Source organism: Anopheles moucheti, chromosome 3 (genome assembly GCF_943734755.1).
Source record: "Anopheles moucheti chromosome 3, idAnoMoucSN_F20_07, whole genome shotgun sequence".
In the NCBI taxonomy this organism is placed as follows: Eukaryota; Metazoa; Arthropoda; class Insecta; order Diptera; family Culicidae; genus Anopheles; species Anopheles moucheti.
Genome location: NC_069141.1, coordinates 9,520,857 through 9,642,752, shown reverse-complemented (window position 1 = coordinate 9,642,752; position 121,896 = coordinate 9,520,857). Strand labels below are relative to the sequence as shown.

Genomic DNA, 121,896 nt, shown 5'->3' with positions numbered 1-121,896 from the left:
GGAAAATGTTCAGGTGCGAGCGAAACGGTTGTCGCGTTGCTGTAGCATTCTTGCGTAAGCTCGGTAAGAAATGTCAGGTAGGATTTATGCCTCGGTGACGAGCTGCTTGCAACCTAAATGCACCTTAATGTGACGTAAGTCACCCCGTTCGGGGTTCCTTTTTCCAGCAACCGATTCAACTGTGGACATCTTCACAAAGTGACAAAATAATAAAAATGTCTTGCCACAGGCAAATAAGCCTCGGCAGTCTAGAGCTTACTAAGCCCTTATTAGCACCCTTTATTAAGCCGTATTCCATGTCTAATTTTCTGCACGGTCGTGTCCTTTGCCACCTGAATGACTATCGTCAACTAGCGTGCCCACCACACGCATACGTAACCCTTCAACAGGAGGATACCTTGTCAGGGGAGGGCAACACGCATCAACAAAACCTGCCGACCCCAATGCCATAAAACCCATCGATGAAGCCGAGCTTATTTGCAGCTTAATGTGGCTTTCATAATAAAACTTTATTTCCCACTCATCTCCCATCGCCCGGGCGAAGATTTCCCGGCATCGCCGAGATCGTAGGTGCGAACCGATCGGCGATCGATCGATGATCGAACCGAAGCCTTCCACGGCCACGAAACGGCTCACAGCTGTGCCGGGCCACACTTGGAGGCGAGTGATGTGTTTCTAGCCGGGGATTTTTCTTCTCCTTTCTCTCCTTCTCTCCCTCCCTTCAACCAGCTGGCTACTGGCCGGGATGCGCGGTTGGGAAGGGAATGATAATCGATAAAAATCATCAACAAACACTTGATGCTTAGGGACAGGGCGAGCAGCCAGATAAAAGGAAAAAGAATGTCGTATCATAAAGCGTCTATTCGGAGAAGAGTGGCCACCGGGGCACCGTACATATCTTAGGCGCTACCCGCGTGGAAGTAGTATTGTGATTAAGAATTTAAAATGACTCAAAGAAACATATTGATACATCGACATTTGCCAAACGTTTGTTTATATTAATTCTTCAACCTTTTATAATCAAAGTTTGGGGCGCATAAACACACAACGATCTCCCGGGAGATTCGGGCCAATGCAATTTGGACGATGCGATCCAGCCGCTCAGACGCTACGTCTGAATGTTGGGAGGAATTTGTGTGCTGTCTTCAAATGGGCACACACCTGTCCAAACGGGCCAAACTGCACTTCGCGGATGGGCGATCGTCTAGGCCACCGCGCGAGATTTCCTTCCATGTGGAAGGCGGATGACCATCGCAACACGATGAGACACGATAAAATAGCGGGAAGAGCAGGGCCGCGAAACGGGGGGGGGGGGGGGGGCGAGCGAGGGGGTTGGGGTGAAGAAATGGGTAAGAATGTCTGCCCAGGAGACGGTGCGGACATCGTGACGAAGTGGTTGATGATTAAAGATGTTGTATAGGACACCTGTTTTTTTCTGTTGTTGTTTTATGATTATTTTTATAGCTTTTATTGATGCGGGAATATAGCTGTTAATTAGTGAGAAAATTTTAAAACAAACTCGTTCGCGTTCTCTTTTCCTTTATCATGTCCCTCCCTCCCTGTCCCGCACCGCTCCCTGTGTTTCGTGCTTCTTTTCCCTTTCCTTCAAGATCTCGTGTAAGCGCTGCACATGGACAGCTGGACGATGGAATGGTCCCCCAGTGGTTTGGTGGAACCTGCAGAGAAGGAAACGCGGGACAGGAAACGGCTGCAGTACGCACATCCGCCATCACCGACCAACACCGTCAGGCAGTTGGCCGCACAAAGCAAAAAGGCTACGATTTTCTAATTCTTTTATCACACGTTACATTCGTCGGCATTTTCCGCACGCCCGTGACCGAAGAATTCTGCTTTAATGAACATTAATGAGCGAGGCAAGTGAGTTCCTGAAGGTTTCCGGTTTTCCGACGACGTCCACGATGGGCTGTGAAAAGTGCTGATAAGCACGGCAGAAACCATTTGAATGTCCATCTCGAAGCAGTCTCCAAGAAAGGGTTTCTAGGTTAGGTTTTGTCCACCAGTGAGAGAGCAATGTTTTTTTTTCTTCGTTCCGAGCTTCAGCTCATAAGTTTTGTATCAATTTGAGCGAACCGGTTCGTTCTTTGTGATGCACTGAACGAACGGTACAGATCGATAGTTCTTTTGTCTCTCATACCTCACCAGAAGTTCCTCCATCTGACGGGTAGTTCACTCAACCTGCCGTTCCAGGACTCTCCACTTACGGTACGCTCCGTTCCAACTGCGTTACGCGTTGGTCAACTTGCGTTACAAACCGTTCTACTTGCGTCATTCAACCTGATTTCCAGCTCGTTTAATTAGTTTTACATTTAACCTATAATTCACCCGACCGATCTATGTAGATAGTTGAACCGGGGGACTATTCGCGAACTGCAGTAACATAATTTACGGAACGAAGTTCTTCCGTTCACCTAAACGAGCTGATCGATCGAGCTTATCAGGTTTAGTTTTTGTAACCCAACTCTACTCGGAAGCTTCTGCCAAGTGACACTGACGTCATCCAATAAAGTAATTCTGGAATCTTAAGTTTAAAATTTACGTCATTTTATTCGACACAGCTCCAAAACACGATCATTAACAACTTCAATGGGAAACTTCCCCCATCGACTGGTGGTCATCTTTGCTAGAAAAACGAGTTTTTAGCTTGCTGAACATTGGACATAGGAATTGATGGACAAAAACCACCATCTAAAAACTAGTTTGGCGAAATGTCCCCACTCAAAAGCACACACAGAGAAATCAATGAAACAGAAATATTATATTGCACATCTTCAAAAAAACCTCGCCGTCGACCATCGAACCGGTTGCATATGTGGCCCGCCACTAATGTGTGAAGTTTTTCTGATGCCTTTAAAGAGCGCCTTTAAGAAGCGCACGCACCATTCAAGCGTTTTGATGTTTTGCGGTGTCTCTCTTGGCTTGGACGTCGTGGCATCACCACTTCACTGCATCACTCACAGCGCCAGACACAACGACGACGAAATTCAACCTCAAACGTCCATCCGGTCCGGGCGTGAAGCGGCACGGTGTTTTCTTTCGCTTTTGTCCCCTCGTGTGGCCAGCGTGTGGCCCCCAAGTGCAAGTACCGTTGGTTGCCGGCAGCGCCCGGGGTCCCCGGGTTGATGACGGTGAGGCACAGGAATGTTCGCAGCAATTAGCCACAATGAGTAACGATCGCTGATAATTGCATTCTCGCACAGCGCAGCGTTGCAGTGTCGGTTGGGTCATCCGTTTTGGTTCGCTTTTATCACCAGCGGGACCGAAAACCCCAGCCCCAGGCAACTGATACGGGTGATCTGGGATGGTCGCGACCACATGGGCCTGAACGCAGCCCTGGCTAGCAGTTTATGAACTAGAATTTTGGTCTAGTCAAGTGATGTGTCCACGGAGCTACGCCGACCAGAGCGTCATGCTGCTTCCTTTTGGTAAGATTATTCAATTTATTAGCTTGATGAGTTTGCTTCAATTAGCGTACTCCCCCAGTCCGCCCCAAAGTGCCATGCGCGCCAGAACGTCGTCCATCGCAAGGGGTAGCAATTACGAACGATTGCAGTGCACCAGGAATTTCGACGCCACGCCGTAACGGAACCCGACCCGATCCAGCCATCACGAGATCGATCCACCCTGTGCGGTGTGTGTGTGTGTGTGGGAGCGTAAATGGAAGTAAATCACACAGCACGAGCCTGCATACCTGAACCCTTTCGAGAGACGCCCCCGTGGGTCAGGGGAAGGAGTAGTGATGGGCATAACGGTCCATTTCTTCCCACATTAGAATTAGTGCTCCGGTCCGGAGCGGAGCGTATCAGTGCGACCAATTAAGCAGCGCACCGGAAATGACCGTACGAGCGGACACCGCAGGAGGACAAGGGAACGGGGACCATACTGACGAGGTCTGCTGCTAGTTGCCATTTAGTCTGATTTGACACCGACACAATCTACCGTCCCAGAAGTGGGGTGGGGGAATGGGAAGACGAGCAAAGGTACGGACGGAACAGTTTGTCGACGTGGCTCCATGCAGTCTCTCTACGATCGAGTGACAACCGGCATGGTGCGAGGTCGGCATTGTGTGTGAAATTAACGATTTTGCGGAGATATAGACCCCAGGGGCCCTTAACCTTGAACCAAGAACCAATGGGAAAGCATTGAATTATGCGAAAGAATGATGATTTGGATAATCACAAAATTGCTCAAGAGATTTGTCAATCTTGTATTATGTTTAAGCTATTTAAAATAATGTATATATAGTTAAGAGTATTAAGAGTATTTAATATAATATTTAAGAGAAAGTTCAAATAAAACACATAACGAAAGGCAGCGCTATAGAAAAGTGTCTTCAAAGCGGTGTTAACACGTGACAGAACGCACCATCCTTATTGAATTAAGAATCGTGTAGATGTCTAGCTGATGTCACGGTTCTTATAAGTCTTATAAATAAATGTGAATCAAAAGTTCCTCCGAGCAGCAAAACCTCACCTCACCTCCACAACGGCGTAGAAGTGAATGAGGTTACCGAGCTTACAAAACTTGAAATTTACCCCACAAATATCGCCACACCAACGACACGGAACCCGACATGTGGGGCTCTGTGTGTATGAGGAAAAATTGATAAGGAAACCTGTCAGCAAGAAAAGTTAATGTCGTGGCATCGGCAAACAACGGAACGGAACGAAAAACAAACAAAACCAACCACAGAAAGGCATTCAAAACGCGGCGCAGCAGCGAGGCGCGCGCGCGCGCCTGCCGATCACTTTGCGTGCATCAGATTCGATACGGAAAGAAGGAGAACATATTTCATCGGATTTACCGCCATTTACTTTCTTCGACGACGTCCACAAATACACTTCCTTCGCACGGTTCCGATAGCAGATCCTGCGCGCATCGCTCCATTAAATGGTAAAACGAGACTGTGGCCCGTGTTGTGCCGCGCATCTTGGGTGCGGCGGCAAAGTGCAGATGACTCTCCACGGCATCCGTGTTTTATGTCCTCTGCATGGTGCACGATCCGCCCGGCGATCGACGCAAACGTTTGCAGGCGTTCGGTTTCCCCACAGCCATTTCGGCGACCGGTGTGTGCTTGTGCAGGTGGACACAAAAAGCGTTGGGTGCCGACACATCTTCAGCAATCGTCGCCGTGTGTCACTCGGTGATAAGTCAACATGCCGGTGCGGTGCTGAATTGTTGTGCGGTTTTTTTTTTTCACCCTCGACTCACACGCTGTACGAACGCTTTCCTAATATGCCAACCGGCAGAACTGGTCAGACCTCTTCAACAGATGTACAACTTTTATGAGAATTATTATATTTTTGCATAATTTTAAGATTAAAGCAGTAAAAATATGTAAATTGAGAAGCCCCGAGCGCTCAACCTGACCAGATGGCTCGGAATGGATACCATCCAGCCCGTACCATGCCCACCGCTACCATGATCTGGCCCACTATTAGCTCACAGTATACATGGCCCACCGTATTGGCTCTGGTTGGTTTCCACTTGAAGCGTGGGGTTATGGGCTAATTTCGAGAAGACTACTCACGTCCACGGTTTCGTTTTGCCTTCGTATAATCAGATCCAGCCGCAACGCACTACCAGCAATAGTAGCATGAATCGGGAAGAAAAACTTGATGGATGTAGAACTAACCAGAATGCCCCATGCTGATTTTTTGGGCGTTTGTTTCATTAACAAAACAAAATACCCATACGACCCGCGCGACAACACGACCCCGGGGGCTTAGACGGAAAATAGTTCACAGACCATCCTCGCGCATCCAATCGCTATAAATTATGGCCGTTTTCGGTCGACTTCTTCCGGTGTTTCTTGCCTACCGAGTGACTCATGATCGGAGGAGAAAAAATAAATTAATACGGACCGTTCTGAAATGGAGGGCCAATGGGAATCTAGACAGCGCAACTCATGTGTAAGTGGCTCTTGTTTTGTGTTTGATTTAAGTGATTAAAATCATATTCAGTATCGTTAAAAGATGATCACGAAATTGGTTGTTTATTATCCACATATAGACAAAGTCCATTTCTCTACGAATCTATTAACAGCATGTGTAAATCCATCACATTCGTGCCAGTATGGCCAGTTTTTACAAAATAGTATCCACTATTAAGCGCTTCATAAAACCTGTACGAATCATTATTTTCAATGAACGATGTACCGTCCCTTTGGAAGCTTTCACGATACTCGTTGGCAACGAAAGCGCCACCGATTGCCCCGGCTGCATCCGTTGGACCATCGATTCCGTCCGTACCGGCAGATAGAAAACATACAGAATCTGGTACATTTTCAAGTGCATGCAAACCGTACGAAAAACGAAGCGCAAGTTCTTGATTTCGACCCCCTTTTCCGCTGCCAGAAACGCAAACGGTTGGTTCACCCGCACCAACGATCAGTAGTGGGTCCTCTTTCCAATCGACAACTTGTCGTATAAATTCAACCTTTTCTGCATCGGTGCACTTTAGCTTAAGTAGAAGTGTTCCAAATTTATCCGTCATTACACTTTCAGACAAATGGCCTTTTTTAAAATTGTGCAATATAGCTGCCAACTCCACGTACATAGCGCTCAATTCGGCTACGTTCCCTTCGACCTGTTTCGATAAAACGATACATTTTAATCCTTCAGATTGGGCTCTTTGCACAATGCAGTTTACGGCCACTGCATTGCTGCCCAGTAAAAACAGCTCGTTATTATCTGTGTTGGTTTTATCTCCGTTGTCTCTCGGCTGCTCTATTATTTGCATAGCCACACTTGACGGTTTTCCCCACAGCCCGTATTTAATTAAAACGTCTTTCGCTTTCCGATTCACATCCACCCACTTCGGAATAACGGTGGGGCCACTAGCAATCAATTCTATCGGGTCCCCTACAATGTCAGATATTACGTAAGAATAAACCCGGAAAGCATTTTTAGCTTGTAAAGCCAATTGTCCTCCTTTCACATCTGATAGGGCTATTCGTACGTAGTTAAGCTCATCGATGGATGCACCGGCGGTGGACAATGATTTAATTATTTGCAGCTTTTCCGGCAGTGTAATGGGTGCTTTAGGCAGACAAAGTAGCGCGGAACCCCCACCGGACACCAAAACACATAGGATGTCCTCCGACGTCATGCTATCTGCGATTTGTCTTATCTTGCTGGCAGCCATCAATGATCGCTCATCCGGAAGGTTATCACGGGCGCACTCAATTATCTCTATCACAGTGTTTGGTGATAAGCTAAACTCTACATCGCCAGCAAATCTTTCGCTCGTACCAACTGGTATGCTTATACATCCGCTACACAGACGATGCCCGAGAAGTTTTTCCATCTGGACAGCCATGCCTAGGACGGCTTTTCCGAATCCGATCACATGATAGCGTTTCTGAACGTGGTTAAAACTTTCGTGGATTTCGCTCGCCGTTTTGTAATATCCTTCAAACAATGATCTCGGTTTAACCGCTTCTACGCCATACGAGAATAGTTCGCGCAGCTTATTCACGTTGGCACAATTCAATGTACTCATTCTCCTTGAAATTAATCGGTACGATCGTATCATCAAAAAGCGTTCTTTCATAACATTTGCGTTTGTGACGCAATATGAGGCTCTGTCGTCGGGAAGATACTGTGATGGTATTATAAGAAATCTGAAAGTGAATAAACGAATAAGTGACTTCCTCAACATTTTTACAATTAAAATTGTAACCAAAATTAAATACCCTGTCCCTTGTTCCACCTGTTCGGCCGTTTATTTGTTTACTGGCGTGTTGTCATTTCACCGCCAATCAACATCCATGTTTATAACCTGTAGCTCTGGAATTGATTTGTAGTTCAGCACAAAGTCTGCTGAAAACGCAATACCGAGATAAAACGAGCTAAAAATCATTTCATTTGTTCAAACAAATAATCTTCACCGACTCCTCGAGAGTAACAATCATAAAAATTGTGAAATTATAAATCAATTTAAATTAACATTTCGTTACGTTTACCTCACTCTATACACCCCTTGTGTTGGGCTGACAAGCGAGGGTTTCTTCTTGGTGTTTTTGCTAAACGTCAAAACGCCAATGGCCTCCTCCGATACGTGCGCTGCTATCAAAACAATCAATGCAAGCCGGTCCTGAAAAAGCGCGTTATTTTGCAAAAGAAATATCAGAACTGCAAGGAAATTTGTTCGTACTTCTGCTGCTAGAGTAGCATTATCGTGATGGCTACAAACGGTATAACTGAAACTCGCACTTCCGTCAAGTAAGTGATGATAGGCTTATGATGCCAGTGTTGAATCGCTTGACCATTGCTAATAACAATCATTCGCTTGTACCATTTGCAGCTGCGAAAACATTCCGGAACTGTTTCTGGATAAGTTGATCGCGAAGATGCACTTCAGCCAGTTTGGCAAAATCAAGCGCTTTATTCTACGGCCTGGCCGGCTTGCATGTACCGTTGACTACGAGACACCAGAATCGGCCCTGCTGGCTGTGGCTAAAGGCGGCCAGTTCAAGAATCATACTTTCAACATCTCTTGGACGGACGTAAAGAGCCAATCGTTAGGTGACAATGGAAAAATAGGCGGATCGGCTATCGATATGGAGGTGCAGATGGAGCTGGAAGCGTTTGACAACACACGAGGAGCACCTTCGCCGAGTAAGATCTGCTTTATTCCGTTGCTTGAAAACTAAAATTCTTGAATTGTTGCTGTCTAAAATTGAAATTCTCTTTAAAGGTTTGTTGGCGTATTATAAAACCGGTGAACAACGTCCTGCGGTTCTGTCGAACAATCGTGCTTCTCTTCCTAAACCTACGGCAACTACCGCATTTCGTGCGGAGCAAGACCCAAGGATTAAACAGATAAGAGTTGAGCTAGAAACGTTAGCACGCAAACCAGCATTTTCTGCAGAGGAGCGATACAGAGTGTTGGAGGCAAAGGATCGCTATATTCGCCTCACAACGGAACGGACGACTGACATTCGGAAGGCAAAAAACATCGAAGGCACTTGTCCAGACATGTGCCCCGAAAAGGAGCGCTATCTGCGTGAGTGGAAATGTATGGTGCCTTCGTATGAAAAACAGGTCGGTAGTGCTACACAGATAGATCACGTGAAAGCTATCAAACAATACTCTCGCAGCTCAGCCGACCAGGAATTACCCTTGCCGCACGAGTTGCGCTCGCAACAAGCTCTTGGACGCACGATGCACTTCTTGCTTACAAATTTGGCCGACCTGTGCGATGACGATGAAAGTGAAGGTGGTGGCAATGTGAGCGATTGGTTCCATTACATCTGGGATCGAACTCGCGGTATCCGGAAGGACATTACGCAGCAAGACCTTTGTTCGCCCACCGTCGTTGAGCTGGTAGAGCAGTGCACTCGCTTTCATATACACTGTGCGGCCCGACTTGTTTCCGAGGATCCGTCTGTGTTTGATCAGAAAATAAACACCGAGAACATGACGAAATGTCTGCAAACACTGAAGTACATGTATACGGATCTGGCCAAGCGCGGTCAACGCTGTCCAGCAGAAGCTGAGTTTCGCGCTTATATGGTACTGCTGTACTTGAACGATGGCAACTTCTTGTGGGAGTTACGACAGCTGCCGGAGGCGATTATTCACTCTAGTGAAATCCAGTTCGCACTTTCCGTTTACTTTGCACTGGAGGAGAACAATTTCGTGCGATTCTTTCAACTTGTACAGTCGACCAGCTACATGAATGCATGCATCTTGCTTCGATACTTCACTCAAGTTCGTCAGAAAGCACTCGAAATTCTACGAAAAGCTTACGCAGTACGGTCAACGGCAACGTTCTCACTGGAGTACATGACGAGCATCCTCGGCTTTGAGGATGAAGAGGAAGCGGATGCGTTCTTCGACCACTACGGCATTATGGTCGATCAAACGACCGACATGGTAATGTTTGAACCTAGGCAGTTGAATTTCTACGTGCCTGATCTTCCATTCCCGACGTCCCGTGCAGTCCGGTTGGTTGAGAGCAAACGCTCCGTATCGACAGGGGAAGCCATCTGCGGACGTCCCCTAGAAGAGTGGGAGAAACGGTTGCCGGTGGTACAACCACCAACCGAAAGTTTCGACACAAATGGTTGTTTAAAAGAGCAGGTGCTCCAGTCGGTCGTTGCAAATCGTAAGCATAATGCCGAAGAGAGTATAGCCCAACCTCAGAAACAGGCTCTCAAAGAGCTTCTACCGCTACATCCAATAGAGGAAGATAAGGTTGATAGTACACCAGTGCAGGCACGGGATGAAACAATGTCAGATGATAGGATCTTCAAAGTGCCTTCACCTACAATCGCGATTCCGCGGTCATCTCCTCGTGCCCGTACCCCTCCAAGTAAGCCAACGGTAACACCATTTGCAGTGGAGCCATCACCAGTCATTGGAACGTTTGACTCCAAAGCACCTAGTGATGAAATTTCTATCTTCAAACCATCGACGACCGTTGCTCCAGCAGCATTTACATTTCCCACTGGATTTGGAAAGAATATATTTGGCAATGTATCTGCTCCACCCGGTAATCCTCCATCCACCACATCTACAGCTGATGGTAGCAAAATTTTCGGCTCTTTTGCATCCGGTAAGGCAACGTCCGGAGGCAGCATATTTAGTCAACCGGTTAGTAATGCGACAGCAGCCGTTAAAAATAATGTATTTGGCCAGCTAAACAGCATCACTATGCAGCACACCAATCCACCGACGAACATCTCAGTAACACCCGCCGGACAGACGTTCTTCGAGGCGGCCAAGGAAACGTCATTAATGAAGCCACAAACACCAGCCGCATCGGCTTCATTGTTCCAGCCCAAACTTTCCGCATTTACGCCATCCACAACATTTGGCGTTGATACGATATCCGCATCAGCGAACCCTTTCAGCAGGGCCAATATGTTCGATAAAGCTTCCTTAATACCTGACAAAGTGCCTGTCAGTTCAACTCCAGCGTTTGCGGCTGGCTTTTTCCAACAACCACCCAAAGAAACGAACGAAATTCAAGAGAAAGTTAGTATGCTACCCAAGATGCCCGACCCAAATGAGGCTGCGGAGCTAGAGAAACAGCAGGAAAAATTAAAACAGGAGCAAGAAAGGAGAAGGCAGGAACAACTCGAAAAGGAACGTAAGCAAACTATCGAACGGGCAAGTACTGATGAGCTGGATAAGCTGCTGGATCTGCTTGTGGAAGAGATTGTGCCGGAAATTGCAGAAGCTGCGTTGGCGCATCACAAACGACTGCAACAATATCCATTGGAGCTGATTGAAGAATTAGCGGGTGAGATACTCGCCTCATTTGTACCCTCGGTGGCCAAGCAGGAGATTGAGCGAATGGAACGAATAAAATCAGCCCGAGCTTGGAAACTGAGCGTCAAATATTTCCACCGATGGCACCGTCACGCACAGAGTGTAGCTAGGTGGCGTCGATTAATGCGAACCGTACCACCGTCCTTTGTCAATGGCAGTATTGCAATGGACCAATTACCGCGCTGTGATCAATTGCGCCCATTCTTAAGCGCACGGCTCACCGGTACGAAACGTAGCCCTGACGATGTGCTTCAAGAAGAGTCGGTACGTCGCGAAGTGTTCCTTTTCGATGCTTTTCCTGAGCGACAGCTTATCGATCCGTTCGTGCCACTGGAAAGTATGATCCACCAACTGCAGACACTGTCACCGACTCGTTTGCTTGGGTTTGCCGGGTTAATCTGCTGGAAATTGGTGATTTCGGTGCCAGCTGAAGGTGAGGAAGGATCAGCAGGATTTCCAAGCTTTGTCCAACGGTGGCTACAGTGCTGTGGATTCCGGAAAGACAACAGTACAACAAATCATCCTTATTTCTACTTAGACACACGGCCACCACCATCTAAACAACAACATTCTTATATGAGCTCGTCGCAGGGCGGTTCTGCAGACGTCAGCAAAGAACAGCGCGCAATCTGTATGCGTTTACTTAGGGGACGATCGTTAATCAGCGAAAAGGATACCGACCGTGAACTGGCATGTAATTTAAGCGATGGGCTTTTATTTTTCCTGAGTGATCGTTGTCAAATTGAAGATGCTCGGACACGCTTGAAGAACATTCTGTCAAAGTGTGGTGGTGGTGAACCAAGTATTGCTGTTGTTCTGTACTGCCCAAACAGTGCCGGAGCTGGTAGTACCGCTTTATCGGTGGACAACTTGGAACAGAGTCTGGGATTGGTTGTAGGCACGATAAAACGGTGGCGCGTATTTTTGTGGTGCAAAGCAACGGAAAACGACACACTGCGAGAGGCAATCACTTACCTTACTAACTGCTATAGAGCGCACCTGCAGTTTGAATCACCACGTTATCGGGAGCGTTTAGAGATGCGACCGCTAACCGACTTTCTGGAGAGTTGCATTGGTTCAGAAATGTGGTTCCGTTTGAATAAGGCCTGCCGCAAACCAGACGGTTGCACCTTAGCCGGACGGAACGGGGATGGAATCGTGCAACTGTACAATTCAATCGTTGGAAAAGTTCAATCGATGGTGGACCAAGATTTAAAACAATTTGTGCTACTGCCAGAGGAGTTTGGAAACCTTCGTGATTACTCGGAGGCAACTAAAACGGGCAAATTTTTACCATTGCCGGAAGCTTATTTCCCATCGGACTGGCATAGTTCCCAGCGTAAGGAGCAACTAGTGCAACTGCTAAAATCTCTGGAGCTTCGTCCACTGCCCAACAGCTTGCAGAGTGCAATCGATTGTGTCGCTCAAGAAGCAATCACTCAAGGCGTCGCATTGGATGTGACGAGACTACGGACGGAGCTGAACAAATACTTGTCCACCTATCGGATACTGTTGATGGAAGATGGTCACACCTTAAGCACGCTTACTCAACAGATTATGCAAGGCATTGTTTCACAACTCGCAGGATATGTGCATGAACCGGAAACTCGACCAGCGGGAAAAACTGACGAGAATGCTCGCCATTGCTATTGGGTACCACTATTAGCATTGATTTCAGAGAAGATTCTTCGCGCTTTATTGTTACGTATCGATAGTAGCAGTTCAACTAGAACACAACTCCTCGAAGTGTGCTATCGACGTAGTGAGTTTCTTCAGCACACTGAAACGAACTGGTGGAAGGACCAACTACTGCACTTACAGAAACAAGCGCAAAGAGCCATTGAAGAATCAGAAGTCGACACTACTCAGACATCCTCCGGATCTAGCTTCACTACGTACACCTCAGATCGAAAGCGCACGCATAAAGAACAGTCGCAGCATAACGATAGCATAACCAGTCTGTATGATAGTTTCACTAGCCTTAGCGATAGCATACGAAGCGATGCCGGAGGCAAACGGGCCAAAATAGTAAACGGTATGGCATACAGTCAGGATATTGTCGATGACGTAATTGCGAAGGGCTTAGACGCCATGGCAAAAGCCGAACAGATGATTAACAAACACGAAGCGATCACAAGCGAGCTACGTACTGTATTCAGTCCACTAGAAAAAACCATAATGGACGTGGAAAAATCATGCAGGACCCTACAATATCAATACAGGAGGTCTTCATCGAAGTGAGAGGATCATGGCAACGGTGCTCGAGCTGGTAAGCGAATCGTAAATCAAAGTTGTAGCCAAGAAAATGAAGAAATCTTTAGTCAATCCTGTTCTGCTTATCTTTCTATTACAGGTGCCGGCGAATACAGTAAACTAGTGAACCTAGCAGCAATCCTAGAACTACATCATGGCACAGAGTACCCGAGTTTATTGAATGAGAATTATACAGGACAGGCTGTTCGGTTAGGTGAGGATGGTTTGTACCATAAATTACAAGGTTTGTAAGTCATGTTTGTTTCACGGCCAAAAACGACTGGATCAGAATGTATGTTTCGATACTAAAGCATAAAATCGAAAATTGTATAATTGTTGTAAGGCAAATAGAGAATGTATTATTATAGGATCTTTAAGATAAGTTAGCTAAGGACAACGCGTGTAAATTTCAAACTGCAAAGTTCTATAGTCGGTAACGCAACTCATAACGTACAGGGCTGATTATTTGGCTACGGGATAAAATAAACATGTAACAAGGGCCGGTCTATACAATAGCGTATAATGGAGAACTGAACAACACACCGAGACCATGCCTCCAACATACATAACCTATCCAGCTGTGGGTATTTTCTATTGTTAGTCACAGATAAACAGCCATTCAGCACGACATTGAAATGCGGCAACTCAGCAAAATAGCAAGGATAAATCAAGCAGAGCAGTCACGCTAAGACCTCTTTTAGGTTTAGAGGTTTTATGTTAGATCCTATCTTGTGAATGGTTCACTATAATCGTTGGTGTACTGATTGTATGTTTGTCATGTTATGTTAAGTATTGATTAAGTTCGGCACAACAGGAATGTGTATTTTTTTAAACAAAACATTAATACATTTGCCTGGTACAATTCGTATCTTTGACATTAAATTAGAGTCAAATCGACAGTTCATATGCGTTTTTATTCCGTAATTTGTAAATGATGACAAAACGATAAAGTCGTTAGCCAACAGCGACGTGCTTTCAGACTATAGAAAGACCAATTGGCAACCTATGACCTTCGACCCAACATAGGACGACCTCAGAAGCAGCGGCGGATCAAACGGTAGGCGGAGTAGGCGGTCGCCTAGGGCCTCGTCTTATTGAGGTCCCCAACAAATTTGTGCTAATTGTGCCTTTTTTTTAATTTAATAGTAGAGTTAATTTATAGCACAAAATCTATTTAAAAAGGTAAAAAAATTGATCGGAAATATCCTTGATATATCGAAAATATCATTGGATTTCATATATCCTTCGTTATATAAAACATTTGTATCTTTTTGACTAGCTATATCGGCCCGGTTACACGGCTACGCAAGAAAAGTATGTAGTGTACTCAAATTCCTTCTTCTTTATCGGCACGACATCCTTAGGATGTTGAAGCCTACCATTTACGTTCCTACACACGCCATAGTCATGTGAAAGCGCACGAGCTGCTAAATACCGGTACACTATCCTTTCACTGTCCGTGGGCCGACTGTGGGGCGGCTTTTGCACGCTCGTACGAATTGTAGCACACCGTCAGGAAAGGAAGGAAATTCGAAACGTAACGGCGTTGTTGAAAATGGTCCAATCGGGTTCGAATGCTAACGGTTAGATAATACGATAAAAAAGCCTTATTTACACGATAAACGTTATTTCATTATGTTTACAACCAAATGTACAAAATCCAAATTTACGAACCAACTGAATAAAAAGCGAATTTATGTTTATGAACACTGTACAAATATGTATACATTTCTAAAGATTATGTAGCGTTTTTGCATTATTATTTAAATAATTTCCAGTTGAAGTGAATTAAAAACGAATTTCCGTAAAATATACAAGATGTTATGTGACTTCTGTGAAGAAAGAAATGGTTTTTGCAATTTTCACTCACGTCGCTTCGTTGCTTCGCGATTATCCAAACGCCATCCAGGAGCGCCGCATCCATCACCATTGTTTTCATTTTCAAACTCTCCCGTACGAAATCCCATACAAAGCAGCCGTTTTCAGATTTCTGACACCAAGAGAGCATGTATTAGCAGGAGGTTCAATGTTTATCTCTCCAGCGTGCATATTTTGTTGCTTGGGCCATCGCTACGCACACTATCAAACTCATGAGCACGATCGGTTGTGTAAGTGAGATGAAGTGAGATACGCATACGCATATTATCAAACTCATCTCACTTCATCTCACTTACACAACCGATCGTGCTCATCAGTTTGATAGTGTGCGTAGTGATGGCCCAAGCAACAAAATATGCACGCTGGAGAGATAAACATTGAACCTCCTGCTAATACATGCTTTCTTGGTGTCAGAAATCTGAAAACGGCTGCTTTGTATGGGATTTCGTACGGGAGAGTTTGAAAATGAAAACAATGGTGATGGATGCGGCGCTCCTGGATGGCGTTTGGAATAATCGCGGAGCAACGAAGCGACGTGAGTGAAAATTGCAAAAAACATTTCTTTCTTCACAGAAGTCACATAACATCTTGTATATTTTACGGAAATTCGTTTTTAATTCACTTCAACTGGAAATTATTTAAATAATAATGCAAAAACGCTACATAATCTTTAGAAATGTATACATATTTGTACAGTGTTCATAAACATAAATTCGCTTTTTATTCAGTTGGTTCGTAAATTTGGATTTTGTACATTTGGTTGTAAACATAATGAAATAACGTTTATCGTGTAAATAAGGCTTTTTTATCGTATTATCTAACCGTTAGCATTCGAACCCGATTGGACCATTTTCAACAACGCCGTTACGTTTCGAATTTCCTTCCTTTCCTGACGGTGTGCTACAATTCGTACGAGCGTGCAAAAGCCGCCCCACAGTCGGCCCACGGACAGTGAAAGGATAGTGTACCGGTATTTAGCAGCTCGTGCGCTTTCACATGACTATGGCGTGTGTAGGAACGTCCTGACTGTCTCCTGCTGCAACGTTCTTTCCATCTTCATTTGTCACTTGGTGGCGATCGCAAGGAGCTTCCTTCTCCACCGTGATATTTCTCGTGCTCTGTTAGATGCCGCTCATTGAAGTACAGCTTCTTGCAACCGGGATGCACGCAGAAATAAACTCTTACCGAAGAATCAACTCCGGTGGTGGTAGAGGCGCTATTGGCAGCTGACAAACCCTCCTCAACCGATCCGGTAGGTTCATCCTGTAATAAACACCGTAGCACTGTCACACTCGAGCCAAACGATAAAACCACTATTGCTGTATCACTATTTTCTTACGGGAAATCGTCTTTTTCGGGAAAGTAGAATAATTACACGTTCTTCGTACTATTCACTGTTATTTTCGCATTGTCCAGCAAGCTTGCGAAGCGTGAAAAACTTGTTTACATTCAAAACGTCAAATCAACACGACGGAAAGTTTAAGCGATCTGAAGAAAGCTTTCCGTTTCATCCAATGCAATAAATAGTTGGCAGTTTCGCATTTGAATTTATCAATGTTTAGCAAGTAAGTAGAGAAAAGGTCCAAGTAAAATGCCGAATTGTTTCTATGTTTCCTAGAAAGACGAAAGAGCGATGGATGTTTTAGTACGAGGTATTCCTTACCACGCTCACTCGTAAGCTTTGGATGGCAAACAGGTGGCTTCGGATTAACTATCCGGATACAATTCTCGGGCCGATTTGATGCCCCAAAGTGTACGATGACGCTGGTGCTGCTTTGACTTCCGGAACTTTGTGTCCGTCCCGTGCAACCCGAACGTTCCGAAGCACTCAGTAAATCTGTAAACATACAACAAACATTCATAAAAAGCTGTGCAAGAATATCCCTCATACAGCAGTTTGGCTTGTTGATTCATACTTCGCGTGATGATAATCGTGGTACTCGGAGCTGGGAAAGAACGGCAAATGGTAGCCACAATGATCCCGAATCGTGTTAAAGATTACCAACCGAAACCAGATGGCAGTGGTGAAGATGTGCGCCTTCATGAGCTGTATGCCGATCATTGGCGGGATCATGTTGCTGATGATGTGCTCGATCGGATGGCAGTACATAGCGGTCCAAGCAAACGGTGCCGTCCATTCGTGGTGCTTTTTATGGACCAGTTTGTACAGTGGCTCGAGGTGCAAGAATCGATGTACGTAGTAAAATCCAATCTCGGCGAAGAAGACACACACGACCAGATCGCGCAAGATCACACCCACCGAGGATACCGTGCGTACGTCCGGCACCGAACCACGGATTGTTTCGTAGTAGCAGGCAAACGTTAACGCGATTCCAATCACCGTTTGATTGAACAAGTTTGATTCATCACCCGCCGCAGATCGTGCGATTCTATCGGTTCATTGTTACCGGGTTGCGTTTTGTATCTACGCAAAAACGCCGGCCTGTTGGTGATTGGCTGTGGAACTGAACTTTCACATACGGCTTGCGGGATGTTATCGCTTAAAATTCTCGACAGTTGGTTCGCTGCAGCAGATCGTTTCTTACGTAATGCAGCAAGGATACCACCGCTGTCCCTGATCGCCGCGGACGTGGACACAATACCAAGTTTCAGAAGTTTCAGCATCGTGTAATCCTTCTTCTTTTTCCAGCTTTGATCCACGGTGAACGATACGCTTTTACGTTGGCTACAAGGATCGCTTATCGTGCGTACGTTTGCGTAGCTTACAACTGCGGAATGAAGAAAAAAGAACTTATTGCAGTTATTCGTATGCAGAGCAACCCGTTTTTTGCTGAAAAACAAAGATAGTCGGTGCGAAAATATACGCAATGGAGTAGAAATCATTTTTCTTTGCCTTTGTCGCCATATTTTGTCGCTTGGGCCATCACTACGCACACTATCAAACTCATCTCACTTCATCTCACTTACACAACCGATCGTTTTCATCAGTTTGATAGTGTGCGTAGCGATGGCCCAAGCAACAAAATATGCACGCTGGAGAGATAAACATTGTACCTCCTGCTAATACATGCTCTCTTGGTGTCAGAAATCTGAAAACAGCTGCTTTGTATGGGATTTCGTACGGGAGAGTTTGAAAATGAAAACAATGGTGATGGATGCGGCGCTCCTGGATGGCGTTTGGAATAATCGCGGAGCAACGAAGCGATGGGAGTGAAAATTGCAAAAAAACATTTCTTTCTTCACAGAAGTCACATAACATCTTGTTTATCTTACGGAAATTTATTTTTAATTCACTTCAACTAGAAATTATTTAAATAATATTACAAAAACGCTACATAATCTTTAGAAATGTATACATATTGGTACAGTGTTCATAAACATAAATTCGCTTTTTATTCAGTTGGTTCGTCGATTTGGATTTTGTACATTTAGTTGTGAACATAATGAAAAAACGTTTATCGTGTAAATAAAGCTTTTTTATTGATTACCTAACCGTTAGCATTCGAACCCAATTGGACCATTTTCAACAACGCCGTAACGTTTCGAATTTCCTTCCTTTCCTGACGGTGTGCTACAATTCGTACGAGCGTGCAAAAGCCGCCCCACAGTCGGCCCACGGACAGTGAAAGGATAGTGTACCGGTATTTAGCAGCTCGTGCGCTTTCACATGACTATGCCGTGTGTAGGAACGTCCTGACTGTCGTCCTGACTGTGTAGGAACGTCCTGAGGCGATCGCAAGGAGCTTCCTTCTCCACCGTGATATTTCTCGTGCTCTGTTAGATGCCGCTCATTGAATTACAGCTTCTTGCAACCGGCATGCACGCAGGAATAAACTCTTACCGAAGAATCAACTCCGGTGGTGGTAGAGGCTCTATTGGCAGCTGACAAACCCTCCCCAACCGATCCGGTAAGTTCATCCTGTAATAAACACCGTAGCACTGTCACACTCGAGCCAAACGATAAAACCACTATTGCTGTATCACTATTTTCTTACGGGAAATCGTCTTTTTCGGGAAAGTAGAATAATTATGTTATTTTCGCATTGTCCAGCAAGCTTGCGAAGCGTGAACAACTTGTTTACATTCAAAACGTCAAATCAACACGACGGAAAGTTTGAGCGAGCTGAAGGAAGTTTTCCGTTTCATCCAATGCAATAAATAGTTGGCAGTTTCGCATTTGAATTTATCAATGTTTAGCAAGTAAGTAGAGAAAAGGTCCAAGTAAAATGCCGAATTGTTTCTATGTTTCCTAGAAAGACGAAAGAGCGATGGATGTTTTAGTACGAGGTATTCCTTACCACGCTTACCACGGCAGTACATAGCGGTCCAAGCAAACGGTGCCGTCCATTCGTGGTGCTTTTTATGGACCAGTTTGTACAGTGGCTCGAGGTGCAAGAATCGATGTACGTAGTAAAATCCAATCTCAGCGAAGAAGACACACACGACCAGATCGCGCAAGATCACACCCACCGAGGATACCGTGCGTACGTCCGGCACCGAACCACGGATTGTTTCGTAGTAGCCGGCAAACGTTAACGCGATTCCAATCACCGTTTGATTGAACAAGTTTGATTCATCACCCGCCGCAGATCGTGCGATTCTATCGGTTCATTGTTACCGGGTTGCGTTTTGTATCTACGCAAAAACGCCGGTCTGTTGGTGATTGGCTGTGGAACGGAACTTTCACATACGGCTTGCGGGATGTTATCGCCTAAAAGTCTCGACAGTTGGTTCGCTGCAGCAGATCGTTTCTTACGTAATGCAGCAAGGATACCACCGCTGTCCCTGATCGCCGCGGACGTGGGCACAATACCAGAGGCCCGAGTTGTCCGGAAGGAAGTTTCAGCATCGTGTAATCCTTCTTCTTTTTCCAGCTTTGATCCACGGTGCACGATACGCTTTTACGTTGGCTACAAGGATCGCTTATCGTGCGTACGTTTGCGTAGCGTACAACTGCGGGATGAAGAAAAAAGAACTTATTGCAGTTATTCGTACGCAGAGCAATCCGTTTTTTGCCGAAAAACAAAGATAGTCGGTGCGAAAATATACGCAATGGAGTAGAAATCATTTTTCTTTGCCTTTGTCGCCATATTTTGTCGCTTGGGCCATCACTACGCACACTATCAAACTCATCTCACTTCATCTCACTTACACAACCGATCGTGCTCATGAGTTTGATTGTGTGCGTAGTGATGGCCCAAGCAACAAAATATGCACGCTGGAGAGATAAACATTGAACCTCCTGCTAATACATGCTCTCTTGGTGTCAGAAATCTGAAAACAGCTGCTTTGTATGGGATTTCGTACGGGAGAGTTTGAAAATGAAAACAATGGTGATGGATGCGGCGCTCCTGGATGGCGTTTGGAATAATCGCGGAGCAACGAAGCGATGGGAGTGAAAATTGCAAAAAACATTTCTTTCTTCACAGAAGTCACGTAACATCTTGTTTATCTTACGGAAATTTGTTTTTAATTCACTTCAACTAGAAATTATTTAAATAATAATACAAAAACGCTAAATAATCTTTAGAAATGTATACATATTTGTACAGTGTTCATAAACATAAATTCGCTTTTTATTCAGTTGGTTCGTCGATTTGGATTTTGTACATTTAGTTGTAAACATAATGAAATAACGTTTATCGTGTAAATAAGGCTTTTTTATCGTATTACCTAATCGTTAGCATTCGAACCCGATTGGACCATTTTCAACAACGCCGTAACGTTTCGAATTTCCTTCCTTTCCTGACGGTGTGCTACAATTCGTACGAGCGTGCAAAAGCCGCCCCACAGTCGGCCCACGGACAGTGAAAGGATAGTGTACCGGTATTTAGCAGCTCGTGCGCTTTCACATGAATATGCCGTGTGTAGGAACGTCCTGACTGTCTCCTGCTGCAACGTTCTTTCCATCCTCATTTCCAGAGGCTCCAACAATAATTACGCCCTGGTCCTCCAAGGAGTCCTTCACTGTCTGGTTGGTCTCATACACTGGCCTTAAGGATCATGTAGCACGATGTTGCAGCACAATCTCCCGTGTATATTCCGTGCTACCGGTGATAGAATGGATACATTTACATTGTAAAGTACAACCGAAATGAAAATTTATCTCAGACCCGTTCCTGTTCCATACTGGAAAAATGTACAAACTAATCACACTAATTATGTTGTACGCCGCGAACTTCTTTACTTCCTGAATGTTACTGTTTCACTTGGGTGGTTCGAATCGTTGGCTAGAAAAGCTTGACTAGCTGGCTATCTTAACTTTCATTGCCATGCTTTCTGATTTACAATGCCCTTAATGCGTGCTTAATTAACACAGTATAATTTATTTATTTATGTTAATTTAATTTCTGCGCTGTGTGACATAACAAGCCTCATTCCGTTTATCAATTGCTAACCGATTGAACAGTGACAGTAATGGGGTGTACACCGACGGGACATTTCCTCGTCGTTCTGCCTGACGGTAATCGTTTTCATTGGGGCTATTCTCTATAGACAACTACCAGTGTTTTTGTTACTGATAAAGGGTGCTTTCCGCATGCACTCCACCATAAAGCCTACAATCTTTCTTTGGGGTAAGTATAGTTTAACATTGTTTTACCTATTAAAGAGTTGTTAATTAGAAATTGTTTCACAATATAACGTCGTTATCGAGAGATGCTACTTAGCAGGTGATTTAATGAAGGCTCTATACTACATAACGCTTACAGCTCTAGCCATATAACACTGCTCGCCGATCGCTTGATTGATCGATACACTGAAGCAACGATCAAGTTCATGACCTCAATCATCATCACCGTCACACTCTTGTGTGAGAGGTACAGCTCGGTGTTAGCTAATTACATCCTCCGTACGCCACCTTGACATAGACATCATAATTCATTTTAATCACACACGAGCCCCCAAACAAGATCACACATCTTATCACCTCTCTGTAACGTGGAGAAAACACCTGGTACCAAAGATTTGCTTAGCAAGAAGCGTCACACTGTGCGATTCATTATCGCCACTGGGGGTACCGGCATATTTGCATAAAAGCTCGATTAAGGTCAACACACACGAAAAAGTGTGCTAAGACAAAGAATCTTGGCAGCAAAAATGAACTGTCACGGAAAAGGGATCGTTACCGGCGAGAATCCATCTCGTGGAAGAACCGCACAGTTTAGGCAGGTCGGTTCGACGCGGCACACACATAACTTTGGACGGATCGTTGCACTTCTGTGGCGCCCGTGTAATGTTCTTGTTGCTTCCTTTTAGTCTGCAACCGGTAAAACATACGATAAACGGGCGCTGCGAATAATTGGCCCTCCCCGCCAGGGAACGTGTTCTGATAAGACCCGAACCGACGATGGTCGGTGTCGTATAAAAGTGCTAAAAGAGAAATTTTGCGCTTTTAGAATGCCCGTAGCTGCTCGCGGCAGTTGAGCGAACGACGATCGGGTGTGATTGGTTGGTGATCGGTTTTGTAATACGAAAAAGAAAATAAACAATGCACCTTCAGTGAAGACACGCATTAACGGACGCTCTAAAGTGATGTTCGCAGTCGTATTGTTTCGGTGGTTAAGCCTGGTCTCGGTCACGATCAGTCTGCAGCTGGTTGCCGGTGCCGATTGGAACTTTCTCAAGTGCTTCGAGACGGTCAAACGATGTCCAAACCAGAATGTGTCGTTTTATCTCTACACGAGGTACTGCTCTTAGTTTATTACACCAATGCACGTGTACAGCAGGGAAAGTGGTTGCAACTCACGTGGATTAGAAGTGCAAGCCCGGGGCGTACGATTGAGCATTCGGTTAGGAACTCTACGTGAGATGTGTCCAATAAATTAATAGGAGTTACAAATTGTTATACTACGCTTAGTTTAGAATCGGATTTCCTTACTTCGCTCTACTCAACTTTAGATTTCTTTGCTCCATTCAAGAGAATGCTCTTGGCAATAGTAACCACCTTCAATGCTATCGCTACAACTACAAGGAGTGCAACGAGCATAAAGGTTAACACATCGTAAGAATACTTCCGGAACCAGCTCATGTAAACTGCGGGTGATTGCAGGAGATTCGCGTCCGGATTTCGAAGAACCCATTCGCACCACCAGGCCGCCCGTTCCAGTGGAGTCTCTGGCTGGTCACGGAAGAGTCGGGACATTTGCTTCATCCTCTTACTGTAGCCATCGTTGTCCAAAATCTCTTTCACCGCCTGCACTAGCTCGTTCGCTTGGAAGTGTTGTATCGAGAGTCGCTTCGCGATACCGACCTCTACGCAGTAGTTGATGTTTCGGAACTGGTCGGCAAACAGAGGGAACCCAACAATTGGTACTCCATGCCAGACCGCTTCCTGAGTACTCAGCAGTCCACTGTGGGTGATGAAGAGCTTAATGTTGGGATGGGCCAACAAATCGTTCTGAGGCATCCAGGCGCGGATGTACACATTTTTCGGCACCGGTACGGGTAGCTTGGACTCGTCGGATTCAAACTTCCACAGAAACTGATACTGCGACATCCGCTCCATGGCCTTCAGAATGTTTCGAACACGTTCGGGTCCTAGCAGATCGCTACGTGCGTTACTTCCAAGCGAGAACAGTATGAACCCATTCTTTGCACTCTCCACTACCTTACGCAAGTCGTCCGGCAGGGGTTTTGAGGGCATGATTTGTAATCCTCCGACGGGAATCATGTTGGGCATCATCGGTTCCTTGTACTGGATGATTGGATTCACGTTGGACAACGACAGGCGAACGTTTTTGTAGAACGTTTTCGTCGAGGGAGCGTCCGGATATAGTTTGCGCACGATCTTGTCCGCCTCCGGATGCATGAACTCTTCATGAATAATCATTTCATACATATCGTAGTAGAAGTTTTTCACACGCTGCACAAAACTCATACTTTGCGGTGCATCAAACACATGGTTCGGTACCAGCCCGGGATATGCTAACGCACCTAAAACCGTTGCTGACGTGGATGGCGCATTGTACGGTGTAGAAGGAATGTACGGTACACCCTTAAATCGGTGCATTATGATCGACGGTATACAGGGTCCGATCATGAAATCACTCACAAACAGCTCGAACTTGAAGTCCTTCGGGTAGCCAAGTAGAAGGTTCAATCCTTCCGATTTGATGGCCGCCTCACACAGGGTCAGACCAAATTCGTCGAACATATGCAACATCTCGACAGGACTTTGGTTAGCCATTTCGAAGAAGTCAAACTTTTCCCGCATCGTAGTATTGTACAAGACGCTGTAGAAATTTTCCAGATGAATGTACGTCACGTTCGCCGGTGGCTTCTCAACGTCAGCACTGAGCACGGTCACATTATGTCCACGTCTTCCCATTTCGTACATCAGCGGTCGCAACCTGGAAGTGAAGATTGACTGATATTAAAATCGCGCACACGAAAAAGACCTTCAAACGACGTCTACTTACCAGATGTAATGGCTTGGAGACGGCACACCGGACATAAAGAGTATGTTGGCGGCCTGCGAAACTCCCACTAGCACCAACACCACCGGTAATAGTGTCTTCATCGCGTGGTATCTCATCGCTGTAGCAGATCAACCTCAACAATGACCCTGAGTAACCGAAACGCGGTCGCTTTTATGTTCCACCCGCAGGTCCAAAATCAACAAACTGTCAATTGTAAAGTGGACGCGGTGCGATATGGTGATCTTGAGACAACACTCATGACTGGCAATAATACTGGCTTATGGCTGGCCCGTCGGATCGGGCACCTGCATCCATGCCTGTGCCCATGCTACACTGCACGTGATTTAGGATGAGATGGTCCTTTTGGCGCGAAATTTAGAGCGTGCTACTTATCGCTCTACCTTTCAATGCGTGCAATTGCGTGTTTTACACAGTCGAGCTTATCGTGAACATATCACGCCCGATTTGAATGATTTTACTGATAAGTGACAATGTCTGGTGACTGAAACGTGTCGTCTTACTGGCGTTTACTACGGTGTGACGATACTGACACGATTACCGTAGATTATTTCTTTCATTGATGAAGGTCATTAGGAGTGGGTTGGAGATTACGAATGCTATCATAATAGTTTGTAAACTATAATTCATTCCTTTAGCAGTTTACCCCTGAGCGGCAATGACTTCTACAGGTATAGTCGCTATTCTTATCTCGAAGGCGCCATCGTGACTAGGGAAACTTAAAATAATATTTATATACGTACAACTCCTACTATTTCTTGTTCATTGCACGTTTGAGTATGTTTGACAAATAGTCTTTATGTACAGGTGCTTATATCACTCCAACCGTGATACAGTAAATCATTACTTGAATTCGTGCTCTGACTCAGTATCGCTGCTCTAAACCTTCACGTATCGCTTGTACGTTGACCTTGACCCATTTTCGTCTTACTATTTCCGCTTTCCCCTCAAGAGAAACACAAGACAACCCAACCCAGCTGGACATGTTCAATCCCGAGTCGATCACAAGCGCCAACTTTATCAGAGGACGTCCATTGATAGTACTGATCCACGGATACACTGGACACCGTGACTATGCACCCAATCCAACAATCAGACCTGCGTACTTTGCCTACGATGAGTTCAACATCATATCTGTCGATTACAATCCGCTCGCACTGGAACCATGTTATCTGCAGGCGGTACGTAACCTTCCCACGGTAGCCAACTGCACCGCGCAGCTGCTCGACTTCATCATCGCCCACGATATCATCCCGCTCGACGATATCCACGTGGTCGGCTTTAGCCTCGGTGGTCAAACTTCCGGTATGATCGCCAACTATCTACGGGCCGGTCGGTTGAAACGCATCACTGGGCTCGACCCCGCCAAGCCACTGTTTGTGTTTGCCACGAACGAGTACAAGCTCGACCAGTCGGACGCAGAGTTCGTGCAGGTGATCCACACGGACGTGTTTCAGCGGGGCATTCTGCACCCGAGCGGCCATACGGACTTTTTCGTGAATGGAGGCGTCGTGCAGCCGGGGTGCGATGCATCGACCATGATGACTACGGGCGAGTGCAACCACAACCGGGCGCCCGAATACTACGCGGAGTCGATCGCCACGGAGGTGGGATTCTACGGGTATCGGTGTGCTCACTGGTATCTGTACATGCTCGGTATCTGCCGTGGCGGTGGCCCCGACGAACAGGTCGCTATTATGGGAGCGCACACTCCCAACACGTAAGTACACACCACCGCGAAACCGGTAGACATCAAGTTAGCTCGGCTTGTACTCGTTGAAAGTAAAAGCTACTCTTGCTAGCACGCTTGGACGGCATAGACTTGCCGCACCTCAAATATCTCGGTTGATGGATCTGGATCGTTCCAACTCGCTTACGGCAAACGCTCGCTGCTGATAATCATCATCAGTTAACCCGTTTCTTGATGGAGACATCGTCTTTTCTCGCCACCAGTCAGCCACTAACCGATGCGTGCAATGCACGCGAAGATACATTGCATGAATGTCACACTAATCGCTACTAACATCAGTCTCATTACGCATCTCTCTTTCCGCTTTCGGTAGGTGGCTCCTCACATATCGTACACTAACCTAAAGCACGAAACGTTGCCCATGATTATGCAATTGCATTGCATGACCTGTGCGGTTTGATTGTGTTACTGCCGTCCGCTGGAAGGCTCTGGAAGTGTCTCCACTAACCACACGCATATCTTCATTCCTTCTTTCACACCCTTGCAGAACTCGGGGTCTCTACTTCCTGACCGTTAACATGATGCCGCCTTATGCAAGAGGAAGAAATTACACCTTACGAGAGGAGCTAGCGTCCATATCGGCTAACATTGGAAACTAGTGGGCGCTCCCTTACCTGGGGAGCGATACGTGTCAGTCACATAGACCAACCAAGTACCGAGTGGGAGCAAAAGGGGAGGAAAAAATATAATTCGCACTAAAGCAACCCATCTCTTGAGCTCTGTGTTTCACTTGACAATGTTAGCGTGCTGAGTTTGGTATGCTAAGGAGGAGATCCCTAATTAGGAGATGCTCACACAAAAAAAGTTTCACAAAACGTGGCAAATTGCTAACGTCGTAGCACAGCAGGAAGACATTGCGCAACTTTATAACCTGCATAAGTTCAGTGACAATAGTCATAAATACCACACATTTCTCACAGTTCAGCTCAAGTTGACTGGAACCATATTTCGCACCATACTCCATTTTACGCAATCATTTTTGTGATAGAATCGGGATCGCGAATTATCATGCATTACCCGTAAATCGACTCAATCGACACCGTGACGCAATACCGGCAAGCAACCCCCTCAGATGTTATCATTGAACTGGCGGGCTTTCCGATCACCCACTCATGGTCATGGCAAGGGTTGTTCGACGGTTAGGCGGAACAACCCTGTGTCAGCCTCCATGAACTTCACACTTACGATCGGGTGGACGCGAATAATTGCACGGCGTGTGAAATGTTTTATTATGCGTTACGACCCCTAACACTGCTGCGAGTGAATGCGTTCACTCGACCTTAGTCGCGATCGACGATCGTATTCATCGTGAATGAATCCATGCACCAACAGGGTTTGCTGGTCGTGTGTGCAACTATCACTGGTCGAAATATATTTGGTATTTACTTTAATTAAAATTATTGCTGACTAACTTTATTTCAACTGCAGCAACTCCATAGGCAATTACTATATTCTTCTTAAGAAAAGTATCAATATGACTCGTTCTTGTTGTCGCTTAACGGCGAACCCTGTTATAAAGCGTGATACCTTTTAACCACAACTCCCCACCCAACACGTGTGGAGTTTCTCTCTTGCTTTCTGGTTTTTGTTTCAACCCCCCGCAAAGAAACGCGCATCTGAGATCGGGCTGAGAAAGACGCATGCACCCCGTCCGAACCAGTTTCCATAAAACCATCGGCTGGGGTGGTTCCGCATTTTTTCGCCCAGCTTGTTTTCCAGCTTTCGGTGGCATCGTGCTGTACGATCGATCGTGCTTTCTTTTGTTTTGGCCAAAGATTAATATTTTACTCAATTTTCCGTGGCTGTGGCCAAGAAAAAGTGTGTTGTTTTAGTGTAGCTGATTTAAAGCTTGTGCGAAAAATGTCCCAAAATTGCTCATAACCGTTACAGCACGTCGTAAAAGGCAGTCTGCACATCCAAGTGTACAAATGTGTTACGATCGGTACGGATAAAAGCAAACCACCCCTGGTTCCGTGTGCGACCTTTCGAATTTGGCAGCTGATCGAAAGGCAAAGTGACATAAGTTTATATCAAACGAAGCAAAAGTGGTGGAAACCCTAACCGGAGTGCAGCGTTCACAACAGGCAAGGGAGGATCTTTGTCGAAGTTCTTCCAACCGAGGTAGAAAAATCGAATCAGCAAACAAAAATTAACCAAAGCATAGCGAAGCATCGCCTGCCCTAAAGCGGTATAATACGCGCCGAAAGTGAAGTGTTACTTAACGACACCCATCATCTTGATCATCATCAAGCCAAGGGGGTTTTTTTGGCAAGTACGTGGAAGTGTACGGGATCGGAACCCCTATCTGGGGATAATTTTTTCACCGAGCAATTGAGCTGTACCGAAAGAAAATAGCGGAGAAATATGTAACCCAGCGGCGCAAACGGAAAGCGAGAGTGAGATAAGCGAAAGTGATTGGTGCGCACAGCTGTACTACCAGCTCATCGATTGCATGTGTGGCACGATACGGTGCGTTCGGATACGCCATCGAAACCGTACGCGGGAAAACCCGAGTAATCAAACTGGTAAAAAGAAATAGAAGAAATCCGCACACACCCCCTCTTCCGCTGGGCATGTTCATACTGTTGGTGCAATCCAAAATGCAGCAACTTCCGTTCGCATCGATTGGGTTGGTTTTTATTTTGCTGGCAGCGTTCCAGAGCATTACGGAAGGTAAGCAATTGAGAAGCTTTTGTTGGCTGGAGGTTATTTGCTTTTTTCAGACTCTTTTATTTCAAAGTGTTAAAGATAATATTCTGGAGTGTTTTTTCCTCTCATTTATGTGTTGCTTCATTACACGCGCGATAAACCCTGCCTGTTTAACGACGCATACACAACGCGATGGGACCGGTTTGCATCTACGTTTATAGCAACTTCCAGCGGACTATTAAAAAAATAGATCATTTGACCTTGCTCTATCGCTTTGAGAGATCAAACAAAAAAACTTGTAGACAACTCGTGAAGGAAACAAAACAAGAAGCGTTGCCTAACAAGAGTCTTTCATTAAATTAGACAACAATTTCATGGTAAGCTATGTCTAAAGCCACTGAGAAATTGAGAAATTCTATATTGAACAATTTTCAACAAGCCTGACTTTCGTATCACAAAGAAATAGTCAATAGCGAAGCACTCTTCGCATACATTCGTCACCGTATCGGGTGCGACACCACTAACCCACTGTCCCAAGCCCTTGCTGTCGTTGCTGATACAGCTCGAAACACTTGTCAACCCGAAATTTGATCGCACCATCGAACAACCGAACCATTTCATTTAACACGCTCTTGGCAAACGGTTCAGGTTAGAAATAGCTCCCAATAGCTGACAGCAGGATCTTTGCGCTCCCCCGAGCCGATGGTCACGATTTCTTTCCTTTCAAGGTTAACGGCGATCCACCCCGTTTAGACTGTGCCAGTTTTCACTCTCGATCGCGACCAACCGAACAAATCATCGCGATTCGTTGATGTAATAGCCGCACACAAAACAGCCCAGGGGCCACTTTTTACTACCCCTTCCTTCTGTTTTCTTGTTTTCAAACCAAACCCCAGACATGTCGCATGCCTGAATCGTTGGTTAATAAATACCCGCCAAAACCTTCCGTCCAGTCGTCCGGATCCGTTATACACCGAATACGAATTATGGTGTGCCCTCGTTCGTTTTGTTTGGGGGGGGAGGGTGGTTTCTTTTCGTTGTTTTGTGGTAGATTCGGGTCCCGAGGATTGCGCAACTAGGAAATGCACGCCAGACTCCTCACACTGTTCACGCGAATATTCACCTCCGGACGAGAAGAACAGGAATTGGCTCCAAACACACTGACATCAACCTTGGCGAGGGTTGGCCGCTAATGGTCTGGAGCCCGCATCCGCAAAAGCTAGATCGGGCTGGGCTAATTATCGGTCACGGGGCAGTCGAGATTGCATAGTGTAACCGGTCATTTCAAGGAACTCCCTGCGTGCCAACAGGGTGAGCGCGGAGGCTTCGGCACGCATGGTTAAAAGTGAAAGGAACTCATAACCGGAATCTATTCCACAAACGGGGCAATAATCTAACGCTTGCCGCGCGGCCACGGAGATCACGTCACGTTGTAAGAGTTCGGAAGTTCATCACCAAACGTGCAGAGTAATTTACCGTCTTTCGATATCTTCGGTAGCGGAGGGCTTCGTGCCGTAAAGCTCTGGAGAAAGTTCTTGCGGGTCGTGACGATGCGATGCTCGCTGTGCTGGGGTAGTTTGAGTAGCTATCGGTGCGTTACTGATTCATGCCGGGTGCATCATGATGCAATCAGTGTGCAATGTACGATCCACCTTGGCAAACCGGCAAGCCGTGAAAGGGCATCGAGGTGGGGCCTAGCTCTTCAGTGCGTTGTAATGCTACACGCTCACAAGCAACAGCAACATGGTCTCGAAGACATCCGTCATACAGCACCGTCGACGCCGTCTGCTCGTCTTGTGCTGTAATATGCGAAGCCCGCAAGTTATGCTGTAATCGATGATGGTCGCCACTGACCCGACCGTCTCCACTGAGCTGAGCTACCATAAGCACGATGCAAATACTAGCAGCTCCCGGGTTAGTGTGCTGGGTTTTTACCGGCAGCTTTATCCGGCTGGTAAACATTTCTCACCGTGCATTACATCTTTTGACATTTTTGGCGTTCCATTTTAGTGACCCACAAAGCGTACTTCCTCGGCCGACTTCATGTGAAAGTTTTTAAAAGATAGCATGGCATGGCGATGACTCATGCTCCAGACAAGTACGTGTTGATAAAGGTTGTTAGAGTTGCTTTGCTTTCTTCAATTAAAATGAAAGAAAGCAGCCGCTTGTTTCTGCGGCGACTCTGTTATTCGCATTTGAGAGCTGTGTGCACTTACCCACTTTTGACATTAAAGTGTGTTATTTTTTGCTGTCTATACCTCACACGGTCGAAGATATCACATTACTCATCAAAAAGTTCGTTCACGGCTTTTAATTACCTTTCGAATTTGTCTTTCCAATTCACAAGTAGTAAAGCTAATGTGTGCATCATCATTAAAACTCTTCTTTGTTTGTGCAAAAGTTTTCATCCTCCCAATTACTCCTTCCATGCCTCAACGGCCAAAAAAAAGACCCAAACAGTGAAGACCATTCGCCCCTCAAGCAAACAAGAGCAATTTAGTTCCCACTCGCATAACGCGTTCACCGCTTAATTGCGCATTCCAATCTCGACGCGTTGCGCCAAAGGTCGGCCGGAATTAGACGCTACTGTGTGAGGATTTCGAGCATGGCACAACAGTAAATCTCTCCACCGTGAGTTGATCACGTGCCGTGGTTATACAAACTCGCGCGCGCACACACATCGGTAGTCACAGTTCCCCGGAGGTGCACTGATCTAGTAAGATCAATGGTGGCAAGATCGTTTGACGCCTGTCTAAAACGCACGCTGAGGTCGTCGCTCGGCATTGAGGTTGAAGTGACAAGGCTACCAAACTGATCAGTGAAATGGAGTGTCATGCTTTGCAAGGACATTGATATTGGTCAAGATATTTTTCGTAATTTTATCAGAGCTGTTATATAGCTCGTTTTATTTATTATAAAACACATAATCATTGACACACTAAACTCCTTAATCGGAAAATTTTTCAATGCTTCATAGACTATTAACCAGTATGGCTATACATATTTATACCTTGTGCCAATATGCTCCACCATTAACTAGCATCAACAGCGTAATCATCGATGTTAACTGCCACAACAGCATAACCTCCTTTAAATTCTTCACGACAGCAATTAAATGACAATTTTTTCCACAATTACGATACAAACGGACGAACAAAAAAAAGACGCCCACCGCAGGTGACCGAGCATTAAAATGCAGCATAACGATGCGTGATATTTACATGCTTCTGGATTGAAGTTGCACAACCACTTCCATTAGGAACCCAGCCCCGGCAGTGATTCGCATTCGTACAACCAACTTATCACATCCACTCCCCGGCAACTCTCCCCGGTCTAGTAAACGAATGTCTGCAGTTAAAAACCCGCGGGGTCCACGAGAACGGTCGCCTGTGCCAATAATGTCAATTTTTCATTAAACTCATCTCGTAATCATATTTAAGTTATACCCTCACCGGTGTACGCTTTGTGTGTACCACGCAGTGCTGTGCGAGGCCTCCTCGGGATGTAGGTCAATTATTACCTTCATGAAAATGGATGCCTGCCGCTAGCAATGATCGTTTAGTTGTGGGCTTGCCTCTATTAAAGGGTTTTGTCGCAATATCAATACGATCGTACAATCCGTTGCGAAGTTGTGCGAGACAATCCGTGCAGAACACAACGTCGTCTTTGCCAAGCCTCTCAACGAGTTCGAAACCATGGCTACGAAGTGTCTAACAATGTGTATACTTTTCCTCTCAATCTTATCATCTCCAGCTCAGAAGCAGGAAAACAAGAATGTCTTCAACACTAGTTCGTGTCTGGAAAAGCCTTACCGTTGTCCACATCCACGGATCAAATTCTATCTGTATACGCGCCGAACCCAGCAAAACCCCGAACTGATCGATGTGCTCGATCCGGAATCGCTGTACTACACGCACTGGAATCCATCCCATCCGGTGAAGATCGTCATTCATGGGTTCGGTGGCGGACGTAACCTGTCGCCCAGTCCCGACATGCGAAAGGCCTACTTCACCCGGGGGAACTACAACATCATCATCGTGGACTATGGTTCTGCTGTGACGGAACCGTGCCTGAGTCAGATCGAGTGGGCTCCTCGGTTCGGAAGCCTCTGTGTGTCACAGCTGGTGAAGTACATCGCGCATCATCCACGCGGAGTTCCACCGGACGATATGCATCTCATTGGATACAGTGTCGGAGCACACGTGGCAGGCCTGGTGGCGAACTATCTCACCCCTGCCGAGGGTAAGCTCGGACGTATTACCGGGCTCGATCCGACGATCTTCTTCTACGCGGGTTCGAATAACTCGCGGGATCTTGACCCATCCGATGCACACTTCGTGGACATCATACACACCGGGGCCGGTATTCTTGGCCAGTGGAGTCCGGGTGGGCATGCAGATTTCTACGTCAACGGAGGCACTAGTCAACCGGGTTGTGCCAGTTCTACCATCTTCCGTAAGTGCGTTTGTTTGTTCCGGTGTAAGCAGTCAAGTAATTCTGTCGTGTGTGTATTTTCAGAAACACTCGCTTGTGATCATACGAAAGTGACGCCATACTTTATTGAGTCGATCAACAGTGAACGAGGCTTTTGGGCAGGACCATGCCCAACGCTTATATCCTACCTGCTCGGATGGTGCGAGCCGAAAGACTCGGATTACGTCCTCATGGGAGAACATCTCTCTAGACAGTGAGTAACTGAGTTCCATTCTTGAATTCTCGAAATGTCTTAATCATGTGTTTACGTGTTTTTTTCCAGGGCCCGAGGTGTGTTCTACGTTACGACGAATGCCAAACCACCGTATGCTCGTGGATTTCCGGGCAAAAACCGACGCACGGCCAAAACATCCGACTACAGTGGCGTCCGACGAAAGTAGGGAACTCACCAAGAGAACAAGCAACTAATGGTTAACCATTCGTCAAAAGCTACATGGTTGTGATATATAAAGCGGACGACAGATGAGAGACACGTTACCATATTCCGTTCCCAACAAGCTGCCAAAAAAGGGTAGTGGCCATCTGCCCAAGAAATGGATCGTTTCAGCACAAAGGCAAAAAAACGCTCATGACGTCATCATCCTAATGAATTTAAATTTGAAGGAAATTTAATTTTCTCTGCCACAAAGAATAGAAAAATCAACGGCAGCTAATTAAGCACCAGCAGAGGGTTAGTATTAGTAGCGAGTAGGAGAATGTGAGGATCTTAGTTTAAGGTAGGGATTAAGCATTCGTAAGTGCGATCGTCGCCATTCTACAGCGACTTGGTTTTGGATAGAGGACGCTAGATGAAACCTTCACGTGGGTGGAACGAATTTCGTTGGTCCATCCCATTCGCTATGCAACGCAGCGCGGTAATGAATTACTGCCGTCCTCAACAAGCGATGGTAACGTTGGCCAAGAACCTACGCTTCTACGCAATAACGTCAAAGAGAATCGACCTAAGGTTTTAGCGTAAAAGAGTACATTGTACATAGAGGGCGAACCTAAGTTAAGGGGGACTATGTAGCGGGTTACGGTACGTCATTTCGGATTCGGGAAACTCTGGAACGCCAGTTGAGTGTAAAGGAAGGAAAAATAAAGCACGGCCACTGTTCGGAGTTGATTCATTTCAACAGTTTAAATGTACGCACTTTTATTTTTGGATGTTTGTGTAGCGAGTTGTTTGCGAGCGGATGCATAGGATCATCTGCCGATCTCTGTTCTCAAACTCGACTGCCACACGCGTGCTGCTTTGCCAAGTTTGTCGTTTTTCACTCGATTAGTAGGTGGTAAGTTTCATACACTTCGCTAAACACGCTATTGCCAATAAGGGATACTTAACTATTAAATGTCATAATCATATTTTTTGTTGTTGTCCTTCTGTGTGTGCTTTCGAACGAAGTGGGTTTATGTAGGTTTTGTTCGCTTCCTTTCCACCGGCTGAACCTTTCACTGATGCTCTCATCATTAGCATCCCTTACCTAAGCCGACACACCTACTGACTTCGCCACCGTTCCGCGTTTAGTTACGATGATTGATTATGATGCGATTATAACAGCGAGACGATTTTACTTATTACTGTCCTGGGCTGAACTCTTCAGCTTTTGGGGAATATTCGTTATCATTTTTTAAACATTGTTTGCCTATAGTGAAGAGAAGGAAAGAAAGGTGCCACATACATGTGGTAGGTTATGGTTTACGGCCCCTTTTTTTTCCTGTTAGTTCACCTTTCCCATTTTGCATCGTTTTGTATACGTTTTAAGTATAGTATAGTGGCTTTTTTTTGTATATATCCAATGTACAATGTTTGCTTTGGCTTTCTAGCATGCCCTCGCAGATATTTACTATTCAACGTTTACAGCTATATTTATATATTTATATATGTATATCAACGAAGTGGCACTGTAGCACACCCGTCACTATAATATTAAGTACAATGCCGCTATGCTGCTACTCCGGAAACAACGAAATTACAACTAACCGAGCCACTGGATGGCTCGGGGGTTTTTTTGCGATGATGTTTTGCGTAATATTCTTGTATTGTTGTGGCGGTAATAACATTACCATTTTGGGATATCCGACAACCGCTGGGATGGTGTTGGTCCGAGCTGTAACAGCTCGATAACCTCCCTATTCCGTCAGCCTGTCAGCCTTCAATATCCTTGAATTTGGGTTTTTTGTTTATGGAACCGACAGTTAGTCCACAGTTCCGTCATACTTTTTTATATATATTTCAATTAACAACAACAGCTAGAACGACATCTGTGATTGAAAAACAGTAAAGAAATTCAGTACAACATAACGATCAAACGAACCGTACATTTATAATACGAGTCTCAACAGTAGTCTGAATAGTCTGAACGTTCGAGCGTTATTTCGTCCTTCTTTTATGCTTACACAACTACGATGCCTAATCTGCTTAATCATAGTGCTACGAACGCTCACGCGTTTCATACGCTCCTGCGAGCCATGTCCTACTCACCTGCTTCACGCATACGCACTACGTTTTTTGGGAAGGATACACTACCAGAAAAGGGAGGATGCAACAACAGCTGTGATTGTCATCCTGATAATATGCGTTCCTGGCATACCAACTGTTCGCAGTGCCCCGCAGCAAAGGAATCTTCGTTGGGTGCCTTAATATTTGTATCGGCCTAAACTACTACGCGTTCCACCTGCTCTGCACGGTTCAGTAGGACCAGATGGACCAGAGAGACAGACAGTTCGGTGTCGTTTACATTCTGTCCCCCAATGATTACGGGCTAGACTTATGTTACATCTCTTAGTTGGTCAAATAGCGAGTGGGGTAACTGAGGTCATGTACAGTGACACTGGCAGCACTTCTGTCAGTGCTGCCAGCGAGTGGTTCAGGAAGATGTGTGTGTTTGTATGGGTGGTTCGAGAGGGAGGAACGATCAAACCATGGTCCGGGTTGTGTAATAGGAGCAGTTACAGTTCGGTACAGTGTGGGTATACAGAACGATGGGGAACTAAGGCCTACCTACTGTCACTAAAATTTCAATTGATCGCGTATAGGGGTCACGTTTCCGTAAGAGACATTTTGTTCAAAGTGTTTTAATGTTCGTTCGAAATCATACGTTATTACAACTACCAACATCGATCATTCCCAACACTAGCATTACAATACCCGTTTGTTGGATGATTCCGACAACTCCACGAGCCGCCCGACACCAACCGAGAAGATGTTCGGTTCGGGTCGAACGGCCCGGCAAGAGCTGCCGTTTGTCTAGGTATATACAATCTTAGCCGGATACGGGTGGTTTGTCTGTTTATCATTATCGATGCCACAGTCTCAAAACCTCCGGTCCAAACCCCGGAACATGTGCGGCAAAGGATCGTAAGGAGGGTTACATGTTTTTCGCTGTTATTGTTTCTTTTGCTTTAGAGTTCCAATTCTCTTCCCGTGACAAATTTGGATGGTTGCCAATTAGATAGTGTACAACGACAATCTTCCCCCCACACTCACAAAAGGGCAATCGTTTCCCGCCATCGGTGTGGTGTTACATGACCGGAGAGGTTTTCAACGTGCATCGCTACTAATTAGGTTTCACTTCGTATTGCAACGATTTAAACTTTTGTTTGATGAGCTGTATATAATTCACTATATCACGGAACGGCTTAGCACTATTTGTTTGGATGTTGCCTTACAAGCTAGGCGTTGTTTAGTTATTGTTTCACTGTCACATTCGCAGTACTCCGTTCGTGCATATCGAACGCTTATTGAGCCTTACCACACTAAAAACTCAGGAATCTAAATTTATACACTTACATCAGCGACCGCTCAGCGTACGCTTCCTGCAGCTGCCAAGTGGTTTATAATACAAGCCTACCGCACCACGACATATGTCGGTAAAATAAAAATATCCAATTTCAACAACTAAAACCTGGTAGCTAGATACTTTACAGGAAAGCCCATCGGCACGAAGCCACTGTCGCCTTATAACCTACGCGGGGTCCGGTTCGGGCTATTACGCCCGTACCGTGTTTTATTATTGTCGCCACAGCCTTTGAGAGTGAGTTGACACCTCAAATTTAACTCTTCCTCTGCTAGAAACGGTCAGAAAACATACAAAACAAAAACATAAAAGTTACCTAATTACACGATCAGCTACACAAGCAGTACGTTGCCATTTGCGCCCTCGGTCAAAAGAGTTCAACGCGTGTGATGAGAGGAACGCAATGATCGCGCCCCGCCGAGGAACCACATTAGCGGTACATTCAACTTTCTTAACCATCCTTAATTAAGTTTTGCTTGCCGGATATTTTACGTGCGTCACCACACTGACCGTGTCGAGCTACTCGTTCACAAATTGACACTTGGTTTTTTTTTTCATTATTTTATATTTTGATTTGTTTCTATAGACAGATTTGTTTTATCGGAACAGCTGGAGGCAAACACTGTATTGGCAGGGGGGATTAGTTTGAATTAAGTTCCTTAACTTCATGCTCATCTCGTAACGTCTAAGTTTGATTGTTGCTTCATAATTCCTTCACTCTGCAGTACTTCCTTCGGGCCGGCAAGGATGCTCGCTGCCGAATAAAGCTACAGACGCGATTTATACCGTTCCAGCATAAACGAAAATTTTAAATTAGTGCGGCGCCTTAACAATTGTGTCTCATTTGTGTGTTTTGCTTCGCTAGTACTCCCTGGCAGGCAGTAGTCGATAGTACTCATGCTGTGCTATTTTGTTGCTATATACGATAATATTATTATGGCGCACGGCATATGGATGTATATAGTTAATATAATGTCAGTTTGGTGTGTATGTACACTCGTCGATTGGTTTTGTAAATACAATGTGCATCTTTTGCTATGTTTTTAGCTATGTTTTTTTGTTTTGTTAGTTACTATCTAGTGTTGTAATTGCTTAAGCAGGGTTAAGTTTTATTTTGTATTTCAGTTTCGCTCGATTGGCTTCCCTCAATTCCGCCCTTTCGCGGCTCCTGCCTACGGCGTTACGTTTTATAACGCAACGTAACGCATTGTTGCCATTAAACGGAAAAAACAACGAAAATTAAACATAACTCGAACACCATCTTACCAGCTCCGGTACTCTAATTCATGCTAAATGTTACGGTTTTCTTCATGCGAGCAGGTCAGTAGGTACGCTCTGTGGGATTTCCGTGTAAGTATGTGTCCCTCGCTTCCGGTTGTACCGGTTCCTCGCTGATGGCGTTCGGGTAGGCGAACGGATTGTTGGCCACGTGCTGTTGGACCGCACCGTACGACACCGTCTTGGTGGCGTTGATCTGTGCCATTGGATCCGTAATGCCACCGGCGGTTCCGCCGTCACCGGCGTCGTTGAAGGTGGTTTCCTTCTCGTAACCGGAACCAACCGGATCCCAGGCCCGTTGTTCTTCTACCGTCGGTTCGGCCCATGGTTGTAGCTCACCCGACGCAAAAATCGCGTAAAATGTAATGCCAACCAAGTGTACCGTGGCTGCTATCGTGAACACCGTTGACCAGCATGATTTAGGCTGTGGGAAGAGAAAAGTCGTAATTCAAGCGAATTCCAATTCCTTTGCACATTTAATTTAATAGTTAGTTCATCTTTAGTTCATGTCCCTTATATCATCATTATTTTATATCATTTCATCAAATATTGTCATGTCCTAGCCCGCCGGTTTGGGTTATTTCCAATTATTACAAAATTCCATGTCTTTAAAATTTTTATTTCTTATCCTCATAATGTTGTAAGTCAACTCAAAAATAAATTGTGATTTAAAATCGATTATTATATAACTTTTATACTTCGCCTTACAAAATGATAGCTGCATTAAATCGAGTATTCCTAATAGGAAACGCAACCGTCAATATTTGCATCCTTTTCAATTGCTTGTTTGTATGGAAACAAGACAAAAAGCCACAACAGTCGATTCAGCAAAATATTATACACAAAACGACAAAAAAACCCTTCTTCACAACCACCGACAATGGCCGATTGAACCGACGGCGTTGGGCGAGAAAACAGCCGACGCCGCAAAAATCACATCCCTTGACAATGGTTGCCATATAAGCAACCCCCACCATGTCAACAGTTGTACAGTTTCAAGATTTTAAAAGCCATATCCTTTCCCGACCATAGACGCGCCCGACCAGGATACGGCAGATCCGCTAGACTAGGGGTTTGGTAAACGCTGCTAAAAAGCCCTTCACAATGGAGAGAACTCAGTCGACCCGGAGCGTATCGGCAGCAGTGTAGGGTTTCGCTTTGTTCCCGCCACGCAAGGGAATGCCGTTTTGTTCGAAGTCATCGGGCATGTAACATCGTAACAAATTTAATTTATTTCATTGAATCAGCTTCAGCGCCGCTAAACGCTAACTAAATGATAGGGAAGCCGACGGAGTAAAACCATCGTCCGGATGGGAAGCTGCTCGATAGCGATAGATGAAGCGAATGGTGGCCTCGGCGCGCATAATGCATTTGCTGATCACAATCCGATTAGGCGACAACTTACCTGCCCCCGTGTCAGGTGGTCTATCGCGATAGGACAGATCAGGCCCGCTATCGTACCGATGCCGTTGGACATTCCCATCAGAATACTGGCGTAGCGTGGAGCAATGTCCAGATGATTGACGTTGTAACCGGATATGGCGAACCCGCTGAAGGCAACACCGAGCGTCAGTGCCGTCACTGCACCCATCTGCGGAGTAGAAGTGCAACCGGTGAGATATGATTGAAGAAGAAAAGGCCTTGGATGAATTTGGTATGTTGGTGTCTACTTACAGAACTGGTGGCATGTGCTACGACCAAGAAAAAGAGACCTTCCAACCCGAACCCTCCGCAGTTGAACAGCTTCCGCACGTTGGTGGTCGACAGGATGCCAGACTTTCGGATGTGATCCGCCAACATGCCTCCGAATGGTACGATGATCGTCATCAGTAGATGGGGCAGTGCACCCAGCAAACCAGTCTGCGGAAACCAATACAGTAAGACAGCCACAAAGTTATTTCCTGAGTCCGCATGATATAGGAATGCTCAAACTCTTTACCTCCTCAATCCGGAAGTCGAACGAATGCTTCAGATAGGCACTCTGGTACAGTACCAACAGATAGAAATTCCACGAGCGGCAAAAGTTCGCCACGATGATCGCGTACACGGGCATCGACGTCAGGAAGTGACGCCACGGTGTCGTTGCTATGGTCGGCATCGGCAGCTGTACCGATTCGCCGAGTGACTTTTCGATGTACTTCAGCTCCTTCACGGAGATGGTTGGATGTTGGCGCGGTTTCTCGAACGATAACCACAGCCAAAAGCAGTACCATATGAGACCCATCACGCCGTAGAAGTAGAACGGGGCGTGCCAACTGATCGAGCCGGTCAGAATGCCGGACATTGGCATGCCTATCACGACGCCTGCGTACGAACCGCTGAAAGCCATCGTTGCCAGCCGGGAGCGCTCGAGCGGTGGGGCCCAGAAGCGCCAGATACCGTGACAGGCGGGATACGTTACACCCTAGTGCGAGAATCCAAACGGTTGAAACATACGCATGAGCTCGTACGGTTTCGGAAAGTCTGCAAACTTTCTGACCGACCGATCTACTCACCTCCACCAGACCCTGCAGGACGCGTACCAGAATCACAACGGTCGGATGCAGCATCATGGCGCCCGGGACGAGCAGATTCAGAAAGGCCGAAATAGCGATGGCCGTACCGAAGATTCGATTTGCTGGAAACATCGACGCGAGAAAGCCGCCCGGTACTTGCGTCACTAGGTAGCCCCAGAAGAATGACGAATCGACCGCACTCTCCATCGCCACGGTCCAGTTGTACTTTACCGACTGCAAAGTGTTAGAAGACATTAAGATGTAACAATGGTGTGGATGCAGGATGAGATTTTCAATATTTTACTTCAAACTCGCAGCTATCTTTCATTTCCAATTCAAAACCCCGTGACGTTAAAAGGCAAAATATGGCCATTTCCCGTTGTTAAATCAAGCCAATGCAACCGGAAATCAAGCGTACTTTCCACCATTCGACACAATAGTATCCACCCGGGAAACGAACCCTTAAAGTCATCGTGCGCGCGGGAACAAAAAACTCGAAACGACATCCGTTAACGCATCACGATTTGCGCCCTTCGCAGCGTGGCGTCGATGAGTTGTCCCGGCCCGGGGTTTGTTGTCATTTTCTCGCTTCTTTTATGCTCGTTTCCGGCTTTTCCGGTCGACTTCTTTATCCCGTGTCTTTGCTTCCCGCGATCAGACATCCCTGGGTTGGTCCTTTTGCTGCGCTGTTGTTGTTGTTCCTATCTTACCGAAGCTCCAACCCCTGGCTGATGGTATCTATGAGCGCCGTTCGGCCGGAACCCTCCCTCAAAGTACCTTCCACTGCTGTGCGTATCAATTGGGAAACCCCCGGCACAATGACTCATGAATAAAAAATTATCATCTTTTGTCGTCGCATTTCTAATAAATGCTTCCATTATGTTTGACTCCATAAAATTTCATATTTTTCCTGATTTACTCTACCCAATTTTCCCGCTTCGGCCATTCGTTCGCATGTTGATGAAACGTCCTGCTACCTTGCGCTGTGCGAACTCATCCGGAACAAGGTAAAGGGGGGTTGGAATTTTCGGGCTTTTGGGGCCTTCATTTTGTCTGCTCATTATCTTTTATTTACGTGCGTATGAAGGTATCGATGTCGGAGTTATTTCATCACGAGGTATAAAAGAGAACTCACGGCATTTACTTCTAATGCTTATTGTTCTTAGTACCCCAAGGTTCCAAAACCTGGGCAAAACAGGGGGGGTCTTAACGTGACCTTAAGACCTCCAAATGGGTCTCGAAAAAAAACCTCTGATTAGAATACGTGACCAAATGAACCAAATATGCTTACCGGAGCCCTTGGTGCTATTTCGACCGAAAACACAATTTGCTCATCATGCAGTGCGTGGCGAAATTATAATCGAAACATGCCGATCGGACAAACGCCCCAAAAGGGACATCAATGACACGTGTCCCGGCCGGATGAATAATTACGCACGACAAAAGCCAACGCTCACCGGCAAACGGGTAGGTATTCGTTAATGGAACGGCGTGCAAATTGCTGCCCGTGCTTGGGACGGAAAAACTTGATGAGGGATGGCATACGCCGTGCAACACTTACCCCGTTCTCGAACTGCAGCTTGGCCATGCCCATGTTACAGCGCATACCGAACGAAATGATAAAGCCTAGGCAGGTCATCAGCGAGATCGTGTAGCGGGTCGTCTTGATGCAGGGACACTCCGCGCGAACGTACTTGTCGACGTGGCGCAACGGTGGCCGTTCAATTTCCTCGAACGACATCGGTGAGTCGTTGCCGCCGGTGTCCGTCTGGTAGGCGCCACCGACGGCTGCCCCATCCATCTGGTCATAGCCTTGCTTGGTTTCGAACTTTTCGAACCCAACGCTGGAAAATAGGAAAAATGGAGTTATCAATTTGAACTGTTATAAACTGTTATACGAATAGGGTAATAATTCGTTTTACTTCTTCAATATTTTGTCCTGTCTTACAATAAATAATATATACTATTAACTACTAATGAAAGATGTTTTTCCCCCAAAGAACTCAATCATCTTTCGCGTATAACATTTTCCTATCATGTTTGCAAATCTTCGCCCAACTTCCAAACACTCAAACAGCTGTCAGCAAAACGCCTTTCGCGCCGAAATATAATTGAGAAAATGAAATTAAATGAAAAAGACCCACTTAATGTCATTTCCGTGCACACAAATGTCTTTCGGCTCTTTGCGCGCGAACGGTATCGTTTTCCGCTCACTTGGATGTTCCATCCTTTGCACATGGAACGAGTTGGGGTTCGTTGGGGCGTTAGAAGATGCTAGACAAGACGTTGTACCAAGGCAGTGGCCTAAGATGCTGGCCCACTCACACAAAGAGCACCGGCTGTCTGATGTAAATTTGCTTCAGCCCAACGTGGATCCTGTTACCTCCCTGGGAGATGATGGACGATGTCGGTTGTGCTGGTAGTCAGCTTCTAACCACCGGCACACAGTGGGACACAACGCCATTCAACCAGTGGGATACGAACAAATCGCTGCTGAGTGGTGCTCTTCAAAACGAGATGGAAATGAATTTTCCACCTTATACCGACTGCAAGACAAAGCGTCCCAATGTAATTGATAATTTGTCTACCTCAAATGCCCTAGTCTCTGCTGATTGCTGAGTGTGAACACATACTCGTAATCCAGAAAGGTTGTAAGAACGGTTCGTTAGAGAGACTGTGGATTATGTTTATGAATCATTGCTAGCGGGTTGTTGGAGAACTTCGTACAGCTCTAATAAAACCTCCCCGATATGATTCACTTTAACGCCTCTTTTTTCCTTCCTAACACAGTGCAACCCAGTATTGATTGCGCCCATGCACGGTAACAAGCAGAAACACTCTAAAATCAGGCTTCCACAACTTAACCACAACAAATCGTCTGCCTTACAGCATGGTTTACGACGCGCCATAAATCGTCATAAATATTTCTCTCGCAGCAAGAGTAGGACAACGACCACCGGAACGTGTGCCGCTTACATCACGCAGCATAAAAAATAATTGATTTGATAAATGTCATCCACGCAAAAATGGGTGCCAAAATACTAGAGATCGGTGAGCCACCGTTGTTAGTATATCCCGTCGGCAAAACATGATGGCGAATGCAATAAAGTTATCCTTTTATCTCGGCGCCTCGGCTAGACTTCCTCGGCATAAGCATCGTAAGGGTGGCTTCTTTTTTTTGTCGCCTTAGATTAAACAAAATTCAGAACATGATATTTTTGTTTTTCCTCCTACTTTTCATCAAGTTACGGCCAACTAAAATCCATCCAGATTTATGAGTACAGACATCGGTAGGGGAGAACCACTCTACCGAAGGAGACTTGGACCAGTGCAGGAGGAGCCGACCGGCTGGCAGGAATTATCGTTGACAAACATAATTAAGTTACTATCTGGAGGTTTGATAATATTGTTTACTAATATCCGCTTTCAAGAGTTCCGGATTCCCCCTTCGCGGAGCAAGATTCATCGCCTTTCAAGGCAATGTCTGGGGCCGTCCGATGAGCTGGCAAAACGTTCTGGGCCGAAATTTCGATAGCGGGTGATGAAATTGAATTTCCGGTCTCACCCTTGACGGTTGCCGCATCTAGCGCGTAAACTTGTCCGAATCATCCAAACAAAGATGGTGGTCATTTGTGCTGACGATGACTGTCTCGGTGATCTTTTGTTCAGGAGGAGCTTAACGGAGACTACTTTTTTTCGTGAGATTGATCCGTGCCTTGGTGGATATTAATCCGGTATATCTTCCCGTGGCCCATTTATGATTGATTACGAAGAAGTCAGATAAGCAAGAGGAATGAATATGTATAGTGGAGGACGATGGAAACAGAATAGTTCCTAATGTACTGTATGTCCTGAAGGTAATATGCTCATTTTCCAAATAGTGGTCTAATTCGAGAATTCGTAACTAATCATCGCGTTGATTCGAAACTTCTTTCCATCCACGATAATCAAAATTTATGATCTAAATCGAACACCCAAAATGTCCATTGCCATGAGCACAGTATGCAAATGAAGATTGCTCAGTCCCACACGTCCACTCTACCCAATCCCAGGTCCCAGCTTTACAGCACATAAATATCAATTTCACCGTCAAGCACGTGTCTTTCCCGACACCAGACAATTCGGAAAGGGCCGAACGAAAACCTGGCCGTGTAGCGTTGCATCCTGCCGGTTGGATGAAAATTAATGAAATCGCTTTTCAAGCATTTTTAATTTAAATTTGTCAGCACTTCAAACGATTGAATGGTTTGGACCGAAAATCGGTAAGCCTCGTACTGGGGCACGCTCCGCGGGTAGATACCGTTGCCTTGCGATGTTAACTTCAGCTCCGAAATCGAAAGCCCAGCACGCACCAGACCCAAGACGGGCATGATTGAAATCCAATTCCCGTAAATATCATTTACAATTCTTCAGAGACTTAGCTTTTAATTCACTGGATTTCGCTACGCTACCTTGCTTACCGATGCCAACCCGAACGATTTAACTACGAGAACCACCTCCGAGCGTTCGAATGCTGCAAGGTGTGTGATGTTTTGTTGCTGTTGTTGTGTGATGGTAACGTGATCCCGATCCCGTCTCGACTGCGTGATTACCCGAGCAATGTTGGGAAATTTGTCGGTTTTTTTTTGCGGAAAATGCTATAATCTCCAGGGTTTTCCAGGGATTGGGGTTGAACGCAAAAGGTATAGCGAGAAGGCTCTAGTGTAAGCAAACGTATTACGCTAAACGGTTCGATTATGTATTTTATCTCGAGGATACTGTAACGGAGACACGCTTCCGAGAATTATCACCTAAATGATGATGATAAGATCCAATGAATTCACTCTTTTCCTTCCTGGAGATAAACATCAAACAGTGTTTTCTAATATATTTTTCTTAAAAAAACATCTATAGTTTAAATTTCATTTGATAAAACATTAATATTTAACTGCTACTACCACTATGTAGCCGCAACAGGTGAGCAAAAACCGGTGGTCAATCAAAGTCTCAAGGAAACTCCCATTCCACAGCCCAAGGGACCACACTCACACCATCCTGCAGATGAAAACCTTTTCATCGGCACGCCGTAACACGACGCAAACCACGCTCTGAGGTGAATATTCGACGTAACGAAGCCAAAACCATGCCACCGTCAGCAGCTGAAATTCATACGCGTCCTGAGGGAGTTGTGGTGGAAACTTTTATGATTATGTTCGTGGGCCCCCGTTTTTCCGGCCAGAAAAACCATCCCGGTTTTTGTGTTGATTCGCTTGTTATGTTAGTGATTTGATTTTGTACTTGCGATACGAGTGCCCCTCTAGCACCGTTTGCAGTGCCGGAAAAGGGGACGTGAACGAACGCGCAAGGGAGATTTATAGAAACGGGCGCCCCCTGCGTACGGTGCGTGGGAAAGAAATACATAATTTATGTTATTAACTGGTAACAATCCGCTTTACTTACGGTGCGATACCGATTTGGTTTTGCCTCCCGCTAGGAAGGGATGGTTCCTGCAATTCCTGATAAGCGATGGAAGCCGGGTCGGTAATTGACGATATCAAACGTTTCAGTTTGGCTAATTGATACTGGCTACGTTTCCTAGCAATACGTGACAAAAAACCTAGTAGGCGCCTTGTACACATTGAACAACTTGTACAGTTTCATTTTTCTAAACTCTTTAATGTCGCATGGAGTCTCTTATACTCTCATCAAACCGCATAAATTACTTTAAAACATTCCTATTGAAATATATTCTTCAAAATTTAATATTACACACTTACCGACCGACTCAACTATTTACCCATGAACAAATAAAAACACCTGCAAACAATAGTTGCAATGAACCGCATAAGCACACGGAGCCACAACCCTCCATCGGTTCGCCGTGAAGCACAAAGATAAATAAACCCCTCCGACCGGAGAGGAATGAAATGAGAAATGTTATTAAAAACTGACTACCGGTCGGAGTTGATGTAAACATATTCTCCCAGTACCGGAAAGTCAAACATTTGCTTAAAAGCTATTAAAACCCCGAGCGAAAAAATGGGATGCGGCTACACTGCCTTTGGTTGGCACCGGTTTATCTCCCATCACTGTTTCACGTCTAGACGACAGGGTTTACAAGAGAACCATTTCGTTCTTGTACTCAAGAACAAGAGATATGCAAATAAATTTAATTTCTAAATTATGGATCATATCAATATTTGTCGTTGTGTAATTCCTCCACCTACTGCCGCACGAATCCACGACGGAACTGTAAACATAATAACAGTCGCTGTTTTAACCGCACCGTGCTATACACCAACGAATGTTGAGGGTTAAGCGAGTGGTCTATTTGCGGGCTGCTTCCGATTTACCAACCCTTGTTTTGCGACCGTGAATTTCTCCCAAGGGACACAAACCAACCCAGCGTCGAGGGTCGACCTCTAGAGACCAATATTATCTCTCGCCGAGATTGACTCAGCGTTTTGCAAAACATTTTCCGAACCGAGTCGGACCCGTGCCCTGTAACTGTAACGGATATCAATCAAACTTAGATAAGCCTATCGACGAATCGTCATCAAGCGCTGGGATTTTACCCACCAGAAAGTTGACGAGGAGTCGCGAAATGTGAACCATTCGGAGTGCAACCTTGCAAGGTCATATCACATCGCCAAAAAGAACTCCACCGGGGCTATCTGCTTATCTGACTTGGGCCATCATTCGATTAAGCCTTTCATTGTACCGCGATGATTGAATTTCCGGTTGAAGTACTTCCATCGATTGGCAAGCGGGAACACACGTAGCCCCATACCCGAACTTTAATGAAGTTTTGATTGATGGAGTCTGCGAACGCATGGGATACGCAGTTCATTAAAAAAGGATTTACTGTGCCGGTGCAACAGCATCCACTAGCCTGGTGGGCAGAAGCATTAGGTACTTCATGAGACGAAAAGTGGAACACTATTCACCTCTTGAAGTATTCGCACCGCAACGGATAGGGAGCAAACGTTATTGCCCAATCGTTTTGTTGGTATGACAACGATCCTCACGAACTGGGGCTTTATAATTTTCATTCTTCTCCTCCTGCAAAGTTTTCCACCAAAAAATAAATATTCCAAATGGGCAAGAAAACCCAAGCACTTATTTATTCATTAAACGGTAATCGTTCGTGCGAAATTGAATTTCCTTCCTATTACGGTTACGAACCCCACCCGAAAAGGTAGGCAATCACGTTGCCATGCCCAACCGTCTGCTGTTTCACTCTTACTCTACTCTATCTAATTATCGGCCCACTCCCATCCGTGTCCCATCCGTGTGGCGCCACACGAGGACTTTTTCCCACTGGCACCGGAGCCTTTCGTGACCGAATCGGAAGCGGAACAAACATCACAGCAGCAAAGTGCAAAGATCCGTCTGTCCGTCTGTTCGGCAGCGCCACAAAGTCTCCGGGACTGAGATTCTTTTTTTGCTTCCCTCCCTCCGCTTCCCGTCTGTTACCAACGGTGACCGGCCAATTCGCATACGAGGGGCTTCTTGCGCTTCGGACGTGGTAAATAACGATGGCAGGAAAAAAAGGAATCTTCCATTCATTCTGCTGCGATAAGAAAGGAAAAACTCGTGCAGACAGTCTCGGTACCATCCGGAAGCGGAAACAGAAAAGCAATCATTAAAAATAGCTGTTAAAAGATTGAATCGTCCAGATTACGCAACATAATAGAATCTTCGGGGTGTAGTTGTTTTTGTGCCGTGTGAATCCCTTCTGGAGAACGTGCGCAACCCAGGAAGTGCACCCAGTGGCTAGATGGACACAAGCAAAGACGATTTCTTGGTGATCTCTTAAGAAAGTAGCATTAGTTGTTATTGTTTCTTTTTCCCCCGTTTGGAGTGGTCGGCTTTTTTCCCCGTACAAAAGCTGAGGTGATCGGATTTTATCTTTCCTTAAACATTTTGTAAATAACATCTGAAGAGGATGGTGCACCGACCGTAGTTTGACGCTTAACAGTGGTGAGCATAGAAACTTTTCCTCACTAAATCATTGATTTCTGTCAATCATACTAAGATGCAGCGCCTCATGACGTCGGACGAAAGGAGACCTTTCATACTAAAGCATACTGTCCAAATTTTCTATAACCCATTGCTCAGCCAAGACTTACGCAATAGTCGGAAAATCTTCAAACAAACAGAACGACACAAACGGAAGCCAAAGAAAAAATAGAAATGTAATAAAACCGATACATGACCCTTCGCCGTTTGACGAGAAAGAAAAACAGCAATCAAATGAATTGGCAGGATTGATATCCTTCACCCGGTGCCTTCACTCTTCGACGGGTTTCGAACCTTCCACCTCCCTTGCTGGAACGAAATCGGAAAAACATAAACATTCAACGGAACCGGTGTCCGGAAAACCTGTCAGCGAGAGGATTTTGCAACAACCATTCCTGTAATCCCTCGTGCTTCGGGGAGGTTTCGATGCGAGAAGTGTGTACCATAACCCTCAAAACCCTAACGCCGGATGCCGTGTACCGGAAGCTTCCCCTCTTAAGTCCGCCACAAACGTTTGAAAACGTGTCTTCACGCTTTTCGTCCAAGGATATACACCAAGGGAGAGTCTTTAGCGAGAGGAGAAGGAAAAAAGTAGCGAAAGATTTACCCCTCTCAAGAGTTACAACAACAAAAAGGATACATCCACAATGTACAAAACCCCTTTCGTTCTCTTGGTGTTTTTTTTTTTAAGGACGAAACGAATTGCTTCAAAGCCATCGTATCGCGCTGATTATTGTTGCGTAATGATGTAATTTAAAGTCATTTCTCAAATGAACACTAACCGGTACAGCGCCTCGCGCGGGGGTTTTCGCTTTGATGGCGTTGGCGTTACTACCCAGCTCCGGTGACGGGTGTTGATTTATTGCATTTTGGGTAGAATGAAATAAAAAAAACAGAATCGCTCTCTCCTTGGAAAATGGAGACGCGCCCGGTATCGCTTTACGTCCGAAATATTGGGACAAATCCGTTGAAATTCAATTCCTTCCGCGCGAAGATTTCCCGCTTGACGGCGGAATTCTAAATAATGGCAATTTTTCCCGCACACAAGTGGGTGAGTGTTGTTCGAAGGCCACGTGAAGCAGAGCACAAAAGCACACCCAGTGCGAAACCTCATATCGATTGACGATTGTTTTGGGAGCAGACAAACCAATCCAGCAAAATCGATCGTACTGTGGACGGGCGGAAGTGCATTATACAACCATGGGAAAACCCCATTTACGGCCGAGAACTCCGATGCCGCTTGTGACGTACGGCGGAAGCCATGCAAGGCCGTCCAGAGTGAATTGAAATCTCAAGATTGCTTCTCAAGAGTGAAAGCGAAACGTGACAATTGTGCCGCGTGCCGTATTTGTACACAATATTCCTTGCGATCGTACAATCGGCTGCAATCAAACATTATAATGTGTGGCACGAGGTTTTGCGATTGTTTGGGGGAAAAATGAGTAATGGAATTTCCGATACCGGGTAGTCATGGCAACCGTATGGAAGTCGCGATAGTGATCCCTTTGGTGTGTTGGACTATTCTTCGTTTTGGTTTGTTCAACATTTTACACATTTTCTCAACATTTTTCCTTCTTTCTATCACAAACATTTATTAGTTTGATATTTGTTGCTTTCTTCTACTATTATCTACGCTAATTATCTTTCTTCTCAACAAGGACACTAACTTTTCCCTTCATGCAACGCACCTCCCTAAGCTCTTCATCAATCATTTACTCTAATCATGCTGTTACTACAAAAGCATCTTTACGACAACCAAAACGCCAAGGGGTTAAACGGCTCTAATTACTTTAGCGAATAACGGCCTTCCGACCGATTTCCGTCCCACTCAAAAGCGTGTGCCGACCATTGCGACGCGTGACTTTCCCATCGCACGGACTTCCTGACACATGACGCATCTCACACTCATCATGAGTCGCAGTGAAACCAGCCAGCAAAAGCACAATGGCGTTAAAATCTTCAGCCCCATCCCAGTAAGCTTCGTGCTCGATTCAAATTAAGATCATTTATCGGTCCGAAAATGACTCTGGCATAATTTAGTCATTACTTCCCATTTTATGTCGCTTAGCCTTCCGTGCGTGTCCGGGCAGAGATAGTGTGCCTGCCTGTCTGCTTCTTTTTTCTCTGCCACATCTCCGCTCTCCGGATGTCATCACCTTTTCGTTCGCCCTCCGTTTCGTAAGGATCGGCTTTCAGAAGCAATTTCCTGAGATTTCGCCACTTTTGTTTATTTATCGTGCGATTCCACTCCGAGCGTTTATTTCCAGAGGGGTTCCGGCATGCCAACATTCGTCCACCATTCGGGCGCTGGTGGTTATCAGATTCAATGTCCCGTTTTCTATCGCATGGGATGGCTCTGGATGGCAGCACTACCCATGCCAGGGTCAGTCAGGATCAACAATCATCCCCACGGAAGACGACGTTTCATTTATTTCACGTTTTTATTCACCTTTTCATTGGACAACATCCACGAATTGAGTGGAAAAAAACGAAAAAGAAAACACACACAAAACAAAAGTGGTGCAACTAAATAAAATCTTCCTCCTAAGACGAATGAATTATCAGATCAGACCGTAAACAATCCGGCAGCGTGATAGGAGACCGAGAGAGGAAAAGTGTCGGAAAAGTGTTCACAACTTTACGCATTCCAATCACGCACCAGACAAGTGGCTTAATGTGTCTCCTCTTTTGCATAACGCTTTGCTCTTCCTATTAACTTTAACCTAGTGCTGGAGATAGACGAGCCGCGACACTGGAGATATATCTTCACGTCCTTTAAACGTTTGCCTATTAAATAGACCGTCGCTAAAAGAACTACTCTTACGCAAAGAAGACTTATAGTGAAAGTGTCTCCAGAACAGACACAGGCCTTCCATTTTATTTTCTTCACTAGAAATACACTCAACCCACTGATAGTCAACTGACCAGTTCATTTTCCACCACATAAATAAGGCCCGGTTTCTAACGCCAGTCTCCGAGCAGTTGGAAAAGTGTGACGTGCTTTAAAGATTTTCACTTTCCATGCTCAAGGAGATACCACGAAGGGAGTAAGCTATGTTGGCAGTGGATAATCAATCCCCTTGGAGGCCCAGGGCGGAATTTTTAAAGGGGGGGCTATAATTTTGCTACGGCATTATCGGTGTTAGGGAGGTGTACTTAAAACATGATTTAACAACACCAGCAAAGTCTCGGAAAGAAAGCTCCTTTGCGTACACCTCAGAGTTCTGTTGTGTAGCCCTGTAAACAGGCCTAGTAAGTTAGTCTATACATAAACGTTTGTATGCGCTAAGGAGAACCATAACGCCACTACTTGGAGAACAATTTTTACGATTTACGTACATTTACGAATCCTGAGTAGTCCAACGCCTTCTACGATTTTTCGCCCAAGGTACAGTTTCCAATCAGCTTACTTTTTCAGTAACAATCAGCGAAATTTCGTAGAATCCTTTTTCTTTTCATGTTGATGTTTAAGACCATTGTTTTGCTCGAATTTGCTCGATTTGCTGCAATTTTGCTCGAAAACCGCCGAAAGGTATGCAATGTTTAAACACTAACTTTCCCGTTGGTCGTGAAAAATTTCTTCGAAAACTACCAGTTTCCGAATGTATAGTACCAAGAGAGCATCCACGGAAGAGGTTACACCTAGTACAGCAATTTTGGTAAAAAACCGCCTAAAGGTATGCAATGTTTAAACACTAACTTTCCCGTTGGTGGAGAAAAATTTCTTCGAAAACTACCAGTTTCCGAATGTATAGTACCAGGAGAGCATGCACGGAAGAGGTAGCTCCTGGTACTGCGCCGTAAGGTATGCAATGTTTATACACCAACTTTGCAACCAACTTGCAATGCAATGCGCCGTAAGGTATGCAATTTTTATACACCAACATTGCAACCAACTTGCATGTACCAGCCGAGCAAGATGGCGCCCAACTTCGTACTTGCATGCAACAAACTTGCATGCAAACTTGCATGCAATCTTGCATGCAAGTTTTTGCATGCAATTTCTTGCATGCAAACTTGCATGCAATTTCTTGCATGCAAACTTGCATGCAATCTTGCATGCAATCTTGCATGCAAACTTGCATGCAATCTTGCATGCAAACTTGCATGCAAACTTGCATGCAATCTTGCATGCAAACTTGCATGCAAACTTGCATACAAACTTGCATACAAACTTGCATGCAATCTTGCATGCAATCTTGCATGCAAACTTGTATGCAATCTTGCATGCAATCTTGCATGCAAACTTGCATGCAAGTTTACATGCAAGAAATTGCATGCAAAAACTTGCATGCAAGATTGCATGCAAGTTTGCATGCAAGTTTGTTGCATGCAAGTACAAAGTTGGGCGCCATCTTGCTCGGCTGGTACATGCAAGTTGGTTGCAATGTTGGTGTATAAAAATTGCATACCTTACGGCGCATTGCATTGCAAGTTGGTGTATAAACATTGCATACCTTGCGGCGCAGTACCAGGAGCTACCTCTTCCGTGGATGCTCTCTTGGTACTATACATTCGGAAACTGGTAGTTTTCGAAGAAATTTTTCTCGATTAACGGGAAAATTAGTGTCCTGGTCCTGGTGCTATTTCGTTTATATTTTAAAGTCACAAAGTCGATATTCTTCTTTGTATTTAATTTATTACATAGATACAAATGTTTTATATAACCCAAGAAGTTGTTTTTGTTAAATTTTTTCCCCTTTTTAATTAATTTTTTTGCTATACATTAACTCTGCTGTTAAATTCCCAAAAATCGCACAATCGGCACAAAATGTCTAGGGCCCCCAACACGGCGAGGCCCTAGGCGACCGCCTGCTCCGCCGCTGTATGTTGGACATAATAATGATATCCGTACTCCTTGGCATGCGAACGACTGGCAAGAGATGTCCGGAATGTTTGACACACACCCGCTAGCGCTGTTGATCGCTATTGATTTTTCCATTAGGAAAAGTTCACGAACAATGTATGACCCAGTTTGTGAGATGGAACGTTACAAGGAATTGTGTTTTTATGGCTTTATTTTGTTGTTTTGTTTTATTGCTTTAGTATGTGGGAGTTTGCTTAACTTAAAGTTCAAATGTTAAACTTATTGCACTCATTTTATTCTGATTTGAATTATTTCTCTAAAGCCCCACGATTGCTGCAAATAGATCCCATAAATCTCCCATCAAATGAGTTGCGACCTTTGAACTTTCGACAATGACGTACTTCTTTTTCGCAGTGTTTTTTCGTGTTGTTCTCACACGTGAAATCCACAACTGAAAAGTCACATGTATCAATCACCGTTCGACATGCGTGGAACGTGATATTGAGCCCTTGTCAGTGATTGCGGAGGCTGTCAATGTAGGACGGCAGGACGTCGTAGGATTGTCATCCCCCTTCTCGATTCTATCCTGCCTATCAACAGACTATTTTTCATCGCTCAACACACTCACCACATATCGGTGCTTTAACGTTGACTCATTCTACCATTGTTGCTTCAAACGTACAGCCGCCATTGGTGAGTGTATCCCGGGAAAATCTTTCCCTGAAACCAGAACACAGAAGCAGCTCTTAACGCCACCCAGACACACACTGGAAAAAAACCACCATAAAGGTAAAACTCATTTCATCTAAAATCTGTGCCTTCCAAGCCTTTTTGGGGAACTAACTTATGGCCAGCACGGTACGGTACGTATGTGTCAGCCCCCCAGGGGAAATCATTTAAGCCGCATATAATGATGACAACAAAACAGTCCTCGACAGGAGATTTGTTGCCTTCCAATCCCTTGTCTCCAGCCTTCTTTTCCGGTCCTTCAACATCAGCCCGCACAAAAGGTGAATCAATGGTTAATGCGCCTTTTAGCGGGTGGAAGGATTGAGTTTTCCGACTGCGATACCATCGTGGATGGCGAGTTTATCGGAAAGATGACAAACGTGATCATTTCACGAGCTGATTAATCGAAAAATCCCCCCGTTTGTAGCTCATTTTGGTCACGGTTGGCGAGATGTCTCTCCGAACTTCTGTGAGGCGACTGTTTCCCCATTTTCGGTTGCGCTGCTCTACCATCAACTGTATCACGTTCCATCGGGATACCCACCGTTACACCACAATGATTTACCTCATCCAGAACACATCACGCTTTGTCACTTACCCGACATCCTTTCCCTGCAGCGTGCCGTGTTAATGAGAGACCGGTTGAAGTTTCTGCTGATGCAGGGGGAATCGAGTTGTCAACGGTGCTAACCAGCGCAAAAGTGAGACATCACAAGTCCCCTTGTCACTAGGGATGGGAAAAGACACCGTCCCTAGTCCGTCCGTGGTGGTTAATTCCTGATTCGATGTGCCACGCACACTTCACGGTGAATGAAATTTAACGTCACTCTTTAAAACATAAGAGCGGTACCGTTGTTTGGTCGCTTGAAAATGCTGATTAAGATAAAAGTACTCACTTCATCCCACCCTCGCTTTCAGCGCATCCCTGCCTTCGGTGAAAAGTCCACTGACACCATTGTTTTGGGAAAAGTTTTTCGCCTTCGGTTTTCCATTTCGTCACTTGCAGTGCTTCATCGGTCGGACGGTTGTCCTGGATGCGCCGGATCATTATCGGGATGAGCGTTTTTTCTTACGATATTAATTATCATTAGATCAGTCGGGAGTCGAAGACGATGTGCGGTTTAATTGATTTGCTTCTGATTCAATCACTCCGCAATGGAGGGAAGGGAAACTTGAACCAGTTTTAATTTAATTATTCAACAGCATGAAGGAGTGTTTTGGAGAAGAGTTTTCATCAATCTTCATCATGTTTGGTGTACCGAGAACAGACCGTGGAAATAGTTTATTAACCAATCGGTGGTCGTCATATTTTGCAAGGAATATTATTTTTAACATCTTCCGCTTGATTCCATCTCATCCGTTGTGGTAAACCAGAAAAGCCTTCCATTCTTAGTTAAGCAGTATAGAAACCCCTTCATCCAACTAGTGTCGCACAGTGTCCCCTATCGGTCCGTACACCACATCAAACGGATTCGGATTCGGCTTTAACTTGAAATGAGAACATTAAGCTTGGTTGAAACGCTACAAACCCCTCCAGAGAACCGCATACAACAACAAAAAAAACCACACCGATTCATTATCATACCAACGTCGAGATATACCGTAGCCACTGAAAGCCGCTTAGTGTGCCAGGCTTTTTATCCTTCGGTTGCCCATTCAAATGTGTCCCCGCGTGAATGGCGCAGCATGTGGTAGATGGATGTTTTCTTGTGTGTGATTTATTTTATGTTTCTTTTTCCCTGCGCTGGAGCTGGAGTTTGCTAAGCGGTGCAAAATTATACCATTCATCCCGGGTCTATCCCGGTGCCATCGGTCTCAACACACCAGTCACCGGTGGCTGTTGGAACGACAGTGATAATAGCGTCAGCTCATCACCAACCCGGCCTTCCCAAGGGATCCATGGCGAACAAAACCGTTCAAAACGGCATCGACTCGAGTGTGTATCGATGACTCTCGAGCATGTCACAAGCTGTGTATGATCTTGCTGCTTACCGGCTGCTTGTGGACGACTTCAACTCCCTCCACCCGGCACAGGACGAACCGGAACAACAGCACAATAGGAAGGCCTTAGCAACAGTATTCAACGGCGAAGGATATCCTTCATTTAAGGTAGAAAAATCAAGATACAACGGAATCGAGATACACGGAAGCAAACTCTTTGCTACTACGATACTATCTCGAGAAGGATCTCGTCACGATGGAAATCTAACGTAAAACCGGTGGTCCATTTTACAACGATTACTAGAGACGAACAAAAACAACCCCCCTTTAACCGTGGTTTTGATCTTCACCGTTAAATGGAAGAAAAAAGCCACGTACACCCATTTTCCATTCTTCCCATACGAGTGCAGCCACATCTGGTCAGTGCCGGGCGACAACAATCACTATAATGGTGGTCAGTTGCTTTTATCTAATTGGACTTTTGCTTCTGCCCATGTTGTCCTAAACCTTCGGATGGCACCGGATCACGGCGAATGGGAATATTTTAAACTACTTCACCACCCTGTCTAGTACTTGCCGCGAATTCGTTTATTTTTTTGACTAACAAATCAATTTCATGCTTCACTTGCTTTAATTAATCACACCATCAGTTACGCACCGTTATGTGCGCAAAAGGGACCACAGCAATATCGGCATTTTCGTTGTGATATCGATTTAAAAATATAATATATATGATGCCACAATTTATGATCAACGTCATCATCATCGTTTTGCAACAAAGTTGAAGTCCACCCTTCGATTCGCTCTTGGGGTTGGGTGTGTTTTTGCCGAACCGAACATCCCGGAGCTGGAGTTAGTTTCCGGACCATGAGTTTTCCACCAGAGCAGAAAATATAGCTACGAAAGATGAGGAAAAAATGAGGAAATTTTGAACTTTTTTTCGATAAGAATTTTAAGACCAAGTTATGTGTAAACTTTATTATAAGTGTACCCATCTTCTTAAAGCGCTTCAACCACTATCATGCGAGTTTATGTGGAAAATTTGACCGTTTCTTGCTGCGATTTTCTTTTGCCTTCCGACGAATGTCTTCTCCGTGTCCCCCATTCCTGCTTGTGGTAAATTGTAAATCCGATTATAACTTTGCTTGCACATTCTTTCATCTTGCAATTTATGGGACTGGAACCACAGCAAGGCGTGTTCAGTAGACCGAGCAGATCCTTCCAGTTTTTTTTGTTGTTCTGGCGATTGTGCACATTTTTTTTCTATTTTATTATCAGCAATATGATAATGTATCAGCGTCCCAAGCCTAATCGTATCGGTGCTGATTAGTCAAAAAAGGGAAAACTTGCAACAGAGTAAGTGGATTTTGTAACAGTTTTATCTACTGCAAATGATGATTTACTTTAAAACTCCCCTGTAAATTATTAAAGTATTGTTTTCTGGTTTGATATTTAAATTATAATTTCTTAACTTGAAATCATAATCCACTACGCCAAATTTTTGTCGTGGAGTGCGTGAAGATATTCACCGCAATATCGTCCACCAATCGTTTCCGGAATGTTTCAGTCCGTCATCAATATTTGTATTCGGGGATAACTTACAGTGGAACTCCTCTCTAGAAAAAAAACACATTTCAGATATCGAAATCCCCCGAAAAAATATAAGAAAACCACCGTTTCCGATCCATTCTGCCAAGCACTTAATAAACCACTCGACAGCTAAACTGTGCGAGAGTGAAAGTACGTGACCGAAATGACTAAAACCATCGATACAGAAAGTGAAACCACCACTATATTCCACATCTCCTCTTCCAAACTCTCATTCCGGCAGTTTGGGGCTCATTTTGATAAAATTTGTTCGTCTCGTATTGAATGTTAATGCACCGAAAGAACTCTCCACCCAGCACTGTGTTCTCGGGTGCCCACAGTTATTTTATTTTTATTTGAACGTTTCGCGATTACTTCGCCGATGACATTATTACATCCGGTTGCCTATTTTTTGTCGGTGCCAAGGCGAGGCACGTGCCGGCGTGTCAGTGTCGTCACATGGTTTCCACCCTGCCCTATATCAAACGTGAGAGTCCTCTATATTGATTTGTGCTCGAAACGGGAATTTGGGGTGGTGCGTAACGGTGGCGAATGGTAATCAATATTGCGCGAAGATTAAGAACCTGCCCGACAAATACACTCGCTAGTGCAAATATCATCTGGCGCATTTGTTAAAATATGTAAATTGCTAGACATTTATGCAAAGAAGCGATCGTTACGTTTCTTCTTGTTGTTGCTCACTCCACCACAGGGGAGTGTGAGAGCAAATTGTCCTGTGCAGTAAATACTTGAAACGTTGCCATTTTACCTAATTTATTTAAAATGCTTTAAAGATTGATAAATAAGTTGCCCTATCTCTGGATGGATAAATTATATTTAAAATGATTTAACAATAAATACATTTTTTAAAAGTTTCTAAAACCAACCTGGTCTTCACACCTGCCAGCATGACTAAACGCTTCCCCAACGACAAGTTCTTGTTGCTTTCCACAAACTGTTCGCACAAAAAACATTATCGACAATAACACTCTCCCATTACACACCGTTGCGCAAAAGGAAAATGGATCTCGGTCGGGTACAACAATGAAATCCATTAACGTGATTAAATTGCTTCGGTTGTTGAAACGGCTCATCCGTCGCGATTTTCTGTCCCACGCCGCTCAGGAGGTTTTCCACACACACACAACAATCAAACACTGATGTCGTTTTCTGTTGACGCAATCGTTCCGCACCGGCAGCTAGTGTCCTGGAGGAAGCAAGCTAAACTATACCCGAAAAGGGGTAACTTCCTATTCAGTTTCTCTCCCCGTGGATTCTACCGTTGTTTTTCCTTGCATTGTGGAAATTCAACTGCACGTAGTGTGAATGCACAGAACAAGCACACTTTTTACTTCACACAATCCCTGTCGAATGGATGGGATGGATGGCGTCGAGCCATTCTACTAATGTTGCTAAATTCATTTTCATCACCGTGGCCACATCGAGGGTGATAAGTAAATGCAGATTGGTAACCGTTAAAAACAATTACCACTCTGGTTACGGTTGTTTTCCCATGTCTTTTGAAACGACCCTCGAAACGAAATGACTTTTTCGCATCTGAGAGCAAAATAGTTGGGAATATGCGAAGTTCTATATTCTATTCCGTAGCAAGGAACTCCTTCCCACGGCTTTATTGATTGACCGAATTTCCAAACGCTCATAATGTGCGTATTGCGGGACGAACTACAAACCAACGCATCTAGCGACCACTTCAACGCAGACAATCGTTCCCGCAGGATAAACAAACCGACATCTCGGCCCATTGAATACCCGTGCCAGCCGCCAAAAAGTCGCCAAGTCTCGCCGAAAAGTCTGGCAGTTCTTTTTTATGGCTTGCGGACGGCACGGTTGGAACCGCGCCAAAAAGGAAGAACGAACGCGAATAGTTCTAGTAGTGCGTGACATGGAGTTCCTCCTGCGCCCGTGTGGTGGCTGGCCGGAGAAGAACATGAGTATATTTCGGTTCATCTCTAGCGTTTCTTCCTTTCTTTCTGAGCGTACTGAAGACGACTGCTCAGGCAGTGCTTCCATCGCCCCTTTGTGAGAAATGGAATAACATCGGTTATTAGTGCTCTTGTCGCCAACCCGTCGGAAAACTCTTCCCGTTTTGTTGGTTCTTCCTAGTTTCGGTGGACTGGCCTCGTATTTTTTTGACTTCCTTCAAGCGCCTGAACGCAGGGCCGCCGATTGCAGGGAAATTTGTACAACCGCAGCAATACCAAGGGGAGTGAAGAGCTCTCGGTAAGATGCTGGTAGATATTCGCTGTGTGGCGCCATCGAGCCGATTCGGCCGAAATGATAAATCGTTTTCGGTGCAATACGATGCGGCGGAAGAAATTGGGAGAAATTGAGGCCAGATTGTGGTGGTTCTTTTCACGAAGACACTGGCACTGGCAAAACAACAGTTTATACTGGACCGATCGAATTAACTATTGAATATTTCTTTTCTTTCCGGAATAATTCTTTTCTTTGTCGTCTTCAGTGATTTTGTTACAATTAAAGGATTTCGTTAAGAATTAACTTAAGAAAGTTGTAAAGTGATAACAGCACATTCAGGATATACCCTAACATCTAGACATCTGACATCTAGACAACCCAACATTACCAAGTAGAACATCATAAATCTCCGCACCTCAGCAGGTGTCCCTTTGGAGCTCCCGCAGGGCAAATTTAACGCCTCGAAATTCGTCCAACCTCGAGTTTGTATTTATTGTTTCTCCAACTTCCGATAAGAGCATCGCCCAAAAGGAAGAAAACAAGACAAGCAACCAAACAAATTGTTCCCCGGGGGTCGAATTAGAACTCGTCTATTTGACGCTCGATGATGGTGTAAAGCAGTCGGTGCAACTTCACTTAAAGAATCGAGCATAACCATTTGCCCAGTGTTCGAACGTGGTGAGCTCTAAAGTCTTTTCGTGTATCGGTACGAACCGGAAGCTGCGAACATAGTGTCCGCATTAGAGCTCACGCTAGCGTAACGAAATTGGCATCAGCACGTGCCGTTTGATGCGTTGTGGCGTCGCTCATATTGTCACGGTTACACGCTTCATACCGCTTTCGGTTTGCCGTTTTGGCAATGCTCACTTTATCATGTTCCCTTTTTTATAAAACCATCATCATTGGTGCGTAACCGAATGCATTCATTCCGCACCTCAAAGAACCCATATCACATTTAATATTTATGTTTAATACCTCTAGGCAATGGAAGTTCTTTGATATTTTACACATCATTTCGATACATTTCTAGACCATGAATACTTACTGGAAATGAATCTCAGCTCTTCAAACGCTAATAGACGTGGTGGAGATTTCACTTCATTAAATAGTGCCCTGAAGCCATCACGAGGACCCAACAAAGCCTCCCTTGCTTCCACAGTAAAAAAGGACCATTCGAATCTCGGCCCACCCTTCGCCCGCTTCTCCGCCACGAGCCACGAGCCAGCTTTTTGCATAAATCTCTTTATCTGCGAGACGTTCGAATGCATACGCCAACACCGGAAGCAGAACCGAACACGGAAACACCCTTTCCTCGTACAGTGCTTAATTAAATTCAAAATGCGTCCATCAACCGTCAGTAAAGACTCCACCCAAAGTCGGGCCCACTCTACGCGAGTTTTACCGATCGAACCGACCTGCCAGCAGCGTTTGCGATATTGTGTTGTTATTGTCCTTTAGAGTCCTTCCGGTAGCGTTTTTTTTATGCGGAACAAAGTTTCCCAAAGAGGGTGGAAAACACTTCCTCTAGCCTTTCATCCTTTTACCCTCGGAAACCCCTTTTCCCGATCCCGGTGTACCGTAGTGCTGGTAAATAATCTGCCCATTAGGATCCCCATTAGGCGGTATTATCATAAGCAAATTCTATTAAACAGGACGGCACAGCATCCATTCCAGCCAGCGCTGTGGAAAATTCAACGTCGGGAAAATCCCTTCTCGCTGGAATGTCCCCGATATGCGGAGATGCAAAGCATTTACCGTAAGTGGGCGTTACCGATGAAAGCGAAACATGTACTTTAGTCATTTATAAACAAATCCTCACAATCTACGCGGCAGTCCTTTCCCGGAGTGGCTAGGCAACGGAACGTTTAAAAATGATACAAATCCTTGGCTTTGTAAAGAGATCCATTTGCAATCCAATCCGCTTAAAATTTATAGCATTTGCTGTGGAGGATGACGGCATCAAGAGCAGTAATTTCCAACAAAACGCATCCTCTTTTAATTATGAAATGGTAAAAGTCTTATTCGACAATAATCATTTAATCTTCAAAAACTTACAGACATTCTTATCCAAACCCACTGTATTTTTTAAGCTATTTGAAACATAGTACCAAGCGTTTTAAAAGTTTTTTTACTGATGGCCACTTTGGAATGGAATGTCAATTCCGATGACATGTTTTAATATTTTTTCTATAGTGAAAGATATGCAAAAGCCATACATTAACTGCAGAATAATTACTTAAATGTGGTTATATTGATGCGACCAAGTCAAAAAGGCTGCTCCGGATGATCTAATGCTCAAAAATTATTAATATTTGTAATAATTTATACTCCATTTAACATCAAACTCCATCTAAACGTTTGCTTCCCAAGCCGATCGAAGTCATCAAAAACGCAATAGGCGCAACGAATCGGATCGGGAACCGTATTTCGTAATTCTTGCCGATACGCCTGAGAAAGCCTTCATCATCTCGAGTACTTAACTGAGCCACATTTCACTTGGCATCATGGCATGGCAGATAGCAGCGTTTGCTTTACAAAAACATCGTAACAAAAGCTGCTCGCTACGCTCATTGTGCGTTCGAGTGGATCCCAAATCCGGATTACAAATGCTTCCCACTTTTGGGCCGGCGTACCCGCTGTAGTACGGGACTTTGATACTTACCCACCGAAAACGTTGGACGCCCGGTCCTTGAAATCTGCGAAGCCCGGCATTGTGTGCTGCGTTGCTTAGAGACTGTGGCTCGCCTCTCGGTCGCTGAATACCGGCTGATGTAAGGCCCTAACACCGAAGCAGTTGCTGGGGGTTTTGCCAGCACCTTTTTTTCACCTGACGAGCTGCTGATGTGTGCTAGCAAATAAGCTGTTAACGAGCGATACGTTCGTCTGTGGTTCTAGTGCGCTCTGTAGTGGTAGTCTGTTTCATGATCTCGAAGAATATCCCTATGCGTGGAGCAGAGGTTTGAGTTAAAAACTAAACATTAGTTGAAATAGATTTAAGAATGGGTAATATAGGAAATGGGTGCGTAAATTAAGTATTCTAGCGATAGAATTATTTGGCATCCGCCTATATCCTTAGCGGTCGAAAGTGAATTCATCGTGTAGGTAGTATAAATGGGTTTGTCCTCGACTAGATTATGTTTCTACTACGACACGACAGAATATCCAGCTTGTCAGATAGCAGAAAGTCGTTAAAGTTTACTTGCTATAACTCACCAGCAAGAAATTCTCAAATTCACATTAAAAGTAGTCAGCCGGAGAGACTGTTTAAAACACAATTTTGCTGATAGTTAACACATATGAACATGAAAAATGAATTGAATTTTGGTGAAGAACAAACGACCAATCAAACGGGAAATTTGGAGCAGAATCTTTTATGTTACACAACACTTTTCCATGAGATGGTTGCTCCACCATGGATGATCAGCAATGGACATGCTCTATGACCTCCGGTAGGTTGATCATGCGCACAACCTACATTTTAAGGTCTGCGCAAACTATCTGCAAAATTTGGGGTGTCTCGTTTTGTAACATTTTCCCATTGCTAATATTTGAATTACGTACCTCACTTGATGTAAATCAGCTACTCCAGGCTATCGCTACTCCACCATTATTTGTTTGGTGATCTTAGCCCAGGACAGGATAGCGCAACAGTGGTGATATACTCGAAGAGATGCTACTTTCCCACCAAATCCCCAGCACCACCACCACCACTACACACCTACGCACGTACGGGAACTCACTGACCAACCGGAAAGAATGCACGGACGACCTACAACTGCATTGATTTCCATCTTTTGAGCATTGCTATGCCTGCGATACAGCATTACTGGTTTGTGAGTTGCACTCTGGACGATGCCCTTGTCACTACACCCCGGAAACTGCACACGGTCAATGGCCCCGAATGGCGCACGGACGCACGCACATTACCCCACACGCACACTCACACGCACACACACAGACACAGACGTACCGGACGCATTCGCCACCGGACCCGACCCGACCCGCCGCCGGTCCACCGACCCGCGAGGAGGACCCCAGCTCACCGCAGTAGCCCAGGCAATGGCGACCCACCCCGTGGTAAGGATGGTCCGCTAGTAGCGCAACCGATCTGCTTGCATCCAACTGAACTGCCAGCGACGGACTCCGACTCGAACTGCTACGCAAATGGTACCGCACTAGCCCGACGACGGTCAGCAATCGTCTGGCTCGGGCCCAGATCCTGGAACGTCCTTGTCTGGCATCTTCCGCCAAATAGCGATACAGTCGACTCAGCTCTCCCGGACTAGGTGCGCTCTCCTTTCTTCCCTGGCAGTCGACTGCCTGCTCTGGCTAACGAGTCCTTACCATGCTGCAGGTGACGCATGCGCCCCAAGGACATTTCCACTTTTGCTCCCCAGGAAAAAAGAAAGCGCTCTCGTTACATTACCGTTTGCGGCTGTGTTGGAAGGATCTCTAACCCCCCCCTAGCACACACATACAATCACACCGGTCCGATGACGGCCACTCAGAAGCATCCGAAATCTTGCGGCCCATGTTTCAGGGTGGCAACAGTAGCTACTGTGCTGTTTGTACTACCTTACATAATGGCCCACCGTTTACGCCAATCGACAGACGGCGAAGGTGGAGCTGAGATGCGCTTTAGGAACGGTCTCGTATCCTTGCTACGCTTATATACTACGTCCACCTTCGTCCGTGGGCATAAACTCCCGCACACGCTGCAAGCTTTTTACGACGAACTGTAACGTTTTTGCCCACGCCGATGATTGCGTCGATAGAATCCTACACACGGTTCCCAGCAAACCGCAATGGCTTCCGACCTTCGTTCGGACCCGTTGATAAAAATGCAATACAATAGTGAGTGATGGAAGCGTTTTTTTTTTTTGTTGTTGCTTCACTTCATTTTGACATTCCCTTTATTACACATTCATACACGATTCGAACATTTCTGTCTGGTTTTTTTTTTCGTGCTGGAGAAAGTTGGTGGAAATCACATTACCGGCTAGACGCCGAGTTTAATGGAAAAGTAGACTTTATTTAAACGCGATAGGAAAAAAAGAACGATGGAAATGGTTAATTTTAGCATTTGCTTTTGTCCCCGCACCGCAGCAACGATGGACCAAACTAGAAAGGGTGAGTAATGTCGCCTTGTGCTGTGTGGAATTATAAATGGAAAGGAGAGCTCTTTTCGGTTCCTGCCAACTAATGGGGCATTATTTTTGGAACTAATCTCCTAGCTAGAACACATTCTTGACGTGTAAAGAAGCTTTTGCTCTATGATGTATGCTTAAACATATTAGTTTGCAATTGTGACAACTCGTAGCATATTTTAAATTAGCCCTCTGAACCAGTTGTGTACAGCGGGGACGAGTGTTTAGCTGCAAATAAAAAAGGATAATCTTTTCCATCTATTCTAATAACTTTTTATGCTTACATCGATTGACAGACCAACCATTTACTTTCATTGGTTCCGTATAAGCAGCCTGAATTATCAAAATGAATATCTTTTATTACCAACCATCTAGAAGCTGTTTTAGTCCGTGTCTGACTCATCTTGCTCTGAGCAAAAACCCAATCATAACAATTCATAGCATAGCATCATATCAACTTTCATTAAGTATAAATTGGGGAAACGCAGTGTGAATATTCTTTTATAAATTATCCAATTTCGATTATATCGTAGGCATTTGGTTCATTACACTGAAGATTGTGGATAGAATTTTAACTTAATGTGGCAATAATAAATTTGGTAACAATTAGTTTTTCTTCTTTATCGGCACAACAACCACGGGGGATTGGTTCGGATGGTATTTTGGTCCAGTCGGATGAAGACCGGCTCCGCTATTATCATGCCACCAGGCAACTCCATTAGTTGGAGTTAATTAGCAACAATTTGTTTAGGAACAATTTTGTTATTTAATTTAGGTAAATAGCTTTTAAAGTATTCTTTAACTTATGTAAAAGCATCTCAAATTGTAAACTTATATATTTCCTTGTGGCAAAATTCAACATATACAAGAATGTTTTTATTGGATTACGCGCTGTTGTGCTGGTTGCCAACTGGTACAGGCTGAAGAGGATAATATTTGAAGCATATAAAACTTATATCGTACCAGGATTCGCAAATCTCCGAATTTCAATAAATTTACCCATCCATCTGTTACCTATAACATCCATATCAGTTGTAGCAGCTGATAAGTAAATACTCAAATTATAATTTTTATTTTGTATTTGTAACACGAAAGTCATTAGCGTAAATCTCAAACAAGTTTTCACATCAAAAACTTACTAGAAATGCTCAAAATGACTGTTCTACTAGAAACTGATGAATATATAGCTTATAACACACATTTTTTACACACGGGAGATCCACTAAGTGAACTCCCTCTTACAATAGTCCATAACTACCTATGACATCTCCTGCAGGGTTAGCAGCAGGAATTGGCAAAGGGGCTGCTCCGCCACTAATCGCCCCTGCACCGCCGAGTGCTCCTGCGCCAGCAACAGTTCCAGTTAGCGAGGAACCTCCAACAGGCAAGCCTCCACCAGATGGTACCATTCCCTGGGCAGCATACGGAACAGCGCTAGCTACAGGAAGAACGTTGTCTGTAGGACTCACAGGGTTCAGATATTCGCCAGCAAGGTCCCCTGGTGTTGGCGATCCTCCTCCGCCTGGTAAGATACCTCCACCACCATTCGGTATCATTCCTTGGACATCGGGAGCTCCCGGTACAACATTGTTTGTAGCGCTCAGATCGGGAACCACACCACCCGCTGGGTAACTCGTGATGTCCGAAACTGGTTGCGGTGCTACGGCATACACTGCGTTTAGAGGTCCTGGTCGGCCGTAATTAAAGAGAGGATGAGGTGGTAGTAAACCTGCAAGAGCCATCTCTGACAGAAGTAGTAAGAGAGAGGGTGAGTATACAATTAGCACACATTAATCGATTCTAAACAGTCTGGATGGACTCATAACGTACTTCTGCACAATAACAGCAACTCCACTACAACAAACGCACTACCGAGCTGGGACACCGTTCGCTTCTGCTTCAAGCCGGTAGTTGTATCGTCAAGCATCTGCCTCACGATCGTTTTCCACGTTTTCGACACTTGGTTCTCGATCACCTGCTTCGGTGTGGCGATAACCTTGTTCGCTCCATCACGCTCCCGATCCTCGCTGATCAGATCGTTCGGCAGCAGTTCTACAGTTGCCTCCCGTTCCACTGTATATGCCGAGGTTCTTTCAATCGGAAGCACTACAACGAACGCCGTCGCTAGAAGAATCATCGCTCCAGACGCACGCACCATTGCTGAAACACAAGAGCAAAAGCTGCATCACATCGCAACACTTAAACCGTCAGCAAATGTGTAACGCTTCGTACTAACTCACAACGGACACAACGGACGTACGACGCATGTTGGACACATTCGGTCTGCCTACTGAAACGTGCCGCGGCGTGCGAGTGCATCTTAAGTAACTGTTATGAAAAGTAGCCTCGGTTTATCAGGTTGGGCGTGTGGCTACGGCTCCACAGACGGTAAACAATCCGAACGACGCGCTGCTTCGCAAGAGCGCTCAACTAACCGCATCCTCTAGTTCCGTATCGGACGTCTTTTTGCTTCTTTTCGCTTACCTCATAAAGGAAAACGTGCACAGTTATTCATTTTCACTACTTATCGTTGAACTGCGTACCACAAAAATCCACCTAAATAAAGTCGATTCTTGACCGCTTTATAGTCGCAAAAACACCAACAACGTAACAACGGATTGTGGAGCTGTTTTTATTTGCTAACAAGAACAAACAACATGTTCAACTGTGGCCTTTTCTTGGGGTAAATCTTCAACTATGAGCGTAACGTTCTTTGTGATGAAGTTGCATCAGTTGCTACTATCAATCATAGCGCTCATCGCGCTACACTGCTTGTTCATCATAAACGCATACTTATTTCTTATCCAATCTTATCAGTGTGGTACACTCGATTTAATCCGGGTGTCATTTTTTTTTGTTCTCACCCCATTCGTCCCATTCTACCGTCACGTAGCATCTCGCGATACAGTCAAAGCGTAGGGTCTGCTGCCATCCTTTTGCCCGATGCCGCATGGTGACTTCCAATCCGGTGCCCATTCCCATCACGGTTACGGTCGATCGCAAACCGACACGCGTCCAAGGTATTCCCAGAATTTCACCCCCAAACCACTACGCCACGCGTGTATCTCGTTGGTGCCAACTTATTGCCACTTCACTCCTGCACCCTCTGCGCTATCCGCAGCTCGAGAGAGAGTAATAACTCGACGGTAGAAGAAAGAACCGTACAGCGAAAGATGCTGGCAGGCAAAGCAAAGCGCCCCATGCGTCATCCCTTTTATCCCGAATGGCGTGTCGCCGGTGGTCGAACGAACGAATTGTTTGCTTCATTCGCCCTACCGGCACGAGCCTATCGACGGTTTCGATGTTTGCCCGTGGGGCGAGTTGCCGATTCGCGTCGGATGTTGACAACATTGCTCGGAATCTTTTACCATCGGTCACGGCGGAAGTTAATAAAGTCGTTCAAACAGTCACTTAACAGTAACTCGAGCACTAAAGAATGTAATGAGCACCAACGAGGGAGTTTGTGCCTTTGGTACATTTTGCCAAGGTATCTCCGCAAAGGGGCATCTAGTTTTCCCTGACTTTTTGGTCATAATATTTGGGGTATTGTAGTAATATTTCACACTAATTCATCGCTTTTTGCCGAGAGTTTGTAACTATTTAGCCCAACAACTTTATTTTACCATTATGTGTCTTGTTTGCCATGGAAATCACATGCGCCATCTGTGGAATGCGTAAATATGCTCTTGTAAAAGTGGTTAACTCGTGCTTGTTGAACCGTGTCGTTCCCATAGTAACGCTCTGCGTTGATGAGTTGTAGCACGTGGAAAAGGTATTTTATTATCTCCTTGATTGTAGGTAGACGTCAACGTACAAAAATTGAATATACGAAAGAAAAGATGGGAATCCTTTGCTGTAGACAAACTGCATTTAGTTTAAGAATGATTCTCCATTTATTATGTATGTAATTTAATGTCCCTCAAAGAGGAATTTATGTTGACTTCATGAGGTATAAAGCGTTTCCATTTCAAATACTAAAATGCATAATTCCCTCAGTTTAATATAGTATAATTTATTAAACACTTAATCAACTTATACAACTTTTCTAAACAAGGCTTCACAAGCTTAAAACAGCGAAGCTCTCCTGCAAGCAATGCCATCGTATTCTAATGAGTTCTAATTTCCTTTTCTGTGAATCTGGTATTTGCATGTCTTATGTAACTACCCTCAATGGTATGCGATAAGGAATTTTACATCCCTCGTTCATCAGCCTCATGATGCTAAGATTCACATTCGTACTCAATATTTGCAATTCCCGCTGCCTTTCGGAATCACTTTTTAATGACACGCGAACTAATTTACAGCGGGAAAACAGCGCAACCCATCCACCCACACGGCAGGTTGTGAAAATCTTCCCTCGGCGCTTCCAACCGCCGACCCCCGACCTCGTCCTCCGACGTCAAACCGATCCAACGGCCGCCTAAACTCCGCCTACTCCGGTGCGATTCTATGTACACGCAGCGCGGCGTAATGTTACGTTCGCATCATTTGCCCCAGAAATGGCCCCCGGTTGATATGGATACATTCTGGGTTGCCATTTTCGGTTGGCAACGGAGCTTTCGGAGCCCCAAACGCGAAGTGGAAAAATGGTACGGCAGCGAGCAAAAAGAGCACTGCAAAGCAGAGCGTTTGCGTACGACAGAACCCTAGGTTTTTTTGTTGGACAAGATTACGCCATACTGCGTGTGTTTCTTGGGGAAAAGCCGAACACCAGTTCCGGTAATGGAACAACATTGGGGAAGGAAAAAATAAACTACACTGCATAATTCTATGCGCTGTGTATCGATTTTTCGCTGTGCCTTTGCTGTTTGGCAACGGATACCAGGCCACTGCCCACGTTCGGTCGAAGATATCTGCAATTTCTTTTGCAACGCCTTGGAATCGGGTGTAGTGAACCCTTTTTGATTTGCATTAATATTTTGCATAATGCTTGTTTGGTGAAATACATTTCTATTCCTATGATACAATAATAAGCACAAAAATACTAATATATCTATCTTTGAAACAGCATTCGGGACAGCATTTGATAGTTTCCGATCACATTTAATAAAGAAGTAAATAAATAATCTCTTTTATTATTTTCATGAAAGCGATAGCCCGTTTTGATGAAAAACCAATAAATCAAATTGCTACGTGTTCACAGGCTTGCACTATTTTTAAAACGAAGCAACTACCATCGGATGTTTATGATTTAATTCTGTTTATTGTTCTATTTATCTCCATTCTCTGGAATAGCATTTAATTATGATTTTAAGTTTGTTTCATAGATAAATCTATTTAAATTGTCCTAGTGTACCCCTGATAAGGGGCTCTTTCTCTGTTCGGAGAAGCAAACCGAGAGGTTACCAATAGCAGTCTGACCGGGTTGTTCGTTTTTAATAAAAACCTATTATTTAAGTAAGTTTGAAAAGTAGCAATAAATACACGAAATATCATGTAAATTAGTAAAACAGAAAAACAATAATTTAAACCCTTTAAATTGAATAGTGTAAAATAAGTGATGAACAAAGCGAAACAGGGTTTAACCGTCTAATGTAATCCTATTTCTTAATCAATTCTAATTTCATAAATTTTAATTTAACATGTTGTGTAATAATTGTGTAATTGCAGTTAATATGGCGTTGCTATTTATATTATTTTATTTATCCAAAGACGATTTATGCAAAGAGCGTCACACTTATACAACATCACTAAAAGCATAAAGCATAAAGCATAATCATAATATTCGGTCACTAACCCTGCTTTTCATGCTGGGTATGCTTTTATATCACGGAAAGCTTTGCTTTATAGCAGCGTTACAATTTATGTTATAGCGTTGCGTTACTGTGTCTTGACTAACCACGGTTATACAGAGCGTTACGAAAACGTTTCGTCATTCAAATTTCAGTTTAAATTTAAGTGTTTTCTTTCTATTTCTTACCAAATAGTATTGAGTGTTTGCATCTTGTATTAAATACAAATTCAATAGTATACCATTTATCAAATAGTTTATAAGTCTGATAAGTTCATCTTTTAAATGAACAATATCGCACTTTCTGCCATCAAAGCTACCGTAGATTTGTTTTTAGGCAAACCACAGAACATCTATGCGGGGTTTCTTTAACGATTGCACAAAAGAAGCTGTAACATTTCGCCGTTTTTTGTTTACAAAATTAACCTAAAGTGAATTTTATCGGTAGATATTACGGATAACTCGTGTGCTATGAGTGCCAACAGTGTCAACTTGCACGATTTGCGTCTCAAACTATTCGGACCAACGCTGGACGATTCCTTGTTGTATGGAGTTGATCGAATTATCAACTGCTTCGTTCACGGACAGAAAGGCAGCAAAGGACCTCTGAAAACTGAAAGCTTCTATCGGTCCTGTGAAGCTTTGCCAGAGCACGATAGAACGGCTCCGAATCTTCACCTCTTAGCACCGAAGCTTTCCTCCGACGAAATGGGTACGTAACGGTGCTTGTCGTCCAACGAGCGTGTTGTTATTTAAGCATATTTCCACCCTCGTCTGTTCTTCCTAGATATTATCATTGACGCAATTGTTCAGTCTCGCCGCAATAGTCTAAAGCCCGGAAGGAAAGTGACAGCATCCACCAGCAGGCACGATGCGGATCCCAAGCTACGTCATACCCGGTGGGCCATCGCAAGGATCAACGAGTTTGACGATGGTGGGAAAACGTACGAAATTATGAAGCCACTAGACGGGACACTGCTACCGACGGTGTCGCAAAACACGGAAATTGTGTTCGCCGTACTGCAGAACGGGAACACTCTCTCGTACCGAATCCAGCTCCAGCCAGATCCATCGGTGGAATACTGCCGATGCTGATTGTGCGTATTTTATAGTTTGCAACTTTTTCTTCTCTAACACACACACACGTAAAGTGGCAAGCAATCAGAGTGGAAATTGTGTAAAGAACATCCCTTTTTTTCAGCGTTACTTTTCTCTCTATTGTAGCTCAATTTAAGTTTTTCTTTCACGTGTCATCGGCAAGGCAGAACGAAAGCAACAAGAACAAGCGCGCCGTCGCTCGTCTACGATCAGTTGTCTCACAGCAAATGGGATGAAAATGATAACAACATTCAAAACCCAGTCGTGCGCAATAGACAAGCAGACAGCGGAATGGTCTTCGTGTTGCAACCTAATCGCAACTATTTACTGCAAAAGAAGCTTGTCCCCAAACAGACGGGAACGTTTTGTCGAGAGGGCTGTAGAGAAATCCAAAATTTAATCTTTGAAAGTGATAACCAAGTTTTTCGTCTGTCGATTGTTGTCCGATACCGTGTGCAGCATCCATTTTATGGTTCATAAAGCAAGCTCGTGCATTTCGGATACATTTTCCAACATTTTCCAACATGAAGATGTCGTATGTGACATTTACTTCGGAAGGAATGCAATCAACTGCAGTACTGTCAGCCATCCGTTTGGATGGACACATTGACGGTGAACGAAGGAAACACACTCGGAAGTTTGGTGTATTCGAAACCACAGACTCAATTCAATCTTTTCCACTCGACAGATGATCTCCATTAGAAGAATACCGACCTGTTAAACATGTCATCTCAGTTCAGCAAGGAATTACATTTTATAAATGCTTCCTACTGCACATCTTCGGTCAAATAGCAAAGCGAGATATTTAATATATCACCCCAAGTCCAACAAATCCCATGACTTGGCATTCACTTATCTCCGCCCGGATCAGCCTAGGAAGCAGATATTATTCATCACTCACGACATATGGTGGCAAAAAATCAATTTCGAGATATATTTACTCATCGACTGATGCTCAGCTTAGACAGATTTGCTTTTCGTCCTCTCTGTACCCATTCATCCTACATCCGAAAACTTGAGCTTGTGCCCTTTCTTAGGGTCAAACGATAGACACTGTACAACAATCCGCAACCAAACAACTGCATCCCGACAACTTGCTCCAATTGTTTGGTAAACACAATCCCGTCCAGGTTGCGTCCTCGTGCGGGTCCACTCCGGACCGGTCAAACCGAAACCGAAAGCACTACATCAAGCGCCCAGACAGATGGACAGATGTTTTATTAACCCTTGCCCAATCTTTTGTCCGGTCCCTGTTCTGAATCCACCGGTCCGGTTTTCGCAATTTAGGCGCCATTCTTCACCCCCAAAAAAGCACAACAACACGAAAAACCAGTCGTATCGAAGAAGATAGCGTGCGTGTGCAGCGAACGCACCACACTTTCCGGGGGCATCCTGCGTCGCTACACGGACACACATTGTCTGCCGTACGGCACACCGTGGGCAAGGGCCCTCTTTTCTTGGATGCGATTCGATTCCCCGGGACGTGGTTATTATTATTTAATAAGCAGCTATAGTAGCACATCCAAGAAACAAGCACACCCGGGTTCGTTCCCTTTTAGCCCTTTCGCTCGCGCATCGGAAGATTTGGTAGCGGCGGTAGCCTACAAATGAAGGAAATGACCGAAAAATCGCTTCTCCATGCAGCCCGGAACATACACACGGTTGCAGTTTTAAGGAGGAGCACTAATTGGTACAATCAACAGTCCGATTGATTTATTACGCGAAATGCTTATAATTCGTGGATACATTTTCTTTTCGATTGACACCAGCCCTGGATCACTGGTGGATCACCAGTGAACAAATGAGTGTGTAAATCGCACTTGCCGGTGCGCAGTGGAAACGGTTTTCGTTGGGTGAACCAGTAAGTTTGTAGTGTTTTACTACAACACAAAAAAACGGTTGAGAAGGATTGTCAGATCTCAGATGTTAACAACCAAGTTAACCAACCAATGGATATCTCTTCATCACATTGCATCATTACATCTGGCCAGTTGTATTGAATTATTAATTGGATTATTAACGCCTATTCGGTCGAAAACTTGGCGAATGAGTTTGTAATTCGCTTTGTGTGTTGCACAATGATAGCTCGCGAAACTCGCGATTATGAATTTCATCCTTTTGAAAGCAACAGTTTGAATACAACGTAGGGGATCGTTCGCAAACATTTGGCCGTGGCTAGGATTTGGTTCTTTCTGAATAAAATTAGTTTTTGATTTTTCAAGTTCCCATCAAATTTAGGTTCAAAAAGTGGCAGTTTTGCACGTTGACGATAAGAAACGGAAGTTACGTAATAAATGTAGAAATGCGTTTTGGAGTTCGATCGAAGTTAGGGTAGTTTCTTAATGGACCATCCTCTGAATAAGAACTGTGTAACAGGTTTCGCACAGTAGCGACTAAATTATCGAGGGGGAAAACGCTGAAAACTTTTAGATATACACAACACATTATCTAAAAATAAAAAAGAACTATCGATGATTTCTTTTAGTAGTGGTTTATTTTTAATATATTTGTTTTGTTTGTTTGTTTGTTGGTTTGTTTGTTTGTTTTGTTCTGCATCACCTTAACCATCCTCTCACAGCTTCCAATTTACTTTTCGTTAATACACGTGTCCTTTCGACAGACAGATCGCTAGTAAAATGCTTAACCAATCCTAACCAACCAAAAAAAAAGCTTTCCCTTTTAACGGCGGGGAGTTGCTTTCGATTAAAGTCATGGTGCTTGTGCACGGCTAGCAAAGAAGAAGCCTGTTTTTATTTTAAAGGGAGAAATTCGCCTTATCATCACGGTTTGATTCCATCCCCTAGACTCGACGCACGCGCGACGTTCAAATTGCTTCACACCTAACCAAACCAAGGCAGCCATTCCTCCCAAAAACAGCCACGCACTCCAGCTGCTATCCGAGCAAGGCATTACACGTCCCAAACGTTTAAGCGCTAATTGCTGCCCCTTTAACAACTGGTCCAATTACAGCATTTTTTCCCCTCTATCTTGTGGGTGAAATTAAATTACAAACAACAATGGGGCGATAACTAATTAATATTACAATTGTAGGAACCATCTGATTTGAAGATTGGGTGTGTGTGTGAGTGTTTATGTGTTTTCGTTTCTTTTTCTTTTGCATGTTCATTTGTCAGGTCTTGTAACCTTTCTATCGAATCCTTTCATTCGTGTTTGTTATAATATTTATATGAGAGAAATTATTACCGCGCTTATAATGCAAACAAACGACATTTTTCTCAACTAACTTTTTTTTCTCCCCCTCACTATGCACAAAAGAAAAGCTTTACAAAGCATTTCAAACATCCTTTGTTTGTCTGTGATGGTTTTCCTAATTTATTCAAAATGCCACTCTGGAAGCTTGTCGTGTATCGCGTTTTCCTACCTCCATTGCTTTTTTCATTGCAAAGCTAACACTAACTCTTTTATAGCTGCCTATGCTGCAGCATTCGACATGTAATGAAACAAGACACAATGACCAATTGTTTTTTTTTTGTTCTTTGCTTGTTTTGTTCTCTAATATAACTTCAATACTGCTGTTGGATTGGGCGGGTAATCATCATTATCAGCTAGTTTATAATGGGGGGATGGGATTGTTTTTTTGTCCATAAATACCTGGCTTACTGATAACACAAAAAATACACACACACACACACAGGCGCACAGAAACACGCAACACTTGTTCCACATGGTATGGCGCTCGCACGCAGGATCTAATTTCCCTGCCGTTAAATATCTCCAGATGGTTTGTTCTTCTTTTCTTCCCGACTCTTTCCCTTCGCTCGGATTTCGTTCGTTCGAATTCGAATCTCGATCTTTGCTGGTAGTTTTCGCCTCGAACTTTTACTACTTGCAAACAGTTAAATAACGTTGCTTTTTGCCCTTTTTGTTTCTGTCCTTTTTCCTTTTTTTGCCCCACATGTTTTATGCTTTTTGTTTTGCCCTCCATCCATTTGCGTTTGTTTGTTCGGTTTCTTCTGCTATACAATAAATATTCCCTTTTTTGTTTTGCACTACAACTAGAAAAGGTGGTTACGATTTCATTACTTCATTGTTTTTATTATTATCATTGTGTTTGTGGGTAGTTTTTTTTTTTGTTTGTTTTCGGTGTGTGATTTAACTCTTTCGCTTGCATTCTACTGCTGACTTACGTCCCTATAGTTTCTCGCGCCCTGCAGTCCCGTGCATCCTTTGGCTTATCCTTCCTGTGCATCCTCTCCATTCAAATCGGTTTTGGATGATTAATCCACATAAATTACACACAACGGGTCACCTCCGCCCTGCGTCGCGCACATTAGCATCCCGAATGGATGCCACTGTCCAACAAAAACCCCATCCACCATTCGGCCATTCGTGAAAGGAAAAGCTCAACCACACTCGTGAAAAGAAATGTCCGATCAAGCTGCGATCCCGCTGTTTCGTGTGTCGCGTACGATAATTGATCGACCGATTCGGCTCAATCAGGCAAACGGCCAAACACGCCGAAAAGCCGCCCGGGCCCCGGGGAACGCTCGGTATCCGATTGCGTACGCGTCCGAGGAACTCCAAAGGCGCTGATTCATCGCTTGGAACCACATAGTCCGATGCAGGTGATTCCATGCGCGCAGCGTTCAACCAGCAACAACAACGAAAAAAACGCCAACATTTTCGACACAAATTTAGCACACCTGAAAGGTGTGTGTTGTGACTTATGCAGACGATTGGTGACAGAATTTTGCCCCATTCCGTAGCTCCGTTAGTTCCCCACCGGGTAGTTTGATGTCTACAGATATCTCTCACCATCAACCCTCCTTCGCGTGGAGGCTCGTGCTATGACTCACGCCCAGCTTCACAATATTGCGTCGTTTTTGCGTATCGTTTCGCGGCACAGGAAATCCGATACACCGATCGAATGGGAATATCGCCAGCAACAGCAGCAAAAGTTCGGCATTTGGCCGGCGGGATATGGGGGCTGGGTGAGGGGGAAGGGGGGAGTGGGAAACGGTGCCCATAATTAACACCGCCATTGAGATGGCTGTTAGCTCTATCCGATTTCTTCGATACGGTCAGACCAATACGGCCGTCCATGGTATCGGGCCGTATCGGCTTGTGTTTCGCGCCTGACCTGTCCTCTGCTGGTGACATTCTCCTCCTGACTGTCACCTGCCGCGTTCCTTCCCAAACCCCCCTCTCCCCCCCGGCCACCTGCCTTCCGTGATTCGCATCCAATCATAACTAATTTATTCGCCCCTCCCTGGGGGGGGGGGGAACAACCAGGTGGCGGAGGACCCTGGAGTTCGGACGATTATCTCATCGGCGATCGACGACGAGCGTCAGGGCTTCCAAGATCTCGCCTCCTCCCGGGTGGCTCACCGGCTACCGGCGTGCACGGGGGATGGTTTTCAACTCGCTCATCTCTCTCCACGCCATGCCACCGAAGCATGACATCAGAGATCGGCACCACAAGTTCATGGACATGGTAAGTTACCGCGTATGCACAGCTGAATTTGGAGCGCTGTTAGCGTCACAAAGCGATCACTCATCCGTTCCTCTAGCGCTAGAGCTGGGTGCGAAGCCGACATGAATGACTCCAATCAATCGCCGACACTGCCGAGTGTCGCAGTCACGTGCGCGCACTGCAGCGAGAATAGTGATGCATGTGCATGTCCAAACCGACCGGTGATGATGAGTCAACTGTGCGGCATGGGTGTCCATGTCGGATCGGATCGGAACGCACTCATTACTGTTAACCCAAGCGCTAGAATGTGTCCCCGTGTAATTGTGCTCATTATTGCATGATACAAACTTCGCAAAACTTCCCATAAAGTACCGTGACAGAGTGCTTACTGCGTCCGCTCAGACTTGAAGTTGAGCGGCAGAACACCCGCGTCCACAATCTCCCAGAGCTCTCGTCTAATCTTGAAGTTGAGCGGCAGAACACCCGCGACCACAATCGCCCAGAACTCTCGTCTGATGTAACAAACGTGCTACACATGAAACGATCATTATAACATTTCCCATTTAACGGCCTTTGCCACCTCTCCAACATCCCAAAACCTGGGACTTTCCCCACCCAATACTTGTTGTGAACGAAGCCGCGGAAACGACTTTACATCGTTGATGCCCACATGATGTACACGAGGGGTCCGGATTCTCCCTCTCTCTCTCTCTCTCTCTCTCTCTCTCTCTCTCTCTCTCTCTCTCTCTCTCTCTCTCTCTGTTACTCTTTACTTTTGGCAAATTCGCGCATCCATTCATCATTCTAAGGCGAACGAAATTACCACCTTCCTACGATGTGATGTGCGGCCGCTTCCAGACCAGTGCGGCATCTGTGTGTCGCATCCTTCCCCAAATGGGCGACGACCGCGACACCTTCGCGCGGGTAACTTTATCTCTCGCCTCATCGACTCGCCAGCGTGGACGTAAATGGAAGGTTGGCCAAACCCCCGGGGGCCCGGTTGCGACTGGCTGAAGGATGTTCCATTTCGTGCTCGGAGCCGTAACACAAATCTCGCCTTCAAAAATAAACCAAACAACATAACCGTCACCTTTCACAACAAAGATGGACCAACTAAACTATGCTGGCGGGTGTTTGTCCCGAACTTTACCCCGACCCCGACAAACGTGGATGCACAGGCTCCCAAATGCACAAATGCTACATAATCTGTACGCTACATAATTACTGAGACAAGGGTAAAACAACAACGGGACAGATAAGAGAAACATTCTAGTAACAGCTACATAATACGAACAATAATACTAATCAAACGTAAACCTATCCTTCCGTCACACATTCACACAGCCACACACACTCACGCGGACACATATACTCGCATAAACACACGCACTCACACACGCACCGCCTCCGCACGTTCAATGCAACGGTTCGGCGATGCACTTGCACTGTTTGATGCGTTGGATGCGCTTCCGCCGCAGCTGCGGTACGAGCGACGGGCAGCGCAACGTCACCGTCACCCAGGTGAACTTCTTCGGCTTGCAGAAGGCGCACGAGCGGAACGCGGGCCCGGTCAGATCCTCGTCCTCAAAGTCACCGTCCAGATCCCGCCGGCTGCTGGCCGAGTAGCTGGCGACGGTCGGTTTGCCGCCGTGCCGCCTGCGCTTCGGCGACTTCGGGATGTAGAACGAGTTGCACTGGCCGTAGCAGAAGCGGTTCACGATCGTCCGGCTCAGGCAGCCCTCCTCCCGGATCCGCTGCACCAACGGTTCCGTCTTGCACCAGTCCTTCTTCAGATACTCCTTGCGCGTGACCAGCAGTGCGTTTTTGCTCGACTTCAGCAGCTTGTCGCCCCGGTAGGCGTGCAGATCGGCGAGCAGATCGCCCGAACCACCACCACCGCCACCACCGGAACCGTTGTGCGACACCGGGCCGTGGGGCATGGCGTGCCGTGAACCGTGGCCGCCCTGGCGCCGTCCGTGGAAGTCGAAGTCGATCGCCACCTCGGGCGTTTGGTAGAGATCCGTCCCGTCCTCCGTGACGTCCTCGTCCAGGTCGTTCTGCACCAGGTAGCGTTTCTCGTTCTCGCGCGACGCATTTGCCCGCCGCTCGGCCAATATTTGCTCCACGTGCCGGGTGTTGATGATGTCCAGTATGGAGTCGGACAGCTGTATCCGGTGGCCGGACGAGTGGACTAGCAGCAGCGATAGCAGCACCAGCATCTTCATCGGTAGATTCATCTGTAACGGAGCAGAAAGAGTGTTGTGTTTAATGAACCTTACGCGAAGAGTCATTCATACGAGTCTTAGATGACTCCTGAGTCATTCGAATCTGGAAGCGACTCTCAAAAGATTCACGTATCAGAAGGTCAAGAATCTTTAAAAAAAGATTTATTCATTCAGTTCCAACATTAATACGGATTCACCCAACACTAATGGGAACTTTGTTCCAAAATTGACATGCAACTCATAAATTCGTCTTCTAAGAAATTTAAATGAAAATTAAAGATCGCTACCTTTTTTCTTCTTTCTTACCCTCCCCCCGAAACGCACCGATTCATCACGGATCGGTCCCGGGAATAGACAATTCCACATCATCATCTAATGAAATAAATTTTCAAAAGGAAGATAATCACAACCACGAACATCCACGATCCGTCCGGAGGCGTACCCGACGTTGGATGCCGGTACCTCCAAAACCTGGGCCCTTTTGCGGTCGAACGCGCAACTCCGGAGGGCACCGCCGCGCAGCCAGCAGGCAGCCAACCCAAAACCGTCCTACACACAAACCAAAACGAGACATTGTTGTGCCCGCTCAGCACTTCCCACCTTAGCGCGAGCGAACCGTACGCGACCCGGGGCCAGACACTTGAGACCGGCGCCACAAAACTTTTTCTTTTCCCTCGCCTCCCCATCACCGACGCGGGCCCGCCCGTGGGTTGCATCTTCCCCCCTGGTGATCTGCAACAGCACCGAATTGAATAATGCTCTCCCCACACACACACACACACACACATACAGTGATACGCGCGTAAGACGATCGGTGCAGGCTGGTCGTATGCACCCGGTTCGCAGATTGGCTTAGGAAGCGACATTTCTGCTTCCACGGGCGGACGGGATTTTTTCATGAATGAAGCCTGGAAAATACTCCAGGCCCATGAATGAAACAATTGGAGAGGGAGAAGAGAGGGGTGGGGGAGGTGGGGGAAATTGGTGGTTCTATTACTACTTCTACTTGCTACTACCGAGTACCGCGCCACTCGATGGCGCGTGTGTGCGCGAGCGACCCTGCCGTGATCGTTGCGTGCGATCGCGCGATCGGATCGGATCGTCGTCACGCGAGAAATCAGTCCAACAAATCGGCCGGCAAACGGTCGTAAAAACTAAATGCTCTCCTTCCCACCACCGACACTTCACCGCCGCCTTGTTGGGGCGCGTGGGCTGTTGGACGTTTGCGCATCGGGGTCTCGACGTGTCGCGTACGCGCACGAGATACGCGATTCATCCATTTAAAACCGAAATCCCGTTCACGAACCGATGGCCTCCGCAATTCCGCCGGGTTTTTGCTGCTCTGCCGCGCAACGGATTTATATGTATTTTTTTTTGTTTTGGTGCTGTTTGCTCGGTTTCCACTTCTCGCTCCGTCCCGTTTTGGTACATTTTGTTTCCCCGCGTGCTTTTCGCTTTTGTTTTCGCGCGGGGGATATGCACACTTTCCTAGTGGCAGCCAAACATCCAGCACCGGGTACCCCACGTGCGATCGCGTCGGTGTGTTGTCGCCGCGCTAAGAGCCGCGTGCGCCCGCGTTCAAGCAGCGTGCAATGACAACAACGGAGCCAACACGCTGGACCAAATGGCAACGCAATCGTGCGCATTATACACGCGCCACCCGTACCGGTGTGTGATGTCAACAATAGGGGGGGGGGGGGGGGGGGGTTTAAAACAAAACAACATCCAGTGGTGTACCGTTCCGGCCGCTGTGCGCCGTTTTTGGCACACGCATCGACGGCAGATAAGTGAGCAGCGTGTGTGTGTGTATGTTGCCGGCCTCGGAGGACAAACATCAACGGAAGGAGCGCCCATTCATGAGTGAATCTCGAGGGAATCGGTACCAGACGGTGATGATTTCATAAAACGTAACGCAAGCATTTCGCAGTGGACAGAACACTCTTGACATTAAAATTGATGTGTGTCACATTTGATGTTTTATGTCGCGTTACAGGCATAATTTTCTGGACCTCAACATTTGGACGTTTCCTGCACTGGTTCAGGCATAATCTGGTTCCAAGTAGAGTTGGGACGCATTAACCAACTCTGTACAGTGCGATCAGTTCTTTTAAGTGAGCGAAAGAACTTCGTTCATTAAATACATTAAAAACTGTAGATGCAACTGTATGGAGCAAGTTGAATGAACGGCTTGTAACGCATAATGAACTGCCCGTAACGCAGGATGAACGACATATAACGCAGATGGAGCAGTCTGGAACTGCAGATTGAGCGAACTGCCCATCGAATGTAGGAGCAATTAGTGACTGACCTGGAACAGTAGGATGAGCGAACTATGATGTATGAGAGACATATTTTAATGAGAGACAAAAGAACGAAAGACCTGTACCGTTCGTTCAGTTCTTCACAAAGAACGAACCGGATCGCTCAAGTACCCCACACTCAATAGAACACTATTGACACCAAAATTGATGTGTCTCACAATTGATGTGTTATACCGCTGCGAGGCATAATTTTCTAGACTTCAGCATTTGGAAATCTCCAGCACAGGCTTAAGCATAATCTGGTCCAAAGCCTTGTTCTTCAACGCCTATAACGAACGATCGCTCACACAAAAGCTGAAGAATCGCGCGACATCTCCAACGCCGTCGTCGCCTCTTGCCCAATGTATAATTTATCTATTCAACTTGACTATGCTTAATAGAGTTGTCAACCACCAACACTAGCTAATACGTTAATCGTAAACTTTAATACGGACAACAGCTCGCGCTCATCTTATCCGGACTGTGCCGTCCCGTCTCGCGCTTATCTCGCGCTCCCGCGTGCGAGATGTTTGGCGACTTCATTCATTGCCGTGCCCCGCAGAATCGACGAATTCGGCACAGGCGACACACTGCACACTTACATGCTGTGAAAATTGTCACCTCTAGCTCACCAACCACCCGAATTTGTATCGCAACACGGAACGCACACACCCACGACGAGAACGAGTGGGTCCCGCCAAGGGTGATGATGATGCTCCGACCGGCAAGGTCCACGACACCTAGTGCGACGATTCGCACGCCGAGCCTTATTAGTCACCCGACCTCAGGGAGGCATCAGCTTCAACCAGACTGCGCGAGATGGAAATCAACAGTCGAATATCCATATATCTGCGTGTGTGAGTCTGTGTGTATATATGCCACACCTTCGCATCTTCGAGGAAGCTGCTTTCCTTCAGGTATCGCTGGATCACTGGACCACCGGCTTTTTTGTATCCAACTCCCCCCTTCACGAAAATGGTGAAATGCGACACCATTAATCTAATGGCGAGCGTCGAATTTTTAATCAGCCATAAAACGCTGACTAACAAATGTTTCGTCCGACCACGGTTTGGACATTGGACCTCGCAGTCACGCGTGACTTGGAGTTTGTTTTTTTTTTCCTTTGCTCCTGAAGTCCCCTCTGGCGAGAGAACCCCCTTTTTGCCCATTTCCTCGTACATTAGACGTTGCAAGTTCTAGTGCAAGTGCAATTCGAATAGCACTATTCCCATCGGAGTTCCACACGTTTCCTCCCCCATGGGGTCAGGCATAAAATGGCCCCATGAAACCGAACGACTCTCTCGAGAACGAATGACGGCCGGTGCCGCCACACAACCGATACGATCGCCGATCGTCCCGGGAAAAGGTAAAATATTGAGACATTCGAAATCGGACGCCACTGCAAAGCGGGACGCCACAAATATCTTTGCCAAGTCTGGATTTGGTAGCCTCCGTCGCCGGCATCGCCATCTCCAGCCCAACAGACTGGAGGTGTGTTGGTTGGATGATTCGATCGCCATTTGGAGTGGAGTGGCGCCGGCAAAAATGCTGGAGCCACGTTAACGGGCCCATTGCCTACTGCTTCCTGGTGCTGGCTGGCTGGTCTGATTGGACGTCCCGTCAATGTACGCGCACCTCGCGCTCTGCCCCCGCGTGCACCCTTGGCGTTTGGGACAGTCTTTGGGACAAAACTTTGGAATTGGAAAACTAGGTGCATTAACTCGCTCCGTTCCCTGCCTAAGCGTCAGACGTGAAGAATCGTGGGCCCTTGCAACTTCAAACCAGTATTCCGGCGCGAATGCCATAATCGTATTCAGCTTGCGCATCACCGTCCGATCGTGCTATCGCCGGTCAGCAATCGGACGTTCCGTCCGTAAACTGATCCGTACGGATCTTATCGCCGTGCGCAATCGAATCGTCCGTGGCCGGTGACGGTGACGGTGCCACGCCATTCGCTGCTCCATCACGCTCCATCCACGCGCTTAATTACAGGCGCGCTGTGAACAGTGTCATCCAAAATGGTGCGCAGCCCACCGTTCCGAAACGGAGCGGGCGCCCAATTTGGTGGAAACTTCCCATTTCCAGGAAACCGAGCACACCAACCTACTGTTTGCAGAAAGGGTATCCAGCATCAGTGCCGTTTTGTTATTTTTATTCTCTCCTCCTCTCACGCTCTATTAAGAACATCCGGACGTGATTGTCCTAGGTGGCCGGCAAAAAGGAAGATCAGGTGGAAGAGATGGAGGCTATTCGTCGAGAGTGATTGTCACTCCATTTCGGTCAAATTGCTGGTGCTTCGCGCCGAAGATTACGCGGACACTTGCCCGGCACTGTAATTGTGGGATGAGAAATGTGCGGGTCGTAAAGCTGTCGCGCGCTAAGGTGGGCCCCCGGGTGCTACCAGGCCCAAGGCGGCGACGTATATGGGCAGCAAGCGTTTAGCCGATAGATCTTCGCGCAGATCTTAATCTGTTTCAGGCCCATTGTAAAACCATTATTCGCATCTAAAGATCGGTCGGTGAGCCGATTCTAGCTGGCGTTTTTTTTTTTTTTTTGGGTTGTTGCTGCGATACCTCGTGGGTATTGCCTTCTGCGCACGACTTCCAAAACTGTACAGCCACGCAAAGTGAAGTGAAGTGGTCCATTATAATTTTACTACTCCTTCTTACGACTAACAGGAGCAGTTCCTAGAAGAAATGTTTTATGTAAAATAAAGAGCTGTAACACAGCTTCGCTATTTTCTATCCCATGGATGTGATCCAAAAACTGTTTATACAGCAGCTTTCGTCTATTGGAGACGGTTCTGCAGCTAAAACTGCTACTCTTGCGAGTTCTTTTCGAATCTTTTCCAATAGCGTCAAGCTTTTTCACCATAAAATCTAGTCGCTAAAAACAGCCCATTCCATATTGGTGCATTTTCTAGCACCATCGCTCAGCACCATGACTCAATAAATGAGTAATTTTAATATGGACGATAAATCTGCCATGGAAATCATCACCGTGTGCCCCGCGGGCAGCAGCAGCAGAGGATTGATGTTATTTTTTTTCTTTATTGTTCGCTTCTTGACGCAGCTTGGCTCTCATCACAACACTTTATCTGACTCATAAATTTCAACTAAATTTATTGTTTTCCAATGGCACACCTTACTCCTGACCGCTGGCCAGCACCGCACGCTGCACCAACACATGCGTGAATGCTTAATCTGCCGCCGATCGAACGTCACGTACCGATCGACAGACGGCGACGAAGACGTCCACAGTGCGGGCCCGGTACAGTGGGCAAATAACTAAAAATAAAAATCCGATCTAGAACCAATCTTGAGTCATGACCTGTAATTTGATGGATTGGGAAAAACACGGACAGTTGGGGTTGGAACACATTTTCCGCCACGCTCGGAACCGCTGGACGGATGGTTTGGAAGCGGTCGGTCTGCGTCATAACAATCTGCGATTCCTTTGCCGCAATCGCACCATGAGCGACTCCAGTTCGACTTTCGCACCGCCTGTCATCATCATCCGTTTTCGTGTAATGGATCTGTTTTGGCTTGGCTGTGGCGTACAGCTTTATGAAGCTGCTTGACTGCTGCCGATCGGTCGCCAGCCTGCGCTCCCGGCTTCCCGGACCCGGTTGTGCATTATAAATTATATCCCACAAATCCATTGCTTTATTGCAAATTATTACAACTCATCGAATCGGTCCGGCGTCTAGACGCTGGGGAAGCCCCCATCCCTTATGCCGCCTCCAGAGTGGACCGTTGGTCCGTTGCATGAGCGCTAAATTAACCTTCGCGTAATCAATTTACTTCAGTTTACTATACCATAAATCTTCAAACGCACAGCGCTCCGAGCCGAACCGAGAGCATCTGTTGATCGTTGATCGTCATAGCTTTAATCAACACGATCCTTTTCATCTAAAGCGAGTCAAAGCGTGCTGCATGCCCGTAAGATCTGATACGATCTTTACCGGCTATTGCCAGGATTACCTAGGGGGCTTGTTGATGTTTTCTAATTACCACAAAGTCTCCCCTATCCACCATCTCACAGCCGCGGATCTCGTGGATTAGAACCTCCACACCTTACCTTTTCACGATCGCATGTCAACGGGCTGTCGGTACTGGGCCCCGGGATGACATTCTGCTAATGAAACAATTAACACCAGTCGCCAACCGGGACGCGGGACACAGTTTTCAATTTTATGTATCAAAACATCAGCGTCTAAGTACACCATCAATCTTAACCTGACCGGCAACGACACACATGACAACTTGTTTGGACGGTCGCAAGTCATACGCGAATCACGCGAATTGAGTAACGCCGGCACAGGACAAAAAAAAAACGGATCATTCGGCGACACAATCGTGAGAATAAGTTGTCCGCGGGTTCATCTCATTTGCAAGGTGATGCCACGCAATGTGGCAAACGGATCTAAATATGTACATTTATGCAGCGTACGAATTGATTGAAACGTGCAGCCATTGCTTATCCCTTTGGGAGATCCATTCCGTCACCCACTCCGTCACCCGGCGGAGCCTTCACGGTGTGTGTCACTTATGTGTGACAAACGGAGCGCGTTATCTCGCGGCGTATTTGCCTGCATGCGCTGGTGATCCAGGAAATCAAAGCATCGTGATTTCCAATATTCAAATCGCAATAAATCACCGACAATCGGTGAGACAACTGCAAATTACCGTCGCCACCAGTCGCATTTGAGGTTCCGCTGAATCGGTTTCGGGAGAGGTGTCCCGGGGTACGGTTGGGTACGGTTAGATATTTGCGCCCTTCCTGGACACGCCAAACCTATCGACAAACAAACAAACAAAAAAAAACAAACGCCCCAGCCGTGGTGTGCCGATCGTGCCGACCGACCGTTGAGCCCCGGGGCCACGAATGATGAATTCTTGATAAAGTACCGACATGAGCACGACATGAGCGTGTTGCGACTGGGAGGCGAGGTTTCGCGACACGAAAAGCGAAAGATCGATAGAAATGAATTTCCATGTGACATTCTTTTAAATCGATTTATGACACCTGCACCACAATGGTACAACAATGCATATTGCGATACCCTGTGTATCGGTAGGCTATCCTTCAAATTCCATTCCATTGCGATTGAGATCATTGAGCAGGCAGTGGAGCTATCCACGTGGTATCGAACGCACCTAAAGATCTAGAGGAGAATAAAGGAAGATAACCTCACTCTGTACCCTGAAATAGTTTTACAACCCTTAAACTTAACCCCCCCTTTATTAATACCACACGTGGCAAGAATTCCCTAGCAGCGAAAGCTGATTTTATGGTTCGCTTTGCTTCTTCGTCTCTGCATATCCTCCGCACCAATCTGTGCCGTTAGCGTTATTACAAGCAGAAGTTTAAAGCCATTCAAATACTGACACATTGTCAATTTAAATTGTGGCGCCTCGACGGCATACCGAAATAGCTGCCACCACTTGACGACACCAGCGTTTTTATGGCTGCTAGCCGGTCGCCCCATTCGGGGCTGCATTCCTCCATGTGCAGTAAGCTATCAAATTGGGAACGGGGAGTGGAGAGAAAAGGGAGGGAGAAGCGAGAGAAGATTAGTGCAACCACAGCCATACACCGTGCCGTGTTGTTCCGCGTGAGGCGTGAACTATAATTATCAACCGAGCGTACCCAACGCGAGATCCCGACATCGGACGCACCGTGTCGTGCATGTGGATAATCCATCCATCCAAGATCCTTGGATCGCCGTTCAAATAAATCCAGTGCGCTTTGCTGTCAGCTCGTTTGCTAAATAATACAACCCAATAATACGTCGGGATGATCTGCAAGCCGTAACCGCACGTTACGCAGCCAGTGCAGCTTCATATCGCGTAGTTGTTGTTTCGCCCTTCCCCGTATGTTGGGGAGATGATTTTATGATCCTCACATTCTAGTGCACAACCGAACAACCGGACGTCGTGATGGGTTTCGACGAGACGTTCGGCTTTATTTACGCACCGTGCGCGTCTTGCCGCGGCTCCTTCTTACAGCCGGCCCGTCACGGTAAAATGGTTTACTTTAGGTCCGGGACTCCGGGGGCTAACCCCGAAAAAATGGCCCACCACGACCTGGCGTAAACAAACACGATCATCGCCCCGTGTTGCTGATGCAGTTGCGTACGAAACAGGTCGCCACCACAGGGTCTATGAGATCAGCTGATCCACGGATGCAGTGGTAAATAGCTTACCATGACCACCGCCTTTTCTATCTCTTTTTCTCTCCCCTCACTCTCTCTCTCTCTCCCTCTCTCTTTGTCGTCAGTCGAGAAACCCAATCCAACAACCAGGGTGCCAGCTTATCGTCTCGAGACCCGTTCCCGGAGGTTTGGAAAAGCCTACATCAAGCTCTAATCCTGCCGCCAACGAAACCATTAGCGGCGGTGCACGGTGATCGCGTGATCGCCAGATCCGGGCGACACAACCACGCGTGTAGGTTGCAGGTTGCGCTCGACAGCGGGACGGTTCCGAGGTAATTACATTTCATTTAATTAAAAATCCATCACTTATCTTACACACAAATGGAAGAAACCGAGATAAAGCAAAATCATAACAGTGGTACGGTATGAGATACACTCACACGCGGTGTTTTTTTTAAACATTTATGTCTCCTGACACACTTCGGTTTTACTTCCATCCACCAACAGCACCAACAACGGACGGTGGAACTTTAAGCACGTACGGTAAATAAAACAAAAATCCCTTTTACCCGGGGAACCGCACCCGCTCGTTTCATTTTATCACCTTTTTTTTTGTTGTCCTGTGGAAGCCCTTTTACGGTACCGGACATGGGCCGGAAGTACTTTCAAAACCGGTGGTCCTTTTTGTCCTGAGTCCCGCCGACTGCATTCCTATGCGGATCATCCGGCATGAAAGGGATCGTTCTGAGAATGGCCACCCTACCTGCCTGGTGGAAGGTAAATGTGTCAAAATTCCCACGCATCCGCACGTTTTAATCCTGTTCGATGCGAATTCGTTTCGGCCCAAAAGGTTCCGGTGGTGTCTTGCTGATCGGTAGGGAAAAACTTACCGAGACACGTACTGCGGGAATGTTTATTGTGTCTGTAAGATCACCACGCTTGATGGGTGGTTGGTTTTTTTTCTCTAGAAAACGTGCTTAAAATGTTTTCTAACATATTCTGTTTCTAGAACAAGGCAAAGAACAAGGTGAAAGATGTTTACGCTTTCTGATAATCAAAAATATTTCTAGTAAGTGTTTCGTTTCGGCCTTTTCTATTATTAGTAGAAAAGAAATACATTATTTGCTTATTTAAGTAGACTTATTTTTTATGAAACGTGCTATAAAAACAGCTGATTAGAGAACAAAGCGATAAGCAAGGTAGAAATGTTTACATCTTCCGACAATCGACAAGATTATACAGTATTTCGTGTCGATCTTTTTGTAAGTTGTATAAAAATATATTATTGTTTAGTTTATCACGAAAATTTTATTACTCGTAAAAGCTACTGTATAGAACAGACAAATTGAGAACAAGCCGAAGAACAAGGCAAAAATTATTAACAATGCAAATAAGGGTATTTCGTTTCAATCTTGCTGATGCTGATGTTGATGGTTGAAAATATGAAGATTATTTACTTATTAAGTCTGAAATGACTAATATTTGATTGTGTCTACTTTATTGTGTACTTTATAGAACATTTAATTCGAGAACAAGGCGAACAACGAGGTGCAGATACGACAATTTTATAGTACTTTCTAGTGATCTGGTTGAAACTTTGGAGATTATGAATTAATTTATTTATTCATTTATATGTTTATAGTAGATTTGTCATGTGCACAGTGAACATATCAAGACATTATACTTCATTTTTAAAAGATCAAATACATCGTTTGCAAAGATGTTATTTCAATATTGCTCAAAAAACATATCTCACACATCAATCAACCAACAAAAAAACTCATTCTAATCAACAAAACCGATCAGTTTTTCCACGTGCCGCAGAAACGTAACATCACCACACGCATTAACGCACCGTGTTTGATTTGTTTTTATCGCTCGACGTGAAATGCCGGCCGGCATGGCGCAAAACTAACGCCCGCCCGGTACCAACTTCCAACCAATCCAGTGCGCCTTCTGTTCCGCACCCGTAGGGCACTTGATTTCCGCATATCCCATATTTCCATACGGTTTATTTATACGCGTAAGAGTGCGAGCGAGAAGGAAGAGGCAGAAAAACAACAAATAATTGTATCGAAAATGAAAAATTAATTTCTGATATCATGCTCGTAAATATACACACGCCCGAGGAGCGGGCGCATGCTCGATCCGCCACCCGGCCGTCGCCATTGTCGTCGTCGACGTCGTCGCCATCCGTCCAGAGCAAGTCACGTTAAGGTTCCCGGGGTTTCCTTCTCCTGCTTTTCTGACGCGTACAGGTCAGGGCATCGCGAGCGGGTGCCACGGTGTCCCACCTTTCCACCTCCATAAACGTGTATGTGTGTGTGTGTGTGTATGTGTGTAAATATATATATTTTTATTCTTCTCAGTTTTCGCTACGTCGCCGTGATCGCCGGTGGCTGAGCGATGTAGCGAGAGCAGCACAAGAGATCAAACATACACACACAGCAGATCGTGAGGTTCATGATCGTCGATCCCTACACGTTCAAACCCAAATCCCCCCCCCCCCCTCAATTCCCTCCCAACCGTTCGCTGTGTTACCGCTTCTTCATTCCGCACCATGGCGCCAAACGTGAAACTGCCCGCCTGTCGCTATCTTATTTGTCAGTTAACCTTAAATCTTTAGCGCAACAACACCGGCACCGGCGGACGCCGTGATCATCGTTCGCCCGATCGTCGCGGGGGCATATGCGGCACAGACACCAGCCGGTGACGGGTGGAAATGGGGAGGAGACGGTGAAACGGTCGACGTGCGCCATCATCATCGTGCGACGTGCACCGCCTGTCGCAGCTTCCGCCTATTCCATCCATCCGCGTTGACGACGATGATGATCTGTCCCAGGCCCCCGTTGTTTCCCCGTGCTCCGGCTCGCATCACCCGGCCCGGCTCGGTTCGTCTCGGCCGCCGACGATGGCGACCACTACGACGCCAGCTAAGCGCCATGGTGCGGGGAAGCGAAAGAGCAACCCCCTCCCCACCTTCTTGTGTGATTTTTGCTGCTTACGCTTACCCCGCATTTTCGTCCCTTGCTGCTCCCTGTCCCCTTTCCGCCTACCATCTTCCACCCATCGATCGGGCAGTGGGCCAAAAATTGTATTGAAAAATCCGCAACCAGGCCTGAAACTCGAGAGCATCTCACCGCTCCGATCGGACAGACGCTCTTTGCATTCAAAAACAAAGCACAACCAAAAAAAAACCCCTGGGAGACAGTCGGAGCAGATCGCGTGTAAGATCGCGCAAAAAGGATTCAATGTTGTGCTGGCCGCTGCAAGGTTCACGAAACAGAACTAGCACGCGGACAGAAGGAAGTTGAGAAGCACATACGAATGTGCGTGTGGGGACAGCGCGTGTGTGTGTGTGTGTTAGTGGCGCCCGCTGCTTGGCGACGGTGACCCGATCGGGAGGATATGGGAAACCTTACCCGAGCCTGCTGGCGTCACATCCGAAACCGATTTCGATACGTGTGAGAGTAGAAGCTAAAGCGAAGCAGAATCAACGACCACGCATCATCATGATCATCATCATCTTACAACATGATCATCATCATTATCATCATGCACGCGCGTCCTTTCTCTGGACAGAGGGGGGAAGGGGGTTTCTTTTCCTCCTTTGTTGTTGCGTGAGAAAGCGAACGCGACGCAGCGCAGGATGCAGGGAATTATTAACCGGGCAAAAGCAGAACGGTGTATAATCAGAAACAACTTGTTAAGCGCCACCAGAAGCATGCCTCCTGTCTGTTTCCCGGCTGTTCGTTTCCCCGCTCGTTCGTTCGTTCGGTCCGAGCGAGAAAACGTACGATGCGAACGATTTGCCAGATGCGCCGTGCTGCTGCATCATCGATCGTGCGCGGTGAAAAATTATTACATGCAACTTCCCCGATCACCGCTGTCAGAGCTACGGCTGCCTGCTTCGCCTTCGCGATCGCCAGCGACCAGCTGGAAACAGTCACAGAAAAGGACGTTTTGCGAATGCGGACGGATTGGGCGGCATTTAAGCGCCAGTCGGACGACCCGAACCAGACGCTCATCCCCTCCGTCCATCCGTGGTCGGTAGGAACCGTAGAACGAAGACAAATACAGCAACCGATCCCGGTGGGTTGATCGTCCTACCCGGTCCCCCAACTCCGGTGGCCAGGAAAAATAGTCTCATTTTCTACGCGCAGGGTTTTTTTTGAAAGAGAAAATGTCAAACCGCTTTCGCACCCCAAACAGGGTGACATCGCACCACCGAACGCGTCTTGCCCTTTTGCGGTGTCGAAGAAGATGCCGTCACTGTCAAAGGGCGCCAAACCGGCGATTAACTGCCCAACCGGGGTCTAAATCCGCGACTCGTGTACGGGGGTCCGGTGCCAACCATCCATCCGTAAACTGCCGCTGGCCGGTTCGGTGGCACATGCCGCACTGGACTTCCACCCCGAAAAAGGGAAAAAGGGCACGTCGTCGGGTCCCAAAACGCAGAAATGTCACGCATGATAGCGGCCCAAGTGTGCTTCCCCCGGGGAGGGTTTATGTGTGACTATTGCTACTATTTTATCGAACGACTTCGTCTTTGTTACTGTTGCGCCGTTTGTTATTACGTATCGCCGTTTGTTGGCAGTTGGCGGCGCCATTACTACAAGGTTCTTTTTCTTGTTTTGTTGCTGCTAAACTTTCAAATACATGTGCCATGTCGTGTCAGGTACGGTAGGCAATTGCGATGCGGATAGCGCAACCTAATCCTTTTGGTGTCGTTAATTACATTCGCGCTGCAATCCAATTAATGTAGCAGATTGTGGCGCCAGCAAGATCGATTTCTAAACATTGGAAAACGGTGACTAAACTCCGCTGCAATGCAGGCCAAGATCACTGGCAAATGTTATTTTTGTAGGGGTGTTAAGATCAAGTTAGAAATCTTAATAGTCTCTTCGTAATTCTTTTCAAGTTGAAGTAATGTGTAGGAAGGGATGTGGAATTTTTCCCATTACCAGGATCTTCTTCTAAAAGAATTTGATTCTACACAAAGTTTTCTCAACAAATACTTTCGTCACACACTTGAACTCAAAAAGCTTGTAACTTTTAATCAGGAGTTTCGCATGCAAGTTAACAAGTTCGAAAAACTTCTGTATCATATTCAAGTTAAAGTAGAGTTTTGGTAAACTTTGTCCAAACCTGACGAATCCGAATTAAAGTCGCATTTGAAAGGAAGATGCTCGGAAAAATTTGTGGAACTCGCTATGTGACGATGAGGAGTCACGATGAACTCATTATCGTACAGTGTATTAGGTTAATTAGGGTCCGATGAGCTGGTAATGTTATGAGAAAGACACCAGACGACCTATTCCTACGATCTTTTTAAGTCGTCCACCTAGCCAGAGGAAGGGTGGAAGCCCCTCATTGAGAAAAAATGATGTCATTGACATGGTCGTCAGATAGACGAGCATATCATATTGGCACACGGCGGCGCTCAATCGTGAGAATCGTTAGAAGACTCTTACAGCAGGCCAAGACTGCGAAATGGTTGTAGCGCCTAGTAATTAAATAAAAAAGTTATTCCAGCAGGACTTTCAATTCCTAGAAGATATACGATATACGGCAAGATATACGAACTATTACATTTCTGACCTGTACATTGATTGCTTAATTTAATCTGAAGGATTCCACATAACTCTTGACACTTTTTAGTTCAATTTCCCTACAATTCAGAAATATCTGCAACATTGGGATTTGTACTCGGAAAACCTGGAGTTCATATTGATGAACATCTTCCAGGTAGATACAACATCCTAAATGTGGAATCCTTGAAAGCATAGCACACAATACACCAGAACTTGTTCCCTACGTAACTTATGTATTTTTTCCTCCAGAATAACATCCTGGGCAGTCGTCCATTTTACAACTTCCTTGCACCATAAAGTACCAGTACCAAAGCTGTCGCAATCGCTGTTTGATGGGCCCAACGCCATTTCCCGTGATGAACAGTTCCATTACCGGGTGTCTGCCAAAATAAACGAACCGAGCACAGCATCTCAGATATCTCAGGGACCAGCTGATTTGTTGCTGGTCGAACGTCGTAATGCTTGCCAATGCCGATCACCTCGAATAGCTTTTCTTCGATGGTCTAGCCCCCTGGGCGTAATTTGCCTGTTCGGTTTTTAATTAGAAACATATTATACCAGATTGCCAATCTGCAACGCTCCTGCCTTCAACCATCCAGCGATCGTTTGAAAAACACATTTACATACGGTCACACAGAACATCGCGCACATATCAATCACGGCCATTCATTTCGCCCCGGTTACCCATTTCGCATTCCGCGCATATTGCACCGTCCACACGGACGAACGGGAAGGACGGGACGGCGAAATTGAAGGTGCCGGAAAAGCTGGATCCGCGAACCAGGGGGTGGGGGGAGGGGGGTGCCGGACGCGTCAGCACGCCACGGTGCTAATGTGCGAACGGTTTGACTGTGGAAAGGTCCAACATTAACCCTGGCCACCCGTGCCGCGTGCCTCGTACATTCCACACTATCGCAATTTATCTCAATTATCTTTTATGGAATTTTAATAACAGTGCAACAATAGTAATGCGTCGATTTGTTTGTACTCGAAAGACTCGCACTCTCGCCGATAGTAACGCCGTTACACTTGCGCTTGTACACACCTTCACGTGGCAGGCGTTCGGCAGAAAGCTGTGGCATGGAAAGCGTTCCGGCGCGTACGTTGGGATGGTCAATGTCAGTACTTTGTTGCACCAACATGCACGCCAGTGTCACCTGTCCGTTCACCATACGCGCGATGCACTTCCTTTTTCCGTCCGACACCGTGTTTGTGTGTACAGGCGCAATGTTTCATTGAACCTGCCGGAGTCCCGAAGACGTAAAACACTTCCCATTGCGCGGCGGGAAAACTCATTCATAGGCCACATTCTTCGCATACCTTTGCCGGGGCGCGTGTAAGCAGATGCGCGTGATTGTAGCGCATGGTGATGGCTGCTTTTCATCACCTCGGCTACGTTAATCACCTGAACGCCCGTGAGGGAAGCAACGTTCCTTCCCGCTGTGAGGCGATCAGCGTCACGGGTAGGAAAGGATGTTTTCCCAAGTGCCGTACGTTTGACCTATAAATAACTAACCGGTTCATTGTTGAGCTGCTTCCGATTTGAGCGTACCGTACGATCACCGGATCCACCGGATGAATTCCTGACGCATTACTTGTATCACCAATCGAATCGCCCATTCCAGCCACAAACCCGAAACGGATCGCGGATAATTGGTTGCGTGATGATCGATTGATTGATTGACGTGCAGAATTTATGGCACTGGAAGCCCTCACCTAGCGCATCCCACGCCACCAGACCTTCACGGTCATCGCGGTGTTATCATTTCGGTTTCGCAAACACCATCAACACATTTTTCCACAGCGAAACAGGTAAAACAATGCTTTCCCCGTATCGCATACAGTGCGGGAAACCACAAATCTATCATCCGCCGTACGCGTGCGTCATTAGTGTCCGAAACCGGTGCGCCAGGTGAATCGTTTTGGGGCACGCGTGCTACTAAAAGTATCGTCCGACCGTACACTAGCACGGCCATCGATCGGTCAAACGCTCAGCCACTGCCACGATACAAATCATCCAATATTTGCAAAACCCATTACGGTGCCGAACTACCGACGAAAGCCGAATAGCAACACGCCCGTGATCTCACACCCGCGGCATCGGTGACGCAAAGGTGGCCTGTTCCAGCGCATCCAGCGCGGCGATCACGCAAGCCCCGGAAGGAATGTAAACAAGAGGTTAATTTAGAATGCAACCCACCCCAGACTGTTTTTTTTTCTTTTGTTTTTGGTTCTCACTCCTCCCTCCTCCACCTCGGAGGATAATTGGCTCAATTATGATCTGTCAATATTATGCCAGCAACACCCTTCCAACCACTTAATGTGTCGGGTGCGTGTAAACAAAACATAATCTATTCCCGCACCGGGGTTTAAGGGGGCAGAAGGGTGCTATAAAACGAGCTGCTAAATAAGCACCGATCGCTCGGCAAGTCAACGTGCAAAATGTCGCCAGCAATAAATCAAACCGTTCGAACGGATTTGATGGCAGTCGAGTTGGTGCAGTCGGTGGTTGTGAAGATTTATGAAGCGAACCATGGCAAAAAGGAAGTTCGCTTCGCACCAAAACTCGAATCTTTATTGTCTTCTGCACTCGTGGGGGTCTCTGTTTTGGTTTTACTTTGCTTTGTTTTTTTTTTCGGCACTTAAAGTGCATCGGAACGACCTTCCGTCCAATATCGGCAATGCGACAGTCGGTTGAGTTAATCCATCCCAAAAACGACATGCGCACGATCGGGTGCCGTGCCCGTGGTGAAAAACAACTCAATTGCCAAACCGCTGCACTAATCCGCGTCTTGCTAAATCCTACAAATCCAATTAGCGGCAGCAAACCGATGGAGCTTGGATGGAACAGAAAACCATTGCCACATCTAGGGAGAGCGAGAGATGGCACAATAAAAGACCACTGAAACATCATTTTTGACGCCCCTTGTCAACTTTCCACACTCGTAACAGTGACACGGCCGAACAGAAAGCTCTCCTTTTGCAACATTCGTACTCTAGAGATGTAATTTTACCGCATTTCGATCGATCGATCGATCGTACGAAATTAACTTGCATCACCGAGTCGGAAGCATTTGTCTTCGAACCAACCAAAAAAACAACCAAACCCCGTTTATTGCAAGTACTCACACTCATTAGCAAAACCGGCACCGATGGGGTCATAAAATTTTCAAATTAGACCAACCAACGCCGGCAATGGCGGCCAAGTTCTGCTGTATATTTAGTTCAAGGTTTTGAGGTTTTTGTTGCTACCATTTTGGAAAACTGTGATCAACCGTTTCCGTACCAAAGCGGTGCCAAGAGTTACCCTGTCGCTTGGTCTGAGATGGGAGGGCAGTGAAATTTGGAAGAGGAATCCTATTATTTATGGGTTTGAGGATGCAACCTAAAAACTGTGGAGAATTCAATTCTTGACGAAGCAGTTCTGATTGGTAGGACTAGAAGTTTTGTGGTACCTCTAAATTATGTAATAAAAAGATATCCATCCAACTCTTGCGGTCACCTTATTCCTAAACGATGGTAATGAGTTTGACTTCTTTGACCAGCTTGAAGGACATGCATCGAGGAGAATAAGTTATCTGCCTGCAAGATGTGCCCCAACGAGACATGCCCAAAGTCAAATTCCTTCTACGATCGCACCGAAAACTGCTCATCCCGCTCCTGCTCCCAAGTGAGCTATCTTACGATCAACTTTACCATAAGCGGCATCCAACGGCACTGAGCTGCAGCTCAGCTGCAAGACCCCCGCAAACAAACATCACGCGAAATAGGCCACCAATCGGCGTGAAATCGGCGGGCCCAATGCTAATGACACGGCGACGATGTAGGTTTGATTGCATCCGATTTCGCACTCGGCTCAAATTACCCACAGCGGCGTACTGTGTACGCCTCTCCCCCCTGCCCCCCCCCTCCTCATCCCGGTCGGCCCCCCCACTGCCACAGTGCTCGTACTACTTTAATGGATAATTAAACACCTTATCCGGCGACCTGGGATAACCGCGGGCGCAGTAAACCCCGCAACCAGCGGGGCACAGAGGTTCAACCTACGATCGCACGGTACGTTCATTGACAGATCTGCTTCGATTGTGTCGTTTTTGTTTCCATGCCCCCACCGCCACTCCAAGATGCAATTTAACACCCCCGGGAAAAATCATTCAAAAGGCCGCGGCTTCCAGGTGTTCCGGAAGTTCCCCGTGGTGAAGTGAAGCAAAGCACTGGGGAGTACAAAAGTAAAAAACGACGGCAATCCCACCAATGCCGTCATGCGCGTGATGAGTCGCCGACCGCAATCCTTCGCGGTGCTGTCCAAAGACGGTAGATTAATTACGATCGCCTTTAATCTATCCAATCTCGAGCCGAGCTGAGAAGATTGTGGGATATTGAGTGGTGCAAAAAAAACGAGAAGTGTCTTATTCGCTGCTGGGCAGAGAGAGAGGTGGAAAAATATGACCGGACATGGTGACGCTTGGTTCTGGGCAGATAGTTCTTAGTCAAACTTTCTCGCTCCCCCCCCTTCCTGGCATTCCGCGTGGTCTTCCATCCCAACATCCGGGCTTTCTTCTACATCCGCTCTCCATTGTGGCAGGACGCACCATCGCCACGATGACTGATTACATTGTTTTGCTGGCAGCGGTTCGAGTAATTTGTAATTTATCATAACCGAAACGGGCCAAACCGGTAAAAGGATTCGCGGGGGGTGCGTGTGTGTGTCTATGTGGCAAAAAGCCACCAATCATTCGAACCGAATGTGGATGCCAACCACTGCGCCATAAATCATAACTGCGCTGCTCTTAAAACGACGCTGGTCAAACTCAATAATTGCACCACAGTCGGGCACTTTCGACGGCAGAAGCGAATGCAACCGATCAGCTGACTTTGAGACACTCGAAGGACTTCCCAACGCCAACGGTGCGGCATCGGTGCGGCGAGATGCTTAGAAGTCTAGACATTGATGTGATTTCGGTGGCCCCATCAAAAACCCATCACGACGTCAACGATGAAATGGAAAGGCAATAAGAATGACGCCAAGATGGAAAAAACCGCGTTTTAGCTACTGCTGGAGAGACCAAAAAGGGGGCCGGGGGTGTTTAGAAAACAAGACGAACAGTTTAACACCACTTTAGTCACTCGTAAATCTCCTAGCCAAACACCGAAAGTGCCTCGACGATGAGTTCGTTGGGGAGAAATGTGAGATATTAACTCTAAATTCCAATCCGACAGCGAAAACATTTCCCTACATGGACCGAACAAAAAGGAAGCGTGTATTACGCCATCCTTTTTAGCAGGTTGTCATACATGCCGGGCGTAAAATAAACAACCCTGACCAAGGGTACCGGCCAATAGTACATGCGGAAAAATTCTCAGGATTCCTTCCGTCGAAAAACCCCCGCCCTGAAGGGCCCCAAACACACATTGAGGAAAAAAGTTTATCCTTTTTGTTTTGCCAGCCGGTGGTCCAGGTTTTCAAGGTTTCGTGGCGACCGCACCGCACCTAACTTTGGCCGTTTGTTTTCGCAGCCCGAACATCCGCCAAGAAAAACAACCCTTTCAAACTCCGATCAACGTCCCCATTCCCCAGCCTAAAACCCCCGGGGCCAACTGGTGCAAGCGAACGTCCTTGCCGGTTGGGAGTGCCGTGCTGCAAGGAAAGTGTCGTTTCGACCGTATAATTTTAAGATCACACTCTCGGTGCATTTGTGTGTGTGTGTGTGTGTTTTTTTTCACGCTTCATCCCCCGTTGCGCATTCCTGCGTGGGATTTTATTGCGAATTTTATGTTATTTTCCCCAAACCGAGGACACATATTGGCTGCACCAACCCGTCCAGTCAATATGTTGCCGGAGCTAAGGATTTCAGTTTTTATTTTTGCTGTTGTTTGCGCCCATTGAATAATCATGTTTGTTATCGCGATAAGGACCTTGAAAAAGGGGGGAGAGGATGGGTTATTGTTTTTGCCTTTTTCTGTCGCAGCAAGGCGAGTTTTCTTCGCGAAGGTGATACGATAGATGCAGGCACAGACGCGCATTTGTTGAGTGATAAAATGGACTTGAGCCCGGAGGTGTCGTTAGAAGGACGTTAAACGGTGCCAGGACGTCGTCAGTACTATTCATTCCAGGGCGATGAAATCACTCACCACTGTTTTGTAACGTATTGTAGCGCTATTATTATGAATGCGTCACCGTATTAAAATTGCTGTGCAACAAATAGCGAACAGCGTGAAATAGTTTCGATGGATGAGTTCCAAAAAACGGGGGGTACCGTTCAGGACATCTGGTCGTTGGGCGTATATTTGCACATACCACAACACAGCACATAAAGAAGGAATTATTGGAATTTCAACAATGAAACTTTGAAAAAAAAACCGCCAAGAATTCGCTAGTACCTTGCAAACGATCGCTCATCTTCGCATCGGTGAGTTGCTCCCTTCTTAGGGAAAAACTTATGTCCATCCATCAACGGATGAGGGAGTATTCGATCAACCAACACACACAGCAGCGGGTTGCATCAGTTCGGTAGGAGAAAACCGATTCGTAGCCGGGAAGAAGCGTAAGCAAAAGCAACTCTCGAACGGAGTCCTGGCTGGCGCTGTCGAGTGCGTTACGACGCCGATTGCCCTGATGGGCCCGGCGTCTGGCGCTACTATACACAGCCTCTCGAAACCGGGGCCACTACTAAACCTTTGCGGGGTTCTAATGTGTACCGTCGAGAAATCATCTTCTCAAAGGTCCAGACCGAGAGTCGAATGATCGGCTTCCCAAACACTACAGTCTCGAGGGTCGTTTCATTAGTCCCTGTAGCGATGGTGCCCTTTAGACTTCCGCGACACCACCACCACCACCACCACCACCAGGGCGCAAAAGGGAAAGATGGTGATGATGATGACGTTTCGCCACCACCACCGGAAAGAATTATCATTCTGGAAGCTGTTCCGGCGCTAATGCCATTACCCGGGTTTGATGAGACAAGCTGACGAAGCGTTACTATGATTAATGGTTTTGTTGTGTACAGAGACGATCCCATGTTGGGGATGTTGCGTACCGAGCGTATCCGTATATCACTACGAATGCGCGTAAGTAATTCCGCGTTAGTAAATATGAAGGAGCATTAAGAAAAACAGATTCAAATGGGAAATCTATTTCCTCCTACATCGCACACCATAAGCGTTGTGTGATTTGCAGTTTAATTGCGGCGCTGCTTGTTACGAAACTCGGAAATGCAGCGATCACGATCACCGCTCTCGGTAGGCTACGATTGATGTGGGTGGAAAAAGTCAAATATTTTCCCCAATAGCCATTTATGGGGTGACAGAGAAATATTGGTCATTGCTCAATTAGATTATTGCCCTGATTTTTATCATTGAGCAATCATGGTTTGGTGTAGAAATCAATGAGTTATCGAAAGGTTTAGATCGTGATCGTTTTCTTCAGCTTTAAGCGGGTAGTACATTTGACAAGCTTAAAAAAGAAATATCTGATTTACAAAAAGATTTGCTGTGTTCATTTTATAGAAAACTCTATCCGATTTTAACCCATTACATCCCAGCGTATGGAATTTCATACACATAAAGTATAATCTTAAAATCACTTATTTTAAAATGTTGTTTTAATCAAACTAAATTATGCCATAATTTAAGAGTGCTTTTAGTGCCAGCAACACTTCGTGGGATAATTTATATTGTATTTTGTAGTGTGAAAAATTCGGGAAAATTCGAATCGAAAGGATAACCTTGCAAAATTACGGATTTAATATTCATTTCGTTTGTGTTAAAATGATTAAATACAGTATTAAGTACAAATATAAATTTTGTATGGAAAAATAGAACTTTCATTCTCTAGATATTTCGACTTCTGACGATATCGAAATAAAACTAATGCCCCTTTCCCTTAGATTTTTGAAAATAACTTAGAAATTTTACGTATGATGACAGAGAAGTTAATGAAAGTACGAGAAACAATATTAATTCTATTTCAACATTAACAAAGCGATGCCCATGTCCGCCTGTTACCAGGACACTCATTGACATGTAGCAACGATAAAGGAGGAGTGCACTACCCCCTTAAGCATATTTGCCTTCTAACTATCTTTCACTGCTTATGATCATGCTGATGCATTATTCATTCTATTGTCTGAAAGAAAATGGGAAAATGGAAAATTTCCCTTTCGCAGCATAATGTACGCAACAAAAAAAAAATACCGCAAACCGGATCAGTTAATGAAAACGACTTAAACAACCAGTTAGCCTGACCGGCAATCATAATGAAATCAAACACCAAACGTGCTAATCGCACAATTAACTGTTTGCCTTGTCAGCCGATCGGCCATACTTCCACCGTGATTCACCCCTTTTCCGGCATGGGAAAGAATGCCGGCGCGCATTTTTTTTTTGTGCTGCTGTTGTTCGTGTGTTTTGCCACTACCACAACGGCTGCCCAACTACTACCACTACTACTGTTTCCAACTTACCTTGAACGTTCCGTTCAACGTAGCGCAACTGATGATAAAAAGTCTGAAAAACGTTCCCCCTCGTTCACCGTTCGGGTCGTCTCGGCCGTCCTCCTGGCTGGCCGGTTCTTGGCTGGCGTGCGTGCGTCGCCGACTGGGGCGGGGTGTAGGAAATATTTCTCTACGACGGTGAGCGGTGCAGCGCTGATGATGCTCTAGCAAACGGCGCTAAAATGGCGCTGGTGGGGAGGAGAGGCAGCAAGCACAAATCACCACAATTGCATCACTCCGATGGCGTCAACGTGGGAAAATCTCATCAAAAATGTGCTCTTTTCGGCCTTCGCAACGGTGAAAGAACGCCGACCGATGTTGGTCGCTACCAACCAGGCGGCAGCGAAAGGACACACACACACACACGCGCGCGCACGGAAAAACGGGTGGAAAATGCGTTCAACAAATGTCTGGCCTTTTGGCTGGATCCGGCAATCCAGGCGTGTTTTTCTTTTTGTGTACAAAAACAAAATAAAACCCCTTTTCTGATCGATCAAGTTCGAACCGATCGCGAGATATGGTTCGGTCGAGTAATCTTCCTCTCTTTTGCACCACTAAAAAGTTTCGCACACTAACCCCGGTGTCGGGTTTATTTATATTGCTTTTACCATATAAATCATCAAACGGCAAAGGGCGGGACGTGTCGTAGCGCGCACTCGATCGCCATAAAACGCTTTCCGCGGCGTAATGGCGAGAAGGAAATGGCGCCAGCTACCGAATTCCGGGATCGGGCACCCAAGTCCGGCTGGAAGTTTCCTCCCGGGGGTTGGAAGGGGGTAGTAAGCAAGGAGGAATTTTCCCACCGATAAGCGGGAAAATAGGTTGTTTTTAACGATAGCTTTTCAGTACACACAAACACTTAAGACAACCACTGTCAAACAAGCACACAATCACTCATTGGAGCACAAAACACACACTCATAATTAGTTGGGGCACAGTTTACACACAGTGTGGCCGTTGTTGTGGTTCGTTACTCGTACGCTACTCGATCGTAATTTCAGTACTTTTGGCCAACACCGAGTCGCCACTGATCACTAAACACGGGGTTTGATTTAGCGTGAAGCGAACCTCAAAAGTCTGCTAATGCGGGTGGCCGCTTGCGCACAGGATTTGTTTGACATATGCAGTGGAAACGGCAACAACATCGCTCTCTCTGTATGTTGGCACAAATTAGCTTTAGAGATGCTGGAAAAGAAAATAACCAAAAAAAAAATTAGTAAAAGAATATTTGTTTGGCACCCCTTACGGAAGGGGGTTGTTTTGAGTGTCTGTTGGACCACGCTCCCCGTACAAGACTAGATAAAGATATCACACGTTTTCAGCACACGCGATCGCTCGTGGCATTGGGATCCACCAATTCGGCAGTACGCCGCACTTCCGTTTCCGTTTTCCTAGAAGGGGTGGAAATGAGTCTAATGTTTCAGTTCCATTCGAGCGAGCGACTCCGATAAAATCGTTCGAGACCACGGGATGCATTCTTTCCAATATGCAAAGTGTGGCCACATAACTCATCCGCCCATTCAAACCCAAACTTGTTGCACATCACAGCGCTTTTACACCGTTTCCAATCGCATTTATTAATCGCCCAAGTTTGCAACGACGACAACGATGTTCTAATTTGGTGATCGTTCTAATGATGGTAATAAAAACAGCTTCAATCACTGTAACCCGGCTGTTCGGTGGTTGTCCCTCGCCAGCGGATCATCGCAAATCAGACGCGAATATCGGTACTGTCCAAACACTGCGGACTGTCCAAAAAACCACCGCCACCGACGGAAGGCAAAACAAACCACCGCCGAGCAGCGGGGGATGAAAACAACAAACACGGCGATGTTCTACCAGAACCCCAAACGCGTGCGAAACACACGCGGAACCCTTTTGCCAAAGCCACCCATCCGTCCGCTGGTCCCTATCGCACGCTTTTTATCACTCAACACATGACCCAATCTGGTGCCACTAGACTCGAGTTTTTTTTTTGTGTGTTGTTGTTTTGTATCATAAACTGTTTTAAAAACCCGGCAAAAATAATACCTATCAACATACGGGAATACCAGGAGGAAGCAAACGGGCCACACTTCACAACTCACCAAGAACGAAACGATCTGCTTTCTGGACTGTAACTGTAACGAAATCTTCCCGTTTTTTTGTCTCTCCCTCGAACAACAACGCGCAACACCGAACGAAACCCACAAAAAAACACGTCCGCACGGCTCGGGTGGCAAACCAGCAATGAATGAAATGGATGAGCGCGAGATGCTTGGGACCGCGGCCCGTTTCTCAAACACGCGTCTGCGTCAATCGAGAGTGGTGCTATTGGTTGAGTAGAATGCGACTTGATGTGATGAATGAAAGTGTAATGAATTATTGTTTTATAACGTTTTTTTTGTAATCATAATATTTTATGATTTTAATTAATTTTTATGTTATTTTAATTTTGATTTTTAAAAAATACTTTAGTGTTTTGTAAAACATTCCAATTCGTTTAGGTAAATTATATTTCCAATGGCTACAATTCTAATGTTTCTATTCTTTATATGTAGTTACAGCTTATTTTTTGAAAGTTTTGACAATAATAGTTAATAAAAAATAAATGCATAAAAGGGTTTTAATTAACAAAAAGGGACTTAAACAGAATGATCATTAAACATTCCGTTAACCAAAGAATTTTTATATCATAGCTGGTAGTTCGTACCGTACAGCAAAACACAAAACATTTTTTTTACCATTTCACTTGCGTTTAACCCACTGTGCGAGATCGATTGACGATTGGACCGAACAGCGGGCCGAGTAGTAAGATAAGTTCGGCCCATTGGATGTGATGGGAAGGAGAAAGGAAGAAGGAGGCCGTGCAGGTCGTATTATTATTTAGTATTATATTATTTTTCAAAACTCTTCTCGTGAATATATAGTTTTTCTTATAAAAATAAGGAAAACCTGAAGCATTGTATAAAACACGGTTCATGAAACCATTTTTCCGTGCAATAATTTAATCTAACTCTATCGTTATGCTTCATTAAAAGCCACATTTAACAACCAACTAATTTTGCCGCCATTGTTTTTTTTTTTCACGCGTATCAATAGGACCGCTGCGCCATCGATAGTGATAAGCATTAACGCGTGAAAGCGATACATATATTTTGCACTGCCTATTTCTTCAAAGCCTTAACACGCTGGAATGATTGCCACACAATATGGAAAGAAGTCAGTGAACTTTAACACCCGGAAAGGATCGCAACAGCGCTTGAAAGTAGTAATTTGCCCCCATTTTCCTAAACCGTGCCCAATTTCTTATCGCATTTCCTTTATAATTACATTTCCAAACATCACACAGCAGGGCCGATTCGTTTGATGCAGTAATACATTCATTATCGTATAGCGAGATGGCGCTGCTCGGTTGATGTAGGTCATATTTAGTACGGTTGGAAGAGGTTAAAACATTTCTCGATTGTTTTAGCTAAAACAATAATGAGCATTTCACGCCAAGAAGCTCAAGCAACTGCCACCCCCATCCACCGCTAATGGAGACGCCTCGTACCTCAAATGCTACATCATCCCCTCGCCCCTGATGCTTATCATTTTAGCATTTGCATAATCTTATCGAACGATCGCACCAAAAAAACACCATGCAAACGATAAACAAACGGCATGGTAACGGGTGCTGCGCAGCAAATCACTGCAATCGATTAGCAGCTCGGTTTCGCCAACGACGTCTTAAAGGACATTTTGCGCAAACTTGCCCATCCATCTGCGGCACAGGGTGCTACCCGGTGCAGAACAGTTCTAGGGAATCGTACAGGCGGTACGGGCCACGAACGCCCTTGTCTGGTGTCAGTCTGGAACGGGCAGGAGATTATTAAATCAAATCACCATTAATCTACATTCCCCGGGAGCAGCGCCGCCCCCCATTCCCACCCTCTACTCACAGGAGGGAGGGAATGAAAAGAGGGGTTGTTGGACATGTGGCTGAAAGGAGCAAACACATACACACACACACAAATGCAACAACCACCCAAGACTGATGACAGGACACACCGAAAGACGGGTGACTACACCCTTTTTTGCACAACCGGTGTGTGCGGTGTCTTTGTCAGATCGTTTAAATATCACGCCACGATCAGGGCAGTGGTGCGCCGCTAGTGCTGCAGGACAGTTTCTTCCTACAGCATTCGCATTGGCAAAATACATAAAACCTTACCCGTGCCGTCCGGTTCCCGGCCACCCGGTTGCGGTTTGATCGTCCAGAACTGGATCGACTGGTGCGGGAGATGCATAAACTTTTCTACCGACCTGCGGTTTTCGAAAGAAGAGGCAATGGTGCAGAAATATTGTCACACGCATTCAAAAATACAACCACAAGCTGCCCTGTTGACAGTGGATGAAATTTACGGCAAGTTGATAATAGAGTTATAATAAAAGTTTTTAATGTTTTGAATCGTATATTCGGATGTTTCATTTTTTACTGAGTATTATTATGCATACCGTATATTTGTTATGCTCACTTGTTCGACTCCCTGCCACGAACGATCGTTGCGAGTATGGCACAATACAAAACACACAAACACACAGTGCAGCACTGGCGGATGTTGGGAATTATTCAATGAAGCAGCGCTTTGATTTAATCCCATCCAATCTCAACCTGCTGCTCAACTGTCGATTTTGCTGGCGACGACATTCACGGTGCCGTTCACCCAAACACCCAAAGTAAAGCCTCCCGCACGCGAACCGTGTGCGGGGTCCCCGGACTCGGACGGTGGAACTGTTTGGAGCTGGGACGCATTTTTGTTTTGCTTTTTTTGCAAATAGAATAGCAGTCTGGGGTGCATTTAGATGCGCTGCTGGCGATATGTACGGTACAATTGTTCACTTAACGGTGGTGACATGACGCCGCAGTTGAATGTGTGGAAGATCATTCTGTAGCCGTAAAAAAGATTCATGAATCGAAATGAATCTTTGAACTGAGTGTATAAAGCTGAATCTCTATTTCGAAGATCATCCAAGATTTTTGCCCTCCACCTTTGAGTTACACCACATAATTCGAGGGTTTCCAAGGATCCGCCTCCACTTTGAGGATTCATGAATATTCTGAGAATCAATTCATGATTTTTGAAAGATTCCTCACTGAGGAATTATATGAATGATTCTTCTCCAGAATTATTAAGCATAGTACTATATTTAGATATTCTTTTATCTAGTTTACTTTGAATTTCGAATTACGCGAATTTTTCCCGGGTTACAGCGATCGGCTATTATAGTGTATCTCGGGGACTGCCTGTATATCATATAGAATTTACTTGATTTGTTTGGCCACTTGTTTAGAGGTGATTTCTTGTAGATGCCTCACAAAACGATGGGCATTGAAGAATTCCCAAACTGATGAGCACCAGCACTACAGCCTCGCTACTCTGTCCAGTGCTTAAAGGTTATTCCGACGAACACAGGTTCTGAAAGGACCTTAAGGATCTCATAGTGATGTATAGACAAAAGCGAGTAGAAATGGAATTGTTCTTCTAAACCATCATTTCATATGGTTTATTCTTCCAGTTATTCAAGAAAGACTTCAGCTACATTTGGTGCACCCTGTAATACCATTAAAAATGCACCTTTTCACCATGCACAACCTGTCAAGCATGGGAAGCATCAGCGAACATCTGTTAACCTCGTGGGCATAGATTTGTAGGTGGGATAAGCACACAAGCAGTACGTTTCTTACCGCTACCGCATTCATCTGCATTGGCGCTACCAAGCATGGTCACGTGTTGTGCCCTGAAGCCCGTCTCAACAATGTTACTGTTACACCGGTTACGCTGTCGTTAGTTAGTTTCATGTTTGATTTGATATTTTTATGGTTTATGGTTTACATCCCACCACCCTCCAACGTATGACACGCGTAACCCTTTAGCACCATTCGCCGGAAAGGAAGCTGTGAATTAAGTCTTCCTACGCCATCCGCTGAGGTGTCGATTTGAACTCATCGTCTGCAAGCGAATGTGGAAGGAAATTGGAAGGGGGTACACGTCAAACGGAAGCATCAATATTTCGCCTTTGGTAATAGGTGCAACTTTTTGGCTGTTTAATGTCCCAACTCTTATCTATCGGGTTCACTGATTCTCAGTATATTATGTGAAAAAAGATTTGAATTCGCGTTAAGTTCTTCGAGACTATAGCTGGTGTAAACTAACTTAGATTTATCTAGCTATACACCGTCCCACCCGCTTGTACTTGCGGTGGATCGAGGCAACGCACTAGTTTATTGCTACTTTCGCGTAGCATTCCGTAAACTATGACCATTTTGCATGGGACTGTTTTATTTTCCCGGCCATTTGTCTGCCGAAGCAAATGTCCTACCCACGCAGCTGCGGCGGAAGGCACACGCGAATCCACGAAATATAACACTCACACGCCACAGTTCCAAGTGCCCCCGGAGGGAGGCCGGTAAGGCTGCCAGGGTACTTGAGGTGAATTTATGCATGACCGCACTTTACTTCACACTGGATCGGAGTTTGATTTTTTATTTGGCTTCAGAAGGATGCTGGAGGCGATCGTGAATGAAGTTCCCCATGGATGGATTTTTATGAATGAATTTGTAGCAGGAAACAACAGACTCCACTCGCTTAAGGCAATGCCGTTAAAAAGGCATACCGCGGCCGACCTGCTCTGACCGGGTTTTTTTGGAGGAGACGAGAGTGTCAGCTGTCCCCTGCTCTGTGCCCAGTAGTAGTACCTGCAGCCAACTGCGATCGAATCAAAATGGGACAGAGTCCACGGGTGGGGGGCATCTTGGCCGCCCATAGAGGACTACTTTCCCAACTGTCCCGTATGGTGAGTATGCTTGAGTCATCGACATTGACCGTACAGCAGACAAGCAAGCATAGATTAAACACATGAATAGTTTAAATTAACCTAAAGATTTTGGAAACCTGAATAAGACATTATTGCAATCGTTTTGATCACATTTTGGCGTGTTATTTATTCGATTTCTTATCTCTGTTTTCACTTTAAATTTGACTGCAATTTTATTTTCTTGAATATTCTTTCATCTGAAACATACTTAATAGATAAAAATGATAATTGCAAAACGTACTAAAATCAAACCAATAATAACACAACCCCGAATTAATGCGTTTTAAAGCGCATTTTAGGAGCTTCTTGTAAATCTCAGAATAACGACATTTTATTGTCAAACCAGCAACGGATTCAAATATTGTGCACCCTGGTTGTGATATAGTATTTTCACCGGAGCGCTAGTTTGACATTTCCTTCTCATACCGACGGTCGTGCCGAAGTTCGAAATTTTTTCTATTTGTTTTATGAGCAAAACCTACCAAATATAAATTATTTGTTCTTTCAATATTCAATTTACCCCTGTAATACAATCCGATCAACTAAAACTGTGATCAAAATTCGAAACCACAGACTGGCTCAATTCATACGTTTTGACAGTTTATCGTTTGACATTTTACCTCGAATGTCGAACACGTTTTCTGATTCCTGTTTGAAATTTTACAGCAAATATAACTAACTATCATTAAACAAAAGCAATTCCCATTTTATCCGCAATTGAATACAATACTTATTGCGATACATCAAACAAAACCGAACGCTTGCTATGCACGGAAGATGACGTTCGATTTCAAACGTCACTTTCGTCTGTCATATGGGACATAAATATGGCAGCCTGAAAAGTTCTACACCTTCAGTCCAATAACTTTGATTGAAACGCTTTCATCGAACGAACGTGTACAATAAATAAAAGTTGAGCGCAGAGCGAATAATTCCGACCGTAAGCTGAAATTCTTCCATCGTCAGTTTTTGTTGTGCGCTTGTTAGACGGATGGTAGATTGCGTGCGACCGCATTACTCCTCCACGAACCGTATCGAGTGTCGAGAATCAGTCTCTTGCTCCGTTCTTCATCAGTGTGTTGTGCGACCGCACCGAGGAAATATAGTGAAGTTTGCCCGTGTTCACAAGGTTTTTTTTTTCACCCTGCCCTCCGATCCAATAACTTACTTTTGCCGTGGTCGTGCTTCCGCTTGATTTGTTCTTCACGCACGTATTCGGCCCTGGTCAGCGCAGGTTGTGTGGAATGTGGAACTGGAACTGGTGGTGTGAATGTTCTACGCCCGGAAGACGCATCTACTGCCGGATTCGTACGTATCGCTCCGTTCAGACGGGGGCTCCAAGTGATTGTGAAAGAACGCAGATAAGAAACAGGGCCCGTCTCCGTCTGTGCAACCCGCGTGTGCTGCGTACCCGGAGAGCGAAATCATCCACACTAGGCATCGCTCGTTGGCAAAGGGTTCAATCAATTTGTGTGTGGAACTGTGACTGTGGATGCAATCCTTCGAAAAGGGTCGCTAGATTTGTGGTGTTGCATGACGGTGCATGAAAAACGGTGCTCCTGGGAACACCGACATTGGTGCGCGCCTGCTCGCATCCACGCTGTGCCTGTGTGCGTTGCGTTTATGTATGTATGTGTGTGTGTGTGCGTGTGCCTTCGCAAGTGTGTGTAGCGTGTCCTTTGAAGGAGCAGCTACATTTTCAGCTTCTCGTACGAAAAATGGGCCGTCTCCGAATGCTTCCCTGTCTGCTGGTTACCTGATTGTCTGGACGTACGTTACCCATCCGCACACGTACACGTTACGTACGGCTGCGTAGTCAGATGCAGTTTTGTGCAGTCCCTGTTTCCATTGGCCGCAATGGAAACCCTTTCTGGTTCATACCCGTCTCCGGTCTGATGGATTGTTTATTGACGGAAATGAAAGATGGATGCAGCTGTCCCTTTGGCGAGTGGGAAGTTCCCGACTGGCAATCGCAGGCACATGTTGGGAAAGGTTCGGCCTAGGGTTTTTGTTGTTGTTGTTGCTTCCCTTTCCTCGATTACCAAAGGGCAGACTTGATGGGTCGCGTGTGTTCGATGTGTGTGCGAGTGCGTCGTCGCCGACGTCTGGCTCCCAAAATCGGCTGGTGGAGGTACTTTTTTATTGTTGCTCTTCTCATGTTTAAGAACCACTGCGTTATTTCTACAGCGAGAAAAGTGTTCCAAAAATCCTACCGTTTCATTTGTGTCCCGCATTTCAACGCGGCGATACGGGATGGGAAAATGTCCTGCCAAGTTATCGTGTTCGCAAAGGATTTGCTCTAGTGGGTGTGACGGGCCACATAAAAGCATTCGAGGCTTTGACTTCGTCACCGTTTTTGCTCTTCGTCTGTGTCCTTGATACCGGCATAAACTAAACCTCGATGCAGAAGGCTTTTCTTACCATTTTTCCTTAATAATGGAATGCTTTCACTTACTGTTAAGGCCGTAATTTTGATGTAATCATGCGCTATACTTGGTGAGCACCATGCCATCTTTGTCTTCTCTTAAGTTAAATACAATTCATATTTCCCTGTTTGCTTTGCCCTGTTGCCGGTAGCAACGTAGCGTTGACTTAGGATTACAGCACACCCCCTTCGACCAAGTAAACCAGTGGAAGAGGGATTGTCTTGAACCTTATCCCTTTAACTTTGAAGTGGCTAAGAAAAAGGGGTTTAGAAGAGGGCAGTGAAGGACGGCCATTCGTTCAAGCTTTGGTTATTTTTATAATGTTTAAGTTCGCCCTACTTACAAAACTACTGCCAGGTCAGGTCTTGACCAGCTAGTCGAGCGACGCTATCACATAGTGCGCAAAAAAAGTATATCTTGTGCGCTGTAAGCATTCCCGCACACTAAACCCCACCACACGTCGCCGTAGTGGACCGCTGTGCACTCTTTCACATTACCATATCCCCACGTGCGATGTGCCTCCCTTCGCGCTTACACATGGCCTGCGAGCACGTTGTTTCTTGGCGGTGTTCTGTGACGACGTGCTGTCACCCCGAAAATGCTGCGTTAAAGTCTGGCTAGAATTATACGGAATGTATTTTTCCTCTTTTTTGTTTGTGTCTGTCCCGTGAGAGTGTGAGGTTTGTATCGTTTGGGGACAGTTTGGTTCCACTACCCACATAGACGACGAGCCGAATGGGAGCAGGGGACCCAGCGGTTGTAGTAGATGTCGTTACCGCTTGCCAAACTCGGCTGCTTGTTAAATCAATGGATTTCTGCCGTCATTCGGTGTGGTTTGCTTGCCTTGCTCAGTGGCAGGTACTGTACCGTCAGTTACGTAGGATACACGGTGCTCGGAAAGAAGGGATCCGTCACACAACAATCAGGCAGCTGGTAAAACTGTGTAACTTGAATGCTGTGTTGAACTGTTTTCTTCCATTTTAGGATAAGCACATAAGAAGAACGCCACAAACATCAGCAGAAAATCGCAAACGAAGACTCGGTTTTCAGTTCGCATCGATGTATCGATAGTCAGCAAAACGGCATTACCATCCTTCGTCTCCTTCGTGTCGCTGAACCTGCGAACCTGCTCTTCACGCCAAAATAAACCTGGGAGAAGGAAACATGATCGTTCCTGTTCTCCAGTGTCGCGACGAACCAACTCCACGACTCGTGCGAATGCGTTTGGATCCCTGTCCCTCCCGTTTACGCCACGCTCCCAACGCGATGGGATATCCTTCGTAAGACCCACTCACCCGGCCCGGAAAGGCAGTCAGGCCAGACAGGCGAACGCAAACACACAAACCGGCCATCAGCCATAACCTTGGGATTCTGTTTCTCTCTCTTTATTAGTGAATTAATTTCCTTATATTAAATAGGCGAAACGGGCAGCAAAGCAAAGCTCACGACTACGCGCAAATGTCCGTGCAAAACCGGGCCCCGCGTGTGCGAGCGTGGTGGTAAAAGCATCAGTTTTCGACCCCCAAGAAGAGCGAACAGGGCAAGATCTTCTCCCCCCCACCCTCCACTATCGCTAGATGATCATCCGTACGAGAAGCGCGGAACCTCTGGAACCTCCGGTGTTTTCCTGTGGAGCAAAAAACTCTTCCATCTCTGCCAAAAAGGAGAAACCGTTCCGATGTGCGGTTGGCGTGTGTTTTTTCTCGTTTTGTCTTCATCTTCAAGCCCAACGTGGAGAGCGTGGAAAAGCGGGTGTGCTTTCTGATATACGTTATGTACGTAGAGGAGGATCTTTTGCCGCAAAAGGAAAAGCGTTACGGCGGCGAAGGCGAATCGACGCAAAAGGGGGTTAGCTGTGCAAAACTGTGGAAAAGCAATTGGTGGCAGTGTGGCGTAGCAACACAACGCACAACACGAACGCGAAAACCACCCGTCCCGGTGCCGATGATTCTTTCACGCCAGTTGCCGAAATTCGCAAACCTCAATATCCATTCGGGCTCTCCATTTGGTTCTTCTTCCCGTCTTCCCGTAGCTCGGTGTGTGAAGCAAGCAGAGATTGGGTTTTCGGAAAAGTCGCGGTACGAGACGAAGTAAATGGTTGCGAAAAAATTGCAAACGGCCATCGACAAACTAGATCTTGCTCTAGTTCGTGCGGCAATGTGTGGGAATTGATGTAGAGAAGAAAACCCAACAGATCAAACCATCCACGGTAATCTTCTCTTCCAATTCCGCACTGCCAGGGGTTGTACAGATTGGACCCGCCATTGGTGTTGGTGCCTTTGTGCGGATCGCCTTGTGATCCCGGTATACATTATATTCTGAAGCACATTTGCCTGCAATCGATTGATCCGACAAGAATCGAGGTATGCTGCAGGGAACATTCATTTACCTAGTGCGCGAAATCGCATTGGATTGAAGCAAAGGAAGATAGCGGAGAAAATTGGAGCAATTTTCTCCTTCTACAACAATCGTATCGATTTCGTGTCAGGTGTCCATACCTGCAGGTATTCGCAGGTGTTGGTGTCCCGCGATCGCTCTTGAAGAATAGTGTTGCAATTTCTCAATTTCGCTAGCATCGTTTCGCCCTCTTCTGTTGTATCTTCAACTTCAACTGGGCCTCCTGGAGTATGGTTTGGGATATGCGAAACATGGTCGCCTCAGATGATGCAACTCCCCCCACTACCCATCAATTTAATACATTCGATGTTATTAAACCGATCATCCCTTTCTTTAATCACAGTTAACAAAGCAACCGAGCAGCAGCTCTTCGCGTGGTAATAACGAAGAAGCAGTGAAATAGTGCAGGAAAAGGAGAGTAACAAATAAAACCAGAAGCGTTGCAGAAGCAAAAAATCTTCTGTCACAAAGATACTTATCTCGAGCGAGCGAAGTTTCAAGGCCATTGCGTGCGCGGGTCCGACTTGTATTATCTGGTCCGTCCGTGAAAGTACACAGCCCCAGACACACGGAAAGTGCCACCACACTGCTGCTGGCGGAGACACCACAGTGCGAGCAAATCGACGATTGCGCGAGCGAGCGAGAGCGCCAAGTGAACGCGAGTTTGTGCGAACGCGAATCATTCAATGCGCGGGGGGCGGTCTGTCTGACACGGTGTGTTACTGCGTGTGCATCTTTTTCTCAGCTGGCAGGCGAAACGTCAAGCCTACGGTGTGCGTGTGTAGGTGCAATAGCATAGGAAAAAGCATAAAGAAATAAATAGTTCTACATCCGTGTGCCAGAGTGCTGTGCGTGGTTGGTGTTAGTGCAGTGGCAGTGTGTGCGCTTGTGAGTGGGTGCGTGTGTTTTTGTTGTTGTTATTGTTGCGTTCGCGCTGATTTGCAGTACCGCGGTCGCTTTCCCCGTGTGGGTTTTTTGTGTCCAGATTTTGTTTAATTAAGTAAAAAGGGCTAACATCCCGTGGCCGGGGCTCTCCCCCCCAAGTGGGCGTAACATCCGTGCATTTGCACGATCACGATCGTGTGCCACAGGAAGATCCCGCTGGTGCGTGTGTGTTTGTGTATTTGTTGGTGTGCAGTAAGTGTGCGTGGCAAAGTGCATTAGCGCGAAAATTACGTACGTGTGTCTGGCAGATAAAATCGGTGGATAATCTTCACTAAACTCTCAATGGAAGCGTGGTGTTTGAGAATAGAAGCTCATATAGGGTAAGTTGGTTGCGAAACAAACGTAGCAAAACTACAATCACAAACCGTCATCCATCATTTTTCGTTCCCGTGTTGTGGGAAATCAAAGTATTTTAAATATCCCGCCCCCATAACACTCATTGTCACCATCATCCCCGATTATTACTCACCGAAATGGGTTATCGTGTCGCGGTTGATAAGATAAGCCGATTATATCGGAAAGTCAAAGCCTGTCTTAAGGGCTTTGCTATAGGACCTGCATTTGCACAGCCGAAAGCATGTAACACTCTCCGATAAGTGGGCATAGTTTATGATTCACGCGTGTTACGAAGAAGCTATTGCTACTTCCCTTCGGGACAGGAAGCAGTGGTAATACGCATTCCTTATCACTGATTTCCCCACTTAATAAAGCCCTTTAAACCCCTTTCACGCGACGAGTAGAAGGAGGAAATTGCAAAACCATGCACCTTTAGTCTGTTTAATGAATGTTTCGATTGAATACAGTCATTCAAATGAACCTTCAGCGCAGTGTCATTCGTGCCTTGAGTAGACTCGCAAAAGTTTTATGAATCACTTAACAATGGGCCTTCAAAAGGCATGATCCTTCACTGCTTCTAGGCTCCTCGTTAAAGAATCATAAAGAATCATCTTCTCAAAACATTCATTAAGCACAACACTAGTATGAATCTTAATAAAAGTATACGAAGATTCAAATCTTAATCGGCCAGAGTTATTCATTCGACTTACATTTGAATCTAAAGTTGAATGAATCTGATTCAAATTCACCACACCGTTTTGCATAACTCTGCATGGACCATTTACCTGAATGATGCGTGTTTCTTCACCGGGCTATCATTTTATAAGGTCATATCATTTGAATAAGTTATACTTTCCAATTTTGCAAATTTGAACAACGCATCATTAAATATGGAAGCCGCGCCCGTATATTAGTTAATATGTTGCTGGTAATTATTAATCCGGTAATGAATCCGACTCTGCTGCTGATGACCCCACACGCATGAGACGCATCATAGCGCACGACCCCCGGAATGGGTATAAAAACGTTAACGATCGATATAATCTGATTCCGGAGCGCTTTATAACCCTAGACTTGCATAGATTAGGCCGCCCAAAACTCCGATCAAATTTCTTTCCGCAGAACGTTTGTGGTGTTCTTCGTTGAGGGGGGGTTTTCTACCTCTCGCTTACGGAGAATAGCGGATGTTGATTTTTTGTTGATGTTCTTTCGGCTTCCTGTCTCTCGTGCGCAAGGGCCCAATAAGAAATGTTGCCAATTTCTATCGGGCCAAGGTGTGTTCCGTTGTAGTTCACAGGTGATTTTACCTTCTCATCTCTGCGGCGTTTCTTCTCCTTTTGCTTCGGCAAATGCTTCACGTAGCGCGCTCGTATAGCTGGATGAGAACATTGCAAAAATCATCTAAAAAAAAACAAATGATCTAAATTCGGAGGAACGGGTCAGAGGGGCGTACACAACGATGCTCAATGTACGTCGTGCACGCCGGGATCTGTTGTTTGCTGGATGAAGAATCTTTTATTTTTTCCCTTTTTTCCTGTGCCTTGGGTTCTCCCGCCGGCCAACCCGCCTGGGTCCGCAAAATTATGCTCCGTATGTTCGGTGCTGCAGCAGTTGTAGACGCAGCAAACAACGTCTGGCGGGGCAATAGAGACGTGTGTGTGTGTATGTGTGACTGTGTGTTGGCAAAAATTCCAGGAAGACCGTATCGTTGGTGGAGATGGCAAAGCTGGAGTGGAAAATTTCCAAAAGTTGCAAAATAATTTGCAAACGTGCTAGAACCGAGAGAGGGAACGGATGGATTTGGAATGGAAACACCGAAGCATGGTTTGCAGTGATTTGGCAACTGTAGTACAGAACGCGTTGGAGTCCAGTACTCGTTGCGTGTTGCCATCCTACGTGTGTGAGTGATTTGTGTCTTGTTATGTACCAGTTTCGTAATATTAAGATCACTTGAAATTTAAAGCGAATTTTTGTTAATTTTCCCTTTTTCGTAACACTTGTCATCAGAAGTTTTTCGTATGTTTCTTAATTAATTTTGGAATATCATTTAAGTACCTCGAGTGTTGCTTTTATGGTACAGAGAAAAATGTTGGCTAAAATACAGATAGAGTTCATAAATATGCATGCAATTGTCCAGTAAGAAATGGAAGATTGGACTTACGCCAGGTTACATTAAATATTCATAGTACAGTTTGATAAGCATCTCGGAAAAATAATTACACACAAAACACTGCTCACAGCCCAATGTAAACCATAGACGCGAGAATGCAAAATGTGTATAAGTCCATTTGCTTTTGACACCATCTACCTCCATTTGTGAGCAAAAACAAAACAAAACAAAATTGTGCCTAAATTCCGCTCCAGCCCAATCTTCATTTTGCGCTACAAGATTTCGCTCTTGCTGCGTGCTTTGCGAAGATTTTTTTTTTTTGTTGTTACTTACGTCCACCACTATCCATTTGCAAGCGAAGCGTAGACGAATTTTATGAGGAAGAGATTTTTTCGCGAAATTAGATGATTAAGCGAAAAAGGTTCCTTGGGAGAGAGGAATTCTGCCGCCAGCAGTGCCGTTTGATAGCACCTGTAGCAATCGCTGTCTCGCACAAGCGTCGGAATCTTTTCGGTCGTTTTTTTTTTTGGTGCTAGTCTTTATACTGGCAAATTGTGCTTGCGGCGGGGAGTCGGATCGGATTTTGGGCTGTATCATATTGATCACCAAAGGAAGATCCATGAAATTTGTTTTCGAGTTGAAAACAAAGAAGCAAGGAGGGGAAAAAAACACACAGTAACGCTGATTTTAAGTTGAAGAAAAACAAATTTCTTCTATTTGCATGTACAACGAAGCATGTAAAGCATTTGTATCATAACATCATTAATTTGAGTAGTTATAGGAAAAAACATGCTTATTCAATTGATCCTTAAAAAATGAGGCAGACAATGTCTCTTTCAATGATCCCAAAACATTCCGTTATAGGACAGTAAGAGCTAGGATAATTTGAAACTGAAGGTGAAGTTACGAGTTGGTTACCAACGTTAAGTAAAAACAATTGATTTCGTGATTGTATTATGTGATTTGTTAGGAAGAATACGTGTTCTTATTGAATAATCTCTGAGATGTTTCAAGAAATAATCTTTCAAGTTCTGGAATTCGATAGGAATAGTATCATAAATTCTTTTGATAATTTTGCAAAATCTTAGCGCGACTAATAGTTAAACTCCTCAAGGAAAACTGAGACAATCCCAATACAAACTCCAAGACTTCCTTCAGAAAAATACTTAAAACTTACTAAAACAGTTGGCAACACTGCTTGAATACTGTGCAAAAATCTTAGGAAATGTTCAGAATAATCCGAAGATAAATTGCAAGAAACCCGGAGGAAAACTGGAGAAAACTCTGTGTGACGTAGTCCAATAGTCTTTTCAACGTTTCAAGCTGAGCGTATTATTGATGAAATTAGCTAGCTTATTGAATGTTCTACTGCGATACGATCGTTAGTAACTTAAAACTCGCCTGGGCATTTGTAAAATTCTTCCCACCTCGCTGATTACTTGATCAACAAATAGTGTAACGCCATCAACACCGGAACAACCCCAGGCCCGCCCGGAAGGAGGGTGCATGGTTTTCAAGCCCACCTGCAACGGTATTTGATTCATTGACCGCCTCCCTCTCGAGAAGGCCTTATGAGATCGCGCTAGGAAATCGGTTTGTTGCAAATGCGTAGCTAAACATCCGGACGCCGGTAGCATGTTACGGAAGTGTCGAATGCCTGAGCAAAACACATGTTTCTATAGAACCTGGAACTCCTTGGTGTGCAGCTTAAAAGGCGTTAGAATCAGAATGATGCAAGGTTTCAATGGGAAGATGTTAAAGAATTTTTGAATTTAATTGGAATGAAGCAGACACGAGGAGGGAATTCCTTGAGAAGTAGTTAGATTTCGTATGTGCATTAGAGCTCTATCGGAATTTTAGCTTCTTTAATAGGTTAGTAATATTCCTGAACTTCAGTGGTGCTAGTACTACTGCCGGTGTGTAATCAGCCAGTAAAGTCAATTAACGTGACCTACGGCTAGCATTCGCGCAAGCCACCTTTTGTCGATTGTGATATTTATGTGCGGTGCATTGCTCCACAAGTTAACCTTCTCACTACTCGGTGCTGTGTTGTGTTGGTTTAAAATTTTAACAATATTTCGCCCGTCCAACCGTGCTAGCCCTCGTACAAACAGCTGCTATGCAAACAGTAAATGCCGGATAACCGATCGCGATGACCTAGACACTGCCCAGCAGCATCGAAATGTATCGGTATAGTCCGTTTCAGTAAAACAGCGCGACAAATGGTGTGCATACCTCGCGATGTATCGATCACACAGACGTGAAGCATAGTCGTCGTACGTACGGTTTGTTTGGTCCATGTCCGTTGATTGATTTCCGCATCACGACAGCGACACACGACTCCCCCACCACACACGACAGCACTGGCATTCGACGACACACGGAGCGGATGATAATTAATTTACCAAGCTTTCCATTCGGCCTGGAATCGGCGGTACTGTCGCGCCATTAAATTCCTCCCCGGGAAGCGTGGTTCGTTTGCGGTGGCATATACAGGGAGCGAGTGTCGTCCGCATTAGGTTTCCCCCGGGGTTTGGTAGTGCATGCGTGCATATGGAGGAGGTCCATTCTTTTATCTCCATTCTATCGCGCCTTCCTTCGTCTCCGTCTTGCCTGCGGCCGGTGTTTATGAAATCGATACACGTGCAGCAACTCCATCCTGTGTGTGTGTGTGTGTGGGGCGGGTGGTGGTGGTGGTGTGTATTGTTTTACATCGTATCTAGTAGTTGTTTTTTTGCTTCTTCCATTTAAGCATTATATTAGCCCTCAACAGGGACGTGATTATTTCGCTGATCAAAACACCACGAATACTGTCCTGGAGGGTAGTGTGAGGTTGTAAAGGGATAGTGCGCGTGTCTTCCGTTGTTTTTTATTTTTCTTCAAGGAATAGTTGAGTCAGGGTCCATCCGCGTCCACCTGTTTCCATCTGCTCCCTTTTCGCGTGATTTATCATAACGGACGGAAAAGAATGCGGTCCCGGAGCAATAATTGTGGCATCATTTGTATGCAAAAACTTAATCCGTAATCGTTGTGCTTATCTTTCCTTTGCAATAGCTGTTTTTATTGTTTGTGATTCATTTCTTTGCTCCAATGGTTTGTTTCTACTTCGGTGCGTTTCTATAATTTAGGCGCCCCTCTCTCGCCTCTTGTGGTGAGGTAAGGCAAAAGCTCTTTCCGGTGGCGGTGTATCAGCTGTCCTGCACGGTAAATAAATATGCCGAATTGCAAAAGGTCCCCCCCCATTGAACAGTTGGAACGTGGGTTTCCAAAAACGAGAAAAGAGTTTGTCTCATGCTGTCTCTGGCTTTGGTACATTGCGTGATCCGTTGGCGAAGGAAAGGAAGTTAACTCGGTTTAGGTTGATTAAAGTTTCTATCGCATCGTACGGGGCGTTCTGGCAAAACTACTGCCATTATGCTGTTAATTATTCATTCGTTGTAGAGTGATTCATTTGTTTTGTTTTTTTTTTGTTTCCGAACTGTTTAATATGCCTGAAATATTCTGCCAACCGTGCCAAAGTCGTGCAAGTAATATTTAATAATTTGTAACTCCGATGAGAAGTTTTACAGGGTTTTCACAATCGATAGAATATGCTGAGCACAACTTACAGAATTGCCCGCATGAATAAGATAAACGGGAAGATTGTTCGTAAAACACAAAACACTTTAGTGAATCGCAAAAACACTGGACATGGAATCGTGTACAAAGTTTAGCGAATGCCAAATCAGTCAGCCTGTTTACGTATAGACGGATTCAAGAGTTGAAATACAAATTTTGAACAAATGATGTACAGAATAGGCAATTATCATTTATGTTATCCGTTTTCATTCCAGGTCTTAAATTTAATCGCAAAATAATTATTTTATGTCTCAACTCTTGAATCCGTCTATACGTAAACAGGCTAGTCGAAATCACTAAAATTGTACACACGATTTCATATGTTTTACTATCAATCTTTCCATTTATCGTATTCGCTTACGCGTATCAGTAAGGTCAGGTCGCCATATTGCTATCTATTGTGAAACCCTGTAAACTCCTACAATCGTCACTTTGCTAATTTGTACTACTGTTTGGTCGGACGCTTTTGGTATCTTTTGGAAGAGAAATT

General features: G+C 45.6%; 9 protein-coding genes and 1 pseudogene across 13 annotated transcripts in view; 5 read left to right on the top strand and 5 right to left on the bottom strand.

The window, feature by feature from the left end:
* Nucleotides 1-6,014: 6,014 nt before the first annotated feature.
* LOC128303871 (glycerate kinase) lies at nucleotides 6,015-7,637 on the bottom strand. Its single transcript, XM_053040952.1, has one exon. It carries the CDS (start codon nucleotides 7,570-7,572, stop codon nucleotides 6,046-6,048), a length of 1,527 nt encoding a protein of 508 aa, XP_052896912.1. The 5' UTR covers nucleotides 7,573-7,637; the 3' UTR covers nucleotides 6,015-6,045.
* A 452-nt stretch (nucleotides 7,638-8,089) lies between these two features.
* Nucleotides 8,090-14,436, top strand: LOC128301032 (uncharacterized). 2 transcript variants are annotated; one of them, XM_053037328.1, is made up of 4 exons: nucleotides 8,090-8,243; nucleotides 8,326-8,639; nucleotides 8,719-13,569; nucleotides 13,654-14,436. In XM_053037328.1, exons 1-3 carry the CDS (start codon nucleotides 8,203-8,205, stop codon nucleotides 13,539-13,541), a joined length of 5,178 nt encoding a protein of 1,725 aa, XP_052893288.1. In that variant the 5' UTR covers nucleotides 8,090-8,202; the 3' UTR covers nucleotides 13,542-13,569; nucleotides 13,654-14,436. The 2 variants fall into 2 exon arrangements, with proteins under 2 accessions (XP_052893288.1, XP_052893289.1); XM_053037329.1 differs by having other exon boundaries at nucleotides 13,622-14,436.
* A 2,391-nt stretch (nucleotides 14,437-16,827) lies between these two features.
* On the bottom strand, nucleotides 16,828-19,712 carry LOC128306016 (fatty acid hydroxylase domain-containing protein 2-like; annotated as a pseudogene).
* A 3,204-nt stretch (nucleotides 19,713-22,916) lies between these two features.
* Nucleotides 22,917-27,178, top strand: LOC128301727 (pancreatic lipase-related protein 2-like). The gene is made up of 3 exons (XM_053038336.1): nucleotides 22,917-23,077; nucleotides 25,782-26,549; nucleotides 27,067-27,178. Exons 1-3 carry the CDS (start codon nucleotides 22,926-22,928, stop codon nucleotides 27,176-27,178), a joined length of 1,032 nt encoding a protein of 343 aa, XP_052894296.1. The 5' UTR covers nucleotides 22,917-22,925.
* LOC128301726 (UDP-glucosyltransferase 2-like) lies at nucleotides 23,063-24,948 on the bottom strand. Its single transcript, XM_053038335.1, has 2 exons — nucleotides 24,812-24,948; nucleotides 23,063-24,742 (listed from the first exon to the last, which is right to left on the bottom strand). Exons 1-2 carry the CDS (start codon nucleotides 24,925-24,927, stop codon nucleotides 23,278-23,280), a joined length of 1,581 nt encoding a protein of 526 aa, XP_052894295.1. The 5' UTR covers nucleotides 24,928-24,948; the 3' UTR covers nucleotides 23,063-23,277.
* A 1,974-nt stretch (nucleotides 27,179-29,152) lies between the features above and the next one.
* LOC128304398 (inactive pancreatic lipase-related protein 1) lies at nucleotides 29,153-34,102 on the top strand. The gene is made up of 4 exons (XM_053041584.1): nucleotides 29,153-29,252; nucleotides 32,982-33,683; nucleotides 33,747-33,915; nucleotides 33,985-34,102. The coding sequence occupies exons 1-4, from the start codon at nucleotides 29,153-29,155 to the stop codon at nucleotides 34,100-34,102; spliced, it is 1,089 nt and encodes a 362-aa protein (XP_052897544.1).
* Nucleotides 34,103-36,186: 2,084 nt separating this feature from the next.
* On the bottom strand, nucleotides 36,187-64,205 carry LOC128301772 (vesicular glutamate transporter 1). Its single transcript, XM_053038401.1, has 8 exons — nucleotides 64,118-64,205; nucleotides 63,219-63,496; nucleotides 42,836-43,118; nucleotides 41,275-41,508; nucleotides 40,719-41,183; nucleotides 40,454-40,639; nucleotides 40,185-40,370; nucleotides 36,187-39,203 (listed from the first exon to the last, which is right to left on the bottom strand). Exons 2-8 carry the CDS (start codon nucleotides 63,266-63,268, stop codon nucleotides 38,823-38,825), a joined length of 1,785 nt encoding a protein of 594 aa, XP_052894361.1. The 5' UTR covers nucleotides 63,269-63,496; nucleotides 64,118-64,205; the 3' UTR covers nucleotides 36,187-38,822.
* A 7,700-nt stretch (nucleotides 64,206-71,905) lies between these two features.
* LOC128306005 (uncharacterized) lies at nucleotides 71,906-72,529 on the top strand. The gene is made up of 2 exons (XM_053043670.1): nucleotides 71,906-72,146; nucleotides 72,222-72,529. Exons 1-2 carry the CDS (start codon nucleotides 71,906-71,908, stop codon nucleotides 72,527-72,529), a joined length of 549 nt encoding a protein of 182 aa, XP_052899630.1.
* A 6,852-nt stretch (nucleotides 72,530-79,381) lies between these two features.
* LOC128304793 (gremlin-1-like) lies at nucleotides 79,382-102,806 on the bottom strand. Its single transcript, XM_053042028.1, has 2 exons — nucleotides 102,705-102,806; nucleotides 79,382-80,203 (listed from the first exon to the last, which is right to left on the bottom strand). The coding sequence occupies exon 2, from the start codon at nucleotides 80,201-80,203 to the stop codon at nucleotides 79,382-79,384; it is 822 nt and encodes a 273-aa protein (XP_052897988.1). The 5' UTR covers nucleotides 102,705-102,806.
* Nucleotides 102,807-110,388: 7,582 nt separating this feature from the next.
* LOC128305864 (nuclear receptor-binding protein homolog) overlaps nucleotides 110,389-121,896 on the top strand; it is a 53,571-nt gene continuing 42,063 nt past the window's right edge. For 2 of the 4 annotated variants that reach the window (XM_053043488.1, XM_053043485.1), the window contains exons 1-2: nucleotides 110,389-110,514; nucleotides 114,741-115,662. The gene's annotated coding sequence lies outside the window, so the exon portion shown is untranslated. Of the gene's footprint in view, nucleotides 110,515-110,623; nucleotides 110,704-112,855; nucleotides 112,934-114,740; nucleotides 115,663-121,896 lie in introns of those variants that run through there. The other 2 variants (XM_053043487.1, XM_053043486.1) reach the window with 2 other exon arrangements.

What these genes read in the sequence shown, in the direction of transcription:
- LOC128303871 (XM_053040952.1), bottom strand. Translation starts at nt 7,572, where the DNA reads ATGAAAGAACGCTTTTTGATGATACGATCGTACCGATTAATTTCAAGG.
- LOC128301032 (XM_053037328.1), top strand. Translation starts at nt 8,203, where the DNA reads ATGGCTACAAACGGTATAACTGAAACTCGCACTTCCGTCAA. An exon ending in GAAACTCGCACTTCCGTCAA is followed by an intron (nt 8,244 to 8,325) that starts GTAAGTGATGAT and finishes TACCATTTGCAG; the next exon opens with CTGCGAAAACATTCCGGAAC. An exon ending in ACGAGGAGCACCTTCGCCGA is followed by an intron (nt 8,640 to 8,718) that starts GTAAGATCTGCT and finishes TTCTCTTTAAAG; the next exon opens with GTTTGTTGGCGTATTATAAA.
- LOC128301727 (XM_053038336.1), top strand. Translation starts at nt 22,926, where the DNA reads ATGTTCGCAGTCGTATTGTTTCGGTGGTTAAGCCTGGTCTCGGTCACG. An exon ending in TCGTTTTATCTCTACACGAG is followed by an intron (nt 23,078 to 25,781) that starts GTACTGCTCTTA and finishes TTTCCCCTCAAG; the next exon opens with AGAAACACAAGACAACCCAA. An exon ending in GGAGCGCACACTCCCAACAC is followed by an intron (nt 26,550 to 27,066) that starts GTAAGTACACAC and finishes ACACCCTTGCAG; the next exon opens with AACTCGGGGTCTCTACTTCC.
- LOC128301726 (XM_053038335.1), bottom strand. Translation starts at nt 24,927, where the DNA reads ATGAGATACCACGCGATGAAGACACTATTACCGGTGGTGTTGGTGCTA. An exon ending in TCTCCAAGCCATTACATCTG is followed by an intron (nt 24,743 to 24,811) that starts GTAAGTAGACGT and finishes CTTCACTTCCAG; the next exon opens with GTTGCGACCGCTGATGTACG.
- LOC128304398 (XM_053041584.1), top strand. Translation starts at nt 29,153, where the DNA reads ATGTTCATACTGTTGGTGCAATCCAAAATGCAGCAACTTCCGTTCGCA. An exon ending in GTTCCAGAGCATTACGGAAG is followed by an intron (nt 29,253 to 32,981) that starts GTAAGCAATTGA and finishes TATCATCTCCAG; the next exon opens with CTCAGAAGCAGGAAAACAAG. An exon ending in TGCCAGTTCTACCATCTTCC is followed by an intron (nt 33,684 to 33,746) that starts GTAAGTGCGTTT and finishes GTGTATTTTCAG; the next exon opens with AAACACTCGCTTGTGATCAT.
- LOC128301772 (XM_053038401.1), bottom strand. Translation starts at nt 63,268, where the DNA reads ATGCCGGGCTTCGCAGATTTCAAGGACCGGGCGTCCAACGTTTTCGGT. An exon ending in GCGTCCAACGTTTTCGGTGG is followed by an intron (nt 43,119 to 63,218) that starts GTAAGTATCAAA and finishes CCTATTTTCCAG; the next exon opens with CGTTGGGTTCGAAAAGTTCG. An exon ending in AGCTGCAGTTCGAGAACGGG is followed by an intron (nt 41,509 to 42,835) that starts GTAAGTGTTGCA and finishes AACACTTTGCAG; the next exon opens with TCGGTAAAGTACAACTGGAC.
- LOC128306005 (XM_053043670.1), top strand. Translation starts at nt 71,906, where the DNA reads ATGAGTGCCAACAGTGTCAACTTGCACGATTTGCGTCTCAAACTATTC. An exon ending in GCTTTCCTCCGACGAAATGG is followed by an intron (nt 72,147 to 72,221) that starts GTACGTAACGGT and finishes TGTTCTTCCTAG; the next exon opens with ATATTATCATTGACGCAATT.
- LOC128304793 (XM_053042028.1), bottom strand. Translation starts at nt 80,203, where the DNA reads ATGAATCTACCGATGAAGATGCTGGTGCTGCTATCGCTGCTGCTAGTC.